The sequence below is a fragment of the Emys orbicularis genome, chromosome 10, assembly GCF_028017835.1.
Source record: "Emys orbicularis isolate rEmyOrb1 chromosome 10, rEmyOrb1.hap1, whole genome shotgun sequence".
Taxonomy (NCBI): Eukaryota; Metazoa; Chordata; order Testudines; family Emydidae; genus Emys; species Emys orbicularis.
Genome location: NC_088692.1, coordinates 50,784,035 through 50,925,670, shown reverse-complemented (window position 1 = coordinate 50,925,670; position 141,636 = coordinate 50,784,035). Strand labels below are relative to the sequence as shown.

At 48.6% G+C, this 141,636-nt stretch overlaps 6 protein-coding genes across 6 annotated transcripts in view; 5 read left to right on the top strand and 1 right to left on the bottom strand.

Moving 5' to 3' along the window:
* Positions 1-19,583: 19,583 nt before the first annotated feature.
* On the top strand, positions 19,584-20,243 carry RPP25 (ribonuclease P and MRP subunit p25). The gene has a single exon (XM_065412785.1). The coding sequence runs from the start codon at positions 19,584-19,586 to the stop codon at positions 20,241-20,243; it is 660 nt and encodes a 219-aa protein (XP_065268857.1).
* A 24,083-nt stretch (positions 20,244-44,326) lies between these two features.
* On the top strand, positions 44,327-58,202 carry LOC135884696 (cytochrome c oxidase subunit 5A, mitochondrial). The gene is made up of 5 exons (XM_065412198.1): positions 44,327-44,525; positions 51,827-51,943; positions 54,143-54,264; positions 55,870-55,992; positions 58,054-58,202. The coding sequence occupies exons 1-4, from the start codon at positions 44,435-44,437 to the stop codon at positions 55,981-55,983; spliced, it is 444 nt and encodes a 147-aa protein (XP_065268270.1). The 5' UTR covers positions 44,327-44,434; the 3' UTR covers positions 55,984-55,992; positions 58,054-58,202.
* Positions 58,203-69,061: 10,859 nt separating this feature from the next.
* FAM219B (family with sequence similarity 219 member B) lies at positions 69,062-78,154 on the top strand. Its single transcript, XM_065412488.1, has 6 exons — positions 69,062-69,136; positions 72,148-72,250; positions 74,139-74,229; positions 75,482-75,559; positions 76,217-76,265; positions 77,188-78,154. The coding sequence occupies exons 1-6, from the start codon at positions 69,062-69,064 to the stop codon at positions 77,344-77,346; spliced, it is 555 nt and encodes a 184-aa protein (XP_065268560.1). The 3' UTR covers positions 77,347-78,154.
* A 5,912-nt stretch (positions 78,155-84,066) lies between these two features.
* On the bottom strand, positions 84,067-102,080 carry MPI (mannose phosphate isomerase). The gene is made up of 8 exons (XM_065412430.1): positions 102,009-102,080; positions 99,077-99,204; positions 98,172-98,372; positions 96,121-96,262; positions 95,057-95,239; positions 88,244-88,417; positions 85,885-86,093; positions 84,067-84,315 (listed from the first exon to the last, which is right to left on the bottom strand). Exons 1-8 carry the CDS (start codon positions 102,022-102,024, stop codon positions 84,097-84,099), a joined length of 1,272 nt encoding a protein of 423 aa, XP_065268502.1. The 5' UTR covers positions 102,025-102,080; the 3' UTR covers positions 84,067-84,096.
* A 1,353-nt stretch (positions 102,081-103,433) lies between these two features.
* SCAMP2 (secretory carrier membrane protein 2) lies at positions 103,434-131,075 on the top strand. Its single transcript, XM_065411544.1, has 9 exons — positions 103,434-103,571; positions 113,089-113,169; positions 114,602-114,691; positions 117,183-117,300; positions 121,769-121,897; positions 122,502-122,661; positions 123,380-123,481; positions 128,243-128,360; positions 130,312-131,075. The coding sequence occupies exons 1-9, from the start codon at positions 103,515-103,517 to the stop codon at positions 130,456-130,458; spliced, it is 1,002 nt and encodes a 333-aa protein (XP_065267616.1). The 5' UTR covers positions 103,434-103,514; the 3' UTR covers positions 130,459-131,075.
* A 6,713-nt stretch (positions 131,076-137,788) lies between these two features.
* The window catches only part of ULK3 (unc-51 like kinase 3), a 21,599-nt gene continuing 17,751 nt past the window's right edge, over positions 137,789-141,636 (top strand). The window contains exons 1-5 of the mRNA XM_065412343.1: positions 137,789-137,890; positions 139,331-139,471; positions 140,252-140,372; positions 140,769-140,873; positions 141,549-141,636. The exon at positions 141,549-141,636 is cut by the window's right edge and continues 56 nt beyond it. Of these exons, the coding sequence (XP_065268415.1) occupies positions 137,789-137,890; positions 139,331-139,471; positions 140,252-140,372; positions 140,769-140,873; positions 141,549-141,636 (557 nt within the window). The remainder of the gene's footprint in view (positions 137,891-139,330; positions 139,472-140,251; positions 140,373-140,768; positions 140,874-141,548) is intronic.

Below are 141,636 nucleotides of genomic sequence, written 5' to 3'. Positions count from 1 at the left end.
GTTTTGGAATTCAAGGACTGGGAAGCACAGCCCCAGGGGCTTGTGGGAGACTTCTGGCAGACTCTTCACATCTGATTTTGGAGATCTGGGCTTGAGCCGTGACCACACTGCAAAATGCCTGGGCTTTGACTCATGTTACAGAGAGACTTGGGCTTTGACCTACCCCTAGCAGGGTCTGTGGTCCTGAGTACAGGAGCTACTGGCCTAAGTCAAACTAATTTCTGTCTGGACAGAAGGGAGGTTTAGGCTTAAACCTGAGTCAGATCCCAGGGTTAGTGTGCTGTTTAGACATACCCCGAGAGGTTGGGCTGGATGTGACAGGCTTCCACAAAGGAAGGGATCCTCCCATCACTGGCTGTACAGCTGCTCCTGCCTTTAGAGATACAGTCTCCAGCTCCCGGGCAAACAAAGTCCAAGGTGCTGCTAAGGTGCGGCTAGCCAGTACATATGTGCTCCCTTGACAATGGACTCAGCTCAGTTAGTGGCGGGACTTTCCACTGCCCCCTAGGCCGGACAAAGATATCCACTCAGGGCTGCATTCTTATACACAAGTATAAACAAGTTACACATCACTCCTGACGTATTGAGGTGCAACCCCTCTACACAGCAAGGTACAACCCCTTTACGTAGTAAGATGCCGCCTTTCACCTTGTACATGTTGGTTTGAACAAAACAACTCTATCCATCATATTACCCTTTTGGCCCTGTCATTTGCGTCTCTACATAGCCGTCCGGGAGGAATTGGTAACAAGGTTAAAATGTCCGGGGTTTTTTTCTCCCTCGCCTCCCTCCCTCCCTTCCATGCAGAGTGCGGCTGCTGATTGGGCGGCTGGGCCGATTGACCCACTCCCATTGGCCTCCAGCAGCCAGAACCCTCCCCTGCTCCCCCCTCCCTCTGTCTGCAGCCCTGTGTAACACCCAAACCAACCCACCCGGCAGCGTGTTTTGCAAACACGTGGAGCCAGAATGGTAAGGGGAGTCCGGGGGGGGGGGCAGTCAGGGAGCGGGGGAGTGTTGGATGGGTCCCCGGCCTCCACCTGCCACCCCCCCTCCTCGCGCCCCGCCCCCCGTGGGCCGCCCCCCTGCCTGCCTCTCCCTTGTCTGCTTGTACTGCCAGAGCCAGCAGCAACTGCTGTCTGCTGACCCCAGGTCCTAGTGCCCCCATCCACTAATGGGAAGACAGGCTGCCCTTACCCTGCCCTTCCACCCTAGCCCTGAGCCTCTCCAACGCCCCAAACCCCTCAGCCCCAGCCCTCATCCCCCCACACCCTAATCCTCTGCTCCATCCCTGAGACCCCTCCTGCATCATGAACCCCTCATCCTCAGACCCACAGCCCTCACCTCTGCATCCCCTCCTATCCCCAAACTCCCTCCCAAACCCCCTCCCCTTCCCACACACCCCCTCCTGCCCTCAAATTCCCTCCCAAAGCCTGCACCCCCTCCCTTTGCACCGCCTCCCACCCCCAAACTCCATCCCCAAGCCTGCACCCCTCACCCCCTCCTGCACACCCACCCCCTGCCCCAGCCCGGAGCCTGCATCCAGCACCCAAACTCTATCCCAGAACCTGCACCCTGCACCCCTCCTGTACCCTAATCCCCAGGCCAGGACCTGCACCCCAGACCTCCTCCCCCCACCCAACCCCCCTCCCAGAGCCTTAGGCAGGTGGGGGGGTGGGTTCTGGACACCACCAAAATTTCTACAACCCTGCCACCCATGCGAGTGGATAAGGGTCGGGGCAGTCAGGGGACAGGTAGGGTCCTAGGGGGGGCAGTTAGGGTGGGGGGTTCTCAGCAGGGGGCAGTCAGGGGACAAGAAGCAGGGGGGGTTGGGGTTCTGAGGGGGGCAGTCAGGGGTTGGGAAGTGGGAGGGAGTGGCGGGGGCGGGGCTAGGGTGGGGCTTCCCCCCCCAGTGTCCTCTTTTTTGATTGTGGAAATATGGTAACCCTAGGTGTCCAGTACCTTTTAGGTATGTCTCTTTTTGCAGCATCAGCCCTTTCCTTGCCAGCTTCTGTGAGCAGGGCCTGCCTCTGGCTCACAGCTTAACTTTGCTTTATGTTAGCAAAGTCTTGACCATTACTTTAGTTCAGGCCTTAGGCCTCATACCAGGCCTCTGATACAAGGGTTTATGTCTCAGGGCCTCCTCTTACTACAGAGGCCAGCAACCGAAGAGGTTATGCCACTAGAGCAGCTACCGCACATCCTGAGTCTGTACTTGGAGGACCTATTTGGGGATGGCCATGGGGTGCAGCCTGCTGAGGAACCGGCATCAGAACAAGCACCAGAGCAGGAGCCAGATCCTGGTAAGTTTCTGCTGCCATGTTTATTGTTATTAATATATGGATGGGAGGAATTTCTGGCTTATGAGCCTATTAACTTATTTATACAAGCCAGGATTTTTATATGCTGCCATTCAGGGTGGAACTCAAGCAATTTGCCTCGTACTCCCCACCCCCTTCCCCACAATGCCAGTGGGATTCAAAATGCAAGCTGCAAAAAGAAGAAGAAGAATTTCATAAGCATTTTTCCTAAAATTGTTACTAGTTAATCACTGATTTTTATACTTATGGTTTGGGGCTCCACAATTCATAGCCTCATGTACCTCTTCCATCTAATACAGTGTACCTTATAAACTGGCTATGCACACACTGTTCCTGACTATTGTGTGGGGTTTGTCCCCAGTAGCAGTGGAAATAGCAGAATGCCAAAGCAAAATATTTGTCTTTCTACCTACAAAAATGCTTGCTCAATGGGGGAAAATGTGTATTTGGCGCTAAACTGAAAATAAACAGAATTTAAACACCTGGACAAACTGGGTGGAAAATGCCACCTCATCAGAATGGTAACTTTTCATGTCCACTTTGCACTGGGATAAATAAGTATATAAGGTGCAGGGCAACGAAGAATCAGACCCCTGGCTTTTACTCATGTAGTTCCCTTGGGGTTGTGTTCTTCACTGAGGCCTGGTCTACACTACGATTTTAGGTCGAATTTAGCAGCGTTACCTCGATTTAACCCTGCACCCGTCCACACGACAAAGTCCTTTTTTTTAAAAGGGCTCTTAAAATCGATTTCTTTACTCCACCCCCGATGAGGGGATTAGCGCAGAAATCGGCCTTGCCGGGTCGAATTTGGGGTAGTGTGGACACAATTCGACGGTATTGGCCTCCGGGAGCTATCCCAGAGTGCTCCATTGTGACCACTCTGGACAGCGCTCTCAACTCAGATGCACTGGCCAGGTAGACAGGAAAAGTCCCGCGAACTTTTGAATTTCATTTCCTGTTTGGCCAGCGTGGCGAGCTGATCAGCACAGGTGACCATGCAGAGCTCATCAGCAGAGGTGACCATGGAGTCCCAGAATTGCAAAAGAGCTCCAGCATGGACCGAACGGGAGGTACAGGATCTGATCGCTGTATGGGGAGACGAATCCGTGCTAGCTGAACTCGGTTCCAGTAAACAAAATGCCAAAACATTTGAAAAAATCTCCAAGGGCATGAAGGACAGAGGCTATAACAGGGTCTCGCAGCAGTGCCGCATGAAAATTAAGGAGCTCAGGCAAGCCTACCAAAAAACTAGAGAGGCAAACGGCCACTCCGGGTCACAGCCCCAAACATGCCGCTTCTATGATGAGCTGCATGCCATTCTAGGGGGTGCAGCCACCACTACCCCAACCCTGTGCTTTGACTCTGTCAATGGAGTAGAACGCAACACGGAAGCGGGTTTTGGGGACGAGGAAGATGATGAGGAGGAGGTTGAAGATAGCTCACAGCAAGGAAGCGGAGAAAACGGTTTCCCCAACAGCCAGGATCTGTTTCTCACCGTGGACCTGGAGCCAGAACCCCCCGAACCCACCCAAGGCGAGCTCCCGGACCCTGAAGGTGGAGAAGAGACCTCTGGTGAGTGTACCTTTGTAAATATTATACATGGTTAAAAAACAAGCGTGTTTATTGATTAATTTGCCCTGGCATTCACGGCCAGTACAGCTACTGGAAAAGTCTGTTAACGTGTCTGGGGATGGAGAGGAAATCCTCCAGGGACATCTCCATAAAGCTCTCTGGATGTACTCCCAAAGCCTTTGCAAAAGGTTTCTGGGGAGGGCAGCCTTATTCCGTCCTCCATGGTAGGACACTTTACCACGCCAGGCCAGTAGCACGTAGTCGGGAATCATTGCAGAACAAAGCATTGCAGTGTATGGTTCCGGTGTTTGCTGGCATTCAAACAACATCCGTTCTTTATGTGTTATCCTCAGGAGAGTGATATCATTCATGGTCACCTGGTTGAAATAGGGTGGTTTTATTAAGCAGGCATTCAGAGGTGCCCGTTCCTGCTGGGCTGTTTGCCTGTGGCTGAACAGAAATGTTCCCCACTGTTAGCCCCATCAGGCATTGGGATCTCAACCCAGAATTCCAATGGGCGGCGGAGACTGCGGAAACTGTGGGATAGCTACTCACAGCTACTCACAGTGCAACGCTCTGGAAGTCGATGCTAGCCTCGGTACTGTGGACGCAGTCTGCCGACTTAATGCACTTAGAGCATTTTGTGTGGGGACACACGCAATCGACTGTATAAAAACGATTTCTAAAAATATAAATATAAGTTAGATTTACAGTAAAGTAGAGCTGGTTGAAAAATGGATTTTTCAGTCCTGCTAAAAAAATTGAGAATTCAAAAAACATTCCTCCTAATTCAGGATGAAAAGGTAAAATTTTGAATTATTTTGTGAAACAAAAATCTGAAAAAAATTAGTTTTGGGCCAATCAAAATGTTTCTCTTCCGTGAATTTGAAATGTTTCGTTGCAGTTTCAACCCTTTTTACTTATTTTATTATAAAATACTTTTTGAAATGAAAAGTTGTTTTGAAATGAAAAATTGAAACTTCATTCCTAAAATGTCAAAAAGACCATTTCAGCATTTTCAAAACTTTTTTTCAATTTTTTAAAAATATTTTTGCCCAAATTGATACAATTTTGTGAAAAATGTCGATTTTTACTACACGGCATTTTCCGATGGAAAACGGTTTTGATAAAATGTTCTGAGCAGCTCTACTGTCAAGCCCTTTTACACTGTGGGAGTAGCGTAAAGGGGATAGTGTAAAGAAGAATTGCCCTCTCTCTCTCTCTTTCATTCTCTCTGTCACACACATACTCTCTAAATAAGGATTATCTTGAGCTCTGCTATTTTCCGTTCATGCTGGAGATGGCCTGGCATAGATCAACTGGCTAATTGAAACATAAGCCCATACAACTGAAGTAACCTGCTTCCATTGCACAATGAGCAGTCATGCTCAGTGGTATTACTTGCAATTACCGGACTACTAGGAATCAAGGACCCGTTTAAAAGGGCTATACAAATACAAATGTAGTGAACCGTGCATGTCAGAATTATTGGTGAAGATTCCAGGGTGCTTTAGGCAGAAACATTGTAGAGGACTGGTTCTACTCCTGGCTTTGCCATGGACTTGGCCAAGCTACTTCCTCTTTCTGCGTGCCTCAGTTTCCCAACCTGCAATATAAAAATTGGGACTACCTCACAGGAGGGTCATAAGCCTTAATTTATTACTCTCTGTGAAGTGCTTTGAGATCTTCAGATGAAAGATATTAAAGAAACTCAAAATGGAGGAAGACCAAAAGGCAGTTAGGGGTCTAAATGCCACTGAAAGTCAATGGCAATTGGGTGCCTAACTCCCATTGGTGCCTTTGAAAATCCCTCCAGAATTATTAGTTCTGTATTCATCATTGAGCAGCGAGAGGGGTAATCTAGTGAATGGGGCTGAGAATTAGGAAGTCTTGAGTTGTTTTATGTGGCTTATAATTAACAATTATTAATTTATATTTCAAATGTAGTATAAATCAGTATGGGCTAGTGGACTTTCCATGGCCGTCATTCAGCAAAGCACTTAAGCACATACTTGACTTTAAACATGTGCTTAACTCTCAGTGATTACAGCAGGAGAAGGGGAGAGGAAAGATTACTTTAAAAGTGAGGGGGAGAGGCAGGGAGGATCAGATGGGAAGGTCGCAGACATTACAGTATGATGAGTCGAACTGAAGAAGGAGGGTGAAATCTCAGTAGGGTCCTGGTTTGGCATAACACCGGGGGCTGAGGAATGCAAACCAGAGCAAGGCTGCTACCTCAAACTGTGTCTCAACATGCTTGTTAATTATTCATTATTTATTAAGTATTATTGTTTTGTTTGTAATGCAGTAGGGCCTAGGAGCCACAGTCATGGCCCAGGACCACATTCTGCTAGGTTGTGTACAAATACAGAACAAAAAAAGGCTCCTGTCCCAAAGAGCTTACAATCTAAGAGACAACAGGTGGAGATAGACAGACAGATAGGGAGCACAAGATCGCTTTCCTACAGCTCTGCCTGCCTGCTGCATCCAGGGCCGCTGCAAGGAAGTTTCGTGCCCTAGGCGAAACTTCCACCTTGCGCCCCCCCCCCCAGCCCTGCGGCAGCTCCCTGCCCCCCCCCCATCCTGAGGCACCCCCCCACGTGGCAGCTCCCCCCCCCGGGGAGCCGTGCGGCAGCTCCCCACCCCAGTTCACCTCTGCTCTGCCTCCTCCCCGAGCACGCCGCCCCGGTCTAATTCTCCTCCCCTCCCAGGCTTGCGGCGCCAAACAGCTGATTGGCACCGCAAGCCTGGGAGGTGGGAGAAGTGGAGAAGTGACGACGTGCTCCGGGAGGGGGCGTAGCAGAGGTGAGCTGGGGTGGGGAGCCCTGCGGCAGCTCCCCCGCCCGCCCTGAGGCACCCCCGTGGCAGCTCCCCACCCCCCCCCAGCCCGGGGAGCTGGGGCATCTCAGCTGAGGTGAGAGAAGTGGAGCGGCGACCGCGCGCTTGGGGAGGGGGCGTAGGAACGCTGTAAAAAAAAATGGGGGGCACCGCTTTTTGGTGCTCTGATGAACCCATAGGAGGCATCTACGAGCCAACAGATTCAATGGAGAGTCAGAAAGTACCGAACATGAGTCTGTTGAGATGTCAAGCTTGCTGGAGAGCCCAAGGACTGAGAATTATCCTAAGGCCAACTCTGCAGGTTGAAAGAGACTCTGAGACTCAGCACACAAGTTAATAAAGAACTCTTTCCTATACCTAGGCCTGCTTGTAGCATCACTTATCGCTGATGAAGCAGTCATTACAGCAAGATTGCCATTAGTGTTGCTGATTACAGAATGGAGCCCTAGATGCCTGTGTGTTAGTAGCTTTGAATTGCTGGCATCTCTGTTTAAATTTTCTTTTTATTAGCAGGGTGAAGGGGACTCTTCCAAAATCTCTTGAACCCTTCTGGATGGATTTGTTGCCTGGGGACCCCATGGCCACTCTGTGTCCCCTCCTGCATTGACTGTATCCATTATGCCGTGTGAAATGGAAGGGGGTGAAGAAGACTGATTGTAAAGCACCAGGGAAGGGCATTCCTTAGGCATTTCCATTTTGAAGATGATTGAATGAGAGCCCCTGTATTCTCATCCCTTCTGCCTCCCCATAGCTTTTCCAGAGGGGATCAGAAGAGCAAGGTCAGTGAAGCAGCTGTTTTAACTGAACCTGAAACAAATTGATTCTTTTCCTGGGTTTATAGCAGCCAATTGGAAATGAAATGCTCCTGAGCCCCCACAGCAGTATGGTCCCAGAGGCAACTCCCTTGTCTCAGATGGTTTCCTAACAACCCTTTCGCTGCTCATATCCTCTGCATGCATTAAGCAGTTTAATTTCATGCAAGATTAACGAGTGTATTATTATCACATGGAGTTTCTTTCCTCAGAGAGAAGAACACATACGTTTATTTACTCGCCTTGAAGTGCTTCCCAGCAGATGAGGACTCCAACTAGTCTGGACAAGCCCTGATACCTCTAAACACTGGATCGCTGCCACACATGGGACTATCAAATATTCAGCCACTTGAGCATCACCTCTCTGTTGCTAGCAGGGCAGATGCATTTAGGAGCACAGGGCTGATCCGGCAAAGTGCTGAGTGCCACTTGAAAAAATCAGCATGTTGTCAATTCCTGCTGGAGTCAATAGGAGTCAAGGACACTTATTTAGCACCTCACGAGGCACTGTGCACCTTTCAGGATCAGCCCCATAAGGTTTACCACACTGGATCACACCAATGTCCATCCATTGCAGCATCCTGTTCCCAGCACTGTCCGAAGCCTGATGATTCTGAGTAAGGCAAAATGTCCCTAGTAATGCATCTAGCAAGTTGTGTGGCACTATAAATGGGTGGAAGGATTCATTCCTGACCTCTGATCAGCTGATGCTCTGGAGAATGAGATTTGATTACAAACGTCATAGGACCAAAGAAAGTCTCTTCCGAGTCCATGTGAATGACATGATTCTATATACTTTGAAATTATAGCTGAAGTGCATGTCATGAGAAATACTAAGAGCACCTTGAATCAAAGCGCTGAGGCTTATTTTGAGCTACACAACCACCAGCTTTATTGATCTTGCCCACCCTGCATGGGGACCCACCCAGCACTGACAAAACTCTCAAAGTCCTGTTCCCTGTCGCATTGAACTCTCAGTATAAGACCTGGCTTGGATTTTGGGGGGCCTGGTTTCATAGATAGTGGCACAAAATCCTGGTTAGGATTGTGAAGTAGATTTCCCCAGAACATTACAGATACAACCGAACAGGATCGGATGTGGCATATGTCCTCACACAAGGAGCATGTGGCTCATGCAGCAGGAATCAAGCCTCATATGGTTCAGCTTGATAACCCATGCCCAGACTGCAATGTGATGACTGGCTGAGACCCGAGAAGGGATGATGTGACACAGAGATTGAGAGAGGCAGAGAGAGTGACCTTGTTGTATCGTATGCTTTGACTTTCCGAATTACTCCAGAACAAGGTCACCTCGGATGAAAGAAAATAGACTGCATGTGGCAGACAAAATCTCAGGTTACTCTGCACTCCTTACTTTCTCCCCACTCCAGCTCTCCGTTATTAATATGGTTCCTCTTCCCTGTCCCCTCTCTCTTCCTGGTCCTCCTTATTTTAACCAGTGTGTTTTCCAAGCCATGCCATCTTGTGTGGGACTGTCAGTGCTCAGAGACTAAGCAGAATTGGGCCAGATCAGTATTTGGATGACAGAGCATAAGGAGCATTCAGGGGCTGCAGGGAATGGTGTTAGTGAATCAGCAGGTGGCACTCTCTCCTCTGAGCCAATGAACCAATGTGGTGTCAAGGGGTACTTTGTCAGGCAGGCTTGGCTTGGACGTACTCCCCAAGGTTCTGACCTCTTGTCATCATGAGGCAGGGCATGGCACTGTTTGTAAGAGTATAGGCTTACGTATAGTTATTATATATATTATATATGTGTGTGTGTTGTAGAGATGTTAGCCTCAGTGCCCTGAGCAAATGCTTTCTAAGGAGCTCGCATTCCACAGTTTCATCTGGATACACTTCCTCTTCTGAAGCTCTTACCTCGTGGTGCTGAGTGCTGTCAAGCAACTGCTGCCTTCCTGGCTATGGGTGGGGGAGTCACCACGAGATGCCCCTTCACCAAGGTATCATGAGATTTACTTAATGGGTTTTATCGACTGTCCCCTTTATTCCTTGTCCAGCTTCAACTGCATCCTCAGCTCCTTTACCCTTTCGTTCACCCAAGTCCCACATCCTCATCCTCAATGACTTCGTCCCGCTGCTCTGCTGCCTCTCACTTCCCTTCCCTGACCTCCTCATTTGTGGTACAGCTCTAGATTTGATGGCACCACTCACTTCTCTGGTCGTTCTCGCTCTCCCATTCTTTCTCATCCCTCTCTCACAGAGTTCCCTTCCTGTAATCACCACCTCAACTCGTTTACCAAATTCACTCCCACCTGCCCTGGTCCGAGCCCACAATCCTTCTCGCCCCTCCTACCCATTTATATCCCTGACAGAGCTCCCTCTGTAACGTCCCTCCACTCCTTTGCTTCCACCGTCAACTCCAGCCTCTTGTCCAGGCTTGTCTCCTTTCCCGGGTTGCTCCATTCTGGCCATCCCAATAATCCCTAGCCCTGTTTTATCACTCTGCTTCCTCTGCTCCTGTTCCTGAAATGCTGAGACTCTGGAGAAAATCCAGGCACCACCTCAACTTCCACCATCCCCACCTCATTCTCTTCATCCATCTTCTGCACTACGCAGCTCTGCTTCTCCTCCAAATTGATTCCTGTGCCTACATTTCTGAATATCTCTTCTCCACCTTTGACTCTCTCAGCAAATCCTCCTCTCCCCAAGAATATCACCAGTTTTGAAGTGGAAATCAGCACCATTATCAGGAACTTTCACTCTCTCCCACCCAGCACCCCCTCTTCCTGTGCTCAAATCTCCACTCTGAGGGGCCTCTCCTTCTTTCACCCTGCCCCCTTGACCACATCTCGTGGGCCCTGATGGCCCTGCTCCCTCCCTCACCTAGTGTTCCTTGCCCTCAGTCATCAACAGACTATGGCTCCCCTTAGCCTCAAAAACTTCCCCTTAGCCCTAACCGCCCCTCCAGTTACTGGCCCATCTTCTTCCTTCCTTCCTCCAGACTTCTAGAATGTGCCTCTGCTCTCACTGTCTCCATTGTCTCTCTTATTTTGCCTCTGATCCCCTGCCATTGGCTTCCTTTCCTCACTGACACTGCCCTTCCCAAGGTTGCTCCCCAACCACCAGCTCTGGACTTAGCCTCTTTTCCACTCTCATCCTCCTTATTTTTCCCCTCATCTTTGACACAGCTGATTCCCCTTGGTCAGCTCTTGACATCACTACTGCAGCCTGCCTGAATCCCACTACCCTCCCCTCCAGTCCCCCCACTATGATGGTGTATGGAAACCATCTCCCTCACCCATTACATCTCCCTCTTTGATCCCCTTTGCTAGCTCCCTCTCACAGCCCACACCAAATTCAAGCTCCTGATCCTCACCACCTTCAAGGTTCTATACTACTGGGCTGTGACCTACATCTCAATTCCCCACCCCTGCTAATCCCCTGCCTGCTCTGCCCACATCTCTCACCTAATCATCCCCTTTGCATTCCTGTCCCTCTCCCTTCTCTGTGCCTTCTTCCACGCTGCCCTTTTCAGTTGGAATTCCCTCCCACTAATGGGCTCTGATCTCCCACAGACAGTCACTTATCTCCTGTGGCAGGAGAACATGGCTCCTGGTGTTGCAGCATCCTTCCTTCCCCTCTTTCAAGTCTCCCCTCTGAACATAGGCTTCATGGAAGAAGTATCAGTGTCAATCCACTACCCAGGGAGTCATGTTACGTATCTGTATTAAAAAATCCCACTGCCTTGCTATGCAATGAATCTGCCTTCTGCTCAGCCAGACCTTTCTGTATCTGCATGGTTGTCTGTTGCTTCTCTATTCAGTGGTAAGCTCTTCCATGCCCTGCGTGGAGCTGAGTACCTCCACTCAACAGTAATGATAAGCAGGGCCGGCTCTAGCTTTTTTGCTGCCCCAATCAGCAAGAAAAAGCGCCGCCCCCCGCCGAGCGCCGCGCCGCGCCGCCCCCCCAGCCGAGCGCCGCGCGCCGGAGGCCCCCCCCCGCACCGAGCGCCGCCGGAACCCCCCAAGAGCGCCGAGCCCCGCGCCGCCCCCCCCGCCGACCGCCGCACCGCCGGAGCCCGCCCCCGCCCCCTGCCGAGCGCCGCCGGAACCCCCCTCCAGTGCCGCGCCCGCGCCGCCCCCCCCCGCCGAGCGCCACGCGCCGGAGCACGCCCCCCGTGCCGAGCGCCGCCGGAACCCCCGAGCCCCACGCTGCCCCCCCCCCCCACCGCCGAGCGCCGCGCCGCCGGAGCCCGCCCCCGCCTCCCACCGGAACCCCCTGCCGAGCGCCGCCCTCCCGCCGAGCGCCACGCCGCCGGAGCGCCCTCGCGGAAGGCCGCGCCGCGCTCCCCCCGCCGCCCCTTACCAGGTGCCGCCCCAAGCATGTGCTTGGGTGCCTGGTGCCTGGAGCCGGCCCTGATGATAAGTAACGGGAGTTCAGAAGGTGCTTTGAGATCTTCATGGGGAGAAAAGGTGCTTAGATTTAAATTTTTATTAGAGAATATTTAAAAATAAACGGTACAAAAGATTTGAAGAGTCAGTTGTCGATCATTGGGGGAACAAGTGATGGGCACTAGGGAAAAACCTATGACAGACAGATCAAAGTATTATTGTTTTTAATTACTCTGCCTCATTGTTTCCTCCAACCTTCTCTTATTCACTCACTCTCTCATACTTCTCCATTATTTATTACTCTTTCTCCATTCTCTCTCCTTTCATCTCACCTCTCTTTTTCCAATGTATTTCTAATTAATCTGTCTCTGATTTTCTTCCCTCCAATGTCAGTCTGTCTTTCCCTGTCTCCTCCCCATCCACCCGCAGCCCCCATCCTCTTCTCCAACTCATCTGCATCCCATCTCCCACTCTCTGTTCTTTATGCATGAGCTAATTTCAGCTATTCCTTCACATGGGCTAAACGATCCACTCTGTTGTCCTCCAACAAATAAGCTGACAGGGTAATGAATGGCTTTGGATGGTAATTAGTGATGGAGTTGCTAATAATGAAATTCATTTACATTTTAAGCACTGCACAGAGAGAGAGAGAGAGAGAGGAAGTAGGACCCTGTCATTAACACCCCCTGACATCCCTTGCCTTGGGGGGAGCTCCCGACCAATCAATTTTAGTGATGCGTAAACTGTTTAACATGATTGCACCTCATCTTCCCCATTTAGGAGGCTGTAATAAGCAGAGTTTGTTAAGCGGCAATTAGACAATAAATGCTGCCTTGGATTTAAATACCCAATCAGTGCAGCACTGTGGAGGCAGGCTCCATAGAAACATGCTGAGATTTCAGGATGCATCCAACCACTGGAGAAAAAGTACAGAATTTTGCACTGGACCATCAAGCCCTTGACTGGCTGCTTTGCTTAGCATCATGTCAGGCATTAGCAGGCATAAATATGAATTTGGAGACAAATGCTGAGCACCCACTACTGCCATTGATTTCAAAAGTGGGGAGTCAGCATATAGCATCCCTTGGGATCTGGTCCATATGGCATGGACTGGATAGCCCTATGCCACTCTGAGGCATTGTGCATGATGCCATTCAGAACTCAGGGAGAACATGCATGCTACGCCACCTTTGGAGAAGGGGTAACATCTACTCCCCTCTGCACTCAGCCAGTTCCGCTGGCTGATTCAGAAGGGTTGGGTTTATTATTTGTATCGGTCCAGCCCTCCCCCCAAGCACCATGAATTGCCATTGTTCCCAGCTCAAGTGCAGGAACGGTGGGATGGGTAGAGAGAGATAATCTGGTCCCAATACATATGTGGGGCCAGATCCTCAGCTAGGGTAAATGAGTAGAGCCCCCTTGACTTCAGCACATATAAACCCATGAGAAAATCTCTACAGCAGGCAGTCTCTCTGCTCCTGATCGTGTATCAACCAGGGCACAGCTTGATTCTCAAGACTCTTGAGAGATGCACAGCATTGTGCTGAAGCAATATGCATTTCTGGAGCTGTTTAATGTCTTATCAAGATCTGTCATCTTCTGTGCCTGCCATAAAGTTTATGCATTGAGTTAATGAGAGCTGCCTCTGCCTTCCCGGCCCTTTATTCTGTGTCAATACATTCCATGAACAGTTGCCAAATTCCTTCCCATTTGTTTTCCTAGGCTTTTAGCCTGAAGATGCATCTTTTTAAAAGAAGCAATTTGTGTGAGAAGCTTAATTCATCCCAGCCTGACTGAGAAAGGAGCAGAGCCGCTCTGTGCCTTACTTGAGAATTTCACAAACATTCATCAGACATAAGGGAGAAAAACAACATTGTTTTTCATCATATGAATGAGGAATTCATGTTTTAAAAGTAGCTACTGTGCATGATCACTACAGCGTGGCATTGGACAGGGACATAGGAGATCTGGTTCCGTTCTCAACTCTGCTACATACTGCCTGCGTGACCTTGGCCAAGTCAATTAGTCTCTCTGTGCCTCAATTCCCCACCTGTACAATGGGGACAATTTGTCCTCTATCTGTCTTGCCTACTTAGACTGAGATGCATATACTGGGTATATATGCAGCCCATAGCACAATGGGGCTCTGATCTCAGCTGGGGTGCCTAGGTGCTACCTTTACACAAATAACATCATTAAGGGCCAATCTTTAAGACAATGGGAGTAGCCCAATTCTACTCGGCAGGATGGAGCTCACTGGGCAGGAGAGAACACGACAGGCTGTGGTGCATCTACAACTGTACCGATCCACCAGCCATCTCTTCGCTAGCACATGTCACCTGTAGATCTCAAAGCCATTTACTAGGTATCATTAACTCCATTTTACAGATGGGGAATTAGAGAGACAGAGAATTAGCCACAGTCATACAACAGGTCAGTAGGAAAGTGGAGTTCAGCTCTCTGATTCCCACACCAGTGCACTGTCCTCCAGATCACACAGCCTCACTGGGAAGGTGCCCCTCACTTCTCCCACCTCCACGGAGAGCAGCCACCAAGCAATTCTGTTCCCACTCCACACTCTTGTGGGGGAAAATTCCCTCCCCCTGCAGCACTGTGGGAAGCCCATGTCCTCAGGCACAGGTTCCAGGCTTTGGCCATAATATTATAACAGGTCAAAGACTCAACTGCCAGAATCTCGTTTGAAGAACACTGTCAGTCCAGGTTTCCCAGACACTCACTGAATGTGGACTGGTCTTTGGGGTGGATTGGATCTGAACACCACTTGTACCTGCACAGCTGGGTTTCATCCAGGCTCCTGCTGATATGAGATCAGGTAGATTTTTAGTCCAGATGAAAATAATCCATGGGTCTCGAGAGGCAGAGCAAACTCAAGTGCAAGTCAATACTCAGGATGTCTTTCCAACTCACAACTCTGCGTCTCAGCTCTGCGATGCAGTGGAGAGGGCTGCACATGCATTAGGGATTATTCCATAGGTGGAAGTGAATTTAGTGTGGGGAAAGGTGCCAGCTTTGGAGGCTGAAGTCTCTCTTTAGCCATGGCATGGTACAGCACAGGCAGCATCAGTGCATGCTTCTGCACAGATCTGGAGAGGCTGGAACAGGGTCTGAGGGGAATCCAGTCCCCATTGCCTGTTCAGGTCTTGGAGTTCCTGCTGAGAGACTAACATGTGCTCTCATCCATGTGCCCATACAGCAAGGCAATTAGTCACCCAGTGTGCATGCAAAATCTACAGCTGGGACTTTCAAAAAAAACCTACCGGAGTTAGGCCCATAATTCCCACTCAAATTCCATGGAAGTTCGGAACTGAACTCCCATGGCTTCTTTGCAAATCCATGGCTAAGTGTTTGCAAAGATTGCTGGGCTAGGTAAGGAAACCAGCTGAATATTTGTCCCTTAGCATTAGATCTGTGCTGGGGGCACCTGTCCATGAGATTTTGCACACAGACCGCTAAGAGGTGACATCAGCTGGTGTAAACTGCAGGGGAATCGCCTCCTACCTTCTAGGCAGTCAGTGCCACTTGGTGGTTTAGGATGGCCCTTTACTGAGCCCCGGCAGTGGGCTGGATTTCCTAATAGCAAACGAATTGGTGCTGCACGTGTGTTTGAATAGGAAATGACCCAATGGCTTTGCCATGGGACACTCACATGCCATGCAGCCTCCATCACTGGGGCGGGGGTGGGTTAATCACAGCATAGAGGTGAGCCTGCCTGCCCTTGGCTGAGCACAGTGAGACAGCTGGGAGGTCCTGAGGCATAGCTGGCTAGCTAAGCACCTGGCTGCACAGACAGGGTAATTACTTGCTTAATTGGGTGCCCAGGCCCACTTGTGCTGCTCGCAAAGGGAGATAATTGTGATTTATTTGAGAGCTCGTTTACATCTTGTTTCTTGCTTGGCTCCAATGAGAGCTCAGCCCCTCACTGGATCAGGCCCTTACTCTTCATGTAGGGTACCCATGGCAAGGGTGGCACTGGTATTCGTGGGCCCTGTTGCTTGGGGAGACAATCAGAACCCTTAATGCACATGATCCCAAATAACTGCCTGCCTCATCCCTGGCACTGACCTTCCAGGTCACATCCCACATCCCCTGGGAGTCAGCAGGGATCACCTGCTGGATCTTCACTCCTTTCTGTTGTGAAGTGTTGGGAAAGGAGCCAGTGGGCCAGGGATCTCGCTGCTCTCCTCCCCCATGTTTGGGCAGAGGAACTAGCAGTCCATGGGGGCTCTTTCCTCCTTCTCTCTCCTGAGGACCCATGTGTCTGAGCTCTCCCCGCCAGAGGCTTTCCCTCTCTCCTCTAAAGGGCAGGGAAGATTCACCTTGGGGATTGTCCCTCCCCTTCCATACCACATGGTCAGGAGGAGGGGAATACCCTGGTGACTTCCAGGCAGATCTGGGCTCCTCTGTCACCGTCAGCAAAGACTGGAGCTCCGTTCTCTCTTGCATTTAGCACAGGGATAGAGGGAAGTAGGCAAAAGCTACCTTTGTGCTCTCCATAGTGCCAGAGCAGGCTGGGTTGTCCCCCCCCCCATCCCTCAGATGTAAGTTAGAGCAACCTCATAACTTCTCTAACTTATGCCTGCCCAGCGCTGGGGCTGGGAGTGCTCCGGCTGTTCCGCCTGCCCAGCGCTGGGGCTGGGGCCGCTCTGGCCATGCCGCCATCCCAGTGCTGAGCAGGGCCGGCTCTAGGCACCAGCATTCCAAGCATGTGCTTGGGGCAGCTCTTTTCAAGGGGCGGCACTCCGGTTTGTTTGTTTTTGTTTTTTGTTTTGCTTGGGGTGGCAAAAAACCTGGAGCCGGCCCTGGTGCTGAGGCTGGGTCTGGCAGCTCGGCCCGGGGGGGCGCCTTCAGGGGCCGGGGGTCCCACCGGGGGTCAGGCCAGGTGGCGCGGCCCAGGGCGACTGAGGCATGCTGGCCGGGAGTTGGGCCGGGCGGTGCAGCCCAGGGAGGCTGGGGCCACGCTGCCCGGCGCTCCGGGGCCAGGAGGGATTGGGGGCGCTAGCCTGGAGCAGGGGCCAGGGGCCACAGTGGGGGCTCAGATCTGGTGGGCACAGAAGGGGTGGGGCCTCCTCAAGCCAGGGGTTTACCCACCGCCCATGCATGTGGGTGCCAGTGGGCGCAGCAATGCAAATTCTGCTTGCAGAGCGCTGGGAGCCTCATGCCACCTCCCACTGGATATTGATCCTTGCCTTCCCGGCGAGGCTGCTTTTCCTCCTCCTTGATGTCTCTTTTATTGCATTCATTCACTCCCTCTGTTAGGCAGCGGAATGAGGACATCACCAAATGGCAGGCTCCCCATCCCTCATCGCTACTCAGTGGGAAAGCATTACTGTTAAAGGGAAAGTGGGCCCTGGCACAGAGGGGCCATTCCCTCCTGGAAAGAGATCGAGGGTAATATGGTCCTCAAGCTCATTTATTTCAGGGCTCGTACACACTGCCCCACTGCTGGACTCAGACACTGACCTAGGCAGCCCGCTCACCTGAGCTCACTTCCTCCCAAGAGACCCTAGGCAGGGATGGGCCACACATCTCCTGGAGTGAGCAGAGGATTCAGTCCCTGTGTTCGTGCACCATGCTGCTCTGAATCACCAATGGGACATTTATCCTGACCTATCTCTGCACCTTGAGGTCTTTAAACCATGATTTGAGGACTTCAATAACTCAGACATAGGTTAGGGGTTTGTTACAGGAGTGGGTGGGTGAGATTCTGTGGCCTGCATTGTGCAGGAGGTCAGACTAGATGATCATAATGGTCCCTTCTGACCTTAGAGTCTATGAGTCTCATAGACTCATAGACTCATAGACTTTAAGGTCAGAAGGGATCAATATGGTCATCTAGTCTGACCTCCCGCATGATGCAGGCCACAAAAGCTGACCCACCCACAACAGAATATTCCAGTCTATCTCCTCCTAGAGGGGCATGGTTGGAACTCCATGTTCAGTCAGACCAGAGTTCATTTGACTGCAGCATTGGACCTCAGCAGGACTCCAGGGCACTATGGGCATTCACTCACTGCTCTAACTCTGTATCCTCGGTACCAGGGCCGGCTTTAGGGCGATTCACCCGATTCCCCCAAATCGGGCCCCGCGCCCCTAAGAGGGTCCCGCAACGTCCCTAAGGACCTTCTGCCGCTGTGCTGCCGAAGGCACCGGCAGCCAATTGAGCTGCCGCCAAAGTCCTGCTGCTGTCTTCGGGGGCAGCTCTTTCGAATCGGGCCCCGCAGTGTCTAAAGCCGGCCCTGTTCGGTACCCCATCCCTCTAGCCCCTTTCAGACTCCCCTCGATGGCAGGAGAACTGTTTCCATGTTCGCTCATCTTCTCTCCACGTTGCTCTAGCCAGGGCCCAGCTCAGTCCTAGCATTCGTCCCCAGGTTTCTAGGAAAGGGATAAATGAGACTAGGAGGTCTGGGCTGAGTTATCCCCGAATACTCTGCTCTGGCGACTGAAGAGGGAGAGTGAATCGTGCTAAAAGCCTTATGACCTACATGGGGATGAAATGTCCTATGCTGATCCGTGGGCAGGGTCTGAGGAACGGACGGGGCTTCCTGGACATCTCTCAAGAGATTCCCCATTGACCTGGGGTCAGGAATTGAGGGACGGGGCTCCCTGCACCCCTCACAGGAGACTCCCAGTGACGAACTGGAAATTTCCTGTAATATTTTTTTGAATCCTGGTTGTACCTCAGTTTCCCCATATGCTGCATTGTTACCCTGTGGGTGCAAAAGAACTGTTTGCTCTCAGGGCATGGTAAGAGGCATAGTTATGAACGCCACCTGGTTGTCTGAGTCAGGATGGGTCATTAAAAAGGACTGGCTGAGGGCGACCCCATTTCAATGGAGAATCTGAGAAGTCAATGGAAAACTCAGTCACCAGGACATTTTAAGGAAGGGCCACTGAGATCTGTGTCCCTTGTGGGGATGCATGGTGTGGGAGCTGATCCAGCCAGGCAGGGAGAGGCACGAGCAGCAGCAGCTGCCTGTACTTTGCTGACATTTGCAGTTAGCAGTTAATGTCCTTGAGCTGGAGAAATCGCCCATGAGAAGGGGCCAGTTTCTCTTTAAGGGGGCAGGACTCCGGAAGCATCATGAAGAGAAAGAGTAGCTTTCCCTCTCCCTCCCCAAGCTGCTCCTGGACTGGGGAAAAGTCAGACTCTCCTTTTGCCAGAGACTGAGGGAAGTGCAGCTGGGGGATGAAGCAGAGGGCTCCGGGCTGGACTGGGAGGCTGATCAGGAGTGTGGGGAGAGGGAGGAGGAGAGAGTGGGGGAGGAGGGGGAGGATCTGCTAATTACACAAAACAGCTCTGGGGGCTGCTGAAGTCCAGAATGAAGCAAAGAGCAGCAGAAGCGAGTGCTGCAGTGGGAGCAGAGGAGGCACCGGCAGGAATTCCCACCCGGGGAGAATTCTGCAGCTCCATTTCTTCTGGGGACTGATTCTCCGGCACAGCCAGGAGGGGACTATCTGGGCTTGACAGAAAGTCCTTCACCTGGGGAGGGAGAGCGCTGAGTAGCCAGTTAGAAGAGGCAGAATCATGGAAGAGCAGCACTAAATTTGCCCCCTTTTTCTGCTGACCTGGAGCAAAGGAGTTTGGAGCCAAGGATAGTCTCTGGGATGGATGCTGGCATTTAGACATCTGATCTGACTCATTTTCCCTCCAGGAAGGACAAGCAATGGCTGCCAAAGGGGTGGAATCCACACCCATGCCCCCCATAGCCCAGTCCAGGATGGAGAACTTCAGGAAGGTCAAGACATCGGAGCAGGATAGCCCACTGCCCTTCCCTGACCTGCCCCCTGGCGTGGTGGAGATGAAAGTGAAGGAGGGCAGCAAGATCAGGAATTTGATGGGCTTTGCTATGGCCAGGATGGAGCTGAAGGGCACCCGGCAGATAGTCTTCAGTGGCTGTGGTCGGGCAGTCACCAAGACTATCACCTGTGTGGAGATCATGAAGAGGAAGCTGGGGGGCCTCCACCAGGTCACCAAGGTGCGTTACAAGACCCTGCTGGAGGTCTGGGAGAACAAGGACCCTCAGCCTGATGGCCAAGTGGAGAACCTGACCGTCCATAAGAATGTGCCCTCCATCTGTATCCTATTGTCCAAGGACCCCCTGGATCCCAATGAGATGGGCTACCAACCCCCGGAGCCCAGGGATGGGCTGTGGGCTGAAGATGGGGGAATAGAGGAAGATAGATTCATTTCACCCCCACAAGGGGTGAAGAGACCTTTGGCACGTCCGCACGGGGAGCTGGCTAACAAGAAAATGCAGGTACAGGTACCAGAGAGTCAAAAGGGCTTGGGGACTATGGACTACATGCTGGACTATCATCACTGACTCACCCCCACCCCGCAGAGAAATAACCTAAGCCATACATAGTGTACATAGAAAGGAGATTATATATTGAAGACACTCTAGATTTTTAGATGCTTTGTAATCAATAAAGGGACAATGAAGCCAGTGCCTTGCTTGGTCATGAGTCCTGGTGATCTCGCATGTTGCGTAGCTTTCCCCACTAAGACTCTGATTCGTAGACACTGCTGCTCCCCTCCACTTCCCCATCCCCTCAACCTTTACTGCTCTTAGGGCTGAGGGCACTGATCAGCCCTGTTCTCAAGCTGCAGGGAGCTGGCTAATTAGAAAAAAACGTGATTAGAGAGATCAGTCCAGTGGAGGGGGCAGTAACGCACCAGGAGCAGCTCATTTGCATGTGGAAGAATGGGGGTGGTTGTCATATAATTGGGTGGACACGAGGCTTTGCATACGGTCATGGGTGCCAGGTAAAGAACAGCTTCCCTGCCCAGAGAAACTTGCAAACTGAAAGGCACGAGAGGGCAGGGTCTGACAGAGTATGCTGCAGGGTGTGGCAGTGCTGGAAAGGGTTAAAGCCCAATGATCATATTAGCTGATGCTGAGGTGAGAGAAGGGTCCTGTTGGGGCTGCTGACCTCAGGCTGTGTGTGTGTATCCATCTGAACATCCATTTCCTGATCCCTCTCCAGAGAAATGGACATGTAATAATTTTAATCTAATATCCCTACAGGCCACAAAGGTGCAATTTGATCTGGGGGAGCTCTGAGGCTCTAACTGACTGTCAGTAGCACAGCGTGCAATCTCCCTCAAAGGCTTCTCCGTTTCAATAACTGCTCATTCGAATTGGGTATGTAATGCTCAAGATCCAGGAAAATCCACAGTGCCAAAACTTTTTCTTCCCTCACCTAGGCTGGGATCTCCTGATGCTGCACCTGTGCTTTTGTGTGTGCAGGAATTTTGAGAGGTTTTAAAACCGTTCCTCAATCTCTTCCCCTCCCCCTCCCCGGCCCAGCTCTTCCACGCTAAATAATACCCTCTTGCTGGAAAGGCTGCAATCAACCCAGCCCTGAGAGTTCCTGCCTCTGCTAAAGTGTTCTGCTTCTTTCTCCTCCCATGTGTGTGTAAAGTGAGCAATTCTCTCTTCCCGTGACACTGAGATGGTGTTTATCAGACACTGGTCATAACACAAGGCCCACTCTGTTCCTTCAGTGGATGTTTATATTCCTGTCGGGAGTACAGAGGATGGAGGTAGGGAAGCATTAGTTGATTCTGAGTGTGATTGCTTATAAGTGTCCGGCTGCTGTGGAACGCAGCAGTTTCTTCTTTAGCTACAGGGTGTGTCTCAATCCATAGACAGGAACTCCAGGCTTGGGGAGCTCATGTGTCCCAGATGATTGAGAATGTGTGTCTAACAGACCCATTGCTCTTGTCAGTGGGACAAAGGAAACCCTCAGGAAAGGAAATCGGTGTAACTGGTCTGTTTCTAACCACAAGTGGAATGACTTGTTTGAGTCTCAGTGCTCTGACTAATTGGTGACAAAGCTCACAACTGAGATGTGCAGGTTGTCCCAGGTAGTGGCCCAGACAGGAAACTGAAATTGCGGGGACTTAATATGAAGACCAGACTCTTCTCTCACTCGAGCTGAGGGGGTGTTTCTCCGTAATAGGCTTTGGGTCCATTTCTGGAGCACTGTGGCTAAAGACATGTAATGAATAAACGTGTAACTCAGGTCTTCCCTGACCCTGGGAAGTGAACAGTAGTTGAGGGCATTTGGTACCTTGCAAGATTGGTCCCTAACATCAGGAGATGTGGTCCTTCCATATCCGGGGTGGAGTCCATTGGTAGAGCATTGTGGACACCTAACATTGGGCAGATCTAGAGACTAAACGGCTCCCAAGCTGGGGAAGGTGAGGCGCAGTGTGAGGAAGCACAGGAAAACATGGATGTGGAGACAATTCCTGCCCAGGGAGGGAATGTTCTTCAGAGTCCAGCGTCGGGGGCTTTGTAGGTGGGACTATATGGAGGATCTGCACCTAACGCTACAGGAAAGAATCAAACCATCCGCAGTGGGTGTTGTAGGGAATACAAAAGCAGCTAGTCACGACTCCTCCATGCACAGTTTCTGGGGGTTGTCAGATCCACCATGAGACATCAGGAAAGATGGTTTGCTTGAAGCTTGTTGGAGTAACACCTTTATTATCGGAGCTGCTTCAATTACAGACGGAGAGGAGCTGTCAGGGTTATTAATGGAGGGCTCAGCAACTCATGGCTCTGTGATTCATTTTGAATAAAACACACAAACAAGCAGATGGGTTGTTTTCTCCTCTCACCATTTATTGAGTACCAAGCTCTCCATTTTCCATAAGCTGTGAGCCACAGGGCAATGATGCATCTGAAACCACTGTGTCTTCTTCCTCTCTAGTGTGTATTTTTCAGTAATTGTTTTATTTTGTGCTCTGTGGTTTTGGACTCTGCTCTGAAGTAGCTGAAGCCGGGCTATCCTCTGCATTCCTTTCTTGGGAACCTCACACAAAAGCTAGTATACAAGGGCTACGTATTATCATGATTTTTACGTTGTGAAGATCTTTCAGCTGTTCAAGAAAGGTACTGATTCCACCTTGAGCAAGAAGGAAAGGAAGATGGCTTAAGTAATACAGGGCTGATCTGAAGGTCTATGGTTCAAACCCTCCCACTGATCCAATGTGGGCGAATGCTATGATTGTATGTGATGGAATTGTAGTTGAGCCAAGCAGTGTGATGTAATGGCTGGGGCCCTAGGCTAAGGCTCTGGAGACCTGGGTGCTGTTGCTGGCTCTGCCACTCACCTGTGTGACCTTGGGCAAGTCACTTCTCCTGTCTGTGCCTCATTTTCCCCTCCCACCCTTTGTCTGTCTTTTGCTATGTGTTTGTATGGCACCTACTGCAATGGAGTCTCGGTCAGGGCCTCTCGTACAGTAATACCAATGATTATAAAGGGTCTGATTCTGCTCTGTGTTTTTTACACTTTTCCAGAGAAACTATTTACACCAGTGTGAGAAGAGAACCGAGCCTATGAGAGTCTCTCATCAAAATCTTGGTCCAAGTTCTCTGCTGTTGTTAATGGTTGCAGCTCCCCTGACTTCAATGGAGTTTTACCCATTTATACCAGCAGAGAACTTTGCCCTTTGTTCTTATTCATAATAACTACCCTGGAGCTGATTCTGCTCTCACACTGACTTTACACCTGTGTAATTCTATTGGCTGCCGTGGGCTCACTCCTGATTTATGCTGTTATAAATGAGAGCAGCACTGGGCCCATTATTGTCATAAACACAAATAATTCCTGACAGCAGTATGGCTCAGCCTCCGAACTGGGGGGAAATGATCTTATAGCCTGGAAAACTGAGGAGAGCTCTCTGGTTCTGTCTTAGATAGGTGAGCGAGCACATCTAACCCATCTATCTGTCCAACGATCATCACTGTGACATCTGAGCTTGTTAGAGAGTTAGTAAACCCACTGGGTGATCCAGTCCTGTCCCTTTCACGTCTTAAATTTAACCTGTAAAAGAAACAAAGATTGGGCTTCTGTCTTTTTGATTAGAAGTTCTGAAAGATTTTTCACACACAAAAAAAAAAATCAAATCTGTTTTTACTTTATAAAATCAGGTCTTATCTACCTTGGAAGTTGCTGAAGAATTAGTGAAAGTATGACATCACAGGAGACTGAGCAATTGGGAGGGGAAAGATTTTTCGTCAGACTGTTCTGTTTTATTAATCTAATTTCAATGCCCAATGAACACTTTGGCGAAAGTACATCTTTGTTAACACCTTCAACTAAGCCAGTGGCTCTCAGCCTTTCCGGATTACTGGAGTCTGATTTGTCTTGCATACCCCCAAGTTTCACATCACTTACAAACTACTTGCTTACAAAATCATAAATAAAAATACAAAAGTATCATAGCACCTTATCACTGAAAAATTGCTTACTTTCTAACTTTTACCATATAATTATAAAATAAATCAACTGGAATATAAATGTACTTACATTTCAGTGTATAATATGTAGAGCAGTATAAACAAGTCATTGTCTGTATGACATTTTAGTTTGAACTGACTTAACTAGTACTTCTTCTGTAGCCTGTTGTAAAACTAGGCAAATATCTAGATGAGTTCATGTACTTCCTGGAAGACCCTGCTTAGCCCGAGTGGTACACGTACCTCTGGTTGAGAACCACTAAGCTAAGCTGCTGAGTGCTTGTAAGCACATGTGAATCTCCCAAGAAGTCCTCCCACAAAACTAAGGAAGAGGGGGCTTGACATTCCTGATATTTCTGAGGTGAAAAAAAAAGGAAATTAAAAAAAAAAACTATTTTTTTTTCTGGTCATCTTTATCCATCATACTACTATGACAGTCTTAAAGTACGGATGGGGCTTGAAAATAGAGGAGAGTCTTTCCTGTTGAGGGGGCTTGATCTCTCAATTTGGGTTGAAAGAGGTTTTTCATGGAGGGAAAGTGACCTCAGGTGTTTCTGTCTAGGAAGCTCATCCCTTAAAGGCACAGTCCCCAATACCAAAGCTTTCTCTCCCCTCACTGGTCCTGCTGTCTCTGGGATATGGGGTGAGATGGCCACCACCAGCCACACCACACAATCTCTGCTCCAGCAGCACCAGACCCTCTATGGTGCTTCCCACATGTCTCAGTCCAAGTCTGCACTAGAGACGATTTGCCCATATAGCTATTTTGCAGAACCATGTAGTGTAGATGCAACGTATACTGGCAAAAAATGCTTTTGCCAGCATAGCTTATCCTGGTTTGGCAAGCGAAATAAACTATAGCAGCAAAAGCACTTTTTAGCCGGTATAACTGCATCTATACTAGGGCTTTTGCAAGTATTGAAATGTCATTAAAAAAAACCCATCCCTAACTGATGCAATACCAGCAAAAGGTTCCAGTGTAGACCTGGCCTTGCTTGACTCTGTGCTCTGTATGCACTTGTGGGTATGTGGTGTGGCACATTTCCATGTGTTGTCTGGCTGTGTTGTGAATTCCATTGGTGCAAGTTACACCAAAAGTTACAAGTGGCTAGTTCACTTTTGGTATGGAAAAGTGTGTGTGGCTTTCCCAACAGGAGGTGTAGCCAGGGCTACATCCCGTACTCGACATGTTCCCTTTATTTGCCTAGAACGGATATAAATTTCTCCTTTTGTTCCTCTTTGTATCTAATACTGCCGCTAATGAGAGGTTATTGCTCCTTGGGGGACAATGTATTTGCTGAATAGGCTGATGGCAAATTGAAAATAGTCCATTCTAGTGATATGCATGTCATATTGATAATATATATTGACTTATTTCTAATCCGGATCAAGACCCTGTTGTGCTAGACATTGTTCAACACATAGGAAGAAACAGCCTCTGCCCCATGAAGCTTAACATCTGTTGGCAATATGGTCCTGCTTGAACCCCTCCGCATTAGGTCGTAAGCTCTTTGGTGTTCAGGTTAACGTTATTGAATGGAGGAGCTCTGGTTTCCAGCTGACTGACTTTGAACGGGCTGGGTGCTCGTGATGGAGATAAGCCTTGTTAGCTTAACTCTGTGGCAGACGTTACTGATTGTACAAAACAATCCACTGTTTTCCAACTTCAGCATCTGTGAGACCGCTGTTCTGGAGCTAATAGGTATGTGTGATTATGGCCGGATTGAGATGGGAAGCGCTATTAGATAAAGCATGCAGCACTCTCTCTACACGTAGGGCTTGATTTTCAGAGGGGACAAATATCCTCAGCAACTTCCATTTGAGATGTGGCTGCTCAGCACGTCCAAATATCAGGCCCTTACTGTACAGAGTGACAGCACACGCTCTTCTTATCCCCTTCAGACTGGCCTTTCTCACAAGTTATCCTCTCTGCCAGGATTCAGCACCACAGTCCCACTCTCATATTGCCTGTGTGAATGCTCCTGCTGGCTCCCAGGCCCGCTCCCTTGACATAGCAAGAGGGATCTCCCGTTTGAGATGATTGCTATGTTATAGGCAAACAGCTGCATGCTGAGTCTCCAGGAGTCATAAATGAGGCTGCTTTTACTGCATTTGAATAAACGTCGCCTTTTCCTTCTATGAAACATCTGCCTTGCCCTATTTGAAATTCTTAGTGGGATGACAGGATGCAATTTACTCTTTTCTAGCTTTGCTCCTCTTTTGCCCCGCTCACATTTTTATTGTAAAGGGAAAATCTGGTCTTGTGTATTTTAAATGTTGAGTGTTTCCCTTTGCTTGGGGTTCATGATTTTTCATTCCTGTCTGTGTGTTCGTTTTGTGAGTTTGTCATGTGGGGTGTGTATGTGGAGTGTTCTGTGTTTGCTTAAGGCGTCTGTGTGTAACATGAGGTATCTCTTACCGGCAGGCAGCCAAAACTTAGGGCATTTCTAACCAAACACATGGCGCCCTCTGCTCCAGTACCTGACTGTTGTCTCTGCCAGGTAATAATGAATGTGAATAATCCCTAACAGGCGACACCTCTCTGCACGATGCATAGCACAGGAGCATCAGGACATATGCTCAGACCTGTTCAGGGGCAGCTATTTCTTTTGGAACTTTCAGGGCCAGATCCTCAGCTGGTGTAAATCAGCATAGCTCCACTGACTTCAGCAGAGCAGCGCCAATTTACATCAGCTGAGGATCTGGCCCTCAGTGTGTTGATCAGTGCGAGGTAAATACCATCTCAGCATCCCATTGAATAAGGCAGGACGCTCTTGTGGTTAAGGCCCTGGACTCAGGAGATGTAGTTCAGTTCCTGACTCAGACACAAATTTCCTGGGTGACTTCAGGCAAGTCACTGATCCTCCCTCCCTCCCTCATAGGTCATTGGCTAACTCTAAAGAAGATAGCGCTACTGCAACTTTAAATTAGATTGTGATCAGAGAGCAATGTAACTCTTTCCATCCTTCCCTCTTCCAAGCCTGGGTCCCAATCACATTATACTTTGAGGGGGATCCAGACCCTACCAATGAGGAACATATGGATAATTATTCCATTTAACAAATGGGAAACTGAGGCACAAAGCTATTAAGTGAGGTGGCCAAGGCTATACATTGAGTTAGTGACAGAGGCAGGATTAGAACGCAGGAGCTCCTAATGCCAGGCTTGTATGGATGCTGCCTGTTTGGAGAGCTGCTGGACGTGTTGTTACGCAGTCCAAGAAGCTTCTCACTAACATCAGAACAAATCAAACTGTCACTTGTTCTGTATTACTGAGCTGCTCGGCCTCTCGTTCTTCACTGGGGTTCAGAGCAAAGGAGATGGTATCAAATTCAGATGTCTCCTGCGAGCTGCTCTTACATCTTGCCAAGTGCCCAGGTGGAACCTAACTCTGCGGCATCAGACCAGAAATACTGAGGTACAGCAGTGCCAGGCTGGTGCCAAAGTGCAATAGGGCATGAACATTTATTTGGCAGGCAAGGTTAGAGAGAGGATGCAGTAGGACTCAATTCATTGTTGGGCAGTCCAGGGTCAGAGATGGTGCAGAGCAGGTAGGTGTATGAGTTCAGTAGGACACAATTCCTCTCTGGGTATGGCAGGATCACTCAGAGGGAGAGGTGCAGGCGATACAGAAATGAATCAACTTCCTGTTCCAATTCCAGGCTGCTCTTGCTCCCCAGTAAGGCAGATAAGTGCCCCAACTTTTCCAATTGCTCCCCCCACTCTGAAACGAGGCCGGGAAGAGGCTCAAAACCCGCAGTTTTTGACAGTAAAAAGCCAAGGTGCCAATTGGAAAAGAAGAAACGAGGGGGCTTGAGGTACTCATCAGAACCAAAACTTCCAGGGAAACCAGGACTTGTATGGAACAGGAGATGGATGATTGAAAGAATGGAACCTTCATCCGCAAATGAGCTTGAAGCAGCAAAACCGCTTCAGGGCACATGTGCTGCTTGGCCAATTTCTCTTCAGAGTTAAAAAAAGCAATCTCTCAGATGCCAGACTGCCTCCCGCTTTCCCTCCCTGTTCAGCTTGTCGGCTGGAACTGCCGCTCCAGCAGCTTTTGCTTTACGTTTCATTGGTGGACCTCGAATCTCTCCCTCAGGACAGGGAAAGCAGTGGCAGCTGGGACATCAGCTGTCAGGGCCTGGCGGGGAAAGAGGGCCAAAGCCACAGCATCGCTCAGGCTAGGTGTAGCTCATGAGGATAAGTGCTTTGGTATGTGCTCAACTGGTTGAATGTTCAGCCCAAGCCTCTCAAAACTCTCCTTCCTGGGGATCTCATGGGAAGAGGCTTTCTCACGTGGCCTCCACCCAGCTAGAAACTAGAGTAGGTGGGGGGCCCACTAATCAAAACTCAGTTCAGACTCTCAGAGTGATGGTACTGAGGGGTTCTTGTCTGATCAGACCCAGTTGCAGAGCTACTCAGGAGCATGTGCCTCTGAAAGGCAGTGTGCAAACCACCTCTGAGCCCCATCTGGTGCCCCCCTACAGGGATAATCGCCTACACTTGGCTCCTCCCCTTTTTGCCCTGTGCCAGTCACATCTCTGTTTGTACTCCGTGTTTAATTGTATTTTAAAATCGCTTTATTGTCTTGTCTGTTTAGGGCCAGATTCAATTAAAACAGAAGTCAATAGGAAGAGTCTATTTATTTCAATGGGCATTTAATTGCATTGTAAACTCTTTGGGTCACTGACTCTCTCATGCATTTGTACAGTGCCTAGCACAATGGGACCATTATCTCACTTGAGCCCTGTGGGTGCTACTGTAATACAAATTAAAGTAATAATTAATATACACCAGCCAACCCTTTGGCAGGAGGCTTGATAAATAACATTATTGTCATTGAGCAAAATTTTCAGATGTACATTAGGGATTTAGGAGCCCATGTACCATTGAAAAAATCAAAGAGCTTTAGGCTCCCAAGTCACTTATGTGCTTTTCAGAATTTTCCCACTATCTCGATAAACTCAAATTAATAAAATTCTAGCCACTCTCCAACAAAGAAAAAAACAGTGGTCATCTCATCTCTGACTGTACAGAGATCATTAATTCTCTTTATCATAGAATATCAGGGTTGGAAGAGACCTCAGGAGGTCATCTAGTCCAGGGCCGGCTCCAGCATTTCTGCCGCCCCAAGCAAAAAAAAAAAAAAAAGCCGCGATCGCGACCAGCAGCGGCAATTGGGAAAAAAAAAAAAAAAAAGCCGCGATTGGCGGCGGCAGTTCAGCGGCAGGTCCTTCGCTCCTAGAGGGAGTGAGGGACCTGCCGCCCCCGAATTGCCGCAGGTGCCGCCCCTCTCCCTTGGCCGCCCCAAGCACCTGCTTGTTAAGCTGGTGCCTGGAGCCGGCCCTGATCTAGTCCAACCCCCTGCTCAAAGCAGGACCAACACCAATTAAATCATCCCAGCCAGGGCTTTGTCAAGCCGGGCCTTATTTCTATCTAAAAGAATTGCCTATCTAGTGTTCTCTGTGCATCATGGTCAAGTCTGAGAAATTCTTGTAGACCTAGAGAAAATCTGATTCTGATGATTTATGGCATAACATCCAGGTTCTAACAGACAAGGAGGAGATCATATCCACCCAGGCATTCAGCCTCCACCCACCCCATATTCTAAAAGCTACAGTCACTAATGGTAAACTAAAAAATTCTTTTTTACATAGCCATCTGCCTCTCTTTTCAATAATCCAGACTGCCCTGTATGTCCAAGATCATCTGCAGTCACGTGAGGGACAGGAAATATATATATATATACGTGTAAGGGGTAAATAACTCTTAGCCATTCAGTCTGCACCCTCTCTATATCATTTCCTGGTTTAAAGCAGCAGGGAGACGTCACTTTTCCAGCTTGCCACTAGGGGATAGCCGTGCCCTAGATTAAATATCCGATCTTTCTGAATCCCAGGCTGACCCATGTTCAGTGCTGGCACGTCTTGAAATTGTCCAACTGCTGGCAGTGGGTGAACTCAAAGAGATCCAAGCACTGCATTCTCTTCAGGGAAATGGAAAAATCATCTGGAATGATTATGACAGCCATGAGGAGTAAGGGCCTGGTTTTGCTCTCACTGAAGGCAACAGAAAACCATGCATGGACCTTGATGCAATCTCAAAGGGAAAAAAAGCTTAAAACGAGCTAGCTGTGCTTTTGAGCCTGGGCCTTTCAGATCAGGCTCTCGTGAAGACTCGGGGATCTGCCCTCTGAAGAGTCGGGGATGTGTTCTTTCTAACCCTGGCGAGCAAGCGTTACTGTTCATGTTCCCAATGCCACCGTGTGGGGAAGAGCCTTTAAAAGAGGCATGAAGTCATAAATCCATGCAAATAATTTAGGAATCACTATTTTTTTTTCTGTCTGGAGTCGATTTAGTGCTGGCAACCGATGCTGGATCAACAGCCCTAGAGACTGGGGTACAGCGTGGATCCCAGGAGTGCTAGCTTCCCCCACACTGCCCCACCCATGTACTTCCACCCTACTCTGGAGAGGGAGTTCATTCTCCCGAGCCCATTCACTGGAGAGACTAGCACTGTGTACCTGCCCATGAGCAACTGGACTGGAACCATCAATCTCATTTCACATCAAAAAGGCATCAGATGGTAACGACTTTTGATCGCCTCCCACCTGGTCTGGCTTTGAGCCAGCAGCTCCAAGTCCCCAATAAACAATCCTCTAACCAGTCAGCCTCCGCTCGTGGTCCTACACTTACACAGCATCCCAAAGAGCATAACAAACTGATGCACGTACCTCTGGAGCTGAAACACAGCAACAACACTCAGTAACGCGACAGCTGCAGCAGCACTACAAAAAAGCTTAGGAGAGGAAGGGAAGAAGGCAAAGAGAGCTGTCAAACCAGCAGCCACGGCAGGAGCTCAGATCACAGAGACACTTCCCTGCCATGATGTAGAGGGGCCCTGATCCTACTTTAGGCACTCACAGGGGCCCCATGACCCTAGTATCTGAGCACCTCCCAAGCTTTAATGTATTCATCCTCACAACGCCCCTGAGAGGCACGGAAGAGCTGTTCCCCATTTTACAACTGAGGAATTGAGGCACAGATCCACAAAGGTATTTAGTCATTGAAACCAAAGGAGGGCAAGGTGGGGGAGGTATTATCTTTTATTGGACCAACTTCTGTTGGTGAGAGAGACAAGCTTCTGAGACACACAGAGCTCTTCTTTAGATCAGAAGGACTGACTACAACTACACTGCATACACTGAAATCAATGGAAGTTGAGGAGCTTTGAGGATCTGGGCCTAAGAGACTTAGGAATCAGTGGAAGTTTGGAGCCTAAATAGCTTTGTGGTTCTGGGACTAAGTAACTTGCTCAAGTCACATGCAGTCTGTGGTGGGGCACGGGATTTCCTGAGTCCTACGTAGACCATGTTGAAATACTAGTGGTTTAATAGTCAGTGCTCTTGGCCAACTGGCACATGGTGTGGCGCACAAGTTGCCCAAGAGCTCTGCTTGGGGAAACTGGGGTGTCTGGACAGAAGGCCTCAATTTGCTGTGCTCCTAGCTGCCCTTACTTGCACCAGTTGTGGACACATTCCCTACTGGCCTTCCCGTCCCCCACCTGGCACTGAATTTCCCCCTAGCTGGCAAGCCAGAGGAGCAGTGATGGGGAGGTGTGTGGAGTGGGGAAGGTCATCCACTGAATCTTGGGCGTGGCAGCAGTGGGGGCTCAATTTAACAGCTTTGCAGAGGACCTGAGGCTGACTGAAACCAGCCCTCAGAATAGTGGCCAAGACTTTAGTGACTGTGGGTACCTCAATATTGGGGGGCCCAGCTTGAGGCGCCTTACAAGGGCCTGATATTCAGAGGGTGGGTGCTCAGCACCTTCTGAAACTAGGCCCCTTTAAAGTGTCTCTGGTTGGAAGCCCCACAACCCAAAGCACTAGCCACTTCTGAAAGCTTGGCCCCTGCATCCAGCTGACCCAGCAGAGGAACGGGGGACTGGCACAGTGCAATGAACCGAGTTGGAACTCGGCCAGGACACTGGGGCGGCGAGCCCTACCCTTGCAATATGTGCCCTTTCAGAGCTGCATAGGAGCAGGACTTAGGCTTTGCAGTCTCACCCAAAAGGCAGCTGTCAGGAAATATTTAAATAAGCCTTCAATTGGTCTCTCGTCCGGAACAGGGCCTATTGGAGCTGACGCGGCAGGCCAGTCCTAATAACCGGTGATGGATGGATAGATGATGAAGGAGCACGGTACGGTGGAGAGAAAATGCATTTGCTGCTCTTGGATTCAGCCACACGCTCTCTGCCAAACATATTAGAACAAGGAGAGGCCCTCAGAGGCGTCAATGGATATTGGGTTTGTTTTCCGCCTTGGCTCATTGTGATGCACAGGCGATGTCGGCCACGACTGAGACTTAGCTGTTCAGACAGCTCTCGGTTGCTGTTTTTCAGCCTGATGTACAGAGATTGGGGGGATGAACCTCTGCTCACTCCTCCATCAGCACTCTCGCGCTTGCTGCAGTTACAGTAGCCACCGATCTCTGTCTTGCAAGATTACAGGGCAGCTCACAAGGGCTGAATACAAAAGGGAGTCAAAGATGCCGCAAGCTTTCAGTCTTTTCACCCCCATCCTCTCCCCTCTGCTGCCAGCCCTGAATGGCTTTTTCCTATCAGTGTCTGCAGGCAGCCAAATGTATTAACTCTCTCTGTAAGCCCTGAGCCTGCAGCAAGAGAGAAATCCCTTCAGCTCTGCCTCGCTGTCTCTGTATCTCTCCGTTCTCTCTCTGCCTCTCCCCTGGCTTCCAGTCCAGCTATGTTCTGCAGCGCAGCTGCTGCTAGGAAAAGATGTCAGAGATCTGGAAGGGGGTACACAGAGGCAACAGTCACATTGCACAGAAGGAAGGAAACCTTTTCTTTTCAGCTCTCCCTTTGTCTCGCTCTGGTTCTGCAGGGCTCGCTTTGAATCTCGGCTGCTGTAATGGAGGAGATGAAATGACTGTGGAAGGAAAAGGAAGAGAAACAGGGAGCGAGGGAGACGAGGGGATGTGCTAGAGGGAGGATGCAGGAAATTGTTTTGTTTTAGGTTGACCTCCTTATCTCTTAGCAGACAGCTGCTTCTCAGGGCCAGAGGCAGTCGCTTATCTGCCTGTGGCACAGATTGATTCATTTCACTTATCTGACGCCTGTGTAATTGAATATTAATTTCTGATTGTTATTTTTTGCTCTTCTCTTGGTCCTTTTGTCATATTCCAGGCTGTGGGGAGGAACAGGAGTTGGGATGAGGGGTGGGGAAATAGACCAGGACACAGGGATGAACATGCCCAGCCTAGATGGGACAGAATGCTTTGCAACTGAAAAGCAGCTGTGGATGTAATGAGTTTGTTGGGGCTCAGGCCAATAATGCAGACTGGAGATGATTCTTTGCAGGTGGAGTTGAAGTAATCCCTCATATGATTTCATAGCTTTATAGCGTTTAAAGCCTGAAGGGACCATTAGATCAAACTAGTCTGACCTCCTGTATAGCACAGATCATTACATTTCGTCTAGCTACTCCTGTACTGAGCCTAGGAACTTGGGTTTGGCTAAAGCAGATCTTCCAACAAGGCATCCACTCTGGTTGGAGACATCAAGAGCTGGAGAACCCACCATTCCCACTGGCAGTCTGTTCCCCTCCCTGTTAAAAAGTTGTGCCTTATTTCCAGTTTGAATAAGAGTCTAATATCACTTCAGTTGCTGGATTGCTGCTCTCCTGTCTCTTTATACATCAATGGCTTTAGATGCTGGATTTTCAGCCCTGGTGACTGAAATCCTCAGTCCACAGTCCAGGTACAGAAGGGGCAGTAACAGGCCAACCTTCCCCACTGTGCATCCTGACCTGGAGGGAGCATCCACGGGGACTGAGAGCTCAGTCCAGTGTCCACAACCCATTCAATCTTTAGCGTCTCTGCTGAGAGCAAACAGCAGCTGTAGCTATATGAGCTGGGACAATAGTTAAACCTCCTGCTTCAGGGCATCAGCAGAAGGGCTCGGGAAGCAATTTCTCCCATGGTGGAATGATTATAGAGGTTTATAGTGATGTGTACTGCAGGGGTTTACACCTTCCTCTGAAACAACTGGCATTATCCAGCACTAACTGGTCCATTGGTCTGATGCAGGATAGTAGTTCCGATGTTCTTACGTCTGCTAACGTGTGCATGTACTCTGCAATAGGGATAATGGCTTTTGTGATATGGACACTCATCCATTGGGAACAGAAGTGACACCACCACCTCCTTTCACACAGACAGTGGCCAGCTAGGAAAGATTTTTGGTTACTTCCACGCTGAGTTTGGTAACCTAGAGTTCAAAGGCTCTTCAGTCCATTTCCAATCCCACGAGCCAGGCTCTGCCCCTGCTTTCCTTTTGACTGTGTATCATCTTGGCTGGGGCATATTCTGCAGCAATCATAAAATCAGAAGTGGCTTGGCTTTGATCCTCTGACCAATATCACTCTGCATTCATTGCAGGAGACAGAGTGGACCTTGAACCCAGCAACACCCATCCAGGGCTACACTGTAAAGTTTCTATTCCTTCCTCATTGAGTTTGGTCCAAATTCTCATAGCTCTGCAGAGGGATTCTAACCTCATCAGTTCCTCTCTTGGCGTTCCTTGTAGGAGAGCACTCAGTGCCACCCGTTCCTGGGAGACAGGCATTTGGGGTTGTTCTTTTGTCAGTTATGGGACATACCTCAGCTATAGAAAGGAGATGTCTCTCTGTATTCGCAGCCGGTTCCATTTTAGTGAACCACCACCACCACCACTTCTCCCCCTCTATTGTAACTCTCTTCGGCCATCACCGATTCGGGGCTCCCACTCCAGACTGGAGGGCAACATTTCTAAGGACGACACCAGTGCTATTCCATGGATCAGCTAGCAGGAGACACTTGGGGCCTAACTCTCCTCTCACACCAATTTCACACAGCTGAAGCTCCACTGACTTCAGAGTAGTTACTTTCTAATTCCCCTTTGTTACACCAAGCCCCTTGCTTTGCAGATTCTTGCTACTCACACCTTGCCATAGTGAGAGTTCTAGCTCCATGAGCAAGAATCCTGAAGTTTTATCTGCTCTGCGACATGCAGCAGCATGAACTGAGCTGCTAAATCATCCCACCAGCTTGTCCTCCTTGAGCTCCTAGAAGAACGATTTTCAGTTAGTTCTTGGCAAACAGTTCAGACAAAAATTCAGCACCTGCTTGAGCCAGCCCTGTTGGAGTTCAGCAGATTAACTCCAAACATAATGATACTAGTGATACTTGGCACTTCCATAGCACCATGCATGCAAGCGGAATAAATTGTGGCCACTTACATGAAAAGACACGGTTGCCAGTGAGGATTGAATCCTGGAACTTCTGCAATAAAAGCACAAGCTGCTCTCACTTCTGCGAAAGAAGTTCCCTGGTTTGCAAGCAAGTAGCAGGTTGTGGAATCTCGGGGTTCAGCCACTAGAGGGAGACATAATCACAAGCACTAAACTAGTGCTTTGCAAGAGGCTCTGAAAATGACAAAGGAGGGAAGCATCAACCTCTCTGTGCAACCATTTGTCCATCTGTAAAACGAGGTCATATGATTTACTGAAGATGAACAATAAGTCTGTGGGAGAGCTGGGGACAGAACCCTGTTGTTCTTGACTCTCAATCCCCGATCTTAACCATTAGGCACATAAGGGCCTGATTCTCATTTACACCACTCTGGCAATGCCATGGGACTTAAAGTACTGGCACGCGCATGCGCATCACTGACCTTTATTGGAGGAAACCAAAACTGCTCTACTGTGTGTCATAGACCCTGTGTTGCTTACACCCAATGGAGATTCTCCTTTCGCTCAAGGGAAAGGGGTCTGCAATTTCAGAGCAGGAGGGTGTTGGTTCTTAATAATAATTTATATCCAGTCTAAGGCCACTTTCCATTGCCAGAGTGGTGTAAAGGGGCATAAATGTAAATGAGTCAGCCCCATACGTGTTTAAAGAAATAAAGAAAGATTACAATTCTTAATGAGCTATTAATGTCAGCTCCAGTGCTAACTTGAGTGTTTTGAATTTGGGTGAAAGATTTCTGCCTCAGGGTCCAACCTAGCTTCTTCTATATCACTCACAAAGCAACATGCTTGAGAGATATATCAGTATACTGGAACATATTCATGGCCATATAGTAACCTCATGGCTATCGCTATGCTGAACATCACGACCATTCAGAGGTATACAGAAGCAGTGGAAATTAGTGCTGAGACCTTCCTGCTCTGAAATCACAGACCCTTCTACTTGAGCAAAAGGAGAAACCCACTTAGGTGTTAGCAGTACAGGGCCTATGATACACAGATGTCTGAGCAGTTCTGGTTCCATTGATAAAGGTCAGTTCATTACCATATAATAAGCCACCTGCCCACCATTTCCCACTACAACTAATTATACAAAATCCTCATTCTTCCTCCCCGGAAAGTGACAGAAACTCTAGGATCCCCAAACCCCTCCCTGCTATTCATTACTCTCTGTTGAACTACTGGGAAGATCGAGCTGAACTGATTGATGGGTTTAATTTGTGCTGGATGGTGCTGTTCTGACACCAACGAGAGAAATGACGGATGCTTTTCCACTGGACGAGTGGAGTCTGTCGGCAAAGTTGGGGCACTTGGGAAGACAAGCTGAGTAAAATTCAGTCCAGATACTCAAGGAGAAGTGAAGGGGGAGAGAGGGAAAGAAGGAAAACACGGTGCAAAAAAGGAGTGGATTGGTGTAACAATGACAAGCATCCAAGAAGAAAAAACAACAGGTGAGGTGTAGGCCTGTGAAATCACAAGACAGAAGCTAGAGGAGAGATCATCGCCAGATAAACAACCCCACCCCTACCTGCTACTGCTCAGGCTTTCACAATGCGGTGATTAGCACTGGTAAGAGCAAGGAGCAATCTGCAGGACTGTTGCTGAGCACACTCCTCACCCCAGCTCTGCCAGTGCATCTCAGGTTCCCTTTGACATTTTAGAGCTGGTCTTATATATTTGTAGAGGCTGTGTGAGAATTACGGCAGGACAGGGATACCAGTCCCTCTGCCTGCAAACTCCTCCAGTTCAATCAGCTCCTTCCCCCCTACCCTGAGCCCGCTGGCTCAGATCAATCAATTACCTTTCCTAGCTGCGCTCACAGTTTCTTGTGCTCTCTCCCAGTACTGAAGAATGCTTCCTTTTCTCAGCCTCATGTGATGCTCTCATGGTCCCAGAGACACTTGCACTTCTCTTCGAGCGCATGCCTCAGCCTAACAACCTCGGAGTCCTCCTGCCTGCAGAGCTCGCTGTTGATGCAAGGTAGCAGCCTCTGTCCAGCACCAGCCCTGGCATGGCAATGCTTGCAAGTGACGAGCACGTTCTGGAAGAAGGTGAAGTTGCACCGACCTGGGGAAGTGCTAAGGTGTCCTCCCATAACTGCTATCTCCCTCTGCCCACCGCAGTGCCCTTGTATCGGCACATGGACCAATGGGGGCTGAGGTGGGGGAAATCTCGGGCCCTTCTATGGGCTATGCTCATCACCTGTGAGTATAAACAACTTGTTGTGGAGCTCTCCCACTAGGAATGCTCACAGCAGACAGAGGACCCCAAGAGCCATCAGTTCCACATCTCTGAACCTGCTCCCAGTGGCTATTGATTCTGGGAGAAGGAGGCCCAAGCCCATCCAGGCTGAGCACTTAGACATTCTCTGGCACTGCGCAAGCTATTTGGCTTATGCTTATTCCTTGCCATCTTAGACATGACACTTCATTTTGCCATATGGCTTGGAGAGGCAGTGCCACTAATGCACAGTTGTGCCTCCATAAGTCTAGCCCTGCTTAAGTCTTTCCCAAACAGGGATTCTCAGCCACGCCAAATTATTTGGAGATGTTTGGAGGAGAGGGCAGCATGGTCTATGATTAAACAGGACCCAGATCAACCAGAATCTCAGATTTAAAAAAAAATCAGGCCCTTCCTATACATCTTGCTCTACTTTCTCCGACCCCCATAGAGACTCTTCTGCCCATTTCCCCACTGGTTTTGGATAGGCTCTTGGGGCCTAATTCTGCCCTCAGATACATGGGCACAAATACTGAAATCAATGGGACTTGTGTCCAAATATCTGATAGCAGCATTGGGCCTTTGTTTTCTCGCTCTCCCTGCTGTGTCAAGATCTCTCAGATTGCCAAACCCAGATTCCAAAGATCTGTCTAGCCATCTGTCCTGTGTTCACCACAACAGACGCTGAATGCCTACGTTAAGGATCTTGTCTTATATCTGGCAAGCTCCTGGCAAGCAGGAAAACAAGAAAGAAAACATCCTCTAAATCATTTCTCCTCAATACTTGTTTAATGTTTTAACTGATTTTTAATTAATTTTATATGCAGGCAGTTTCCAAGACTGGAGCCTGGGGATTTCAAATCCTTTACTATATTGGCTCCGTACCAAGGATTCCCTGCATTAGGAAATTGTTTGTTTGTTTTTAAATACTATAACCAAAAATAAAAAGCATTTAAAAATAGCCTGCAGGCATCTGGCTGCACAGTAGGGTGACCAGATGTCCTGATTTTACAGGAACAGTGCCGATATTCGGGGCTTTGTCTTATGCACCTATTACCCACCCTCCCACCCCCGTGCCGATTTTTCACACTTGTTATCTGGTCACCCTACTGCACAAGGTCATGTATTATGGTCACCTTAACACTTGAAGCTACTGCTAATAATAACAGTTAGCACCTTGATCCTGCAAACTGCTCTGTGCAAGGCAGACCCCCTGTGTTTATGCAGAGCAGTGTATAGGGGCAGTTAGGCCAGGAGGTCCAAGAGACAGTGCGCCATAGCATGGCTTGACCTGACCAACGCCTTTGGGTCCATACCCCACCATCACATCTTTGCCACCCTGGGAGAGTTCGGGATGCCAGAAACCTTCATCCAGATCCTCTGGGACCTCTACAAGGACTGCACCACCACCATCCGCGCCACGGACGGAGAGACGGACGCCATCCCCATCCGCCGCGGCGTGAAACAAGGATGCCCCCTTAGCCCCATCATCTTCAACCTGGCCATGGAACCGCTCATCCGAGCCATCTCCAGCGGCCCGACCGGCTTCGACCTGCATGGCAAGAAAATCAGCATTCTGGCCTACGCGGACGATCTGGTCCTACCGCAGACGACCCAGAGAGCCTCCAAGGTATGCTAGACGCCACCAGCCGAGCTACTGACTGGATGGGGCTCCGCTTCAATGCGAAGAAGTGCGCAACTCTGCACATTGACGGAGGCAAAAGGGACTCGGTGCAGGCAACGGGGTTCCAGATCCAGGGTGAGCCCGTCATCCCCCTGGCAGAGGGGCAGGCATACCAGCACCTGGGCACGCCAACAGGTTTCTGTGTCTGGCAGACACCCGAGGACACCATCCAGGAGATCTTGCATGTCGCCGCCAAGATTGATGCCTCCCTGCTGGCACCGTGGCAGAAGATAAACGCCCTGAACACCTTCCTGATCCCACGCATCTCGTTCACCCTAAGGGGGATCCGCCCTGGCGAAGGTGCCCCTACACAAGGCAGACAAGATCATCCGGAAGCTGGTGAAGAAGTGGCTGTTCCTTCCCCAGAGAGCCAGCAACGAGCTGGTCTACATCGCCCACAGGCACGGCGGCGCCAACATCCCCCGCATGGGTGACCTGTGCGACGTCGCGGTGATCACCCACGCCTTCCGCCTGCTGACATGTCCCAATGCCATGGTAAGGAACATCGCGGCGAACGCCCTGTATGATGCAACAGAGAAGCGGATCGGCAGAGCCCCCTCCAATCAAGACATCGCCACCTTCCTGAGCGGCTCCCTGGATGGGGAATTTGGATGGGACGGGCGCGACATCGCTTCACTGTGGTCCTGCACTCGCAACGCCACGCGTCGCCTAGGGAAGCGCATCGGCTGCCGCTGGGAGTGGTGCGAGGAGCGCCAGGAGCTGGGAGTCCAGGTGCCGCAGATCAGGTCCGACGACACCACCATCATCACCCCGAGCGCCGGGGCTTGCTGAAGAGGACTCTGAAGGTCGCCATCCACTCGCTGTACGTGGAAACCCTGAAGTGTAAACCGGACCAGGGTAAAGCCTTTGAGTTGACCAGCAAGTGGGACGCCAGCAACCACTTCCTCGCCTGGGGCGGCTTCACCCGTTTCGCCGACTGGCGGTTCATCCACTGTGCCCGGCTCAACTGCATCCCGCTCAACGGAGCCATCCGCCACGGGAACCGAGACAAGTGTTGCAGGAAGTGCAGCTACTCCAACGAGACCCTGCCCCACGTCCTGTGCAGCTGCAAACCCCACTCCAGAGCCTGGCAGCTGTGCCACAACGCCATCCAGAACCGCCTGGTGAAAGCCATCGCGCCACGCCTGGGGGAGATCTCCATGAACTGCACCATCCCCGATTCCAACAGCCAGCTACGACCTGACGTGGTCGTCACCAACGAGGCCCAGAAAAAGATCATCCTCGTCGACGGCATGGTCTCCTTTGAGAACAGGACCCTGGCATTTCGCGAAGCCCGAGCTCATAAGCTGGAAAAGTACGCCCCCCTGGCTGACACTCTGAGAGCGAAGGGCTACGAGGTGCAGATGGACGCCCTGATTGTTGGAGCCCTGGGCGCCTGGGACCCCTGCAACGAGCGTGTGCTGCGGACCTGCGGGATCGGTCGACGCTACGCACGGCTCATGCGGCGCCTCATGGTCTCAGACACCATCCGATGGTCCAGGGACATCTACATCGAGCACATCACCAGCCACCGAGTACCAGGAGACGTGAGCCAGAGTGACATCGTTCTCCCACTACGAGAAAGGGACCAAGTAACCTTCTCCATTGGATCATATGAAATTGGTGGAGAAGTCTCTGAAGGCTACCCAGGGAAGGGTTATAGTACTTGGGAGGGAGATATTCTGGGGGGGAGGTAGACAGAGTTTCCCAAATAACTCATAAATAATTTGGGTGGTGGCAGCAAAACCAGATCTAAGCTGGTAGTTAAGCTTAGAGGTTCTCATGCAGGTCCCCACATCTGTACCCTAGAGTTCAGAGTGGGGAAGAAACCTTGACAGCTGCTTTTAACCATCTTAATTTAAATGAAACAAGCACAGAAGTAGTTTCTTTACCATGTCAAATCTTTTTTTTAAAACTTTCCCCCTTTTTTTTAGTAGTTTACATTTAACACAGTGCTGTGCTGTATTAGCTTCTTTTTGTCTCTGCTGCTGTCTGATTGTGTACTTCCGGTTCCAAATGAGGTGTGTGGTTGACTGGTTACTTTGTAACTGCTGTTTGTAACTCTGAGGTTGTATTGTAATTCTGTTGAGTTTAATGGAGCTACTCTGAGCCTTATACTCACACCATCCAAAGATCTGTTTTTTAAAAAGCCCAACTCTATCCTTGCAAAGGTAAGAATAGCTATTCTGAATCAGATCAGTGATCCCACCTACTCCAATATCCTGTCTCCCATAGTGGTCAATATCAGATGGGTGGTTTCTTTCTTTTTCCATAGGTTATGAGAATCTGGGCTGAAACTGATAGCTTTGGAAATTGAAATCCTCTATCTAAAGAACAGCGGCAGTGCAACCTTTCCCCACCAACATGCTTTAACTCTGACCTAGAAGGGCCATACTGGGGGCGAGGATAGCTCATTTTCAATCACTGCTGAACCCTGGAGATCTGCAGACTGCTGACAGAGGCCAATTATTGTTCATAACAATTTTGTTCTTGTGGCTTGGACACCTGCCTGCTAGGAAGTGAAGTAAAGCTGTCAAGTGGTTTCCCTGAAAGATATAAACCAAGTGGTAACCGTTTTCTGTCACAACATGCAAGGTGGCTTCAAAATGGTGACCTCGAGGTGAAAAGCTCCATCTCAGTTTAGCAATTCCATCGGCCATCCTGTCTCCTAGTGTATGTTAGCACTTTTGCTGTATTTGAGGTTACAATTCTACTTCCATTTTAACCCTATTTTCACCCAATCTATTTTCAGAAGAAACAGTTTCAAAATTAATACTATTCATACAAACATGTGGGAACCAAATCCTCTTTATTACTCCAGCAAGTATGTAGTACATCACCTCTGCAAGGGAATCAGACACCAGGATGATGAGTGCAGTATGCAAACCTGAATAGTTTGATATTACCAAAAAAACCATACAAAAATCATGAAATTAGCAAGATGTGCACATAACCTCCCTGTTCACTCTCATTGTTTCTGTTCCCATTTTGCTTTCTGCAGGGTGTCTGTTTTGGCCCTGATCCTGCAAAGACTTACACATACACAAAGCACATGAGCAGTGCCACCAAGATCTCACAATCTTAAAGTCACGCATATGCATAAATCTTTACAGAATCAGAGACTTCAATTATCAGTGGTTTGAGGTGGAGGCCTTGGCATAATTAAGATATATTTTATGCAAGATGGCTCATGTCAGATATCATTGGAAAGGTTATAATTTACTGAATGTGATTATCAAATCTGTATGCATGTATCATTTCTGTATCTAAAGTTAGGAATATTGACTATGTAACAATTACAACTGTGTGTGTATTTGGGAGACACCCACCAGACAACAGGTCATCAGCTTTGATGGGCCATTAGGAAGAAATAATAAATCTCTTTCCTTCCTGAGAGGTGTCCTGGACTTAGCTGTGACACTACTATGTCAGGTGGTCCTGTCACCTGGTACTAAACACTATCGTGGACTTCTAGTAATTTTCCACTAAAAGGAAGGGGAGGTCAAGACTGGGGAACAAAAGATCCCCACCTTATGTACATCTTATTTAAGGCTGGGGAAGAAGGCAAACAGGACTCTTCTCCATTGTCTTCCTGCCCAAGAAGAAAGACTGCTGACAGTACCTGAAGGGACAAAGGAACTGAACTGTGGGAGAAGCAAGGGCTGAGTCCAGACTAAGGGTATGTCTTCACTAGCAATGTTAAAGCGCTATGGCTGTGCAGTCATGGCACCAGCACGCTGTAAAAAAACCACCCCTACGAGGGGAGTAGCTCCCAGCACTGGGAATGCAGCTCCCAGTGCTGATGCAATGTCTACACTGCTACTTTACAGCGCTGAAACTTGCAGTGCTCAGGGGGGTGTTTTTCAGTGAGAAAGTTGCAGCGCTGTAAAGTGGGAGTGTAGACAACACAGGAGTCTAGTCTGTAAAGAGAAATACCTAGAACTCTAAGCTACAGAAACTTTACAACTTGCCAATTTCTTGAAACCAGTCTCTTTAAGATCTTAAGCTTAGTATGTGTGTTTTGTTTTATTTGCTTGGTAATCTGCTTTGTTCTGTTTGCTATCCCTTATAATCATTTAAAATCTACCTTTTATAGTTAATAAACTTGTTTTTATTATTAAACCCAGTTTGTGCAATTTATAACGGGGGGTGGGGGGAGGAGAAGTTGTGCGTATCTCTTTCCACATTTAGGGAGAGGGTGAATTTTTATGAGCTTGCACTGTGCAGAGCTTTCAAAACAGTACAAGATGATATTATCTTGGGTGTACTCTCCAGAGAAGAGCTGCACTTGAGTGTTGGGCGATTTCCTAGCTGAGTCTTCTCATAGAGAGCTGTTTGTAGACTCTGTGTGATTCTACAGCTGGTGTGACCCTACCTGTGCATGTGTGCTACCAGAGGCCAGAGAGCCTAATGCAGCAAGAGAGGGAGCCCAGGCTAGTGGAGCAGGCAGGTTCCATTAAATCCCAGTACATCATGTGCATCCCAGAAGGGGGGTTCAAACCATCACACCTACCTCCCACTGAACTCAATGGGAGTTAGGAGCCTAAATACCTTTGTGGCCTTAGTTACCACCTGCTAGCCCCCACGTGGCAGGAACAGGCCCTTCCTGGGGTGGACGCAGTCCAAGGGAGAAGCCCAGATCCCCCCTTTTCTTGGCTTAGGGGAGCAGCGCCCCCCACCTGGCCTGGGGGAGCAACTTCAAGTCCCCCTCCTGTTCCGATCTGCCCCATTCTGAGGCAGGATTGGGGGGCAAGGGGAGGGGAGCAGCCTGTCCTACTCACCCCCCCGTCCCTCTGCTATCAGCAGCCATCGCTCCCCGCCGGCCTCCCTTCAAAATGGCCGCCCGCGCCCCTCCTCCCCCCCGCAAGGCCCCGCCCCCTTGCGGCTCCCCGCTGTCACGTGGCGGGGGCGGTTTGTCCCCCCGGCGACGCCGTAGCCGCTGCCCCTCCCCTTACCCTCGGTCCAGGCGCGTGGTGGTGGCCTCTGAGCGCGGCCGGCGAGAGGAAGCCTCGCGCCCCGGTTGTCCCGTCCCGCTACCCAGCCCGCGCCGCTATGTTGGGAGCTGCCCTGCTCCTTCGTCGCTGCACCGCCGCTGGCCTCCGTGGCCTGGCCCGGCGGGCCCGACAGCGGCCCGCCGCTGCAGGTGAGTGAATGAGCGAGCGAGCGAGCGGCGCCTTGTTCCCGCTTCTCGGCGCTGGCCCCGGGACGCTGGAGCCCGGCCGCGCTGGCGCCCCCTCCCCGCCCCGGCCCCCCTCGGCTCCGCGGTCCCGGGCGGGGCTGCGGGGGCGCCCAGTTCCGGGAGCGCCCAGCGGCGGGGCCCCGGGGGGCTGCGCCGGCCCGGCAGCGCCGTGTCCTTGCGGTGACCTGCGGTGTCACTCGAGGACTGGCTGCACCTGCGGCCTAGTGTGCGCCGCCCGCACCCCACCCCCGCACTCCCGACCCCCCCTTCCTCCGTCGCACTCCGACCCCCCCTTCCCCCGCCGCGGCTGTGGTAGCCTCGTCCCCCCCGCGGCTCGGCCGAAGCCCTCGCGCCGCCCCGTGGCATGAGGTGGGCGGGGGGCCCGGGCTAGGACACCGCCCTGCCCCGTCAAGGTTATCGCCTTCAGGTCGAGCCTCCGGTGCCTGCGCCGGGGTCCCCCGCGTGCCGAAGCGGGAGCCGCGCCCGCCAAGGAGCGCTGGGGATGGCTGAATCCGTGGCCGCCACGGGAAGGTGACATTGAGCTGGCTGAAGGGGAGAGGGAGGTGAAGCCTGCACGGGCACCTGTGCTAGCCTCCCTGCAAGGGAGAGGAGGTAGTGTCGGCCCTGATTCTAGCCCCCACCTCCCTGATGGGGAGCAGGTCTCTCCTTAGGGAAGGGCAGTAAAGGGGGCTAGGTTAGTTGGGGCCAGCCCAGCTGGCCTATTTCGCAATGCCGCTACCTCTGTCTCTGTTGCCCGTTTCGCTTCCTCTTTCATGCTTGTGTCTCTCCACTCGCTGTCTAGCATTTCTGCAGTGACTCTGATTTGAAGATAGTTGGCACCACTTGCAGCCACGATATGGGCCTTTCTATAACAAAGCTAACCTGTCTGTGGCATGTAAATCTTGATTTGTGTAAACCAGCCTAGTAGGCTCTCCTTGTTCTCCCAGCGTTATGAAAAATATATGTTCTGGTTAATCTCACATGCCTTGCAACCAAAGGGAAAACAAATCTTGAGTACAAGTGTTAAGGTTTACTAATCCTCAGATTAGTAGGACAGTGACAGAATGTCTGTATAGCAGTGGTTCTCAACCAGGGGTTCACAGAGGTCTTGCAGGGGGTACATCAACTCATCTAGATATTTGCCTAGTTTTACAACAGGCTACGAAAAATGCACTAGCAAAGTCAGTACAAACGAAAATTTCATACAATGACTTGTTTATATGGATCTATGTACTATACCAGAGGTAGGCAACCTATGGCACGTGTGCCAAAGGCGGCACGCAAGCTGATTTTCAGTGGCACTCACATTGCCCGGGTCCTGGCCACCGGTCCAGGGGCCTCTGCATATTTTAAATGAAGCTTCTTAAACATTTTAAAAACCTTAGTTACTTTACATACAACAATAGTTTAGTTATATATTATAGACTTATAGAAAGAGACCTTAAAATGTATTTCTGGCACGCGAAACCTTAAATCAGAGTGAATAAATGAAGACTCGGCACACCACTTCTGAAAGGTTGCTGACCTCTGTACTATATACTGAAATGTAAGTATAATATTTATATTTCAATTGATTTATAATATGGTAAAAAATGAAAAAGTAAGCAATTTTTCAGTAATAGTGTGCTGTGGCATTTTTGTATTTCTATGTCTGATTTTGTAAGTAAATTTGTTTTTTTTAAGTGAGGTGAAACTTGGTGATACACAGGACAAATCAGACTCCTGAAAGGGGTACAGTAATCTGGAAAGGTTGAGAGCCACTGCTGTAGAAAGAGCATATCGTGCTCTTGTCTGAAATTATTACTAGGCCTCTAAGGCTATTGGTTTCAAAAATGTACCACTTGCAAACTCAAATCTGTGTCTACAGTAAACTTAAATCAGGAGTCATTCCTGGGATAGATTGTATCTTTGCTTTTTCAAAAAGAAAATGAAGGTGGACTGAGGAAGTTGATATTGCTGCATCCCTGTTTATATTCTGAAGTGTTCAAGTGGTTTCCTACAAGCAGCCAGGCTACCATTAAATCATAAGTTTGAAAAGAATGCTTATGTAAAATTTGTTGCTGTAAAATTTGTTGCTGTATCTTCCTCCTTTTCTTCCTGGTCTTCAATTCTGTATCTTGATGTTCACTCTGTTGAATTGCTCATCAAGGTTAAGCTTTCTCTGATTGCTTTCAAGTGCCTATGTTTAAATCTCTGACCTAGGCCTGGTCTACACTAGAAAATTAGGTTGGCATAACTATGTAGGTCAGGGGTGTGAAAAATCCCCTCCCCTCCAAGTAGTGTAGTTAAAACAACCTAAGTCCCTATGTAGAAAGCACTAGGTCAATGGCAGAATTCTTCCATCTATCTAGCTGCTGCCTCTTGAGGAGGTGGATTACCTATGCAGACAGGAGAATCCCTCCCATTGGGATAGGTAGTGTCTATGCAAGTGCTGCTGAGACGCAGCTGTGCCACTGTAGTATCTTAAATACAAACAAGCCCCTTGTCTCCCTTCTCGTACACCTCTTCTGGTTCCTCGTCTTTTGTATTCCATCAATGCTAACCTTCTTACAGCCTTTCACAAAAGTCTGTGTGCTGCCCTCTCTGCTACCCTATGTGCTTGGAATGTCCTTTCATGTTTCCAAGTCTCCATCCTTATCTCATTCAAATCACTCCCAAGACCCACTTTTGCAGCATCACCTCCACAAAAATGTTTCATGCTTTAAAAAAAATTATGCCTCCAAGATGCATTTGTCTAAACTGAGTAATGGTATAAGAGTATCTGTAAACTTGTATTTCCCTCCTCCCACTTTCTGGTGTGTGCTTCATTCCTGTATAACTTTCTCAAGTGCATCACTAGATTGTAAGTTCCCTGGCACAGAGACCTGTCTCTCTCTTTTGTGTGAAATGCCTAGCACACTTGAGTGTGATGTACAATGTCCTGTTTTCTGTTGCTGGGCATGTCTTCACTCAAACTTATCTTTTTAAATTAATCTCTTTAAATGGTCCTTTTTTATATATACACACCTCCACTTCCTCTCCCCCCTCCCCCAGCACTCTTCTGACCTTGTCTTTCTTCTACCAATGTTTTACTTTTGCTTTTGTTGTGTCCCCATCTTCCTCTGGAGATCAGCTGAGTGCAAGTCTGGCTTGACCACCAAATAGAGATGAGTATGTTGGATAGTGAGGGGTAACAGTGAATTTGAGGCCGTCCCCCCTTCTAAATGTGGGTATGTTGACAGCTCTTCATCACAGTATTATTTTAGTATTTATATCACATTCCAGCTGGATCTAAATATTTTATAAATGTCAATTTTGGAATATCTCCTATAAAAGGCAGGTGGTAAGTATTATCCACTTTTACCTATGAGTAGACAAGGTGTTTGGAGGCTGTAACTTGCCCAAGGTCACGAAGCAAGTCAGCAGTAGAGTTAGGAATATATCCTGGAAGCTTTGAGTTCTAGCTCCTGGCTCTTAATATTCAAGTGCACAAGTATCTATTTCTAAAAGGATGTTATTAACTTAGTTGGCCCGTAACATATAATTTTGTAAACATGCAGTTATAAAAACTAAAACCAATGGACATATTTTCATGACACTTCTTTAAAAACTTAGTTTAATCTTCAGTAATTGCAACTCAAAACACAGGCAGTAAGAATCTGAAAGTGAAAATGACTTAACTGACTTCTATATAGGTTGTAATACCAGGCTCATCACCGTAATACTTGAGCAACTTCTAGTAATGTATTAAGCTATATGGCTGTTTGTTGTATTTGTACTGTCATATTTTCCCTTGGAGAAGTGTGTGTAGTAGACTATCATATGTTGGAATTTTTTATAATACATATGTTGCTATATATGTCAGAAAAAGCAAAGTCAAAGAAATGTGCCTTTTGCTTATAGTGGAAGGTGGTGAAGATTGTGATGGTGTCCCTAGCCAGAAGCTGGGAATGGATGACAGGGCATAGATCACTTGATGATTTCATGTTCTGTTCATTCCCCCTGGGGCACCTGGCATTGGCGACTGTTGGAAGATACTGGGCTAAATGGACCTTTAGTCTGACCCTATGGCCGCTCTTGTGATGGTCCTTAGTTCCTCTGAGAGCTCATTCCACAGTCTTGGGTTGATGCCTGAGAAAACTCTCCCCAATACTTCCATTTTCCAACTTGAGATTTTGGGGGAGAGAAGGGGGGAGAGGAAAAGGAAATTGGTTTTTTTAAATTTACGCTTTTAATCTTCAATTTAGTACGCCCACACACAAGGAACATTGTTTGAAATATGATTAAGTTGACAGCATCCTTTTAACTTAAGTAGCCATCATTCTAGAGGTGTACTACATTTAAAGCATTAAAAATCAAGAATATGTCAATTGAAGGTCTGATTATTACGAAGTAGTTCAGAATACTCTTCTTTTCTCCCAGATCCCTGGAATACTTGTATACCTGGAAGATGAAGGGTTGTCAGTCATTCTAGACAAATTTAATGAGTTTCAATTGACTTCCAATTAGCTACAATTGAGTGGTATACCTGAGAGTGTTCATTGTCCATTCTATTAGGAAGGCATTGTAATACTGTGGAGAGATATGCATCTTTTTAAGAGAACTCTTTGATTTCTAAATCAGTAATTCATAATCTACATTTTGAATGATGCAATAATCTGTTACGTTTTGGGGAACATTGAATACATTGTGAAAGCTTTGTTCAAATGATGTACTGAATCAATGTCTGGCAAGAATCTGTTGCACTTAGGTCATTCTGTTAAACATAACTTTAGTCTGACTATGTATTGGAGAGAATGATGTTTAGGAGAACATTCCTTTGTATTTTGCAATTTTTTTTTTGTAATTAGGATCCATTGTCTTAAGTCCACATTGTGTTTTTAGGAAAATTATATTTGCTTCATGCTTAATGGTAAATTTCCTAGTGTCACTTCAAGCTAGGAAAAAAATGGTTAGCATGAACAAACCAAAGTATAGCACAGAAGTCTTTAACACATTAAACATTTATATAGTGCTGTAGATGCAGATAGCACTTTACAAAACATAGAATAAGACATGCCCCCGCCCCAGAGATCCTAATAAAACTTTGGTCAATATGAACAAAATAATGTGTTGCATCTAAGTTAGAAAGGAACGAGTCTTAACTTCTTTCCCTTTTCTCCTAGACTCTTGTCTTTAGGATAGGCTAGCTTGGCAATTAGTACCATGCTCCTGAGTGCAATTACTCTTTCAACAGTACCAATCATAGAGTGAAATTGATGGGTCCTAGTCATCTTTAACTTCTGTGGGTGGAGCAGCTGGGGAAGCACTTACTCTTGAGAGTACGGATCTAACTGCCTGTTTGCGCAGCAGCTAGTCCCATAGCTGTTAGTTGCTGTTGGCAAAGGCTACTTGTTCATCCCTTGTTTAGTGTTCAGAAAACCCCTTGTGATAAAGAACAGTATTAGGGGAGGAAACTAGATTACAACCATGTTAATTGAATTCATCTTAGAAACCAGCCCACTTTTATTAAATTTAAATGAATGTTTTTAAGAAACTGTCAGATACTCAAGTTTCAATGGAAACTTAGTGCTGGATGACAACCCCGAAGATTGAAGTTCTGTGCTGACTCATTGAATAGCTGTAGTAGTGATAATGTAGATTTCCCCCACAAGGCTTCACTATTCTATTCTTGGGGTAAGAGTAGTTCTGCCTCCAGGATGCCCCTGGAGACAGCATAGGTGTTTTTTGGGGACTGGACATTTGTACACAAAGGCACTATACAAATGCCACCAAGTCACTTTACACAGGCCACTGAACAGCTATTAATTGAAAGTTAGCTTTCATCCACTATTGAACCTGGTTACCCAGACTTGTGTGTATCCTGCTACTTCTCCCTCTGAGTCATCCAATTGTCCTACCCCCTCAGTGTTTCTTAGGCTAGGTCTACACTACCCGCCTGAATCGGCGGGTAGAAATCGACCTCTCGGGGGTCGAATTATCGCGTCTCGTTGGGACGCGACAATCGATCCCCGAATCGATGCTCTTACTCCACCAGCGGAGGTGGGAGTAAGCGCCGTCGACGGGAAGCCGCGGAGGTCGATTTTGCCACCGTCCTTACAGCAGGGTAAGTCGGCTGTGATACGTCGAATTCAGCTACGCTATTCGCGTAGTTGAATTTGCGTATCTTAAATCGACCCCCCCCCACCCCCGTAGTGAAGACCTGCCCTTACTGTTAGAAATAGGATTTAGAAACTAGAAAACATTTCCTCCCTTAGATTACAAAACCAACTATTTAGCAATTGTAGGGCTTACATGGGGAAATCATTCCACAATAAAGTAGGGTGTAAACTTGAAACACAATAGCTATTCTGCAACAACTCCCTGGGTGAATGCTCTTATTCTGAAGTAAGTGTCTACATAAGGAGCTATTGTGGAATAGCTATTCTGGTCAATTTCCACATGTAGACAAGCCCTTAGGAGGCAGGAACAGTGGAGTTCACTTTCTTCTTTCCCACCATTTCATTTGGAGCAAAAATTGACATAGTGTTAGCTGGCAAATATCCTTGTGAAGTCATAAATGATGACAGTGTTGCCAACTAGATACTGTAAATAGAGCTTCCTTAACGCTGACTTCCATTTTTGGCTGGTTTACTCCTTTGCTGCAGAGCAAAAGTACTGCAGTGGTTTTTCTTTTTCTATTTGGGGACCTGGAAGCCTTTTTAAAAATTAATTGTTCAACAGATTCTAACAATGTCAAGGTGATCTCTTTTATTAAGCATAAACTAGTGCTTTTTTGAGAGCTGGTAACTACATTTTTGAATCCAGTTTGTAAACATTTTGTAGATTTGCTCTTTCAAAGGGAGAGCAAACACTTGCTTGAAAGGCCTTTACTTGGACCATCTTACCACAGAGCACATCACTGGGACTTTAAATGTACTGAATTAGTGACTCAGATCTATTATGTACTTGCTGCATCCTGACTAAAGTTATGTCTACACAGCAAAGAAAAACCCACGGCTGACCCATGCCAGTTGACTCAGGCTGCGGGGCTGTTCCGTTGTTGTGTAGACTGGAGCCCAAACTCTGAGATCTTCCCACCCCGCAGAGTCTTAAAGCCCAAGCCCAGAAGTCTACACAGCATTGACACAGCCCTGCGAGCTCAAGTCAGCTTGCGTGGGCTAGCTGTGGGTATCTAGTTGCTGTGTAGACATGACGACGTCATAGCTGCAGTCTCTTGGCCTACGTTTTTGAACTAAATTTCTTCTGTTTTCACTTCAACTCTTTCCTATTCCTTCCTCACACAGCTGTGTTGCCTGCTCGTTGCTACTCTCATGGGACACAAGAGTCAGATGAAGAATTTGATGCTCGCTGGGTGACATACTTCAACAAACCAGATATTGATGCCTGGGAGCTAAGGAAAGGTGTGTTAAAAGGGAAGGAAGGAATGTCTGATATTGAAATACTCATGGCTATGGTAATATGGGGAAACCTAAACTGCTTTGAAATATTATGACTACTGAACGTTACAGCTATGTCAGAAAGTAAAAGCTTATGCTATAGCAGGGCAGATGTACTGTGCTATAGGCAGAGAGCTCAGAAATTCTCCTAAAATTCACTTCCATAATACTGAACTGTACGATCTGTGTATGTTTTCTAAACTACCTTGAATGACATAAACTACTACACTTACTCTGTAATATTAGACATTTGTGAAGGAGTTAAAAGAACCCAGGAACCTCCAGTGTAGTCTTCTTAACTTACTCAGTGCTAACCAAGGGCATAGGGTGATGGGGTCTTGCCTTTTCTAGAAGGTAGACTCCTGAGATTAGGGAGTGGGGTTACTTGTGTAGTCCAAGTTCAATCCGTGTGACTTGCTGCTTCATTGTGATTGCTTTGTATCAGCACTGTTAAGATGGTCAGTGATGTAGTACAGTGGCTTTCAAACTTTTTTTCTGGGGACCCAGTTGAAGAAAATTGTTGATGCCCGTGACCCAATGGAGCTGGGGATGAGGGGTTTGGGGTGTGGGAGGGGCTCAGGGCTGGGACAGAGGGTTGGGGTGAGGGCTGTGGGGTGGGGCTGGGAATGAGGGGTTCAGGGTGTGGGGGGGCTCTGGGCTGGGGTTGGGGTGTGGGAGGGGGTCAGGGATCTGGGCTGGGGGTGCAGGCTCTGGGATGGCGCCGAGGATGAGGGGATTGGGGTGCAGGAAGGGGTTGGGGCACGGACTTACTTCTGGTGGCTCCCGATCAGCGGCGCAGCTGGGGTGCAAGAGACAGGCTTCCTGCCTGTCCTGGCACCGCGGATCACGCTGCGCCCCAGAAGTGGCCAGCAGCAGGTCTGGCTCCTAGGCAGAGGCACGCAAGCAACTCCGCGCAGCTCTCACCCACAGGCACCGCCTCCCAGGTCCTGGCCAATGGGAGTGCAGAGCCGGTGCACGAGGCGGGGGCAGCGAGTGGAGCCCTGTGGCTCTGCTGCCTAGAAGCCGGACCCGCTGCTGGCCGCTTCTGGGGCGCAGCGCAGCGCAGAGTTGGAACAGGTAGGCACTAGCCCGCCTTAGCTGGGCAGCCCCGCCGACGGGACTTTTAACATCCCACTCGGCAGTGTTCACCAGAGCCGCTAGGGTCCCTGGGTGCTGAGCAAGGCGACCCAGTGCCTTACGTGCCGCAACCTAACACTGGGTCACGACCCAAACTTTGAAAAACACTGATGTAGTAGACCTGGAGTTCACTTCTTATAGCTAAGGCTACGTTTTAGTCACGGATATGTTTAGTAAAAGTCGCAGGGCTGTGAACAAAAAGTCACGGGCCCGTCACCTGTCCATAACTTTTACTAAAAATACCTGCCCTGACTAAAACTTGGGCGGGCGGGCGGCTGTGGGTGCTCTTGGGGGGGCGGGGGGGGGAAACACGGTCGGGGTGTGTGCGGGTGCTTGGGGGGGAGGGGAGGTTGTGGCTGGCAGGGCCTTCCTACTGTCTCTGCGTCCCTGCAGCTCCTAGGCAGCGGAGGCAGGGGTCAGGGCAGGGGCTCCGCTGCTCCTGCAACAAGCACTGGCTGCCGCAGCTCCCATTGGCTGGGAACCGCAGCCAATGGGAGCTGCGGGGATGGCGCCTGCGGGCAGTGCGTGGTGCGGAGACTTCCCTCCACTGCCTAGGAGCTGCAGGGAGGCCATGCCGGTAGGAGCCGGGGAGCCCACTACCCCAAGGTAAGCACCCCCGCTCTCCCCAACACCCTCCCCAACTCCCTAGCCCTGAGCCCCCTCCCACACACCCAAACTGCTGCTGCTGGCCCAGGGGCTGCCTGATCTTTTTTGTTAAAGCTTTTGTAAATAATGAGATCACATGACTAGCATCATACTGCAATGGCAAGAAAAGAGTGAAAGGAACAGATGGGGGAAATAGTTCTGGAATGTGGGAGAGATAAGATTGAAATTGATTTTGATGGTGCTTGTTTATCACCATGATAATCATGTTAAAAATATCATGGAGATGGAAGGAAAGTGGACGACGAGGGAGACCCCTAGGCTGAACTTTGAAAAACTCTCTCGCAACAGGTTCTAACCCTCCTTTTACCTATTAAATAATGGGGGTTTCCTCAGGCTGTCATTCTTATCTTCTTCTGACAGGCATGAACACATTGGTGGGCTACGATCTGGTGCCAGAACCAAAAATCATCGATGCTGCTTTGAGAGCATGTAGACGGTTAAATGACTTTGCTACTGCGGTCCGCATCCTAGAAGTTGTAAAGGTCCGTATAGTGGTGACTTGGGGTATGTTGGAAATGCTGCTGCTTGTGCTTTCATGCTGCTGAAAGGGTTTTAAAATGGAGATGAGTCTCCTAGCTTCTCATGTTGTATTTTCACCCACCTAAGCAGGGGAAACCCCCAGTTTCCTGATGGTACTGGAACTAGTAGTTTGACTAAGATTGCATGGTCAAAATCAGTTTTAATTTGTTGTTGTTTAAGTACCAACAGAAAATCCTTCCTATATAGGATCAAGGTGTAAATGCACTAGATACAGCTGTACTTCTTCCTTCCCCTCTATTGACCCTCCTCTTTAGAGGAGAACAGAATAAAGAGGTGAGCCTCTGCCGCCCACACTGTAGAATATGAGAAAAGGAACATGTCGTCCCCTTTTCTTCACCAGGCAAACTTGTAGGGGAATCGTGTGCTAATGGGGCCTGACTTTCAGAAGTGTCTATACTGGACATATCTTTTAAGGGAGACCAAACTGAGACCTCGCCTATCACCAAATCATCTAAAACATAAATATGAATATAAATAGCATGGCTGTGAAAGTCAAACAGCTCTGTACAACTGTAGCATTTTTTCAGGGAATTTAACAAAGATGACCACATGCTAAACTTATCGTCTCTCTTTTCTCTGCACCCTGTCTTTTTTTGCTCTCCTCCTCTTCCTTCTATGCCAGAATGACTGGCCACTGAGATGATTCTTGAAAATATTTCCTTTCGGGGAAATGTAAGGGCTCAGATTGGTTTATAACCCCCCTCCCAAACTTCTCTTCTCCCCTAAAACCCTGTTTGAAAGGCTTTTGTGGGGGTGACTTCTCCTTAACCCCTGAAAGAGACATGAAACTAACATTTTATGTTTTATAAACCGACCCTTTCTTTGGACTTGTTTAGATATTCGTGTATCTCTTGCTCTTTTTTGCCAAAGCAATCAACAGGCAGCCCTCAAACTGGTCTGCAGAGCATCTAGAGATGTGTGGAGAGCCAGCTGTTCACCTAGTGCTGTTTTTCCCTGTTTTCAGTTTGTATGTTTCATTACAGATAGTCTGGGAGGGGGGTTTCTGAAACACTCAGCTTTGTCCTAACTCTGCTTCCATTGGAGTTAGTGGGAGTTCTGTGCAGGACAAAATCTCACACCACCCATTTATTTTCCATGTAAGCAACTGCTGTGGTTTGTTAATAGGCAATGAGGTGGCCTGCATGATAGTGAATGGGGGAGGGTAGTCCACATAACTGTGGTTAGGTTGGAAGAAGTCCACATTATGAACACTTGAAAAACACTGCAGTAAATGAATGAATTTAGCTACTACCTCTTTGTACTTGACTCCAGCCAAATAAGTACAGGCTGTGATTAGCGGACTTCAGTGTAGATATTCTATGGAAGGTTCATCTGATTTTTTGTTCTTAAGCAGTGCTACAATGTTACCTTTCCATCTTATTGGGGATAAACTATTTTATCACTAGCAATAAGTGGATCAAGCTGTAGATCCTGTTGTGAGTACATGATTCTCAGACACAGGCAGACATAGTCTGGCATACAGTGCAATATTGATTTTTCTTTGCCATCTCTTTGCTATTGAATTAATTTTTTCCTCTTCTGATTAGGACAAGGCAGGCCCTCACAAGGAAATCTACCCTTATGTTATCCAGGAACTTAGACCAACTTTGAATGAATTGGGAATCTCCACTCCAGAGGAACTGGGCCTGGACAAAGCATAAACATAATTGGTAAGGGGGACCGTATCTTCCTAGAACCCTGAGATGGGACTACGCAGCCTAAAACTCCTTTTAAGGGTATATAGCAGTCTTCCTTGGATATAAGGAACCCCTAAAGAGAAGGGTGGTGGAATGCATGTTTCATGGGTAAGACTTTTGGGACTTGCACTACCTGGCAATGGAAAACAATTCAGTAGTGTTTACAGTAAGGTTATGCTCAGTGAAAAGTTCAGAGTTCTCTTTTTAGTTATATATACAGAATGAGGGTGTCTAAAGTCCAATTCCTAATTGTAATGTGTTCTGTGAAAAGAAATCAAAGGGGCTGTGGGTGAGACTGGTGTGGTAGACTAATCTGAGCATGGTTTAATAAGTGGAGAGAGGCTTTTGTAACAGAAATTATTGTAACATTCAATTACTGAAATATTTCCCCTAGAGTCTCTAATGCATCCTAAAAATGAAAGGAGGTTAACATTGAGACAGATGTCTTTTTTAAATCCAAGGATCCTAGACTCCATTCCTAAATGGAAAACTTTAGATGGTGCCTTTAATAAAAGTAAAAGAGGGCCTATCAAATGCATTTGTCCAAATACAGCAAGAAGACAGAAGATATGTGGAGAGAAACATTTTCATGTGTTGATAATTTTGATCACCTAGCTGTAGTACTACTAAAATCTAACAATGTGTTTCTGCTGCTTGGAGGGCGGGCGGTGAGGGGAAGAGGCAATATTCAGTGTTCTAGATGTTTGCTTGATTGACACAATTACTGGTCTTTAAAGAATCCTCATTTCTTTTCAGTGTTGCAGCTTTGAGTCTGTTGCATTGACAATAAGCTGTTACCATACTTGCTCAGAAGTATATAAGACTTTTGCTTCCCAGCAGTCTTTGCAAGAAGCTCTTTCCCTCCCTATGGAAGGATCATCCCAGATGAAATTATGCTAATCTTTACTTTAACATCTCAGTCTGTCTAACCCTTTTAAACAGAAGATAGAACAGGACATTAGTGCTTCCCTATGTTGGGAAGTGGTCCCATTGCTGGCAACAACTGTCCGCAGTACTGAAGCTGCTGATGTGAAAGGTGCAGAAGATTTATCCCTTCTACAAAGTGTGATCCGGCTCCACCCAGTGCTGAAAATAGCACTGTCCCCTTCAGCTGTTCAAAAAGCAGAGCACTGGCTTGGGGGACCCTTTGCTTGCAACACAGTGGACAGGTCAATTTCATAGTGTAGCTAGGGCTTAAGTGCTCTGTAGGCAAAACTCCTGTTGGCTTCAGTAGTTTCAAGCGCAGTTTCAAGGAGCTGTTTTAGCTAAAAGTTAATCTCTGTTCTAGTCTAACGTTCTTTAATGGTGCTTGGGGGAGGTATTTTCAGTGCTTCAAAGGTGATGGATCTGTTTTTAGGGTTAAGCTTGAAAGCTGGTATCTGTCCTCAAATTCAAATATAACTTGAATGGGAATCTACATCCTGTTTTAAAGTAATAAGTTTACCATTGTCTAACATTAGCTAATGCTTATGTTGCTGCATCACTGGCTGACCGCTTGGTACCAAAAGGCTGTCAGTTGGCCAATGGGTATCTATCACAATAGCAAATAAGCTCCAGCCACTGAATGTAAATGTTGATTATTATGTAGACCAGAGTGAAGCATAACACGACTTTCAGTGATGATGCAACTGATGCATATCAATTTATTAGAAATGGGCTTCACTCTCAGAAAATAATGGGTTATACAGAAGATGGCTGAGTTTTTAAGATTAGATATATGTAACCTTAAAGCATCTCAAACTTTGCATTTTCACTCATTTTAAAAACTTCAACAAATTGGCCTGTTTAAAGGGGTAAAAACTGAGTTTCTAACATTTCCCCCCGCCCTCCTCGGGTGGAGTGGTAATGCTGGGTCACTGGTGCTGGTACTGCTCTTCTGGGCCTGAAGAATTAGACTGTTTGTTAAACCTGGCAATGTGTTGATTGAGAGATGGGAAGAACACCATATGATCTGAGACCACCTAAAATGGTGTGGAAGTATTGGCCTGCTTAAAGAAATTTTTTTAAACTAATCCCTTATCTGTTCTCTTCCAGATGGGCTGCACATGCTCCCTGATTGTACACAGTCGCCTGGAAACACAGATGTTAAAATATTACCTTATTTGAAATAACTTCTTTCTTTATTGAGTCCCAATGTATGTAATGTGAAGTTGGAACTAATAAAGGAGAAATGGGTTTGAACTGAGCTTGGTCCTTGTTGCCTCTGTGGTGATATTGGAGAGGAAAACTAAAAAATGAAATTTCCCAAGAGCAGAGTAGCAAAAATACACTTTGGATAGAGCCAGCTTGCTATTAACTGTATAATCCACCCTGAATCCATCCAGCAACAGTGCTGGTTTCCAAGGCCAGCTGCAGAGTTCCTAGATGGGATGTTATATTCACAACATGTGAAGTTTACTAGAATTCTAAAGATAAAAGTATTGTCAGTTGGCCTCTCTGCACTACCTAGCAATGTAGATTAATGCAATGAGGCATGGGAAGCTTTTGCTTGGTTTCACTGTACCCCGGAATGGGATGTAATTTAAGCAATCAGTTGTGTGCTTTCTTGACCACTGGCTGACCCAAGTCTGTTGTGTGTGACTTATGCTTACACACTAATGCTTGAACTTCAGTAAATCAGGGCCTCTTTTCTCCCATAGAGGACATACATGGCATTAAGTGTTTTTAGGGACATCAATTTTAACCTGCTGAGTTTTATTTTTTAACATAAAATGCTAATTGTAAGCTCTTCAGGGCAGGAATCCCATCTTTGCATTTGCTAGGTGTTGTACAAAGTAGAAGTCCCGATCCTGACCAGGACTTTGAAGTGATATGGCAATACAGATAGTGCCACTTTCCTAATGAGAGGAAAAACAGGTATCTTTATTTCCCTTTCCCTCCCCATTTCTCAAAAAACAATCAATATGAAACTCTTCCCTGATGACCTCGCCTGCTGCTTTGCCAAGCATGGAATCTTTCAGAGGGCCTGAAGCAATGACATGTGCATCTTGAATCTGACTTGGAGTACAGTCCAAACAGCAAAAGGTGTCTAATATGAAAAAGGAGTGTGCATACATTCTAGAACTGTTCACTGTGGAGATTGGGGCATCTGCCTCTGTATAATACGATCACTTCCTCAATCATACTCTCTCTGCCCCTGCACAGGCGTGCTAGCCCCTTCCACATGAAGGAGTGAGTAACTGTAGCCAACAGCTGCTTACAGGCAATCCTAGCCAGATTAGAGTTGGGTAGCAAAAACAGACTGATAAGGGAAACTAAACAGCAAGAATATTTAATACCACACCTTATATTTATTGCTGGGCTCTTGGAATGAGCCACGCCAGTTCAAACAGTTTTTCTTTTCAAACAGTGCTGAGATAACACTGACTTCAGGAGTGTAGGCGAGAAGAGCAGTTGTTACAGCTGAGAAGGTATTTCCTCTGTATTTGGAGGTCCACAAAGCTATAGCAAAGAACTGAAAAAGTAACCTGAAGATATTACTAGAAGGAATTTATCCTTTCATGAATCATCTTTTGAGCCCAGGCTTTTACAGCTAAAAAAGACAATGAACAAGACTAGGCTAACCAAAGTGTAGGCTTGTTCAAAGCATTTCACGTACACTTGAACTACTTGACCAAATCAGTGTAGTCTTTGCCAGAAGACTTGCGTCCAGAGGGAAATCTTCATGAGGGAACGAACCAAACATGTTTAAAAAAAAAAACAAAAAAAAACTACAGATTTGATCAGATGGGTTTATTTTGGACTCTGACCCTCTCACTGTAGAAAAATGGTATCGTAGTCACTATCTGTCTTGGTCACCATTTAAAAATAAGACTCAGGAGGTCACTGTCCACTTTTCACCTGGAAGTCCATCCTCTGCTGAATTGCTGTATGTCAAGAGGGCAGCAGAAGCTTCCTGAAGAGAGCCAACAGCAATAGTAGCGGTCTGAAGATGTATAGCAGTAGGTGAGGTGCCTGCTCAGACACTCTTGGATGTGTAGATGGAGAAATAGCCCCTTCTTCCAAACTGAAACACAAAGGGAGACCGCTGCACCACTCTAGCGCTTCAGTGAAGACAAGCCCAGAGAACTTTGCAAAGAAGTTTAGTTTATCAAACCAAGCCCATACCAGTCACTAATGAAGTGCTAATTAATCAATGTCAGTGCCACAATCTGTTCAGATTTTTCTAACAAAACACCTAGATTTCTCAGCTTGGGTGCCTTGCTTTTCATTATATCCAAGTCTTTGTACACTGTTTGGAGTGTAAGGCCTTCAGGTAAGGGACCTTTGGGGTGATTTTTCACAGGCACAACTGACAATTACTTAATGGTTATTTGTGCCTTTGAAAGTCTGCCCCCTTGCTTTCAAAGGCTCGGTATCCGGTTGGGCAAACTTTTTGGGCCGAGGGCCACATCTGGGTGGGGAAATTGTATGCAGGGCAGGGGATTGGAGTGCGGGGTGTGGAAGGGGGTGCAGGAAGGGGCTCAGGGCAAAGGATTGGGGCAGAGGAGGGAATTGGAGTGTACGAGGGGGCTCAGGGCAGGGAGTCGGGGTGCAGGATGGGTGTGAGGTGCAGGCAGGGGGCTTAGGGTGGGGTGTAGGTGGGGTTCAGCAGGGAGTCTGGGTGCAGGATGGATGCAAGGTGCAGGCAGGGGGCTTAGGGCAGGGAGTTAGGGGGTGGGGTTCGGGCTCCGGCCCAGTGCCGCTTACCTAAAGCGGCTCTGGGGTGGCAGCGGTGCGTACTGGGGCCAGGGCAGGCGCCCTGTATGCCTTCCCTGGCCCCATGCCGCGCTGCTTCAGGAAGCGCTGTGGGAGGGAGGGCGGAGGGTTCTGCATGCACTACCCTTGCCATGCCTCCAGGTACCTCCCCTGAAGCTCCTATTGTCCGCAGTTCCCCATTCCTGGCCAATGGGAGCTGTGGGGGGTGGTGTCTGGAGGCAAGGGCAACGCATGGAGCCCTCTGCCCCCCTGCCTGGGGGCCACAGAGAAGTGCTGCTGGCTACTTCTGAGAGCGGCGCGGGGCCTGCGGCACCACAGGGGGCAAATCCCATGGGCTGGATCCAGCCCGCGGGCCATAGTTTGCCCACCCCTGCTCTGTATGCATAAGCCTTGTCCAATGAAGTCAGTGCTCAGTGTCTTTGGGAGAGTAGGGGTGGCTGCTTTCTGTGAATGGCAAATCTAACCCCCCCATTAAGGCTCTTAACTGTAAAAGGAACGGGACTCATAAAGGAAGACAATGAAAATTAATCCTCCCTTTGACATTCCTGGGGTCTCAAGTTTCTTACTAGTACCTCTTTCTATTCTCACTATTGACCTCCAACTCCACCTTTTTGGAATTATTAGTATGGGGGGCAGGGGAGGGGAAATAAGCTTAATACACACGTTTCCACTGCTAGAAGCAGTTCAGATGACATCATGATGAAAAATCATTTTTGATAATTTCAGGGGGCTCTCTAATGAAAGTTTGTTCACAATAAAACTTGCCACTATTGGCTGTAGCCTCATCTAGGAAGAGCCTAAAACTGTCATGCTGTCTGAAACATCATACTCATCCTGTCTGTCACTAGATGATATTGTCTCATTTCTTATGAGCATTAAATTCAGATGTCTTTTTTTAAAGCACCAAACCACATTTCTGTTCTGAGTCCTGAAGAATGAATAACCAGAGATGTGTGTGACCAGCTTTACTGCTAACAGCTTGAATGGTTATAAGCTAGCTTTACCTGGGCTTTGGCTACACTGGCGCTGTACAGCGCTGCAACTTGCTGCGCTCAGGGGTGTGAAAAAACATCCCCCAGAGCGCAGCGAGTACAGCGCTGTAAAGCGCCAGTGTAATCAGTGCCTGCAGCGCTGCACGCTCGCTCGCAGCGCTGCAAGCTATTCCCCTCGGAGAGGTGGAGTACATACAGCGCTGCGAGAGCTCTCTCGCAGCGCTGGCGCCGCGACTACACTCGCGCTTCACAGCGCTGCCGTGGCAGCGCTGTGAAGTCCCAAGTGTAGCCAAGCCCTAAGATTGAGTTCCTGGGTTGGCAGAGTTCATGTGGCTGGCCACTTGAGGTCCCATTGAAGGGCCAGTTCTATCTGAGTCAATCACATCAAAAGCATTTAAAGACAAACAATCCTTCAGAGTGGGAATACTACCTTAATGACAAGACGATCTTATTGGGTTAAGAAAAAGCTAGGACTACATCCATCCCCTGTCTTAGCTCTCTCAAATTGCTCTGTCCAAGCAAATGACCTCCACTGTCTTCTATGCCAGTAACCAATCATGCTTACTTATCTATACCTTTTACTATATCTATAAAGTCCTAAAGAGAGAAGTCACATTACGTATGCTCCTGCAACTGGCTGGGAGGAAAGCCAGAGATTTTTCTTTTCTCTGTAAAAAATAGTATGAACTGTAGAAGGCTTGTAATGGGACTAGCTTGAAGTAACATACCTGAAATACAAGTCACTGAGTTCAATCATTTCTGTTTTTGAGAGAATAATGAAAAGCTCTTTATTGTTGGGAAATGTGAACATACCAGTAACCAATCAGCCAGAGTACCCATCATGGAAATGATGATACTCTAGGAAATATTCCATCAGACTTCACCTGTGACCCTTTCAGCTCTGGCTCAGGGTGGTCTATTTTCCAGTGAGACATCAAATAGGAAGGTTTCAGTGCCACATTAAGTCATTGCAGAACTGGTGTGGTCGGATCCTACAAGTGCATGGAAAAGGTCACTGATCATGGATACCTCAGGGACAAGTTGGGGAGCTCATTTGGACCACCTGCAAATTCAAGGAAGTTGTTCCCTGGATGACATGGGGTTACACATGAACATCCTGGAGCTCAGAGACATCCGACTGTCCTGTATGATGTTCCTACTTGTCCTCTAGAACTGAGTAGTCCAAATCTTCACAGACAATATGACAGCTATACTCTGCCTGAACAAATGGGGGTGGGGGGTGCCCACTTCTCACCCTTCTGCCTGGAGATCATTACATTCTGGACTTGGACCCATCAGAATGGGGCAACCCTGATGACCTTTCGTCTCCTGAGGGTCAGCAACAGCTTAGCAGACTTCCTGAGTAGGCGATTTCTGACCAATCACAAATGAACCTTGCATAGCTTCATCACAGGACTGATATTCCATTGTTGCTGATTCCCTGTAATAGACTTCTGTGCACAAAGACAATGCCAAGTCTCACAACTTTTGCTCCAGAGGAGGTCTGGGTCCAGGGTTGCTACTAGATGCCTTCCTCCTGCAGTGGAGCAGAAGCCTGTTTATGCCTTTCCATTGATTCCCAGGGTACACTTCAAGATCAAGAGGGAAAGCCACAATCATTCTTATAGGTCCATACTGGCTGAGACAGTTTGGGCTGACAGATGTGCAATATATGTCCATTCAACCTCTAATGCAGCTCCCAGACCACCGAGACCTGATCTCACAGAACCATAGCCACATGCTGTATCCAGACCAAAGTTACAGCACCTCATGGCATGGCTGCAGGGTGGTTAAGTACTACGGACAGGAACTGCTCCCTACAGAGCCAGGAAATCCTGACACAGAGCAGAAAAACATCTACCAGGAGAATGTATTCATCTAAATAGAAGAGATTCTCGATATTGACAGCCCAATGTGGTTTGGACCCAGCCCAGGTCTTGATACTAAAGATCCTCAACTACTTACTACACTTAAAACAGGCCGGCCCTTCATTCAACACTATTCATGTCCAGCCCGCAGCTGTTTTAGCTTGCCATCTGCCTGTACAGTTGTTTGATCATCTCTTTCTCCATGGGAAGTTTTTCAGATGGCTATTACACACGCACCTGGGACCTTCTGAGGCTCACGGATCTTCTGTTCTAACTTCTCTCAGAATGTCCCTTACCCCACCTCACTCTACAATCTGTTCTGGTAGCTGTCACTTCAGCCAGGAGGTGAGTAAGCTGCAGGCTCTTATGGCTAAACCCCCATGTGACATTCCATAGGGACAAGATGCTGCAAAGATATTACCCAAAGTTCATTCCTAAATTGGTCTCAGATTTTCATATACAGCAGTCAACCTACTGTTTTCTTCCCAAATCCACACTCAGTCCTGGGTGAAAAGAAATTACACGCGCTATATGTAGTCAGGATTTTGCTTTATTATATTGTCAGGACCAAGCCGTTCAGGTGTATTTTAAGTAGTTAAGGAGGTAGCAGACAGAACAAGGTAGATTACTAAGCTTAATACACTAAAGAAACTGGTTACATGTGTGTTCTCACCCTAAATGTGGTTCTAATAATCATCTTCACAGGCCAGATGCCCTTCCAGTAGGGTGACCAGATTAGTAGTATAAAATATCGGGACAGGGGCGGAGCAAAAAAAAGGGGGGGCGGAGCAAAAAAAAAAAAGAGTTTTAAAGGGGCCTGGGGCGTTAGCAGGCCCCGCGCGCTGCCCTCCGCGCGGAGCCTCCCGGCCCGCCACGGGCATATGCGGGGTGCGGTGGGTCTGGGCGGGGGCAGCGCGGAGCGGGCAGGAGCCGGGTGGGCGGCAGGGGCCGAATCCCCGCTGCTGCCAGGGAGCCCCGCGCCTCTCCCTCCCGCTCGCGGCTGTGGCTCCTTCCCGGCGGGACGCGCCTCCTGCTGCCCCGGCCACATGCGGCGCGCGTCCCCCGCACCTAGTCTCCCTCCCGCCGGGAAGGAGCAGCTGGACGCACGCCGCATGTGCGTGGGGCAGGCCGGGGGACGCGTCCTGCCGGGAAGGAGCCACAGCCGCGAGCGGGAGGGAGAGGCGCGGGGCTCCCTGGCAGCAGCAGGGATTCGGCCCCCGCGCCGCCCACCTGGCCCCTGCCCGCTCCGCGCTGCCCCCGACCGGACCCACCGCGCTGCCCCGCGGGCTGCAGGGCTGGAGCAGCCTCCAGGCTGCGCTCCCAGCCCCGGGTGCAGCAGCCCGGGCAGAAGCCCGCTGGCGCGGCGGGGGGGTTCACAGCTGAGCCTCCCGTCTCCCTCCCTTGCCAGCCCCCCTTTGCCCGCCCAGTGTCCGCGGGCCGTAGCTGACTCACCAGCTCCAGGATCCAGGCACCGCCGCCACCCCCTCCCTCCAGGCTTGCGCCGCCATGCTGCAAGCCTGGGAGGGAGGAGGAATGCTGCGTGGTTGGGGAAGAGGCGGGGCCAGGGCAGGGATTTGGGGAGGGAGCCAATGGGGGAAGGACGGGGCGGAGCCGGGGCGAGGGGGGCGCGAGCGCCAGAGCGGAGGGCAAAATTTCTTTTTTGTCCAGTGTCCCGACCAAACATTGGTCGGAACGCGGGACAAAGAAGCAAATATCGGGACAGTCCCGATAAAATCGGGACGTCTGGTCACCCTAGCTTCCAGCCTGGGTCCAGGTCTTTTCCCCGTTCAATCTTCGTTGTTTCCAGCAGTCATCTTGGGTGGGGTAGTAGGGGAGAACTCAAGACCAGGATTACCTCACTCCCCTCCCTTAAATAGGATTTGCATTAGGCAGGAGTCCTTTGTTTCCTAGTTTGACCCCCCTTCCCTTACACTAGAAAGTTACAAGAAGTCCCAGGTAATGTTTTGGTATCAGATGACAAGATCACCTGACTCTGTAGGGCCCTTGTAGCCATTCTTCACAGGTTGACCCACAAATTCACAGGAAGACTAACCTCTTATACAGTCGACTGTCCTTGTTGATGGGCCATCTGCCCTGGCTGGCTTTTCCATTGTTGTACCAGAAGTGTTGGCAGTGGGCATCACCCAAAGTAGCATAGTTGAAATAGATACATAGTCAATATTCCTAACTTCAGATACAGAAATGATACAGGCATACAAATTGGTTAATCACATTCAGTAAATCATAACCTTTCCAATGATATCTCACATGAGCCATCTTGCATAAAGTATATCTGTTATGTCATTCATATCATAAGCATATTTTCATAAATAATATGGAATGACATGTCACAAATGTATCTCACTGTGCTTACCAGCTGGCTGATGCACCTCTCCTACAGAACATCAAGGGTTACTCCACCGGGTCATAAACGACATCCTCCACCTGCTCCAGAAAAGCACCAGTATGGGAGATCTGATCAGCGATGATGTAGAGTAACCTGCTGACCTACGCCAAGTGCTGTACCTTTAAATTAGTGGCTATGTCAGATGCCAAGTTTGGGAGACCAATACTACAATCAGTGTTAAACTGATGCAGCTGGAACTCCTCATTCCCACCACCCTGAGGGGATACTGCTTGTCAGTTACCTACACTAGGATCCACACTGACACAAGCTCTAAGAGAGAACAGTTACTTACCCCATGGTAACTAGTTCAAGATGGTCAGTGTGGATCCCATGACCTGCCCCCATCCTTGGAGTCCTTACCTGCCGTGGTCTTTGAATGGTGAGGGAACATGGGAAAGGTCATGACCACTTTACTCTTCAGCCACAAGGGGGCACAATGGACATGCACAGCCCTGACAAGCAAGGTTTATTAAAAAAATCTGATCTCGTGTGCATCCCATCCTACACTAGGATCTACACTGACTCAAAGAACTAGTTACTGTAGGGTAAGGAACCCTTTATTTTCTTTTCCACAGAAGGTTGCAAAAAAGCAAGTGGAAGGTGGGCTAAGAGAAAGAGACTAGCCTGTTATTTGGGAAGTGACCAAGCTGAAAATCAGAAAATATGTGCCCCAGACCCCTCAAGACCACAACTGTTCAGTGTTGAGTGTCTTTTAAAAGCTGAGACTATAACCATGGCACAAGCTCCCTGGCCTGTCTTGCAGTGAGATAAGGGATTAAGTATGTATAGGATCTATTTCAAACACTCTCCTGTCAGTCCAGCTAATGGGATCTAGAAGTTCTGTCTGTAACACACAGATTCTCAGAGAGATTAAATCCTTATGTGTGAGACACAGTTTTACAAGTGTGGCATTTATTAATGCTTTGTAAGTCAGAAATTGTGGAGCCTGGGAGGAATGGGATACACAGTAACAGGGCTAAGAATAAGATGTAATTTATGTTCTTGGAAAGCATTTGTTGCAGAGGATGTTAAAAAAATAAAAAGTAATAATATACAAACAGATCCTACCCTAGCCTGTCTCAGGATCGATCAGGCATACAATGGTTTGTATGTTGCTTCTATTGACTTCCCTTCAATTTAGCAACCCTCTTTCAAATCGCCTGATCCCCAGCCTTCCTCAAAGGATTAAGATTAAAATTGTCTGCACTGTGGATTGTCCATCTTGGTAGGTTAATTTAAAATGTATCATAGCTGGGACTGAGGTTATAGGAGCATGTAACTTCTGTTAGCATTCACTTCGGAAATTGCACCATGGGTAAATCTGCTTGCTGCTATGAAGCTTAACCATCCAAAGCCCCCTGGATAATCCGAACATTCAACACCACTTTTTGTGAAACAGAGCCATGGGCTAGTTAAATAAAGATCCACCCGTTTATCGGCCAGACACAAATGCATTTCAGTCTGTTTATGGCAGTTTTCATAGGAAAGAAAATATGAAAATGCTTATATTACCGTTTCCTTTCATTACTGCAGAAATCTAATGAACTACCAGCATGACATGAAGGATATGGGGAGACCCTCTATGGTCAAAATCAGCATTGTCAGCTAACAACTTCTCACAATCCTGTTTAACCAGAAGGTTTCCTAGAGAAGACAAATGAGGTCACATGGTCCCTTGACATCTTTATCCAGCCTGTTTAGTCTATCATGTCTCTTTCTTCAAATACAGCTCAAACTTTTTATGATACATTCATGGGTGGAAGCATCTGTTGCTTCCTTAAGTAGCTGCACCTTAATTGCCTTCTGTGTAAATATTTATGTAATATTGCTATCCAATAACAATCCTTTTGGGCATGATGGTTTGTTTTCTATGCTACCCTGAGCTTTCAGTAGGCTTTCGGCAGCTCTGCTCTTCTCTAGTCAACCAACCATCCTCTCTCCTTCCCCCACCTTTCTGGAAACTTGGGCAGCCAGCAGGAATCATAATATATTTCTATATTCCTTAAAGAAGCCCATTTCTGCAGGACAGCAGGCAACCTAGTTCAGCATTTGTACTATGCTAAGACCAGGGCAGAATGGATACAGTGCCTTCTACTCTATGTAAGTGTTGAGGGGTTCTGAGACAAGGCTAGAAATGAGCAAAAAAAGGAGGATGAATTGTATCTATTCCCAGGAGAGTGTGGTCCCAGTAGAGATGGATGGAGCAGTGTAATGGGGATCTGAAACCATAAAAGGACCCCTCCCCTCTTTTTTGGTGCTACTTTATCATGTATAGAGAAGAACCTTTTCTGCATGTTGTTTACATTAGAAATTCAAGTCCCAACCTGCCCTCACTGGCAGAAGGATAAGCAGTGAAGAGCAGCACAGGACAGGAAAAGATGAGAGACAAGGAGCCTGGCAGTTCACCGTCTGCTGGTCCCTCTCTGCGGTGCCTACACCACTTGAACCCTGACGCCCTGTTAATCCCCCCTACACAGCAAGGGGTCAGGCAGCTCCTCGTGCAGAATGACACCCCCCCCCCACACACACACACAGGTCCCGCCCTCAACAGTCCCTGGCTGCGTTAGGTGCTCCCCAAGCAGCAGCCAGGAACCAGCCTCTAGCGCCCCCGTGTGCGAACTGCCCCGCCCCTTCTCACCTCCCCCACGTGCAGCCCCGAGGCAGGGGTGGGGAGGAGCCAGCCACAGGCAGGGCCTGCAGCGCCACCTGCTGCCTCGTAGGAGGAACGCACATGTCTCAGCCCGGGAAAGGCATGGGGGACACCCCAGAGACAGCAGCACCAGGAAGATAGTCTGGTATTCTTTCCCCGCCCCCGGCTTTCCAGAAGGGGTGATGAGGACGTTGCCTCTCTATTTCCGGGTGAAAGACATTGGTCATCTGGGATTGGCTTGTTTGTCCCACAGCAGCCAATAGACATTGGTTTGAGGGGGCGGGGGCGGGACTCCGCCGTGCAAGCGAATGGGCCGCCTCGCTTTCGGTTCTGTGCGTCAAGGACGATCAGGTGAGACGGCGGCTGGTTAATTATTCATGACCCGCGAGTATGCAAATGACGGGGTGGGGCTCCGCCAGCGACCACCATGGCGACGGGGGATGGCGGCGGTGGTGGCGCGAGCCGGCCTCCCGGGACCCAGCCCGGATCCAGCGCCGGGACGGTGAGGAGCCGCGGCCCTGGTGGGGGCTGAGGGGAGTGTCCGCCCGGGGGGCTCCGCTGCCACCGCCCTTACCGACCCCACGGGGCGGCCCCTCCCCGGTGGCCCCGCTTTCCTGAGGCGCCGCGGCTGCGAGCAGAGCCGGGGCCGCGCACAGGCAGCCGCGCGGGTCACTCGTGGGCGTCACGGGTTCGCGTCTCCCCTTGGGAGCGGGGTCCGCTCGGCTCGGCCAGCGCGTCTGATCCCGCCGAGTCCCCGCGTGGGGGGTGTCTGCCCCCCGCTCCGGGGTATTCGGATCCTCCCGATCTAACGTGGCTGCTGCTTGGCTGGGGCGCTACTGGAGATACTGGCTCTTTGCAGGGCCTTATTTGTGCTACCACTAGTGCCATTAGCTCAGCGGGGCTCTGTGTCTGCGTAGGCCTAGAGAGATTAGACTTTTGTCCGTAAACGTCAAATTCACTTACAAATACTTCAATCAATAATAACGAAACTTACCCATAGGCAAAGTAGAGAAAACACTGCTCGAGAACAAGAGCTTGGTTTAAGAATATTTGTGTTGTATGTTTTTTGTTATAAAGCTTTAATTTTTTTATCTCATTCTCTACTGTCATTAAATAATAATTGTGTGACCTCCCCCAATAATTTCCAACAATGGTGAAAATTTAAACAGATGGAAAATTGGGGGAGGGGGAATGCTTTAAAATAACTATCAATATTATCCATCAAAATTTATTTTAAAAAATCAGTTTCTCCCAAGCCTGTTCACATGCATAAAGATATTCACATGTGTGTTTGCAGAGCTAGCATCAAAAACCACAGTTACATCAAGAATTAGTGTTATCTCCCTGCCAAAATTCATAGTTACTGTATGTATTTATTCATTAGTCCAGCGGTTCTCAACCTGGGAACTGTGAGCCCTTTCAAGGGGCTGTGGGGCCCCAGGCTGAAGCCCCGACTCCTGGCGCCCCTGCGGGTCTGAACCTGGAAGGCGTGGGGCTGAAGCCCCGATTACTGGCGTCCCCCGTGGGCTGAAGCCCCAATTACTGGCATCCTCTGCAGGATGAAGCTGGGAGGCGTAGAGCTAATGCCCCGATTCACAGCGCCCCCCGCAGGGCTGAAGCTGGGAGGTGCAGAGCTGAAGCCCCGATTCCTGGTGCCCCCTGAGGGGCTGAAGTTCTGATTTCTGGTGCCCCCCGCGGGGCTGAAGCTGGGAGCTGTAGGGCTGAAGCCCCGATTCCCAGCACCCCCCGGGGGGCTGAAGCTGGGAGGTGCTCCCTGTGGGACAAAAGCCCTGAGCCCATGGGCAGAGTTGGGGACATGGAGGGCATTTCCCCCCAAAAAAGAACTGCAGCGCAAGAGCATGGCAGTCCTGGAGGCAGCTCCCCACCATCTACTCTCCTTGCCCCCTGGTCAGGTCAGAGGTGGGAAGCCAAAGCCAGGCAGTGGGGGGCAGCTGCTGCTTTGGCTGATGCCATGGAGCAGGCAGTGGCAGCGTTCCCTCCTCTCCTGCTGGTGCCCTGCGTTGAAGCTGCTCCTCAGCTTCCAGCCCCCTTTGCTCCCACAGAGGCAACCAGTAAGAGTTCACTGGATGGGGAGACCTGACTCTGTGGCTGGCAGACCCTTCCGAGAACAGGGACTGCCAGGGAGTCCTCCCAGTATATAGCCCCTAAGACCCCTCTCTGTACACCCTGACCTACACACTCCCTGCACCCTGCCTGCACACAGCCCCTAGCCACCCCCCTCCCTGCACCCTGAGCTACCTTTCTGCCTGCACACAGCCCCTAGCCACCCGCCTCCCTGCACCCACAGCCACCCTCTGTGTTCACATAGCCCCAGCTACCCCCTCCCTGCACCTTGAGCTACCCTTTGTCTGCACACAGCCCCTAGCTACCCCTTCCTGCACCCTAAGCTGTTTTCAAACTTTTTGAGCTAAGCCCCCCACTTTTGAGTTGTAATTTTAGGGTTGTGTGCCCCCCCCCCAACCCAGACAGGCTGGGTGGCCTGCTGAGGTGAGTCAGGGGGTGGAGGTGGTGCTGCCTCCCTGGACCCTGCCATGTGGAGGTGGCTTGAACCCCGCTGGCCCCTGCTCACCCAAAATAGAAGTCAAACTATGCCTATGCCCAAGGCCCCTGCCCCGAGGCCCCTCTGCCCGCACTGGGCCCTGGAGTTTTTATAGCATGTAGAGGGGAGCCTCAAAGAGAAAAAGGTTGAGAACCCCTGCATTAGTCAGTTCATAAGAATGGCCCTACTGGGTCCTTTAATATGCTAGGATATGTATCATCTGGATTGGCTGATTTATAAGTGTCACATTTTCCAAGTGTTTCTCTTCTTGCTTTTTATTAAGTTATTTTTGCAAAGTTTTCTTTTTGTTGCGAACTCTTACGATTTTTGTCACAAATCTCACAATATTTGGCATTTTTCCTTAAGGCCCTGGTCTTGGAGTCGTATGATTACATGAGACTCTCACTTTTGCTTTTTAAATGATCTACAAGTTTAGCTTTCTTATCCGGGTGGGGATAAGCTTGAAAAGACTAAAAAACCCCAAACCCCAAATTGGCTTTAAAAATCATGAGATTTAAAAAATCTCATGATTTTTGAATGGTTGGGTTGGCTACAGTGCAATTGTGAAAACCCTTTTTCCATATTTTTTGTTGAAGACAGATTTACAAGGAAGCTTATTATCACAGCCATATGAGTTGTCTTTATTTAACATCTCCAGTCCCCTCTCAAAAATCTCATTTATTGATGGACCATCTTTCTCTCTGTTCCCACACTTCTGCCATCTTTCCAGTTTCACAGCAGGCACAGGGCCTGGAAGAGAGTAAGGTTTCCCCCTTTCAGCTCTCTTGAATTGCTGTGGCGAGAGGTTGCTGTTGTCATAGAGTATGTTATTACAGTGATGGGTTCCCTAGAAATACTGAAAGTAACTGCAGACACCTTGAACAGCATCTGTCTGTCCTTGTATCTTAGTGATGCTGGCTGACCTGCTCTGCTCTTGCTTGTTTTCTCTCCAGCAGGCCCAGATGGAGAACAAGAGGACAAACAGGGAGAGTGATGCAGTGGAAAAAAGGGGCCCATACATCATGACCAAAGCTTCGTCCATTCATGCCAAACTGCGTAAGTAATGGCCTGGGCTGCCACAGAGTCCCCATCTCCCTAGCAAGTTCCCATCTGAGGGTCAGGGGAGGGTAATGGAACATTTCACCTCCAGGTTAATGGTTCAACTCAGCCCAGGTCAGTAGTGACTGTAAATTATACCGTCTGTGTGAAATGAGTTGAACTGAAAATTAATCCAGGTTTAGTAAACATTTTGTGGTTTTCTATCACTGCAGTTGCTATGGTTATTGACAGTTTCAGCAGAGAGGCCAGGGACTGAATGGGTCATGGAGCCTGCCTCCCTTGGAGGTGGTTGTGCTAGGGACGGGTGACAGTCCATTGGTGGACTGCATGGCAGAAGCTAGCACTGCCTGTCCCATGCCTGTTTTGTGAATAAAGCCTTCTGTCTCCAGGCCTTTCAGTCTGGTTCTTTCCCAATCCCAATGCCAGCTCAAAATATTGCTTAAAAGAGAAGCACATGAGTAGCCCACTGCAGAGACTGATGGGTCCCTCGCATTGTAAACCTTGCACTGAGGGAGTCAAGTTATGCATTGCACTGCTTGGTAATAATTTTTTCCATCTAAGGAATGTTCTCCTTAAATCAGAAGTTAAAGCCTAGATCTTTCCCTTTAATTAGAATAACTGGTCAACTAGATCTGTTTAGTGCCAGAAGTTTTGGTCAAATTAAACCATTTGTACTAAAAAAACAAACAAACAAACAAAAACTTCTATCTTTTATCATGATCAACTTGGATTGCTCTAGGCAAGTAGTATTGCATAATTCTGTCGTGACTGCCTATAGAATATTGCCATTGGATTACTAAGGAAGGGGTCATAATTTGAATGGGACAGAATAGCTCAAGACTTCCACATAAACTAAAATCAAAGCTGACTGCCCTTAATATAGGGGAAGCATTTTGAAACTCTTACGGTGATTGCCTAGGCCCCATGACTGATAGTTTCATCCACCATTTGTCCGTAAGGCTTTCAAATCTGGGGGCTTTGGACCCAATTGCTATCTAAAAATTCAGAAACATCTGTGGCCAAAAGTGCCTTTCGTGTTCATCTGGCTAAGTGACTGCCACCATTTCTCTGATGTGGATCTTGCTACGGTTGTCCTTTGTATCTTCCAAGCTAGGTAACTGCCATGTGCACTGAGGAGTTCTAGATGGTGGAGAATGTAAATGTCTGATTGCTCGGCAGCTTGAGTTGCAGGGAGCTCATTGCGCTAATTCTCCAGACTCTTCTCCTTGCTTGCTTTTTTGGCTGCAATTCAAGGTATTGTCTTTGATTGCCAAAACCTTACACAGGTTGGGTCCTGGCTAGCTGAGCCTGTCTACTGCCCAGTCAGCTGAGGTGCTTTTGCTGACATCCCTAGATTTGAACATGTGGGGACTGGAGATGGGGAATGCTTGGTGGAGGGCTCTTGACTCTGGAACTTGCTTCACCACCACTCACCCACCCCGGTCTGATGTTTTCTCAGGCTTTATATTAAGCCCTGAAGGCAAATCTGTTTCCCCAGGCTTTTGTAGAGGTGGGGGGTATTTTTGAGGGCAACATGTAGATTAATGGCAGTTGATACGTCTAATGTTGGCATTAGTCAGCAAGTCATGTGTTTAATATTGTTCGGCACCAAAGCATATGTGACTGGCAGGGGAAAGGGGGCTTTTAAATTAAACAAATGGAAGACACCGCAGTGTGCGTCTGACCACATGGATAACAAAATCAACTGCCTCTTTCAATCAAAGTGATAAGAACTGACATGTTGGAATTGTTTCTGTACCATATACTGCATGTGAAAGGCATTGTAAAGCAGCTGCGCTCTTGTTAGCGATGACTTATGACAACTTGCCCCAGGAGTACAGGTCAGTTGGGTTCAGGGTTGTAAGTATCCTTGTCTGGGTTTCAGAGAAGCATCGAGAAATGGCAAAGGCAGTGCTGCGGAGGAAAGGTATCCTGGGGGCAACCGTTCAACAGCAACCAAAGTCAGCAGCAAAGAGGTTTGAGCCCATTTCTTTTCACTGTTGACAAGCTGTATTTTAAAATTCATATTTGAGAGACTGGATAGCTCAGAGGATTAGGAGCAGGATATGGGGCCTTTGACCTCTAGGTCACTCGTTCTAATTCAGCTCAGGTGTGTAATGACTGATAGGTCAGCATTATATGTGAAATGAGTTTAGTGTCTCCGGTCAGTTCCCAGTGTGTGTTCACATCACAAACCAGTGATCACCATTCACATTAATTGTGTGCTGCCCCATCCCTTCCTCTCCCCACCCCCTTGTTGACAGCCTCAGCTAAGAGGCAAATGACTGCCTGAACTGCCTTAATGTTCCTAGAGGTGGTCCCTCCTGGTCAGGCATGAGGCTCATTGGCAAGGGGCAGCATAAGGAAGCTTGTGATGCTGCTGCCTATGGTGTAACTGTTCTGTGGCTAAACAGAGGACTCTCTAGAACAACTCAACTGGTGGGTTGCAACCCCCATAGGATCACAACAACCAATCAGAGGGGTCACAAAGTATTGAAAACTTGATTACAATCTTAAGCAAAGAAAATGTCACTTCCCCCACTCCCTGCACACCCTTATCCTTCCTGTTAGCCTCTTAAAACACAACACACAAATTATATAGGCTTATAATTGTTAGCATTGACACATGTATTGTAAAAGGAAGAGTAAAAAAGCAGGCCATGAAAATTGTTGACTTTGAATGAGGAGTTGCCAACAGTTGGGAAATGCTGCCCTAGAGCTGTCAATCCAGCACATTCACAAACATTAAATCCTTTCAACAAGATACGTATTTCTCCTCTCAGTCCGGGGGATAGACTGGCTTTGAGGAATTAAGCAGCTAAATTTATTGCAGCACCTGGAGTTGGAGGTGGAGTTAATTTCCAGCTGCTATGGCCCATAGTGGCTGAGAGAGTCGAGATTAGCAATACTTAGGCCAGGGTTAGTCAATTACTTTTTGTCAAGGTCCAAATTTCTTGGTCAAGGTCCAGACTCCAGAGAAAATAATAAATAATAATAATGATAATAAGTAAATAAAAAGATTTCGGGGTCTGCTCAAAAGCATTGGGTGGTCCAGATTTGATCCACCTATTGACTACCCCTGACCTAGGCAGTAAAGTGAGAGGACATCTCTAGTGTCCACTGCCGTACCTCCTATGCTGTGTTCTTAGCCTGGCAGATGGTCAGATCTGTGATCACACTTCCCCATCTAGATGTCTATTGCAGGCTCATTTGTGCACCTCTCTCCAGGTCAGTGAAGTTTAACAAGGGCTATGCTGCTCTCAGCCAGACAGCGGATGAGAACCTGGTGTCCCTTGATTCAGACAGGTGAGAGCTTTGTGTGTGTCAGTGGCTTGGTGCTTTGAGGTAGGTGTACTCGGGTACTGAGTGATGCCTGCTTGGTGGATCTGAGCCCCTGCATAGCAACACTTTGTTCAAGACACAAGTTACTAACTGACTAAGCTATGCCAGCCTCTATTTATATGGAGATTCCTTTTTGAAGGGAGAGAAGTCCACTTACATTAAGGGAGCTGACCTGGGGCTGTAAAGTAAAGGGAAGTGGCTGACTTGCCACCTTTGTGACCAATCAGCTTGCCTCCAGCAGTACAACCCTGAGGGAGTTGGACATGTTAACAACCCGAGTTGCAAATTCTATTCCCATCTTTGTGAGACTGATGCATTGCTGACCTGTAATCTAGGCTCATGTGGGCACCTGTTGGAGAGGGTGATGCAGGACCCTCTTTACATTTGCACTGCTAATGAGTGTTTCAGCAGGACTGTGCTGATACTGAGGTCCCTGCTGAAACACTCATTAGCAGTGCAAATGTAAAGAGCCATTCTCCACTCCTTCACTTCAAAGATCCCCTTATCTGCTTGCTGGGAGGGGGAGGAGGTCGTATACACCCCACTGACTGAGAGCTGATGCAGCAGTTGATGCGCTTCACACATTCTCTTGCTTACCTGACTGTTGCATTCTTCTCTTAGTGATGGGGAGCTGGAATCAAGATGTTCCTCCGGTTACTCCTCTGCAGAGGCAAGTCCAGAGTGTTTTGTTTTATTATTTCTCACCCCCCCCCGTATGATTCACATGGATCCATTCTCATTCTGCCCCACCCCTAACGAGCCCCTTTGTCCAGTTGCCATGTACTTGATGGCAAAGAGTTCAGTATGTGGAATGTAATTTACTTTACTCCTCTAAAGCTGTTTGTGGACTTTGCTGAGCTTGGACAGTTAACTAGACTGGTCAGTTTCAAATTTCCGATTCTCCTGCCATAGCATAATGCTGTTCTGGTGCCAAAAACTGCAAGGGGATACTTAATTCTCCTCCCCCAACCCCAAAACAAATCAACCACAGTTTTATTTGATACTGCTAAAAATTCCTATCCATTTCCTATTCAGGTATGTAAACCCTGTCTCTTTCCAGACCCTGAAGCAGTTTGTCCCAAGCTTAGCTTTGTAAAGGACTTTGAGCAGCAACCCGAACACTGATCTGTGTAGTGTTCATCAGTGTCTACAGTCCAAGAGTTAAAGCTCTTTCCTCCATTGTGCACTTTCTCTGCTCAGCTGGTGTTGCTTCCTCTGTGAGAAGCTGCTGGCTGGGAGCTGGGGATCAGGAGCAATGCAGGAAACTTGGGACTCTTTGAGTTTAAATCAGTATTTTTTTGCTAAGACTTGATCTTAGTTTTAAAAGTTCCTTTCAGTTTAAATCAACCCTCTCCTCCTCTCACCCCTCTAACCAGCCCACCTTGATTGCTTGGCTCCTGAGGGGGTGTGCGTGTAATAAGAATGCAAGTGAAATTAACTTGCAAACTACAACCCCAACCACGAGAGGGTATGATAGACATCAGATAGTACAGGGAACATCTTTTCGTTGGAGCTGGAGCAGTGGAGGGCTTCAGTGTTCCCAACTGACTGACATGCTTCAGGAGTTCTTATCTCTTCTGTCGCCCACTCAGCAGGTGAACCAGGATCTGAGCCGTCAGCTTCTGCAGGACGGGTACCACCTAGATGAGATCCCGGACGATGAGGACCTAGATCTCATTCCCCCAAAACCTGTTGCCTCGTCACCTTGTCCCTGTTGCTTCGGGGAGTCTCTCTCCTGCACAATCCAGTAGGCACTGCTCAACCGGGGCTGCAACTACAAGTCAAGGGCCAGCACTTTCTACCTTGTTTCTTAGGACATTAGCATGCCTGATAAAGCAACTACATTCAGCACTGAACATTGGCAGAAACTGAAATGGGCTCAGTGACTGAAGAACTGGACGCTGCCACTGCTGCAATTATTGGCACCTGCTCAAGTTGAGCAGCAACAGTTGATTATCCCAAAGCTACTTTTTGTTACATACAGTGATATAATATATAGATATTATGTGTACCTATTCAGGTTGCCTGGATGCAACTGGTCACCTCATGCAGTGTTGGAGTGTGGAAAGATGCTTTATGCTGGCTGGGGGAAGAGGGAGAAGAGAGAACATGTGGGTACTCTCACTCTTAAAGGAGAACTCCAAAGCTGTTTGTAAAGGGGAACAGCAAAGGTCTCAAGTCAGTAACCTAACAAGCTGGAGAAATGCAAATGAAGGCACTTGAATGTCTGCAAACAGTCATTCCTTTTCCTCATCTGCCAGGGCTGGGGTTCGGGATCTGGTGCTGCCTTGGGTGGTTGCCATGTCCTTATAGACTCTGAACTCAGGATCTAGCAGGTAAGCGGAGAAGGAAGGAACTTTTATTTCCCCCATGTTGAAACAAGCTACTTGAAAGGCTCTTGAATACTCTGATCCAGTTTGCTCACACGTTTTGTTAATCCGGTGGGATTTCAGATGATTTGCTTTCATTCTTTGGGGTTCATCTCATTAACTGGTTGTTTTTATTATATAACTAAAGCATTGACTGTCCTTTTATTTAAAAAAAAAAAAAACAACCACCACAACAACAAAAAACCTTTGTCCAGGGGCTTTCAAGGTGATTAGAGCTGCTGTGAGATCCTGGATGGTAACATTACTGCCACAGCACTACAGTTTCTGAGTGTATCTCGTAAGCAACTTCAGGCCCTGGTCTTTAATCCCCACTTCTGTAGAGGTGACCTAACAAACTGTCTGCATTTATTTATTTATTTTCTTTGGTGTATTCACTAGTCCTGGCTTGAAGTCGGCGGGGCCCCCTCTGGGACAGAGAGGTTGAGGTAGGCCAGCTGAGATGGAATTCCTCTGGGAAACAGCAGAGGTTAGTGGAGGAGGAGGGCTGCCTAATAAGTGTCTAGTTAGATTAATGGATGTAATGGCATCTATAATTGCTCTGGGTTTGCTTTGAACTAAATCTATACATAGTGATCAAAACCAAAGCTTGCTGCTCATTTTGAGTACCAAGGCAGGCACCGTGAAGTGACTGGGTCATGGCAGGTGTGGGCAGGATCTTGAGCTGCTTTATTTGAGAGGCTGTCTGCTAAAGATTGCCATGTTGCCTACTGAGAGCACTCTACATTCCATGCATCTGATGTGATTAATCAGGTGACTGGTTTCTAGTTGTCTGACTGGACCAGTGGCACACCGTATTATATAGAAACACCGCTAACATCTCTTGTAGGATGTGTCAATTTCTGTTTATTAGTGGGTTTTAGGGGCTTCTGACTAGGTCATAGTAGTTTTACTCTGGGTTTACTCTGCCATGGAAGGTCTGAATTTAGGAGTGAGACGTTTTAGTGTGAATTTGGCTGATAACCTTTTAGTTACAAAAATACAAAATCAGGACAGTCTTGTGCTGTTCTTACTCATCCTGTCAACTATGAATCTCCGCATCGCGGCATACAGTCAGGATTGCTTCCCTTCATGCTTTTTTTTTTTTTTTTTTTTTTTTTTTTTGTGAGCCAATCCCAAATATGGTGGGCTGTTGAAACAGTCCTGAAATATATCCATTGTGCTGATATGATCTCCTAGAGCATTATGATACAATGAACTGACTTCCTCTAAAAGGACAAAATTCATAAAGATGGATTTGGTCTTTATCCTAAAAATTAACGAAATTTAATTCTTTTAAAAAACCAACCTGCATCAAAGTAGCTTGAGGATTCTGAGCCTCCTCCCACGATGCTCAGCATTAGTTAGTTTCAATTCCATTATTAATTCTTTGCCCTCCAGAACAGGAATAGCAACCAAAACTGTGATTTCCCTGCCATTGGCTTACTGTGCACACGAACAGTAATTCTTTGTAGTGGATTGTTTTATGTAGAGATTATGATGCTATGGAAGCACTTGAAGGGCTGTTTGGTTTATATTTAAATGTTATTTATTTTTTTCTGCTAGTCAGATGTTCATTGACTGGCAGTGAGGCTTTGAGCTCTGGAGTGTAGTCTCTGTACCACCGCTGTCCTAGCCCTGTCCTTTATACTGTGTCTTCATTAGTATTCAGCTGTGTGCAGTGATTGAGCAGTCATGGCCAGAGGAGGGAGCAATTTCCACGTTACTGTTGCCTTTTGGTCATTATGTAGATCTTGGGGACTGAGCATAGTCTGACACTAATGCTGCAGCCTAGAGGGGATGCTGGCTTGGGTGCCAGAATGACTCCTGGATGTAATAGAGGCCTCAAGGACAGGATGTCTTGATGCTAAAATCTTGGATGGCACATGTCACCAACTGTTGTTGAGGCTCCTGTCTCTGCTGGCTGAAGCGGATTAAATTTATATATGAAGTGTCTTGAGTTCCCTCCCCTTGTGACCTTTTCTCAGCTGGATGGTCCCAGACCAGTGCACTTGAGCCCATTCTGTTTACATCTTCTCTTTGAGGAGAGGGTTGTTCTGTAAGTACCTGTACGGGCTGGGCCTAGAAGTTGGCTGACTCTGGCTGCTTTCAGTGGCACTTTCCTGATCCCAGCAGTTGAATAAATGAGCTTGGATTTCATGGCACCTCTAAAGCTGTGGGCCACACCAAGTGTGCTGCCTTACTTAGGGCTATATGTTGCAACCAAGTCCATGTTTGATTGACAGCAGTGAAGAGGTTATGGAGGGTTTACTTCCCCATCAGCACAGGTGCACTCACATTAGTAGTGGCCTGAAAGGTTTGGCTGTTTGGTTCTGTGCTTAACTTCCTACTTGCCTTTCACTTGTTAAAACAGGGAGTTGGAATATGATGCTGTGCCCTTTCCTGCTAAATCTCAGGGCCTGAATTACAGATCCTTTTGATGTGGAAAATACTCTCCCAGTCAATTCCAGGGAGCTGTTTTAGCTCAAAGTTAATCTCTGTTCTAGTCTAACGTTCTTTAATGGTGCTTGTTCAACTACCAAGACAATACAAGAGAGTTGTGGCTATGAAGTAGTCTTTAGTCCAGAACCTCTAGGTTAAGTAGTGAGCAGATCATTATGTGTTTGGGGCAAGGACAGAAGACAAGGGGGGCTCTATCTGACATGAAGTTAAAAAGCTGCCTTAAATCAGTCTCGCTGTGATATGCAGAGGACAACCAGCTTCTAAAGAAATCTAATGTTTTAAGTATTGCTACAGAGAACTATGACAAAGTTTTATATATTCCTGGTCAAGGGAAGTGTTTGTTTATAATAAACTTGATCTTGTGTTACACAAGCAGTGTGTTTTACTGTAGGGGGGAGCAATCGCATTCAGTTCTTGGTGCAACTGAAAGAGTTCCTGATTGACTTTTAATAGATAACTGGGCAGAATTCAGCCAGGCTTCGGTCTCTTGGAAGCTATTTATGACTGGCATGAAGTACTACAAGCAAGGAGTGGGTGGGGGACTGCTCAGAGCTTTGATCCTGGGTGAGAGAATACCCTCCTCCTCCCAGGGGTCACAGGCCCATTCTGGGTATCTTCTTAATACCCATTTTGAAATAAAGTGCAGACAGTGCCCAGAGCTTGTCTTCTGCAGTGACTCTTTATTTATTCCTCTTTGTTACAACATTCCAGTCCATGAATATACCCTAGCTGTTGACATACCATGCTGCAAGGTTCTTTGTCACTGCTGCCCCACCCATGCCACCCTGCTAAATGGATTTATAGCTCTTGGTAGAGCAGCACATGGTGCACAAGTCAAACCAGCACAGCCAGGTGTGTTGGAAGAAAAGTCTCACTCATCACTAGTTCATAAATACAGGTTATATGCCTAAGGCTAGCTACTCCTTGGGTTCAGTGCTTGCTGCAGCTTTCCTTCCCCACCCCTGCAGAGCCTATTGAACCCTTGGGGCTCCAGAATGAATCCAGTTAATTAAGAGCTCAGCTTCATTGTACAACAAACACTGTGTTCCCCTCTCAACAGAGGAATTGCCTAAAATATTACATCAAAATAGAAGTTTTTCTTTAAAGCCAAACAAAGGGGGGGATTATTCCACTGGAGCAGAGTTTGATGCTGTGTAATTCTGACTGGGTCCTGAGGAAGTACTTATCAGATTAATCTAGGTTCAGTGATAGATCCCCTTATCTCCCCCCCCCCCCAAACAAGGAACTGAAGAGGGACAGAGCCCCCATGGTTAAAAGATTGAAATGAGCAACAGGCAGGTGAAAGAACAAGGATTAACTCCACCAGTACAAGTTTATCACCCCACGAGCCTGGCTGCTGCAGCCTGTGTGTTCCCAGCAGATCATTCTGGGGTTGGAAAACTAAAGTGAATTCTTTAATACTGATGTCACTGTGCCGCTGCCTGACCTAGTCACCACCCTGGGGGCAAAGACAGTTCAAGGGCTACACATTAGGACTGCCATTAAGATGTGAACAAATCAAGCCTAAGTTAGCATTAGCACCAAGAGTGGGTGCACATCTCTTCTCTTGTGGAATGATGCAACCAGGTTGCTTCCCACCAAAAATGCCAGCAACTGCCACCTGCAAGCTTATGCCAGCAACTGCCACCTGCAAGCTTAAGCCAGCCATGCCATAGCAAACAACTGCCTCTGTAGGGATGACCTCTCCTGTTAGACTATGAGACACAGTCAATATCTATAGCTGTAGGCACACTGAAATAGCACCAGGCTTAGGTAGTGTCAGTCTTGCTAGGACAGAGTAAGGGGCTGTAGAAAGCCTGGCCCTGTATAACGGATAGCACTAACCTGTGAACAAGGGAGTCATGGCTAACCAACAGAATGAAATCTAACAAGAGCAACCGGTTGGGTCCAGCAAATTGAACTAACCACCCTTCTAGCTTCCCCCTTCAGCAATCTAAACACCATTCCAGTGCAGTGGAGCTAGGGGGGATTAGTCTGGCTGAGAAGAGGGGGACAGTGAAGACTGTTTCCCTGTGACCCAATGAAGGGCAAGGATAATACTTTACTCATATAGCACATTTCAGCCAAGGAGCTCCAAGCACTTCAAACATTCATCCATGCAGCCTCAACTCCCCTGTGAGGTAGATCAGTTATTCTCAGTGTGCAGGGCAGGGACTGGAGGTACAGAAGTTAAGTGACTTGCTGACAATCCTACAGGGAGGCAGAAGCAGGAATAAAACTCAGGAGCTCCGATGCTGACCACTGCTCTAATTCCTAGCCACCACAGCCTCTGCATCCACCTAGTCTCTGAGATGCCTGCTTCAGAGCAGGATAGGCCCTTTCTCATCTTAAAAGTGCAGTTCACCCCCTCTGCTGTCTTGCTTTAAGGAATTTGCCTTGCTGTGGCAGAATTTGGAGGGGAGGAGTCTCACAGCCCCCTCTCCTTTTGTTGTTCTGAAGATAGGAAGTTTAAGCCCAAGGCAATTCTGTTGTCAGTGGTGGAGGAAGGCACGAATGGAGAGTCTGGCTGATCCAGTACAGCTCAGGATTGCACCCCCCCCCCCTTTTCCCTTTAATTGCCAAAAACACATTTGGTCACTTCAGGCTCTCTATCAGCCTTACTCCACCCCTGACTCTCCACCTCCACTTGCTGTTCATGACAATGAGTCAATGCTAGCATGTGGCAGGCACAGAGGAAACTTTGACAAGCCACAGATTCAATCCCAATTGTCAGCCTAGCTGCTGCAGGAACTGCTTTGGACAGATTGGGGTGAGAGCCACATGAGTTCTCCATTATACCCAGCACCTATTTCAAATACAATGTGTCCGTAAGGGACAGCAAGATGATCAAGGCCACTTGAGATGGAACCTTTCAACCGAGTTCATTTGAGCATCTCTCCCCTGCACAGCACAGGGATCTGCTTATGGCTGGGGAATATCCTACTCCCAGCTAATAGAGTAAGGGTTCCACTGCGAACAGTGGATCACGGGGCTTGAAACTGCATCACTAGGGATGGAAATTGACGAGCTAGGAGAAAAAGCACTGAGAGTTTCCTGCAACAACTGAACAATCTTATTCTATAGCTTCCCCCCGGACAGGTTGGCACAGCATCCCTTGAGCAGGAACTCACCAGCGTTCCCTTGCAGTACTGTACTTTCCAGTTGTGGTAGCTCCGAAAGGGACTCCTATCTTAATAGTATACATGCATCTTACCACCATACAAATCCCAACCACGTCCCCCCGCCCCCCCTTCCAGCTACAACTCCATGGCCCACTTGAGACCCAAAGGAACAGATGTCACAGTGCAGGTAATGCTCTGCTGGCACTACAGGATGCACTATGTTAGGGAAACTCACCTATTACTCTCCATATCCACTTGGAGCAGACATGAGAGCAGCTCCCTCTACAGTGTTACATAATGGGAGGGGGGAAGGTAATGGACTCTTCCTCCCAGCACTTCATTTAATGCTGGGAGCTGAAGAGATGCAAGTCAGGGGATGGGAGTTGGAGTTGCTGTTTCTACAGATTGGGACCCTGCTGCTTTAGGTTTGGACACAGTGGTTTGTGGGCAAGTTTCAAGCTAACCCATCATGCGCAAGTCTAGTTTGCGCAGGCCAGTTTCTATCTATTCTAAGTGGAGTCACAGCAGGGTAGGTGCCAAGTGTCCCAGACTAGAGGAGGCAGCAGGCTCGGAAGAGCAGCATTCCATCCAGGGAGGACAGGTGCAGGGAGACGCTCTCGTTGGCAGAGATGAAGAGCACTGAGCCCCGGCGCAGGGTCATTTCAGAAATGGCAGCGGTGGAGGTGCCCACGGCCGTGCCTTGGATCACCAGCAGGATACTGGCAGAGTCGATGGCTGAGATGAGGTACAGCTTAATAGAGGAGGGAATCTGCAATGGAAACACATTCGCCATGGAAACAAAGTCTGGCTCAAATTCCTATGCAAGTTTCTGCCTCCTCAAGGACGCAGGAGGCAGTTGTACTTGTATCTCAGACGACCCATGGCACGGTGTCTTAACTCTGGAGCCTGCCTCTGCTCACAGTAGCCAAGCTCCAGATGTTGGAGTCAGTCTCTAGCTCCTTCACCACCACCCTGTTGAGAGGTGAGCAGCCAACGATGGTGCAGCGATGCCTGTGCAGCTGAGACAGCACCAGGAGAGGGAGGGAGACAAGTGAATGGTAGAACACAGCAGGAAGAGGGGAAAACCAACAGCAGTGCTGCCTATCATCACTTCCCTCAACTGCGAGCACGAGGCCTAGCTAAACACCCCCAGGTCTCAGCTCTGCGTGGCATTCTAGCTCCTACACCATGCCGAGCACTGAGCAAAGAGAGATGCTTGCTTTGTTTAGCACATCCTAGCGCTGCTCAGACTGGGGCTTGGCTTCCCCCTCTGGCTGCAGCTTTCAGGCCCGGGCAGAAGAGCTGATAACATGTGACCCAGGAAAGAGGTGGGCATTTCTCCCCCAGCTCTGCATTCAAAGCAAAGCAAAACTTGCCAACACCAGCTGCAGCAGCAGGACGGGGGAGGGGGAAACGGAGCAGGATCCAGAGGCAAAGCTCACTGGAGGACATGGGACACTCTGGCTTCAGGGGGCAGGCTGGGCAGACACACTCCGTCACCTGTCCCAGAGCCAGCTAGCTGAGTCCAGTAATACTCGGGAGCCACAAGTGGCTTTCACATGTCTCCTGGGGCTCTTTGCAGGGCCTGATATTAAAACACTGATTTAATTATTAGCCAGTCTAAGATATTAACCAATCAGGATGCTTTTACTATGTTATTAACCAATTAAGTTATCAACTTGCACTAAATTATTAACTTATTTGCTGTGAGAATAATATTTATAAAAAAACCTAAATATTTCCCATCATACTGTTTAAATAGGACTATAGAGTATTATAGCCAGCTACTACTATGGCTCTTTTGGGTAATGTTGGTCGCTAATGTGGGTCCTGAACCACTGAGGTCTGAGTATCATTGCTCCCCTAATCCCATTGCCTTATGGTCTCAAAGTCACGGTGTGGCTTGTCCCAGGTTCAGCTGACCCCGTGATGCTACCTCTAGTACAGGTGGTGGGAGAGAATGGGGAAACCCCAATAGGCTGGGGAGGGGATGCAGTGATCTCATCTCAGGTCACAGCATTGGAGGGAAGGGGATAAGAGTCGGATGTTAATGGGCAGCCCAACTGACGTATGTGCTCTTTTCCCCTCCTTGACAGGGAAGTCTCTTCCCTCCCACCCCACATCACAGTGACATGGCCTTTGGCAAGGGAGGCTTAGGTTTAGCTCTAGCTCTTTGCAAAGCCAATTACCGCTGCTCGTTGACAGGAATGGAGAAGTTGCTAGAGAGATCCAAAGGCAAGGATGCTGTCCCTGTTTGCTCCCGTCGGAGGAGAGGTCTGATGCTGCTACTAGGCTCCCCTCCCCCCCGTTCATTTGCTGATCCAGGGTCCCCACTCACCTCTATTTTCAGGACAGTGAAGTCTGGCACAGGCGGGTCGTAGAGGTAGACACAGGGATCCAAGCGGCTCTGCGTGGGGGCAAAGACCTTGGAGCTGCTGGGTGCTGGGGTGTAGTTCAGCATTTCACACAGGGTGAGCACGTCAATGAATTTGGGCGTCAGGCCGGCTCGCACAGTGTTGTCGGAGCATGCCATGCACTCGATGCAGTCTGGGGAGCAAGGAGCTCAGTGTCAGTGCAAAAGGTGGGACCCTCCCGATCAGAGAGCATCTCCTGGGAAGCCAGGTGTCTAAACTCAGCTCCAGCAGGCTTCAGGCAGGAGGAAAAGCCTCCGTCCCTTCACTGCGGGAAAGACTAGGGATGCCTGGCTCAGGGAAACATGCCATCCCATCATGTCAGAGACATTGAGTAAGAGAAAAAACAATGAAGAGTCCTTGTGGCACCTTAGAGACTAACAAATTTATTGGGCATAAGCTTTCATGGGCTAGAACCCACTTCATCAGATGCATGAAGTGAAAAATACAGAAGCAGGTATAAATACATGAAAGGATGGGGATTGCTTTACCGAGTGTGAGGTCAGTCTAACGAGATAAATCAATTAACAGCAGGATACCAAAGGAGGAAAACTAACTTTTGAAGTTGTAAGAGTCTTGCCCATTACAGACAGTTGACAAGAAGGTGTGAGTAACAGTAGGGGGAAATTAGTATTGGGGAAATTAAGTTTAGGTTTTGTAATGACCCAACCACTCCCAGTCTTTCTTCAGGCCTAATCTGATGGTATCCAGTTTGCAAATTAATTCCAGTTCTGCAGCTTCACATTGGAATCTGTTTTTGAAGTTTTTTTGTTGAAGAATTGCCACTTTTAGGTCTGTTATTGAGTGACCAGAGAGATTGAAGTGTTCTCCTACTGGTTTTCAATGTTATGATTCCTGATGTCAGATTTGTGTCCATTTATTCTTTTGCATAGAGACTGTACGGTTTGGCCAATGTACATGGCAGAGGGGAATCGCTGGCACATGATGGCATATATCACATTGGTAGATGTGCAGGTGAACGAGCCCAGGATGGTGTGGCTGATGTGGTTAGGTCCTATGATGGTGTCCCTTGAATAGATATGTGGACAGAGTTGGCACCGGGGTTTGTAGCAGGATTTGGTTCCTGGGTTGGTGTTTTTGTTGTGTGGTGTGTAGTTGCTGGTGAGTATTTGCTTCAGGTTGGGGGGGCTGTCTGTGGGCGAGGACTGGTCAGCAACTACACACCACACAACAAAAACACCAACCCAGGAACCAAACCCCGCTACAAACCCCGGTGCCAACTCTGTCCACATATCTATTCACACAAATCTGACATCAGGAATCATAACATTCAAAAACCAGTAGGAGAACACTTCAATCTCTCTGGTCACTCAATAACAGACCTAAAAGTGGCAATTCTTCAAAAAACAACTTCAAAAACAGACTCCAATGGGAAGCTGCAGAACTGGAATGAATTTGCAAACTGGACACCATCACATTAGGCCTGAATAAAGACTGGGAGTGGTTGGGTCATTACAAAACCTAAACTTAATTTCCCCAATACTAATTTCTCCCTACTGTTACTCACACCTTCTAGTCAACTGTCTGTAATGGGCCACTCTCTTACCACTTCAAAAGTTATTTTTCCTCCCTTGGTATCCTACTGTTAATTGCTTTATCTCATTAGACTGACCTCACACTTGGTAAAACAACCCCCATCCTTTCATGTATTTATACCTGCTCCTGTATTTTTCACTCCATGCATCTGATGAAGTGGGTTCTAGCCCACGAAAGCTTATTCCCAAATAAATTTGTTAGTCTCTAAGGTGCCACAAGGACTCCTCGTTGTTTTTGCTGATACAGACTAACACGGCTAACACTTCCTCCCCACAAACAGCTGCTGTCAACACCAGGCTGGGAACCTACGGGGTAAGGGAGTAGGTGGCAATCTTAAGCCTGAAACACCTCCCTCCACAATGCATCGATCCAAGAAAGCACGATCCAAGCGGCAGCCTTTCACTCCATCCTCCATGGAGACACTTAGTGGTGACCATGCTCGAAAAGGCCAACGAGCCACCTAGTTTGGTATCCCAGGTCCCACAATGGCCAAGGCAGGGTGCTTGAGATAAGATGTAACCTGGAGATCAACATAAGTCATGGATCATGATGATTGGAAGTGGCAGTCTTACCGTAGCCAGGGTTACAAAGTGCCCATCCCATTACAGGAGTCAATATCCACCAATTAGTAGAACCACAAATGCTATTATTCGGAACCATCTCAATAGCATTGGCTTAGCACAGGAACACAGCAGCCGCCCCACCTGCCCAGCCACCACTCAATCTCACCTCCATAGAGGTAGGCATGAGGCTCGTTGGCTCCCAGGAACATGGACTCTCCTGGCTGCAGCATCACCAGGTTCAGGAAGTAAATGGCAAAGCAGCCGATGTCTCCCGGGAACTGCGAGTGCAGCTGCAGCAGCAGCTTCCCGCTGCTCCCCGAGGTGTCCTTCCCCGCAGCAACTGTGGGGGACAAGAGCAAAGCCAGGTTAGCACCAGCCCCACAACTTAGTCCCTTTGGCGAGAGCCACTGCTTTGCTTACAGCCCTCCAGTGGGGGGCGCCCAGTGCTGCCAGCAGCTTTGGGGTTCCCCCAAACCCTCCTCATCAGGAGGCCAGAGCAGGCCTAGGCAGGTCCAGCTGCACATCCGAGTCCCTCTAGATCCCCAGAGATGGGACGAGTGAGGACAGGTGGCCAACGAGGGATCCAACCTGCCTGGGTGTGGTTAGGAGTCAGACCTCATTAGCCACACGAGCCTCACCCAGATCCATCCACTTCCAGAGACACAGGGTCTAATGTCCCCAGGCTCTGCTCTAGGGGAGGGATAGGTGGGCTGGCTGGTTTTTCCCATGCCACTGCCTGGGACAGCAGGATCATACAATCAGAGTACAAGGCCAGAAGGAACTGATCACCTAGCCTGACCTCCGGTACATCACAGGCCACCCACTCCACCCTGTCTCACTAAACCCAACAATCGATCGCAGTCGAGAGAGACTGCCAGTGGCCTGTTCTCTCCCACAAGGGCATCTCCTGGATAGCAGAAATGCTTACTCCCCACCCCCCCAGACACAAACCCTGCCAGCTACGATACATCACCACACACCTGGACCCACCCCTTCTTTCCACTTCCAAAACCCTCTGCCCACCTGCCCATTCCACACACATGCCACCGCCACTCCTCTCCCTGTCTTACACCCAGCTCTCCCCAGGCACTCTCCCCAGCATCCAGCAGATCCATCCTTTCCATGTCCCAGTCCTCCCAGGGAAGGAGAGGAGGAAGGGGGGCTTCCAGGGACAGATACTCATCTCCATATCCCACCCCCCATTTTCTACTTCAGCCCCTCCCTCCTCTTCCAGTGGGGAGCAGGTCAGAAGGGGCATTCTCCCCCACCCAAGAATGGCCGTTTGAGGGGTGGGGGAGGGGGTATCCTTTTGGAACTGATCCTCCTTCTCCCCCGCTCCTGCTGGAGCAGAGCCTGGGGCAGCCTTACTTGACCTGAAACTCCTTCATTAGAAAGGAGGCCTCTTTGGCTTGGCTCACGCTTCCCCTCCATTGGAATAAAAGGGCTCCTTTGTATTTCTGCTCTGGGAGCGTCCCCGACAGAGCCCCAGGAACCCGAGGAAAGAGAGACTGCTGAAGATCTGGCATAAGCTTGGGGGCCAACTCATGCCAAGGCCCAGGCTTCATTGCACACTGACAAATGCAGAGCTGGAAGCCAGTCTGGCTCCCCTGTGGGTTACAATAGTTAAAACAGATCCTAGAGTCTAAGAATGAGGTTAGTGTTTAGATTAGTGGTCCCCAACCTTTTTCGTCTGGCGGGCACCAGACGACGAGCCACAGAGGACCGTGGCGGCGGACGAGCATCCGCCGAAATGCCGCTGACAAGCGGCAACGTCAATAGGCGTCGCCGCTGAAATGCCGCCGATTTTCGGCAGCATTTTGGTGGCGACGCCGCTTGCTGAGAAGCAGTGTCATCCACAGGTGTCGCCGCCGAAATGCCGTTTGTCAGTGGCATTTCGGCAGATGCTTGTCCGCCGGCCAGTACGCAGGCGCACTTAGATGCCCCGGCGGGCACCATGGCGCCCGCGGGCACCGCATTGGGGACCCCTGGTTTAGATTGTATGGAATGCTTGTAGGCTGCTGCCTGCATTAATCCTACTTGTAGTATCTGTACCCCCCGGTATAAGGTAATGGGTAAGTAAGTGTAAAAAAACCCAGTCAGGAGAGATGCATCACCAAGTGTGAAGTGCTAGTTTACCACAAGAGGTGTCATCTCTCCCCAACCTGGCCTCTAGACACCAGATAAGCCACTGTGCAACATCAGGTTTCAGAGTAGCAGCCGTGTTAGTCTGTATCCGCAAAAAGAACAGGAGTACTTGTGGCACCTTAGAGACTAACAAATTTATTAGATCATAAGCTTTCGTGGGCTACAGCCCACTTCTTCGGATGCATATAGCGTGAAACATATATTGAGGAGATATATATACACACATACAGAGAGCATGAACAGGTGGGAGTTGTCTTACCAACTCTGAGAGGCCAATTAAGTAAGAGAAAAAAAACTTTTGAAGTGATAATCAAGATAGCTCAGTACAGACAGTTTGATAAGAAGTGTGAGAATACTTACAAGGGGAGATAGATTCAATGTTTGTAATGGCTCAGCCATTCCCAGTCCTTATTCAATCCTGAGTTGATTGTATCTAGTTTGCATATCAATTCCAGCTCAGCAGTCTCTCGTTGGAGTCTGTTTTTGAAGTTTTTCTGTTGTAAGATAGCCACCCGCAGGTCTGTCATTGAATGGCCAGACAGGTTAAAGTGTTCTCCCACTGGTTTTTGAGTATTATGATTCCTGATGTCAGATTTGTGTCCATTTATTCTTTTGCATAGAGACTGTACGGTTTGGCCAATGTACATGGCAGAGGGGCATTGCTGGCACATGATGGCATATATCACATTGGTAGATGTGCAGGTGAACGAGCCCCTGATGGTATGGCCGACGTAGAAGCCCTCTACACCAATATTCCACACAAAGATGGACTACAAGCTATCAGGAACAGTATCCCCAATAATGTCACAGCTAACCTGGTGGCTGAACTTTGTGACTTTGTCCTCACCCACAACTATTTCACATTTGGGGACAATATATGCCTTCAAGTCAGCGGCACTGCTATGGGTACCCGCATGGCCCCACAGTATGCCAACATTTTTATGGCTGACTTAGAACAGCGCTTCCTTAGCTCTCGTCCCCTAACGCCACTACTCTACTTGCGCTACATTGATGACATCTTCATCATCTGGACCCATGGAAAAGAAGCCCTTGAGGAATTTCATCATGATTTCAATAATTTCCATCCCACCATCAACCTCAGCCTAGATCAATCCACACAAGCGGTCCATTTCCTGGACACTACTGTGCTAATAAGCGATGGTCACATAAATACCATCCTATACCGGAAACCTACTGACCGCTACACTTACCTACATGCCTCCAGCTTCCATCCAGGACACACCACACGATCCATTGTCTACAGCCAAGCTCTAAGATATAACCGCATTTGCTCCAATCCCTCAGATAGAGACAAGCACCTACAAGATCTCTATCAAGCATTCTTAAAACTACAATACCCACCTGCTGAAGTGAAAAAACAGATTGACAGAGCCAGACGAGTACCCAGAAGTCACCTCCTACAAGACAGGCCCAACAAAGAAAATAACAGAACACCACTAGCTGTCACCTTCAGCCCCCAACTAAAACCTCTCCAGCGCATCACCAGAGATCTACAACCTATCCTGAAAGATGATCCTTTACTCTCACAGATCTTGGGAGACAGACCTGTCCTTGCTTACAGACAACCCCCGAACCTAAAGCAAATACTCACCAGCAACCACACATCACTGAACAAAAACACTGACCCGGGAACCTATCCTTGTAACAAAGCCCGATGCCAACTCTGTCCACATATCTATTCAAGTGACGACATCATAGGGCCTAATCACATCAGCCATACCATCAGGGGCTCGTTCACCTGCACATCTACCAATGTGATATATGCCATCATGTGCCAGCAATGCCCCTCTGCCATGTACATTGGCCAAACCGTACAGTCTCTATGCAAAAGAATAAATGGACACAAATCTGACATCAGGAATCATAATACTCAAAAACCAGTGGGAGAACACTTTAACCTGTCTGGCCATTCAATGACAGACCTGCGGGTGGCTATCTTACAACAGAAAAACTTCAAAAACAGACTCCAACGAGAGACTGCTGAGCTGGAATTGATATGCAAACTAGATACAATCAACTCAGGATTGAATAAGGACTGGGAATGGCTGAGCCATTACAAACATTGAATCTATCTCCCCTTGTAAGTATTCTCACACTTCTTATCAAACTGTCTGTACTGAGCTATCTTGATTATCACTTCAAAAGTTTTTTTCTCTTACTTAATTGGCCTCTCAGAGTTGGTAAGACAACTCCCACCTGTTCATGCTCTCTGTATGTGTGTATATATATCTCCTCAATATATGTTTCACGCTATATGCATCCGAAGAAGTGGGCTGTAGCCCACGAAAGCTTATGCTCTAATAAATTTGTTAGTCGCTAAGGTGCCACAAGTACTCCTGTTCTTTTTGTGCAACATCAGGCGACAAAAGATTTTGTTGATTGCTCCCCCCACGCCCGTGAAGAGGGGATGTTTACAAGCCCTCAGCCCATCACAGCTTCAAAACTGGGGGAAGAGCATAAAAATCCCTGCCAAGGAGAAATTATCACTATGCTGCCTGGAATTCAGAGGGCAATATTTCTAAGCATAAGCAAGCTATGCTCAGCTTGGGTTAGCCCTAAAGGACATATAGAGCTTGCATATTACAGCACGCATCTGTTACCATTTGAAATCTAAAACTGTAATTCATCTGTGTGTGTATGTTTACCTGCTTTAATCTTGTCAATAACTCATTTCTTTTTCCTATTTAATAAATCTTTGGTTAGTTTATCACAGGATGGCTACAAGCATTGCCTCTGGTAAGAGATCTAAGGTACAATTGACCTGGGATAAGTGACTGGTCCTTTAGGACTGGGAGTAACCTGAATATTGTTGGGAATTTTGGCATAAGGCAGGCTTGCAAGATAAACCGGAGTGCCCCAGGGGACTGTCTGAGACTCCATGTTAAAGCTGTTTTAGGGCTTTACGAGTTCACACTTGTTAGGTGGTTGGTGAAATCTAAGTATAGAACTCACAGCTAATTCAGGATTTGTGCCCTGCTTCTTGACAGTCTGCCCTCACTCACGGTCGTGGGCCATGCCAGAAAGACAGACGCTCCTCTCCTACCACTTGTTGGGCGAACACTCGCTGGGTTGGTTCGAGGAGCAGATCAGCCTTGACGGGAAAGACCATGCTGGGATATAACGAGCTCCAGCCAAGAGTGCTCAGAGCTTTGCCCTGCTGGAGCAGGGAGGGCAGGAGGCAAAATCCTCTCCACGCTTGTTACTCTTTGGTATAAATACACATGCGCCCTCCAGGCCCACCTGGCTGCTCCACTCAGTTTATTTTTACTGGGTAAATTATATACAGGGCGGGGATCTGAAGCTCTGGCTTTGTCCCCAGGCCATAACGTTACTCGTATTCAGTGCTGAACTCACAGAGGCCTTTCCTGGCGGTATCGCTCCAGGGCAACTTACATGGCCCCTGTTCAAATACGGGGGAGGGGCTGAACTGCAGCCACTTCAGGCGTGCGAACGCCAGCAAAGCTTCCCAGGGCAGGCAGTGAAGAGGTGTCAGACCCAGCTAAAAATCACAGGGCGGAGCCTAGTTATCCAAGACAGATAGCAGCCAGGACGCCAGGGCTACACATGCTTCTCACAAGTGACTTAGGATCTTTAATGCCCCCAAGCAGTCAGGGACCACACCTCCCACGGTGCGCTCAGCTGATCCGCCCTCTCAGGACTACTGGGGGTCAGGTGGCAGCGTGATAAGCACCTGGGCCTCACAAAGGGGCAGAGAATTTAGTTTGGTGAAGGAACTCTAGGGAGCAAGTCCTGACATAGGGCTGGAAGGACACCAGGGAAGTAGCCCGGGAGTCAGCACTTTGGGTCTCTCAACTCAGGGATAAAGGGAGCCCAGAAGGCGGGCTGAAGAGGAGCCCAAGTGAGGTGAAAGAACTTTGTTTGGACTTTTGTTACCCCAGAAGGGGATTGAACTCAGAGTGACCCAGCCAGAGGATTAATCCATGAATCTCCAGAACAGACAGGAAACCCTGCTGAGGGGAAACTGAGGCAGGGAATGCCAGCAGGGCCACATTTGGCCAGCAGGGAGCACTACAGGACAGGCACATTCTGTAGCAACTCCCCATTTCACAGACTATCACTGTCCAAGCAGCAGACAGCTACTCTCTCCTACATGAACAGAGCAGTGTAGAGCTGGAGGTTGTGTGCACTTCAGGGGATGTTTCGTGCCTCTGATGGCGAACAGACTTTCCCCAAGGCGCTCTGCCTTGACTGGAACGGCAGGGGGAGATGGTGCCAGGTGCTGTTCCTGCAGGGAGGCGACTGACAATGTAACAGCCTCAGCTAGCACCCACGAGACCAATCAGCAGCAAGCAAAGGGCACAGCCCTCGGTTATTCTGGAGCGAGGTTAGGTGACTGCACTGTGGGAGGATGGAGCTGGGGAGGAGCTAGCAGTGAAATGTGCACTCTGTCCCATGTGTCACGCCCGCTCCACCTGGAGCATCCCCCTAGGGAACCCAGTCATTACATCCAATACCATCACCCACCCAGCTGGGGCAGCTGGTCCCACCTAGCAGGGTGGTGTTAAAAGCCCTGACAAGTGAGAGCCGGTCAGTGGCTACAAAGATGCTGCCCCCTCTAACCCATTCCAAGATGCCTGCTTGCTCCCAAAGATCCATGGCAGCTCCATCCCCTTCACTAATCCAGGCACTGCCAGGGCCAGCGTGGGGCAAGGATCCATGCAGGCAGCCTCTGAGCTGTCCCGGCTCCAAGGGACATTCCTTCTCCTGGACCGACAGGAAGAGGAGACAGCCACATCCCCGACCGCCCCGGGAACGCAGGGCTCTCCACGTCGCAGACAGATGCAGAACAAACCTTCCTGGGAAATCCTCTTCACCAGCATGTTTAGCTGGTCCACAAAGACCTTCTTTTCGCTCTTCATCATCCTGGTGAAGCAGACCCGCAGCGCGGCAGACACGCCTCGAGGGTCATTGCACACACTGCGCTCCAGCTGCTCCGCTGCCACGTTGCCAATCAGCGCCCGGAACTCGGGGACCTCTGCAAAGAGCAGATGCCTGTCAGGAGCCTGGGCTGGGGTAGGATAGCAGGGCAAACCCACCCACTCAGCTACCCCCCAGGGATGGGCTGCTAACACCACTCCCCCTTCTACAAAGCATTTGGCTTATGGTCACAGAGCATGGCAGCAGCAGAGCAGGCCATAGAAGCCAGGAGCCCCTGCCCCATCACTGCATTCCCTGGGCCCAGCTTTGCACTCTGGTGCAAACTTAGGCATTTCAGTCTCTGTTTTAGGCACCTGTGTTTGAAAAGCCTGGAGAAGGGATAAAGTAACTGCCAACACAGAGGTGCTAGCCCCAGGTCTTGTCTGGCTTAGTGTCTCCGAGCTGCTCCGCTGAGCCTTTCCCAGGTGCTGATCTGCATTACGAAGCTAGGGCAGCAAATGAGCTGCTCATTACATCCGGCAGAGGGCAGCTTCCCCTGGGGGCGAGGGGCTCAGCAATGGAGCAGCCCCCATAATCGCGGCTGGTCAGTCAGAGTGATCAGCCCCCTGCAGGCAGGCCCAGCGAGAGGGGAGTGCAAGCCTGGGGCTCCTCGCAGCCCGGAGCTCGGCTTCTGGGACCACTGCACCAGGCCTTATGCGTTGGCATTTCTCCTGCCTGCAGGGCTCTGCTTGGAGTGACACCGCCGGGGCTGGAGGAGGATATGCTCAGCCCAGCTGCAGGGATACACTGAAGGGGATCTTATTAACCCTTACAAGTGCTCAGCCCTCCCCCCCCGGCCCCATAGCATCTGACCCTTCCTCTTTCCTCCAACTCGGATGTTGTCACTCAAGCCGGCAGCCCCAAGCTTGGGATCTCTTTATCCCCCCTCTCCTGCCCTGCCCAGCACATCCCCAGCCAGCAGCGCCACCTGGTGCTTACTCTGGAGAAAAGCCACAATTTCCTCCACGGGCCGGAAGCCGCACATGCCCTGGAAGGGGGTCAGCGCAATGGCCATCTCTGGCTTGTGATTGGCATCTGGATAGTGCTCGGGAAACTGGGCGTGAAGCTTCCCCGCCAGCTCCTAGAGAGGGGAGACAAGGACAAAAAGAGTTAGAGTCCGGGCAATGCCCCCTCAACAGCCAGGTCCCTCGGCGCCAGCTCACGCGCTGGGAGGCTGCATCCTGGGGAAGAGATCCCACCCAGCTGTGGGTATGCCAGCAAATGGATTCAATGAGGAAAGTCAGTCCTGCCTAGGGGGTCAGAGTGACTCACCCCTGTCAGAATTCTCACTCCCTGGGCTCCCTCACTGCACCATCCTCCTGGCTTCCCAGAGGGGCTACGGCAAGCTACGTGCCAGGCTTCAGCCTGAATGCCCAACTAGCTAAACATCCCCCCCATCTACCTCCCTTCTCTGCCCACTGCTGCGGCCCCCACCAGGACACTTCAGCACAGCGACTGCACATTTAAAAACACAGGATGCTGAGGAAATGCAAGTGCAGCCAGCAGACATAGCAACACTGCAGCGCCAAGGAGATCTGGGATACAAGCACATGCTAGCAAGGGCTGGGCTTATGTCCCCTGGGTTTATTCCACTGTGCACATCTCACCAGGCTGAACAGAGGGGTCTCAGCAGTAGGCAGTGGCACTTGCTGCTGAGCCGAGGGCTTCCTGTCAAATGATTATTTCTGTGTTTCTAATTTAAAGCTGCTTTTTGGTATCAGATGGGAACCAGTTGCTGAGATCAGAGCACTTAACACCCCTCAGTGAGAGCTCCAGGCCCATACTCTGCCCAAGACGAGCGTAGTAGTTCTCCTATGCTTCAGTCAGAGTTATTTTCTCCCCAGGAAACGGGTGGAGAACAAACATCTCAGGGCTGAGGGCTGAGCCTTATGATGCAGAAAGGAACGTTTTATTGCCCTAATGCCCTCTTCTTGTTACGGAGCAATAAAACAGCTCCTCAACCGAGCAATCAGATCTGGCCATGACACCCAGTGGCTGATTCAAGCCCAACATTTAGGTTTTGTACAAAGAGCTTAACCAAAGTTTATGATCAACAGAACTGCTGCCTTATGTTTAAAGCCCCTTGTACACAACATCCACTGGCTGATCTGCATTAAGCTATTACAATTCATAGTCGTACACAGCAGCAGCGTACATAGGAGCACTGCCAGAGCCAGATCAGGCTTACTGCTCTACATGCCAGACTGGCACTAGATGCTCAGGTGGCCTCACTGGGCCGGTTGTAACAGGCAAAAGCTCAAAGACTGATGCTGAAGTAGACACCTAGGCCTCACATTACACCCGAATGGGCACTATTTCAACTGCAGCCTGTTGTGTAGACTCTAGCCGGGGCAGAGGACAATAATGTTCCCATTATTTTTATTTCTGTGCATAGTGCTGTGCGTGTCCCTATACTGAGGGAGGCAACTCGGGAAAAGCAGTGAAAGCGTTTTACTGAATGACCTGTTCCTAACATAGAGCTACTCTGCCATGTGCTCCATGCTCTGTCACAGCCATTGAAATCAATGGGGTCAAAATACAATATGATCTGACGGCAATACGGCAGGGCCCCTTCTCAAGACCTAGAGGCCGTGCCGTGTTCTTCCCCTCCAGCCACCACAGCACGTTTGTGGCACCCATCTGGGTGAGACACAAGGTGCGTCTTGTCCCAGTGGGGTTGGATGAGTGCAAGTTGAAGGGGGTTTTGTTTTTGTATCTGCACTGGCTTTGGAGCAAGGTCTGTCTTTAGCTATGCTCTGTCAGGTACTTAGCAGCCTCTGGGCATGGAGTGCAACAGCCAGGTGCTGGCAGCATCTGCAACCATTCCAGAACTCAGTGGGTAGGGGACCATGAATGTGGTGCACTCCTGAGTGTCATGCCACGAGAGCAGGCCCAACTCAGCAGCACAGCTTACATCAGTGACATCTGCAGAGAGGCTGCCTGCAAGGACCCAGCAGTGCACTCAGAGGGGGTTCAGAACAGCTTCTTACCTTGTTGGGATGGGCCTGGATGGACAGGGCTGTGTTAACCGACAGCACTTTGAATAGGAAAGGCAACTGGCCCTGGAAGGTCTCCTTGACCTTGGATCCCAGGCATCCAGGATTATCTGCTATCCACTGTCCTAAGGTCTTCTGGGGAATTCGATTATCCAGAATAACAGCGTCGCCTCTAGGGTGGGTTCCCATCCAGAGCTGGAACAGGCATTTGTGGGGTGGAAAAAAGGGGACAGGACAAAGCCATTAGCATCTCCAGCATGGCTCTCGACAGGCTTAGAAGACAGGCCAAATAGGCAGGTTCAAGGAGAGGGGGAAAGGAGGTAGGGTTGTCTGTACTTGAGTTCTCAGCTCTCGCTTCCTGCTACGGTTCAGATTGAATATCAGCATCCCCCTTAGCTTCTAAGCGCATCTCTCCCATCCACCCACCTATAATTATTTCCTCATCTCCCAGCTAGGTCAAAGTATACAGAGGTCTGATCTGCCAGGCTTGATCTTGATCTTCTCCTCAGTACCTTTTGAAACACAAGAATTGCCATAGTGGTGCTCAATCCAGCTATGCAATGCTTCAAACGAAGCCAAAGTCCCCCCATCCCCACCCACCCCTTCGCAGATTCTGTCAGCATTGCACTGCAGTGAAGAGCAAGGAAAAGGGATTCAAATTCCTGCCTGACCCCAGCTGGTGATCTGCTTATGCCCTGAAGCATGAGGATCAAGAGCATACTTGCCACTGCCACTGTAGATGCTATTCATGCGCAATAGCTGCAATGTTCCAAAGGAAGAAGCCAACTTTTGGCCTCAGTCATGAGGGTGGAGATAGGAGAGGGAAAGTGGCTGACTCTGGGATCTCAGCAAAACCTGCGCCACAGAAGACTGGCAGAGGGAGGGAGCTGGGGGCTTACCTCAGCATATGGCTTGTCTGGATCGATCTGTGCCAGTGGATCACTGCTAGCCAGCAGCTTGGCCACTTCGCTGTCCAGGCCGATCTTCCCCCAGGCATATTTCTGCACAACGCAGGAAAGGGGAAACACTAAGCAAACACACAAAAACAAAGGGTTATCCAAGGACACAACAGGCAAAAATCACCAGCTCACAAAATGGCCTGACATTGCCAACTCCCGGCCACCCCTGCTAAAATTCCTGTCCATACTTTGACACCCCCCCCTCTTGCCTCCACTGCTGCAACCTTCTCCCCTCTGGGAAGCTGCCCCCTCCAAAATGCTGCTGCTCAGATCAATGCACCATCCCATCCCCATCCCCATTCCTCTTTCAGCGCCTCCATCAAATTCAAGCTCATCATCTCTAGGTCTCTGCACAACTTATCCTGACCCCTAACTGCCCTCTGTGTCCTTTTCCCATGCTCATCCTCATGCTTCCTCCCATGCAGTTCCTCACACTCAAAACAGTCTTCCTCTCCCATACACCCAACCACTTTCCCCTCCTGAAAACTCACTTCTTCCATTAAGACTTTTAAACAACATCCACCAGAGAAAATGATGGATTATCAGGATTAGTTGTATTACAGTAGCCCCTAGGGGCCCGGGAGAGACCATTGCCATATGTCTGAACGCTCCTGCATCTCTAATTTAGAGCACACGATTCTTGGAGCAGTGATGCATTTTGCACAGCATCGAGCACATGCTAATGGCATGGTTCTACAGCTCCTCCAAGTCAGATCATAAGAACGGCCGTACTGATCCATCTAGCCCAGTATCCTGTCTTCCAAGAGTGGCCAGTAGCAGATGCTTCAGAGGGAATGAATGAACAGAACAGTTATAGAGCAATCCACCCACTGTCATCCAGTACCAGCAATCAGAGGTTTAGGGATGCCAGAGCATGGGATTGCATCCCTGCCCATCTTGGCTAATAGCTATTGGTGGACCAATCCTCCATAAACTTATCTAATTCTTTTTTGAACCCAGTTATACTTTTGGCCTTCATAACATGCCTTGGCAACGAGTTCTACAAGGTGACTGTGTGTTGTGTGAAGAAGTTTCCTTCTGTTTGTTTTAAACCTACTGCCTATTAATTTTACTGGATGACCTCTGGTTCGTGGTAAATGAAGGGGTAAATAACACTTCCCTATTCATTTTCTCCACACCATTCATGATTTTACCTCAATACCCTCCAGTCCAAACCTACATGCTCTGGTCTTGCACCACACAGTCCAGTTCCACACGTCCACTACCTAAAGTCTAGTATGTTTCACTACAAGACAATTTCAGTTTAGAGCAACAAATGACGGTGAAAAATCTGTGCTCCAGCGTAAGACATTCAACTACTCCAAGAGCCTCCAGCTCCAAAACTGGCCAAACCTCCTCCCCAATGTGGTTTAAAGTGTGACTGGGTAAATACGGCATCCTCACACCCCAGATCTGCCCCCTGCTCGTCTTTGAGTCACGCCTGCTGAGCCAGACAAAAATGTGTGTTTACTGTCATTTGCACAGCCCATACAGTTATGGGAAAGTGAGCTGGCTTCCACTCCACCTCAAGCACCATGTTGCTGATGGCAGAATCTTTAATCTTCAGGGTCCTAAGCAGACTTTGCAGGCTTGGCTGAACCTGCATTCTCATCAAGTGCTCATGCAGGGCATGGCATCCCTGGTAGGCCTTGAAAACTCTACTTGCCAGTGCTAAGCAGGAAACTTTCCCTAACAAGTGGAAAGGGACAAGGAAGAGGAGGGTGGAGTAAGCAAAGCCATTGATTCCTGCAGAATTTAAGCTTTCGTCAAAAAAACAAACAAACACACACTTCTTTAACCCTCATATGCTACAACGATGGGGACCACATGAGAGCCTGGATAGACAAAGAGGGTGGGAGCGACAAAGGAACTTAGACACGCTGATCGTCATGGCACCTAGAAAATCGCAGGAACGACACTGTGATCCACAAAGCTGTTGGGCCACTAGGCTCCTATACAACGAGTGGAGGTAGGCGCCTTAGAATGCGATCCACAAAAGCCGACATGCTAGGCGAGAGGCCGCCTACAACTATCAATGGGAGATGCTGACAAGAAATGATGCGAACAGGCATCTCCCACCTGTCGGAGTTATGAGCACTGAGCTATGGGATATTCTGATATACCCCATATATATATATATTGTGGGGCTCCCTCAGTCTCTCCTGTTCAAGCTGTTCCACTGTGGATAAATAATTAAAGAGTGATTGGAGCAGGGGGCCTGAACCCAGGACCTCCCACCTTCCAGTGGGGTGCCTGAACCAGCAAGCTACAGTTTGTCTCTCGCTTGGCAGTTTTGTGGCTGGCAGAGGTGTGGGAAAGGATCATTATACCCATTTTCCATACACAAACAGAAGTACAGAGGAGATGCTGGACCAACACCACATGTGGAAATCAGCAGCACTCAGGAATAGAACCCAAGAGTCCAGACCCCCAGCCCCTCCCCACAAACCAACAGACCCCACTCCCATTCCAGAGACAGGAATAGAACCCAGGAGGCCTTCTACCTTCCCTTCCCACTCACCAAGAGAATCCAGGAGTCCTGCCTCTCAGCCCTTCCCTCATCAATAAACCTTGCATGCGAGACCCAGGAATAGAACCCAGGGCGGTCCTGCCCCAGCCCCAGGGACGCCTGGCCTAGGAGCCTGGCTGTGCCTGTGCTGGCGGATTCCCTGCCGGCGTAGGAGGTGCCATGTGCCTCGTTCTGCGGGGAGCCGCCCGCTGCCGCGAGGAAGGCGCATCCCCGTGGCGGGGAGAGTCTGAGCAGCTGGGGCAGGTTCTAGCCCAGCTCCCCCTGCAGCCCCTTCCCCAATGCCATGGGACCCACCCGCCCGGCATCACCGCCGGAGCCGGCTCGGCCCCGGCCGCCGCTCACCTCTCAGCTCCGCCATGGCTCCGCCTGGTGCCCGCTTCCCCAGCCTGCACCGCCCCGCCAGCCGAGCGAGGGGAGATCCGGGATAGAGCGGCGGGCACGCCCCCTCCCGGCCCGGGCACGCTGGGAGAGGTAGTTCCCTGCCTGAAGCCCAGCAGCGCCAGGAGGAGGATGGGGTGGAGCCCGGTGTCGTCGGCCCACGCGGCCCCTCGTCAGGGTTCGAGTTGGAGGCGTGGCGCCAGGATCCATTGTTCACCCAGTCTGGGCAGGGTCCGCTTGAAGTACCTGGGAACAGACTGCTCTGTGCATGCGGGCTCCTACGGGGGCAACCCTTCCCACAGATACGTCCTGCCCTAGCATGGGGCAACCCCCTGTATGCGCAGCCCCGCTCCCCACGTATGCAATCCCCTTCCTTACTATACCCCTCCCCCGTGTGCAGCCCCCTCTGTGCACAACCCCTCTCCCCACATATGCAATCCCCTTCCTCACTATACACCCCCATGTATGCAACCCCGTGTGCACAGCCCCCCTATATACACCAGCATGTGTGCGACCCCCCGTGTGCACATGTGCAATCCCCTCGTGTGCAGTCCCTTTCCCCACTGTATACACCAGCACGTGTATACCCCCCCCCCCCCAATACGTGTGCAGCCCTTTCCCCACTCTGTGGAGTCTGTAAAAAGCAACAGAGGGTCCTGTGGCACCTTTAAGACTAACAGAAGTATTGGGAGCATAAGCTTTCGTGGGTAAGAACCTCACTTCTTCAGATGCAAGTCTGTGTGCAAACCCCTTTGTGCACAGTCCGCTCCACCGGAGGATATGCAACCCCCCAGTGGGCGCAGCCCCCTTTCGCACCATATCAACCCGCCCCATGTGTGCAATCCCCGACCTGCCCAACCCTTTCCCCACTATTGGTAACCTATTGTATGTGCAGCCCCACGTGTGCAACCTCTTTCCCCAGGTGTACAGAACCACCCAGGCGTACCGCCCCCTTCCCATAACAACCTCCCGCCCTACCACACCCGCCTCTCATTTAACGCCAGGCCCGCGTATCGGGGGAGGCGGGGCCCAGCAATAAGGCGGGGGAGGGCACAAAGTTGCTCTGCCCTCCCCCCCCGTGCCCCGGGTCTGCCCCATCTGCTCTCCAGACGCCATTCCTCCCACTCCCACTCCCCCCTCGGGCGTCCCCCACGCGCGTAACCCGCCCTCCCTCAGGCACTGGGGGCACCCGCACGCGCACACTGCGGCGCGGCGTCAGACAGACGTTAAAACTGGCCCCGCCCGCGAGCGCGAGCCTAGTCGCGTCTGTTCCTCCTCGCGGCGTATGCGTCGCGATTCATCCAGCCCGTGAGGTCACAAACTCTGTTTGTCACGTGACAGAAACTAGACGCCCCTCCCGGACTGTGAGCCGGGCGCACGCGCAGTCTCGCTCCCGGAAGTGTCCCGTTCCCAGGGAGGAGGAAGCGAGCAAGCGGGGAGGGCGGCGCAGGCACGGAGTCGGACCCTGCCATGTCGGTCTACGACACCAATCCGTTCGCCGACCCGGTGGACGTGAACCCCTTCCAGGTAGGAGAGCGCGTCCGGGCCGCGCGGCTCCCCGTCCCCTGCCCCACAGCCGGGACGTGGCGCTGAGTGAGGGGCCGCCTGCCAATGGTGGGGCCGCTTTGACCCGCGCCGCCCAATCAGGAGCGAGAGGGCAGGACTGATGGGGGCGTAGGGGAGGCCCGATCCTGTGGGGCTGTGCCAGCCCGTTGGGAGCCCCACGTCTGCGACGCGTATCGGGGGTGGCGGGGCCCAGCAATAAGTCGGGGGTGGGGGCACAAAGCTGCTCTGCCCTCCCCCCCCCCCCCCAGTGCCCCGGGTCTGCCCCATCTGCTCTCCAGACTCCATTCCTCCCACTCCACCCTTGGGAGCCCCTTGGCCCGTGCTCCACCCTCCCCTAGCGCCACAATCTGCCTGGTGCGTACTGTTTGTGCGCTCCCGTCTCCGGTCTGTACAGTCTACGGGGCCTAGTTCACCCGCCCAGCAGTGCCATGCACCTCACCTGCCATGCAACTCAGAGCCCCCCTTCTTGCAGCCCTAACCCAGCAGGACACTGCTCCAAGTCGCAGTCCTGGGTTAGGGCATGCCCGGTGGGTTGGGAGAAGTAGGCACTGGCTGGGACAGTGACGGGCTCCTGCTTTTGCTAGTGGTTCCAGGTGCAGCTCCTATTGGCTTTTCTGGGTGTTGCAACCATGGCAGGATTAGGCCTTAGTTGTCATACACAAGTACAGCTAGGCAAAACGTTTGAGAACCACTGATCTAAATTAATCTGATAACGCATTATTTGTATTACGGCCCCTGCTGAGAGGAGAGCCTCCATTGTGCTTTCTGGTATTACATACACGTAAGAGATGTTCTCTGTTCCAAAGAGCTTACAATCTAAATAGACCAGACAGACAATGTGTGGGAGAAAAGTAGTAATATCACTCCTGTTTTACAGAGAGTTAAGCAACTTGCCCAGGGTTATGCAGGAAGTCTGTGGGAAGAACTGAACTCAGGTCCCATGTATTAAACACAAGATTGTCCTTCCTCTTTTACCTTCTTGAAGCTTATCTTGGGAAATAGTCTTTATTAAGAACAGACACTGTATTTCAAGTGCAGCTGTGTCCTGTGGCCCCTTTTAGGAATGATCACTGTCTCTTTGTATTTCAAGGGCTAGTGGTTCCCAATCTTTTTGAGCAGCTATTTCCACTTATTAAGTTAATATGTTGGCTGTATCAGCCAGTGCCTGCTGTCTCCCATTCAGTTATGCTGGCAGTCACCCACCATATGGTGAAAATAAGGTTTGTAACTGGCCAAGCTGAGTCGTGGATACCTTGTGCCACATTCTCCACTTACTGTAACCAGTTCTACGTTGGAGCGTACACAGCAGTGTGAGTGAGAGGAGAATCAGGCCCATTGAATGTGTGTGTGTAAGTGAATGGGAGTCGGTCGTGGGACAGTATTAGGACGTAGTATCGAGGCTCATAGTGTACCAGCATTGCCTGATCTACGTGCATATTCTTGTGGTAAATGTGCATACCATGCTCTTGGTTCAAAGAGCGCACACTTTCTTTCTGCAGAACTTATTCTAACGAGTGAATGAGACATTAAAATCTCTCTGGATGTACATGACATGGTGTCAGTTACTGTGGTACAGGAAGCTCTAGCAACACTGTATTGCAAGTGTCAGGACAGAGTTGTAGATGTGTTAAATATTCCTCTCATAGTTGCATTGCTGTACTGTGGCATAACAACTGTTGGTTTGTTTCACATTCTGTGTTGACTTGTGCAATGTTATGTCCATATGCTCTAGAGGGGTCCTTCTCCTCTGGCAATACTGCTCAGCATACAGAATTAAATGCATACTCTAACAGAGGTTTAGCCTTGACAGCCTAAGAGAAAGGACTTCTTTCTGAGGTGCTTTGGGATCCTGCACACTCTTGTTGCCTGGATTCTTTCTATGCTGAGTTGATGTCTGTGTGCGCTGTCTTACAACCTGCATTTATTTACCTAGGGAGTTGGTGGGGGCTCCAAAAACAGTCTGTTGACCCTGAGTAATATGGCTGTAGATGTGAAGATGGATGTTAACACTTCACATTTCAGAAATCTAAAAAAAGTTCTTTACCTTTATTACATGACAGAAAAGTATCAAGGCATAACAGGAAGCTGTATCTTGGTGCATATCCTCTTATTTTATGTACAGCTTTTATGGTATTGAAATCTGGTGAGCCAGCAGTAATTAAAATCTTAATAACAAAAGATTTTGATTTAATTATAAAGCCAAGGGGAGTAGGAAGCAGAAATAATCTTGTGCATACCCAAGTGAAAACAGAAATATTTGCTGGGGTGTGTTTGAGAACTAGAAGTGGCTTGTGATTTTTTTTTATCACCTTTATTGGGCAAATTTAGTGGCTTGGAAATATGGATATTGTCCATTTGCATACTGGGGGCACGTAAATACTCTGTTGGTTTGTGCATCATCATGCTGCCACAGAATCATTGACCAGACCGGGCTGTGCTTGAGTTTAGCCCATTGTTCAAACAATAAGATAGATATAATCTAGAGCCAGGTGACTCTAGGATGGCAGTCTTCTACTTTTTTTTTAGTAATCCACGTAAAGCAGGTGAGAGAGGAAGTCAGAGGTGTGTATGTGTGCTGGGTGTCTGCCAAAGGAATGCTTTCCATTCCTGATGAATAACTTGTTTCTTACATTCCTTCTTTCCCTGCAGTCAAAATTAGCTTAAATTGTCTGTTTTTTTCCAGTGGGGTTCTTATTCATCCACTGTGAGGCTTCTTGGGGGTGGGGGTGGGGGTTCTGTCTCATGTGACTAGTATAATATAAACTTTTCTGGGCATGCTGTGTCTAATGTAGTGAGCAAGCTGGGGAAAAAGATTTCTGATCACTTGTCCACGGGCGGCTGAGGCTTCACATTTGGTTGTCTGACAAGAAAATGTGCTCATCCTAATTTTAAGTCTGGTATCATTAAGTAAACTAAAACAAAATATTGTAGTGTGACTGTAGCAAAGAATTAAGTCACTTTTTTCTAACACTGAACAAAGAGCTTTATTGAAATTAGAAAAATAGCATTATCACTTAAGCTTGTCTGTAACTTCTGCCTACAACTTTCCCCAGCCCTCATCCAACCTGATTTCCTATTACAGATTTAAAGCAAGGGTACAGATATCTTCACAGTTGTTGCTGTAGTTGTCTAAGGACATTTCTTTGCATTCTGCATGTTCTATTTTGGACTGTTGGGTCAGGGTTTCTCATTCATGTTCTCTGTTTTCTAAAGTGAGTGATTCTCACTTGAGTTTATGTTCAGTTTTGTGTTGCTTTAATATAGATGAAAATGCCACTGCCACCAGCCATCTGATGGACTCAGAAGAGAGCCTATGTAATTTATTTCAATTTCAAGTAAAAACTCTAATGGCTAAATAACTCTATAGACATTAGAGAGACAAGGTGGGTGAGGTAATATCTTTTATTGCATCAGCTTCTGTTGGTGAAAGAGACAAGCTTTGGAGCTACCCAGAGTTCTTACACAGAGCGCAGATCTGAAGAGAGATCTGTGTAACTTGAAAGCTTCTCTCTTTCACCAATAGAAGTTGGTCCAGCGGAAGTTATTACCTCACCCACCTTATTTGTCTAATGTCCTGGGGCCAACACTGCTACCACAACAGTGCAAATAGCTATAGATGTTGTCCATCTGATTTGAAATCTAGATCATGGTTATGCAGAATAGCACTAGTCCAGTTTGGCATTTTGACAATTCACATATTGCGTTAATGGGCCAATTCTTTATCATACTTTTAATCCCTTAGCCAGTATGTGGATTCAAATAATTGAAACCAGGTATATGATGGTGGTGGTTGCCCGATAGTAGCTTTGGACACGTAGTCCCGAATTTTCTGCAGCTTTGCCCCTGAAGCCCCAGCAGTGTACTTACCCTTTGGGTTTGTCATGCCAAAGGATACATTTTGGGCCTCAGGAGTCAGGTTCAGGACTGTCTATTGCTCTGGTTTCTGCAAAGCACTTCCTAGCTCTTGCAAACCCTCAAACAACAAGGTATCTTTTCCTTGATAAGTGGGAGATTTAATTCATAGTACTGAGAAGGTCAGTCGTGAAGTGCACTGTACACTCACAGATGTGCCTGATTTGATCTCCTGAAATCTGACTCTGTTTCTGTGGTATATTCCACATAAATGACAGCCAAATGACTTTTGCTAATTGCCCCGGCAACCCAGTATACATGGCAGATAGCGCCAGCGTAGCGCATGTTTGCCTCAAAGGTGTAGATAAGAGCTTGAAGTCTCCAGCATCCTTCGGGACCTAAAAAATAACATTTAAAATTATAGTCAAAATAAATTCAAATTTCTTAAGAGGGTGGGATAATCTTTTGAGATACAGAATAGCAAGTGCAAGATTGTGACTGATGCCACGGTCAATAACAGCATGAGGAGGCTTTTGCCTTTACTTGAGCTTACGCACTGTCTACATCAGGGGTAGGCAATCTATGGCACGCGAGCTGATTTTCAGTGGCACTCACACTGCCCGGGTCCTGGCCACCGGTCCGGGGGGCTCTGCATCTTAATTTAATTTTAAATGAAGCTTCTTAAACATTTTAAAAACCTTATTTACTTTACATACAACAATAGTTTAGTTATATATTATAGACTTCTAGAAAGAGACCTTCTAAAAACGTTAAAATGTATTACTGGCACGCGAAACCTTAAATTAGAGTGAATAAATAAAGACTCGGCACACCACTTCTGAAAGGTTGCCGACCCCTGGTCTACATGAACACCTCTACATTCAAGCCAGCCAGTTGAGATGTGAGCTCTTCCGCCTTGATCTCCACAACTCCTAAAGCTGTCAGAATCACAAAGGTAATAAATCAGCTGACCCAGATTCCAGGTCTTACCAGAAGAGAGTACAAGTTTCCTGTCCTGCACAAACCTGATGTACTCTAATTCTTGCTCAGCCACAGAAGTTTTTGGATCCATCAGCTAGCACAGTAATAAAACTAGCTTTTTGTATGTATTTGTGAGGCTTGCCTTTAAAACAAATACACAGTCTTTGCAACTGAGTCTCTAAAAGCTTTTTAATCTGTGTTAGTAGAGTTTGGTCCAAGATCAAGGCCATTTGGGGCTTGCAAACTGCAGCGTAATGTAAATAACTAAAATCCTTTTTTATTGACTATATATGGAAAGCTAAACAAGTAAATCTGAGTCTCCTCCATGCATCTCGCAGAGCAATCTAGTAATATGCTTCTTGTGAACAAAGTGACACCATTTGCTTCCATGCGTTTCACGTGAGCAGCATGTGGGGAATGAAAAGCTCTTACTCTCGCTTCAACAGACTGACATTATCAAATTCTTCTTGTACTTTCTGGGAACTACCAAGAATTTCATCTTTCGGATGTGAAACCTAGGGATCGCTTACAATGACTTCTAGAAAGTGTTTGCTAAATCAGCAGCTCCCAAACTTTATTGGTTCACATACCACCTTAAATAATTGTCAGGTGAATTGATGGAACATCAAACTCAGATACCCCAGTTTGGGAACCCCTGGTGTAAATATCTCATACTTTTAACAGGTTTTCACAATGCTCCACTCTGCCATGTGCTTTAGGCTTATAGGAGCCAGAGCCCTCAGTAGTATCCTCTGCCTGAGAGCTTTTTCCCCCTAAAACCCAAACACATTGCAGTTTATTTTAGATCAGCCAAGTCTTCACATCTATAGTTGTTAAACAACTCTGATCTGCAAATTAAACTGCCTGGCCCTGGGAACCACAACTAAGTGTGCACTTTTTAAAGGCTATAAAATAATATTAAAAGTCATCTCTCTCTCTCTCTCTCAAAGTCGACTCAAACTATTTTGCAGCAGCAAGTGATCAAAATTGTAGCTTTTTACTGCTGTTATACCAATAGAATAAAAACCAGCAGGATCTTATTAAGAGGGATAAGGCAAAGATGCCACATTTATTGTAAATATAATGATAAAGCAAAAGATAAAAGTAAACAATGTTGTTTGACTACTTATTCCTATTACTACTTATTCTTTATACACACACATATATAGATAGATAGATAGATAGATTTATTCACACAATCATTCATTCAAGTTTTGTATAGGTGTTATAGTTACCAGCCTAGAAGTTGCTTATGCCAAGTTACTGGCCAGGTAGCTTGGTCATGAGGATGGAGCCGAGTCTGTGTCAGATGCATCTGATGCTCCTGGAGGCTGGCAGCAGAACCAGAGAGACTCAAAGTCATCAGTCTTTAGAGTCCATTTTTATAGGAATTAATTCCTATGTTAGTTTATGGGAGCTGTTTCATCCTGCTGTTGCTGACTCAATCAGCAGATGGCACACATTCCTGTCCAAAGTGGCACATTCCTGGTGGCTCCACATTGTCCGAAGTTTGTGTTTCTCATCCTTCCAGGTGATGGGGTGGATCCCAGTTTACCCTCCGGGGGTTTTCTGGTCATCCACTTGACACATTCTTCGGCCGATGGATACTTTCTTTCTAGGCTGGCACCTCCCTAACCATCCATGTATATCAAGCATTCATCAGCATACATTCCATACCTTAACCATATTTTAATTTACTGTCTCCACCACTTTCAGAGTGTGTGCTAATTCATTTGAGACTCCCGGCCCTTTAATCACAGAGGGTGGGGGGGTCTGTCCTAGGAGCCGTTGAATGAAGTGAAAGTCACTTAACAGCTTATAGGCCTGGTCCCCACTAAGCCCCCACTTCGGACTAAGGTACGCAAATTCAGCTACGTTATTAACGTAGCTGAATTCGAAGTACCTTAGTCCGAACTTACCGCGGGTCCAGACACGGCAGGCAGGCTCCCCCGTCGATGCCGCGTACTCCTCTCGCTGACCTGGAGTACCGGCGTCGACGGCGAGCACTTCTGGGATCGATTTATCGCGTCTGGTTTAGACGTGATAAATCTATCCCGGAACATCGATTGCCTGCCGCCGGACCCTCCGGTAAGTGTAGACGTACCCACATTGTATCAATTACTTTAAGAACAAAGTCAGTTAACTTGTTTGTAAGTTTTACATAGTAGTAAAGTATCTTTCACAGGATAGATACAATCAATGGTTTTTACAGACAGTAGCTTACAAGTTTTAACAGAAGACCCAAGAGATTTTTGTACTCGGTGAAACTGTTGGATTTTAAAGTGTGGGGGACAAATTATGAGGGGGTCACTGTCACTTGGGGGAATCACTGTTAGTACCCTCTTTAATATCCCTACACTGCAACTCCGAATCTATGCTGAGGCAGCTCAGTTCTCTTTGCAGCACTGCAGCCCCTCCAGCCTTGGGTGGGTTACAGGAAACCCAACACTTTTTACTGCCCAGATAGGGATTCTGAGGTATAGGAAGTTTTTTCCAGCTGGATAGCTCAGGTTCTTTGAACAGTCTTACCTTCCCATGCTCCTAAAAACTTTGTTCCTGATGTGGTAGCCATCTGTTGGACCTTATAGTTAGTTTGTGTTAGCTGTTAGAACATGGCAGCTACCATGTGCTAACTAACATGTTTTAAAAGTCTAGTGTAGACAAGGCATACTGCCTTCAAGGTGTGTAAAACTGGTCAAGTTAAAGTGTGGGGGGAGCTAACACATCCTCATGTTACACCTAAGTCCTAGTCTAGACAAGAATCCATGTCGTCTGGAAAGGAAAGACAAGTCAGAAACCTTTCTTTTTCCTTCTCCTGGTAGAAGCTGACCAGATTCTTGTTAGCTTCACTTTGCTACTTGGGAAAGCCATGAACAGACGCAGAGAGGGTAGGACTACCTGTCCGTGCACTCAGGAAGACAGCTCTGTCAGAGTTCACATGTGGAAGGTCTTCTTAGGATTACAAAGGAATAGGAATTGAAACTTTGATTTTAAAAAAGGCTAAACGCTGCAGAAATTGATGGCTTCGGCTCCTTCCTTCCCCCAACCCCTCCAGCTCTCCAGGGCATTTGTGGTTAAATCCAGTGAAGGTGGATTGTCAGCACACTTGGTTAAACTGGTGCTTTTCTTCCACATGTGCTTCACCCTAGGGATCATGACTAGAACATGCACCCTTTGTTCTGAGAATCCCCTGCCTGCAGAATTGCTGACATATATAGATTCCCTGGAATGTTTCTGCAACCCTATTCTGCCTGGTGAATGCAATTCAGCATCTAAGAACCTGTGCCTGTTTCTGAGACTTCATCCTGGAGTGATTCATAAACTTGTGTAACCAGTTAGGCAGGGAGTGTCTAATCTCTAGGGATGTCTAAAGTTACTCATTAAACGGAGCTTTTTATACACATTTGATCAGAAAGCTGTACTGGAAGGCAAGAGACCTATCTACAGTATGTTTGAGACAAGTCAACTGGCTTTCCCAGGGTTTACAGCTCTGACGTTATGGAGCTTACCCAACAGGAAACTTGACCAACCTTTACATATCTGAATCCGCTCTTCCTCCTCCCCTGCCCAGCCTAGCAATTACTTTTTGCCCCATAACAACAAAAATAAAATGGCTTGTGCTGATAGGTTGGTTTCTGGAGAGGAGAAAGCACCTTCCTTAAGCAGAACTCCAGAGATAAAATTACATGGCTGTTCCGTTTGTGAGCAAGGCTTCTACAGAGAAGCAACTGTACCTCATTCTACCTTTGGGAGAAAGAATGCTTCAAGGTCAGCAGCAGTCAGTGTCTGGCTATTAAAGGGAGAACCTTTAGCAAAGCACAGCCTTGCTTTATATACCTGCTTTCATACAAACTGCATCACACGAGACTTGGGTTAAATAATGTGCAACAGCGGGAGGAAGAAAGTTGTCTTCAGAAGAGATACAGGGAGGTTTTGCATAGCAGTAAGGTTACGAGAAGGGACCAAAAGGAGACTGGTACTGAGTGGAGGAAGGAGAAACTGACTCTCCAACTGAAATCTGGGTTTGAACCTACGAGTATGATAGTGTGTTCAGTTAACCTGAAATCGTAGCCTCACTCTTCATAGCTTTTTTGCCTTGTCAGAATGGCTGCTTTGGGAGATAGTTCGGTAGTCCAGAAGAGGGCTGCATGAAAGCAGTTTGTGGTAGCTGATGTCTGTCACCTAGCATACCTTTCTACCTGAAAACCTGTTCAGCTGCACTCTGCTGCACTTGATTGAGACTCTGTCATCCTGAGGGCACTGGAGCCTTATGCGAAGGCAGACTGCAGCGTCATCTCAGCATGGACTACCAGTTTCTTCAGCTTTACAAAAGGCTTCAGGGTAGCTGTTATCTAGTGGGTAAAGTTCAGGGATGAGAGGAAATCTGGATCCTAGTTGCAACTGTGCTGAAGACTGATCTCAGGCAAATTAATCTCTCTCTGCCTCAATTTCACTATCTGTAAACTAGGTAAAAAGCACTAAGTGTTTGCCACGTGGTATTGTTTTCGGAAGCTCTAATCAGTCACTGGTTTTGTTTAACTTGACAAATGTAAGGAACATGTGGAACTGGTTGTTTAGAGGCTGTGCCTTTTTTCCCCTTTAACTCCTACCTTTGTCTTAAGCGCCTTTCCCCTTTCTCTTTCAGGATCCCTCAGTGACACAGCTGACACATGCTAACCAAGGCGGCTTGGATGAATTCAATCCCTTCTCCGAGAACTCCCGGCTTGTATGTGTCTCATGTGATTGCACAAAATATCTACATACCTGTTGTATCAGGCACCTGGGTCCCTTGATAGAGGGGACTATAAGATGAATGAGGCATTCATAGATCTGTCCCTACTGGACAGTGACCGTGTTACATGCACAATACACTTCTCATGAGACCCCCAAGAGCAGAGCACTGGTGATCTGCCTGCAGGAATTCTCACGGCCAAAGCAATCCCAAAGTGTGAAACAGAACAAGTCTCATGCCAAGGGACGTAATTAGGGCCATACCAAATTCGCAGTCCATTTTGGTCAATTTCATGGTCATGGGATTTTTAAAATTGTAAATGTCACGGTTTCAGATATTTAAGTCTGAAACTTCACAGTGTTGTACCTGTGGGGATCCTGACCCAAAAGGGGGCCATAGAGGGCGTTGCAAGACTATTGTAGGGGGCTCGCGGTATTGCCACCCTTACTTCTGCACTGCTGCTGGCGGCGGCTCTGCCTTCAGAGCTGGGCTCCTAGCCAGCAGCTGCAGAGCTACCTGCAGCTGGGGGAGGTTCCCGGAGATAGGTCTGACCTGGCCCTGGGAGCGACCCCTATAGGGGAAGAGGAAGTCCCATCCTTCCCCAGCCTGGCCGGGACTAGTATCCAGAGCATGGTAAGAGCCCCCAGCCCGGCCCCTCCTCTACACTAGCCAGATTTCACAGGGAGATCAGATTTCACAGTCCGTGACGCATTTTTCACAGCCATGAATTTGGTAGGGCCCTAGACATAAGAGTCAAGATCAGTTTCTCTGTTGGGAGAGGGATTACTGCTGTGATATCAGTGCCAGCTGGGTGGTTCGGAGCAGCAGTGACCAGCTCCAGTACTGTTGTGGGTACAGGTATGGAGTAGCAAGCAGGGACGCTGGAGAAAACCAATAATCACTATTTAAACAGTAGATCAAAGCGCCATTGGTCTCTTCTCTGGCATGTGATGTTACCCATAATACTTGGGAGGCATCAGTCTCCATACAGTAAAACCTCAGAGTTATGAACACCAGAGTTACGAACTGACCAGTGAACCACACACCTCATTTGGAACCGGAAGTACGCAATCGGGGAGCAGCAGAGACAAAAAAGCAAATACAGTACAGTGGTAAAAGTAAACTACTTAAAAAAAAAAAAAGGGGGGGGGGGGGGGAAAGCAACATTTTTCTTCTGCATAGTAAAGTTTCAAAGCTGCATTAAGTCAATGTTCAGTTGTAAACTTTTGAAAGAGGTTCTGACAGATGGTTCAGAAACAAAAAATAAAGATGCTTATGCAGGATGGTGCCTGGTGTTCCTGGGACTCCAGGCCTGCCTTCCAATTTGGCACACACCTACTTGAAGGCACTTGGTGTTCAGCGGTTCCCAGAGCTAATTGAAGCAATGTGTGTAATGCTCATTTGCTGTGTCACTCTCTTTGTCTAGACAAATGGAGCTCAGACAGTTCCAGCAACGCAGCCTGCTGGCCCTTCGCAACCCGCTGTCCTACAGCCATCTGTGGAACCCACTCCACAGGTAGTATACCCAGCCACCACCTTTCTGCTGAATGTCTGGAGAGCTCACACCGTGGCTTCCGCTAAGCAGAACTGTTGGAATACAAATGAGCCTCTATGCATCTTACAGGCCATCAACAAGACTTTTCTATAGGGATTGGATTCATTTGGGTGGGGTATGGGAGGCTGCAGCTGACCAACTCTGCCCTCATTTGTATTTATTACATTGATTGGCATTGCAATGGGGAATATTTAATAGCCTTGTAAATAATTCAGAGAAGTAGACAATGTAAAGCCCCCATGTCTTTCCCTCTGCTACTGAACCTGACTCTGTTTTTTGTCCCATTCTGCTTGGCCTTCTCGCACAGTGCCACCTATAACTTGTTAACGGTGTTAGCTTAGTTTCAGGGAGTGAACAGCCACACTCTGCTCTGTGAGTGTGGACACAGTGCAGTTGTGTGTTGCAGCTGCTGCTTAGACAGGCCAGCAAGTACCAGCCGCCCAGGTTCATCTCAGCGAGCAAGAATTCAGAGAGACAGAGGCTGCTAGAAGATTTCAGTTCTCAGAATAGCAACAAGGTAAAAGAGATCCAGGGGAAGGTAGGCAAAGTACAGAGAAGAGAGGGGGCTTCACTGCCTTTTTCTTGGACCTCCAAAATCTCCTGTCCCAGGTTGGGAGGTTCCCTCTCTTTAGACTCTGAGTGTTATCGCCATACTCCGTAAACCCCAGGAGCCCACTCTCTATTCCCCTTCATTGTAAGGACCTCTTAGCTTTGCCTTTACCCCTCACCCCCTGAGCAGACTTGGGCTCCTGGCTCTTGAAACAAATTGGTGCTAATTTGGAAAGGATCCAAAACGGGTAATGAGAGAGACTCTTGGGGAGAGGGAGTTTTTATCTTGTTTGTTTTGTTTAAATTATCTTAGTGCTGGTGAAAGGTCCCAGATTAGCAGCTCTGAAGCCCTCTAGTTATCCATGGCCGGGGGGGCGGGGCAGCAGTGCAAGCTTTCCCCACCAATATGCCCTTTTAAGGGGGAGACTGTCTTCATGGTTCATTCAGCCTTTGCCCTCTCTGCTGAGTGTCAACTGGGGAAGGGGGTCATGGTGTGGGTGTTTGTCTCCCTTCAGTCCCTCGTTGACCAGCAACACATTTCAGAGACCACAGAATGGATTTCAGGGGGAAGTGATTCAGTCATAGCTGGTCTGGGCTGAATTTAAACCCAAAACCTAGAGCTGAAAGCCTCTAGGAGACCCAGGAAGAAAGCATAACAGCTAAACTAGAGCAACAAAAGGATATTGGCCCAGAAGCACCTGCCAAGGTATTAACACACAAGCCTCTGGGCATGCTGGGATTTTCAGTAGTTAATGTGAGGACAGCAAAAAGTAATGGCCTCAAACGAAGAGGAAAAGTAGAATAATTTGCCAGAGAAGCTGTGGAGTCTCAGAGCCACAGGATCTGTTCTGTGCCCAGCTTTTAAACTGTCTCTTGGAGGAGCCCCTTTAGCGTGGCAGAACCCCAAGGGATCCCACTCCTTCCTTGAGGCTTGGTCATGCAGCCTCGCCATCTCCTAGACTGAGTGTCTAGGCTCCAGCCCTCCTGTTTCACACCATGAGCTCTGCCCAGCGAGTCCAACTGAAGTAGACCGCGTAGAGACTTGTCCACTCTTCAGGGACTAATGCAGTATTTGCCCAAGCCAGTATTTGCAGTGACACCCAAGCAGCATTTTCAGAACAGAGTAGGATTTTTCAGTCAGCTGGAACACGGCACTGGAAGTCCCTAGGTTAGCATAGAGAAATGAAGGTTAAAGCTGAAACCGTTCTGGCCAAGCCAGCCCAATTCACAACCAAGCTGTAGTGAGCTCCATTTCAGGCTCTCTCTCTCTCTCTCTCTCTCCCTGACCTCCATAGTCAGTCCCAGGAGAGCAGCCAGAACCAGAAGCCCACGCTGTATTCCTTGCTGGTCACCTCCCAGTCTTTGTTCTTCGGGCAGGGCTATGCATGAGTCATTGAAGCTTGAACTGTCTCTCTGGACCCCTTGTTAATCTGAGTCAATTTCAAATAGTTCCTTACCAACTCCATTCCTCCCAGAGAAGCGAGGTGACACATACACCTGTCTCCCCTATGCAGTTCCAGCAGTATTGTTAACCCTTTCCCCCCCCATTGGGTAGCCATGCAAAGTAGAGAGGGAAACTGAGGCACACACAGGCTTCATAAAAATATTCCAGAAGATTCCCACTTTGTCAGAGTCACCCTCACAGAAGAGTTGGGCAGTGAGAAGGGAACTGCTGGTGGATTCTGTAGAAATCTATTACTAACATCCTACCACGATGCAGGCAGAAAGCTGAAGGAGATCTCAGACCAACCATGAATGTTCTGCTTCTCAGATGTCCTCAGCCTTCTGAATGTTGCTGGAATGCTCATTAGTGTGTGTGCATCCCCTCTTCCCTTAGGAAGGGACCCTCTCCCCACTGAATGGCTCTTTGGTTCTGATTGCTTTTCGGTGACTCTCCATGCAGGCTGTAGCCTCAGCAGCCCAGGCTGGACTCCTTCAGCAGCAGGAGGAGCTGGAGAGGAAAGCAGCGGAGCTGGAGAGGAAGGAGCGAGAGTTGCAGAATAATGCAGCAGCCTTTAACCGTGAGTAGTGTTTCTTTCCCTGTCTAAGAATCCTTTCTGTGCGTCACACCTGTCTAAGCCCGAGTGTACAAGAGTTCCCCGTCCTGTGCATTCTGCAGGGTGTCAGACCCCATTATATTGTGCTGGGGCTGAGTTTGCATGAGAAATGTCTAAGTGTCACAGCAATGGAAACTTGCACACACTGTTTTAATGCAATTCTGAGGCATCCCACAAGGGGGAGAGTGATAAAAGCTAAAGGCTGGGATTCAGGAGACCAGCTGTGTGTAACCTTGATCCAATTGGACTTTGTGCTTCATTTTTCCTATAATGGTGTGTGTGTGTGTGGGGGGGGGGGGGGGTACTGCTACCTATCTCCGTTAGACCACGTGATACCTCTTACCCATTTGTCTCATACACATGCTGATGTTCTCAGGCACTCACCTATAAGTGGCTGTTTTATTATAGGTGGAGTTTGTGGTACCATCCATAGTTAAGGTTGCCTGACACTTTGCATTATAAGTTCCTGTTTTCAGTTGCTTATAACTTTGCCAAACTTTTACTGTTCAGGCTAAAATTGTCCGTGCTGGGTGTGTGCCTCAGGCTAAATTTTTTTGGAAAGTTTTAGCTAAAATGATTCAGTGATTTCTGAGAATGAGGTTCAGGAAAAATTCCTTGTTTTACCCATGTTAAAATATTATTGAAACTGTCTTGTTAGGAAGCTCTGTTGCTCCATGCTTTAGCAGGATAGTTAAAGTTCACTAAAATTTGGCCAATTTTGAGCCTCTGAAAAAACTGTTGGCACATGTTCAATAGAGCCTTGTTAGTTTGGCAGCAAAATTCTCCAAAGAGTCTGTACTGAGCATACTGCATCCCAGAGAGAGAGAGGGCATAGGAGGAAGGCAGCCAGAGGGCACAAGGAAAGAAGGGTCTATAACCACTAGACTTCACATCCAGGAGCCCTGAGTTTCTGTTCCTCTGCTGTCAGCAAAGAACTGCAGAACTCACTGGCAAAGTCTCTGTCTCATTCCCTTCTAGTAGCTGGTCCGCACAGAGGATAACAGCCTGCTACTACTTCCAGTTACACTGTTAGCTCAAGTGGTAGAGGTCCCTTCTGCAGATCTAAAGGTTTGAAGCCTGTTGATGACTCAAGCTGGTGGTCAGTATGGTTCCGCATAATGGGATTTTTTTCAGGTTTTTTAAAAATTAGGAGATTGTAGCCTTAATCTTTTAACAATTTTTTTTAAATGCAGAGTCAAGCACTCAGGTTAGGAAATGGCAGAATTAAGGTTGCCTGTGTAACTGTATTTCAGCCCCCTTGTGCATACCCACTGATAGTCTTTAATTACATAATCACATACTAGTTTTTCTATGGGACCTCTGCCCCTTTCACTGTATAGGATGGATGGTGCCCTGGGAATGCAGCAGGGTTGTGTGTAATGAAGGAGACTGTTGTCTGTGGGACACTTGCCTTATTTGTTGTAGAGGTTGGAACGTGTGTAGTGAATGAGAGAGGCAAGGTGGGTGAGGTAATATCTTTTATTGGACCAACTTCTGTTGGTGAGATAGACAAGCTTTTGAGCTACATAGCTCTCTCTCTCTCACCAACAGAAGTTGGTCCAGTAAAAGATATTACCTCACCCCCCTTGTCTCTCTCGTATCCTGGGACCAACACGACTACAACTACACTGTGTACATATAGTGAATGAGGCAGAGGATTGCAGGAGAAGAGAGGTGGTCCTATTGATAAGGAAATACAATCCATTTCTCCATGGTGATATTCTATCCCTGCCTCTGCCACAGATTTTCTGTGTGATGCTAGTCAAGTCACTTAAAACAAGCTTTTCACAGTTGCCCACTAATTGTGTGTTCCTCAACTTTCTGGATGCACAACATGAGACACCTAGAGCCAGATTTACAGAAGTGCTGAGAGCACACCACTGCAACTGAAACCAGCTGGAATGAAATTTTTGTGGTGAGCAGTAAATTCCTTGAAAAATGCATTTTTTGGGGCACCGAAACTATTTGCAAATTCGGTGAATAGTTTTGGCCAAAAAAAAAAAACCCTGAAGAAGAAACCTGGAACAGAATACAAAGTGTACAGTGCTTACTTTATATTATTTTTTATTACAAATATTTGCACTGTAAAAATGATAAGAAATAGTATTTTTCAATTCACCTCATACGAGTACTGTAGTGCAATCTTTGTTGTGAAAGTGTAACTTTCAAATGTAGATTTTTTGTTCGTTTGTTACATTGTTTTGTTTTTGAGTGCAGTTATGTAAAACTTTAGAGCCTACAAGACCACTGAGTCCTACTTCTTGTTCAGCCAATTGCTAAGACAAACAAGTTTGTTTACATTTATGGGAGATAATGCTGCCCACTTGTTATTTACAATGTCACCTGAAAGTGAGAACAGGTGTTCGCATGGCACTTTTGTAACCGGCGTTGCAAGGTATTTACGTGCCAGATATACTAAACATTCGTATCTCCCTTCATGCTTTGGCCACCGTTTCAGAAGACATGCTTTCATGCTGATGATGCTCGTTTAAAAAAAAAAATGTGTTAATTAAATTTGTGACTGAACTCCTTGGGGGAGAATTGTACGTCTCCTGTTCTGTTTTACCTACATTCTGCCATATATTTCATGTTATAGCAGTCTCAGATGATGACCCAGCACGTGTTCATTTTAAGAACGCTTTCACAGCTGATTTGACAAAACACGAAGAAGGTACCAATGTGAGATTTCTAAGGATAGATACAGCACTTAACCCAAGGTTTAAGAATCTGAAGTGCCTTCCAAAATCTGAGAGGGATGCGGTGTGGAGCATGCTTTCAGATGTCTTAAAAGCGCAACACTCCGATGTGGAAACTACAGAACTCGAAGCACCAAAAAAGAAAATCAGCCTTCTGCTGGTGGCATCTGACTCATGATGATGAAAATGAACATGCATCGGTCTGCTCTGCTTTGGATTGTTATCGAGCAGAACCCATCATCCGCAGGGACACACATATTCTGGAAAGATGGTTGAAGCATGGAAGGACATATGAATCTTTAGCGCATCTGGCACATAAATATCTTGCAATGCCGGCTACAACAGTGCCATGCGAACACTTGTTCTCACTTTCAGGTGACCTTGTAAACAAGACGTGAGCAGCATTATCTCCTGCAAATGAAACCAAACTAGTTTGTCTGAGCGATTGGCTGAAGTAGGACTGAGTGGACTTGTAGGTTCTAAAGTTTTACATTGTTTTATTTTTTTAATGTAGTTATTTTTTGTACATAATTCTACATTTGTAAGTTCAACTTTCATGATAAAGAGATTGCACTACAGTACTTATATTAGGTGAATTGAAATACTTTTTTTACAGTGCAAATATTTGTAATTAAAAATAAAATATAAAGTGACCACTGTACACTTTGTATTCTGTGTTGTAATTGAAATCAATGTATTTGAAAATGTAGAAAACATCCAAAAATATTTAAATAAATGATATTCTGTTATTGTTTAACATTGCGATTAATCTTTTTAATCGCGTGACGGCCCTAATGCTAAGTACTCTGGGAAATCAGGCCCTAGGTGTCTCACATTAGGCGCCTTAAATTATTGGACACTTTTGACAACTTTGGCCTTAATCTCTCTGCCTCATTTTCCAAACTGTAAAATGGAAATAATGCCACCACCTTTTCTCACAGGGGTGTTGTGCAGATAAATTAATGTGACAGCCACACATTGAATGAGGACAATACAAAGTAATATTGAATACCCATTCACTGAACAAGGCAGGGGGGAAAATAGTATGTGATCATGTAATTAAAGACTATTGTAATGCATACACACAAGAATGCCAAATTAAGGTTGCACAGGTAACCTTAATTCTGACAATTCCTAACTCGGATGTTTGACTTTGCAGCCTTAATGTTCTTTTATTGGAGTTTTTTTAATGTAATTTGATATAGTCTCACCTGAGTACCTTCCAGTAGCACACTAAGCAAAGTGGGTGACCTCTGTCACGTGTGGCTAAGGATGAGAATTGTGTGTGTAGTGTATCGTAGTGTTTAGATTCTGGTAGGGGGGTTTGTGTGTACTCCCTGCTGTGTGTGTGGAAGGCAGTTCCAAGAAGTGTGCTCCGCACTTGGAGCGGAAGATGGTGAGGTTTGTGATGGTCCTTTGTCCCTGCGGGGGTTTGTTCCACAGTCTCGGCCGAACCCCCATTGTATCAGAGACCTCTAAAACAACACCTGGCCCATTTCACTGGTTCCTAGCAGTGCTTATACATCCATGAGTGAAGCCACTGATGCAGGTTCACTTCTAAGGCTGACTATTCAAATGAAATTTCTTGCCATGGTCTGGTTGCTACATCATCTTCCAAGGGTCCAGTCTTAATATATACTGACTATTAGTCTGCTTGCTTGTGAATTATCGTGCTTTAGTGAGTCTGTCGAACCAGGGAACTCTCTTGAGGGATCTCTCCTTGTTTCCTTTTATAGCGAGACAGAACAATTGGCCACCCTTTCCCAAGAAGTGTCCAATCAAGCCGTGTTTCTATCAGGACTTCTCTGCAGACATCCCAGCTGATTACCAGCGAATATGCAAGATGCTGTATTACTTGTGGATGTGTGAGTAAGCACCTATAACTGGCACAGTTGGGGAAATAGTGTTGTGGCTGTAAAATCCTGGTCCTCTGTTTTTTAAAGACCGATCTAAAAAAGACTCTAGTTTAACCCCAAGTTATTGGGCTTAATGCAGGTATTTCTAGATGAAATTCTATGGCCTGTGTTATGTAGGACTACATAATCATAATGGTCCCTTCTGGACTATAAAATCTATGAATCTGAAAGGATGGTGGATGTGTTTAACTATAATGCATCAGGTAACCCAAGCTATGCTCCCCTCTTGGTGTTTATCAGCCTGTCCACCTAAAGTAGTAATCATGTGGGATGTTGTAACCACATCCCCAGCAGCCAGTTAAGAAGAATTAAGACTTTAGGCTGGAGCAATAAGGAGCAGTATCAGATGGGACCCTTACAGTAAGATCCACCTTTCCATGCAGACGGCCCTCAACAGGGAAGGGAAATGCTGAAACTATGGCTCACGTGCTACCTAGTTTCTATAGACACTGTTGTGCATTGTGGTCCATGAGAGGGCAGTGATGCTTTGGCACTTTGTGGATTTTCCGAGAGATTGCTAATCTGTTTCCTTTCTTTCTCCCATCCTGAACAGTTCACTCAGTTACCCTGCTTCTAAACCTGCTTGCTTGCCTGGCATGGTTCACCGACAGCCCACAGAGAGGAGTAGACTTTGGTCTCTCAATTCTGTGGTTTATTTTGTTCACCCCTTGTGCTTTCCTCTGTTGGTATCGACCCATCTACAAGGCTTTCAGGCAAGTACCATTTTTCAGTTTAACAGGGATACAGCCGTTACTGGGAGGAAGTGCTGTTTAATCTGATCATCATGTGTTTGCCTGGGGGATTTTTCAAGTCTTCAGTACATTAGATAGACCAAAACCTCCCTTACAGACTGGATGTTGCGGGTATGTGCTGGTGGTGTGGAAGAGAAATTGATCTTCTTTTACTCACTCTGATGAGCTTAGACTGGATAATCTTAATGGTCCCTTCTCACTTTAAAATCTACAACCTATCGAGATGGATGTAGTGAAAGATCATCTGACTGCGGCTAAATGTACCATATTAGATACAGTAGAAACCTAACATAACTGGGAAATCCCTGTCAATGAGACATTAACATAGATCCAGTGTCCAAACCCCAGCTGATTATTTGGTCCTAGTTACTATTCATGTTCAGAAAATTCTTGACAGTAGTAGCCCAGTAAAGCAGACTGGTTATATAACAAGTATTGAGGAAGTGGGCTTTACCATCATACATACCATACGGAATGAGTGAGTGCATATTGCAGCCACTGTGGTTGATAATTCTCTTGCTGCATGGCTTCCTCTTGGTGCCACAATCCCTACCCCTCATGCAATCTTCAGCTGGAGAAGGGTTCGTTGCAGTTGTTACCCGTTTATTTACAAAATGCTTTTGTGATTTGTATCATGCGTCTGTCCTGGGTTTCACTCACCCCATCTCTCACCTTGCAGGTCTGACAGCTCCTTCAGCTTCTTTGTGTTCTTCTTCATCTTTTTCTGCCAAATTGCAATCTACATCGTCCAGGCAGTCGGCATTCCTGGCTGGGGGGACAGGTAAGCATGGCTTACTGCGTGTGCAATGCAGCCCTGAACTGGCACCTTCTCAACAAGACTGCAATTGTCTGAAGAGTTTCTGTTTTGTGCTTTTTGTTCTTAAAGCTGTCTGTTCTCTTCCATTTCTTTCTTGGTGCACGGCTTCTGCAGAGTTCAGCAGGGTGCCTTTCTCCACCACACTCCCTATTTTAGTCAAGTCAAAGGCATGCATCTCCTCTGCTGATATTGCCTGACAGTTTCCAACCACTCCTTACTGTGCTGTCTCCTGTTCTCTTTATTTCTAAATGTCTTTCTATGCCTATTTGGTGCCACATCTTCAATGAAGACCTTGTCTGGCTACTCTCTAAAAAGCCACGTAGCCTGCTCTGGTGGAGGCGATGTTCTACAGATCAGTATGTGCTAATAATCTAAAGACTGGGTACCAGAATCCATCTGTTCGCAGTTCTGATCCCCTGTAAAATGAGAGACGGGCTAATGTAGTGCTCATCTTTAAAAAAGGGAAGGAGGAGGATCCGGGGAACTACAGGCCAGTCAGTCTCACCTCAGTCCCTGTAAAAATCATGGAGCAGGTCCTCGAGGAATCAATTCTGAAGCACTTAGAGGAGAGGAAAGTGATCAGGAACAGTCAGCATGGATTCACCAAGGGCAAGTCATGCCTGACTAACCTAATTGCCTTCTATGACGAGATAACTGGCTCTGTGGATGAGGGGAAAGCAGTGGACATGTTATTCCTTGACTTTAGCAAAGCATTTGATACGGTCTCCCACAGTATTCTTGCCGGCAAGTTAAAAAAGTATGGGCTGGATGAATGGACTATAAGGTGGATAGATCATCAGGCTCAACGGGTAGTGATCAATGGCTCCATGTCTAGTTGGCAGCCGGTATCAAGCGGAGTGCCCCAAGGGTCGGTCCTGGGGCTGGTTTTGTTCAGTATTTTCATTAATGATCTGGAGGATGGCGTGGACTGCACCCTCAGCAAATTTGCAGATGACACTAAGCTGGGAGGAGTGGTAGATCTGCTGGAGGGTAGGGATAGGATACAGAGGGACCTAGACAAATTAGAAGACTGGGCCAAAAGAAATCTGATGAGGTTCAACAAGGACAAGTGCAGAGTCCTGCACTTAGGATGGAAGAATCCCATGCACTGCTACAGACTAGGGACCGAATGGCTAGGCAGCAGTTCTGCAGAAAAGGACCTAGGGGTTACAATGGATGACAAGCTGGATATGAGTCGACAGTGTGCCCTTGTTGCCAAGAAGGCTAATGGCATTTTGGGCTGTATAAGATGGGGCATTGCCAGCAGATCGAGGGACGTGATCATTCCCCTCTATTCAACATTGGTGAGGCCTCATCTGGGGTACTGTGTCCAGTTTTGGGGCCCCACACTACAAGAAGGATGTGGAAAAATTGGAAAGAGTCCAGTGGAGGGCAATAAAAATGATTGGGGGGGGGACCCTAGGTTTGTCTAGTCTGCAGAAGAGAAGAATGAGGGGGGATTTGATAGCTGCTTTCAACTACCTGAAAGGGGGTTCCAAAGAGGATGGATCTAGACTGTTCTCAGTGGTAGCAGAGTACAGAACAAGGAGTAATGGTCTCAAGTTGCAGCGGGGGAGGTTTAGGTTGGATATTAGGAAAAACTTTTTCACTAGGAGAGTGGTGAAACACTGGAATGGGTTACCTAGGGAGGTGGTGGAATCTCCTTCCTTAAAGGTTTTTAAGGTCAGGCTTGACAAAGCCCTGGCTGGGATGATTTAGTTGGGTATTGGTCCTGCTTTGAGCAGGGGGTTGGACTAGATGACCTCCTGAGGTCCCTTCCGACCCTGATATTCTATGATTCTTAGTGTGTTGGCTGCAAATTCAGCTGAGACAGAAGTGGGTTATTTTTTATTCCAGCTTTCTTTCCCCCCCCCTCCCCCCCACACACACACAGTATTCTTCGCATTATCCATGTGAAGAATAGTGAAAAGGTCAGAGCTGGGAGTTTAGTTGTGGGGGCACCTTCAGGTGACAACTGCAGTGAAACCACAGTCTGATTTTGCCCACAGCCTGGAGAATGGCTCCTGGGCAAAGTCTCATCCCTCCCTCTCCTGGTTCTTTGACCCTGTTGCTGCCTTTTGAGTCAGTCGGAGCTCCATTTTTAGTCTGACTTGGGCAAGCACTCTGGTTCCCAAGAACATATTGATCTGTAGAGAAAGTTGCTCCCAAGCAGACAGTATTTTCATCAGTGGCTAAATAGTGTGATTTGTGTTTAGCTAGTTAAACACAGTGGAAAATACACAGCTAATGAAACACATCAGATATTTCTTTCTCGCGAATCACTTCAGTCTCCTTTGGCAAAAGATGATCTAGTTTATTTAGCAGTTAAAATTAAATGCCCTTTTCTAATGTTGAGAGGAGGACCTTTGTCCAAATAGATAACTCTGGATTCTAGCTAGGTGTCTTGGTAGTCCTAGCCCTTTGCACTTTATCAGGGATATGGCCGTAAGGAACTCTAGGGATTAATCTCAGGAACTGGCATCTACTAAGGAGCTTTTTATCCAGCTCTTGCGCTGTGCTCCTTCATCCTATTTTCTTTGTTTCTTCCACTTCTCACAAATATTTCCCCAGCCTTGCAAGACTCTCATGAAAATACTGGCCCAGGCTAGAAATCTACTTGCTTGTTCTTTCCCATGATGATAAGCTGGCGAGTAGAAGTTTACAAGAATGCTTTATCCATGAAGGTGTTTCAGGTGTTTTTGAAGGTCCCAAGTGCTTTGATTCATGCATGACAGCAGAGCCAGACTAGTGTGGGGGCTCTAACCATATGCAGAGGATATCTGAGGCAGGCCAGGTTAGCATAATGCTCTGTGCAGGTGTCAAAGAGACTGCTTCTGAAAATGAGTGAGTCAGAATTGCTAGAAACAAGTGCCCCAGCTGCATTCTGGGCCTCAAGTCGCATAATGTTTACTCTCTGGAGTTGGATTTTGTACGTTTCTGTGACCGTGGCCCTGTGATTCTCCTCCTTTCCCAAGTCCATGGTGCTTTTTCCCATTCCTCTCCAGCTAGCAACCATTTGTGTGTGTGTGTTCCACACTGGGTTTACTTTTAGGGTATGTCTACACAGCAGTGTAAACCCGAGCTCAAGCCTAACCCCCCTTGCGTCCACACACCAATTGTGCTAATTTAGGGCTTGGACCTAAGGTCCCAGGACCCTGAAGGGCTGGAGGGTCCGAGCCCATGTTAAGCTGGGACCTAGGGTCTGAGCCCTATTGCTTTCCTGTGCGCACGCAGCCCCGTCTTGACTTGGGTCCCAGAAGTTCTCCAGACATATCCCAGAGTTCCCAGCGACAGAGGAGTGGCAGTGCAGGCAGCCAGCGCAGCAGCCAGAAGCGCCATTACTGCCTAGCTGAGAGTGCTCTCTGATCCTGATATGGCTCCTCGCTGGTGCATGGACATTGCCAGGAGCAGGGAGCAAAGCTGACAAGTGGGTGGCAGCTCCCAGCTGCCAGGATGTTGGGGGTCATCCCCCCCCCCCCCGCCCCCCAGCCATGCTGAGCCGGGAGCTCTGCCGCTCCCCTCTGTGCAGGCAGCTGCTTGGTCCCACTGCGCTCTGTCCCTTGCTCCCAGGCCCCCCCGCCATGCCTGGGATGCATTCACTGTGAATGCAGTGAGTGGGAGCCAGCCCCCAAATTTCCCCCCAAGGGAACCCTTATCCTTGCCTCCTGGGGCATGGTTGGGGCAGGGATAAGGGATCCCCAGGGCTGCTGGAGCACACTGCACTCCAAGCCCTAGGGATGCACTTCACTGCTCCGCAGCCAGCAGCAGCGGGGGGGGGGGGGGGGGGGGGCATGTTTTTCCTCTGAAACCTACGTTTTATGTCAAACTTCAAAACAAATAAAACCAACCAGCCAAAGACACCCTTCATTGAACAGCCCATTTTAAAAGTTAAGAATTGCAAAGTTTCAGTTTAATAGTTTGACAGCCCTGGAACCTGATGTCCTAATTATCCTCAGAACAGTGGCACCTGGGGATTTTTCCGCCACTGTGACTCAGCCTAGAGCCCACTTCTCAGATTCGATGGTAGTTCAGTATAAAGCCTTCTCACACTGCAGTCATTCTATTGAGAGGAGCGAATTATGAGCTGATGTACTTGTGCTCCTTATGGGCAACTGAGTCCCATCAATAGCAACACCACAATTAGGAAACAGGGTGGGCAGTAGAGTTCCCACAATGCACCACCTTTCTAGGGCTAGAATGTCGACATAGGGGGTGGGGGCTAGGCACCCTGGGGTAGGGTTACTTTGACTTGGGTCCGTGCACTGCAGTGTGGATGCCAGAGCCCTAGGTTTGAGCATGGGTCTGAAAATCCTTAACCTAGGGTGAAAATGCAGTGTAGACACCGAAGCCCATGGTTCCCTGATACAGGTCAGCTGACTCGAGTCCCACTAACCCTAGGCTTACATTGCTGTATAGACATACCCATACTGCACTGTGAGAAGGGAACTGCACAAGGGAATGGGAAGGCACCTCAGTGATCCTTTTCAAAGCTAGTCTAGCATCTAGAATGGGTAACTTCCTGCATGAGACTAAATTCAGTAAGGAACTTTTCCTGTGGTCTGATATTCCTGCAGCAGCTCCACTTGGCTGCATGTCCTCTATGGTCCCTCAGTCCTCTTGTCATCAAATAACCCGAGTAACCTAGGGCTCTCCCAGAGTCTTGTCTATTCTCGTGTCCCTGTGTATACCTGATACTCTTCATGTGATGAGCCCTCTTTCTTACAGTGGTTGGATTGCAGCTCTGGACGAGACACGAAAAAACTGGGCTGTGGCCATAATCATGATGGTGGTGGCCGCATTCTTCACGCTGTGTGCTGTCCTCTCACTCTTCCTCCTAAAGCGGGTAAGTTACTGAAAGACAAGAGCAGCTCCAACTTAGATCCTGCATCCTAGGGCAGTTCACCACCAGTAGCAAAGTATTTCCAGGTATTGAATCATAGTCTCTTCTAGAGTTTTGTGGTTCGTAACCAGCTTAGTATCGAAGGAAGGATGAAAGTAGCAAGTTTGTCAAGAGCTTTTGGAAAGCATGTTTTCCTGTTCCTCCTCCTGGATTTGTACAAAGTCCCTCGCAAGAAGCTGTGATGGAAACATAAGTAATCATGTGGATGGGAAACTAGATAAGAGACTGAAAACGGAATAGGTGGTCTGTTTTCTATACGGCAAAAGGTTACCAGGGAGGGGAGGCCCCCACAAGACCAGCATTTAATATCTAGAAAAGCAGGGAAAGCAGTGAGGTGGCAAGATTTGCAGATGCCATTTAGGTGAATTGAGACTAGAACAGATTGTCAGGAAGTCCAAAGGGACCCAGACACAGTAGGAGACTGGGTACCATGAGGGCAGATGAAATTCAGCACTGACAAATGCAGGGAAGTGAAACTGCCAGGAATCGCATGAACTGGTCTTAGACATTGTTGGGTTCTAGATTAATTGTAACCACTTGGGAAAGCTTGGGCTTCATTGGGGATGGGTCACTGAAGGCCTGTACTCGGTCAAAAAAGCAAACGATGCCCTGATGCATAAAGCATAGGAAAGAAAAGAACATCGGTAGGATCCTGCCACTCTGTGAATGAGGTAAATGGTCCAGTCTGGCCTGCAGTACTGTGCCTGGCTCGGTACAGCAGGGGGTGGAAAAGATTACAGCTATGCAAGAGACTTCCATACCAAGAGTCAGTGAAAAGATAGGGACTGGTTAGTCTAAAGAGGGGATGTGGTAGAGGTAGACAAAACAATGAATGGGCTAGAGAACAGAAATCTCATCTCTCTCTGATCACACTTTTATCCAGTGCATAATTGACCTGTTCACTGTCCCAAGATCTCAATGGGGCCAAGAGCTAAGTAGAATTTCAGAAAAGATCAAACGCTTACATGGATCGTGAGAACAGCCACAGTTACACTAGATAGGCTAAAATATATAAGGGCTGTGAATCTTCCCGCTTCGGGGAATGCGCCACTTGTTAGCTTCTTCCTAGCCCATCAGTTATGGGCACATTATTCCATAATTACCCATCATGAAGCTTCTTGGACCTTCCCCTGAAGCATTTGGTCTTGGCCAGTTTTGGAGATGGGACACTGGGCTGACCTGGGAAAGTAATTCTTACATTCTTCTGCCAAATACTTCAAAACCATCACCACCACATGGTGCCCATTTAAACTATACCATGGTCTGCCCCCTGCAGCCACGAACCAGTTTCCCACCCTCTACAGCCTGCTGTCCGGGAAACACATCTACCTCCTGCTGTCCCAACTTTGTTCCAAACATGCCCCACCTGCCTTCCTCCTGCAGTGTCTGGATGAAAGTTTGCCAGATATCAAAGGCAACTGGGGCATCTTGGAGGTGGGGGGCGGGGGGGGGGCGAGTGAATTCCGTAATCTCCTCCTCCTTGAGTTCTAAATGACTCCTGAGATGTCTGCCTCTGTGACACCAAGTACCAGCATACCCAGGTCTCTTGTGTGACACAGTGTTCAGGGGTCAGGCTTACACGCCATTCTTCAGTTGCATGGAGGTCCCTGGTTATTCATCCTCCGCTGAGTTGAGTGCTCTAACTTGTAATGTGTGAGGATCTCCTCCTCCTCAATCTTCCACAGCTCGTGCTGGATGTGATTTGGCTGCCAGCCCCTTTTTTTGCTGGTGGCATCCCTTCATGCCTGCGAGGCTAGCTAGCTATGGAACTAGGGGGAGAGGGATTTGCTAGCTTCCTGTGTGCTGGCCGGAGGTCCTGGAGAATCCCATAGAGAGGTGGTGTTGGGGCGAAAGGGAGAGTCCTTTGGCTGACTGATTCTCTCTCCTTTCTCAGGTGCACTCTTTGTATCGCCGGACAGGAGCCAGTTTCCAAAGGGCCCAGGAAGAGTTCTCCCAAGGCATCCTCACCAACAGGAACTTCCAGAACGCAGCTGCCGGGGCCGCTTCTTCAGCTGCACAGGGCGCTTTCCGGGGAAACTAGCCCTTCCCATGGGCGCCACCACCGTGCCCCCTTCCCCTTCCTTTTTCATCACAACCTGATCTTAAGATGCACTTTCCACGGCACCATGCTAACTCCACGACGCCGGCTGCGGAGATGAGAAGAGGTCTCCGTAGCTTCAGCTCGTCTGCATTTCTGGCGACTAGTTCTTCTTTCCTTGCTTTGGGCGGGGGGGCTAGGTAGGGAAATATTCTCTTTAATCAAATATAGCTCTCCTTATCCAGGACAGGTTTGACGTTTCTTTTACTACCTCTCCTGCTTGCCCGTGCTCCTGTGATAGAGAGAGGAATCTCGTCACTTTTTAGCAACTCTTCCACTGGGCTTTGCTCTGAAGGATTTATTTTGTAACTTACATGAGGTGGGTGTTAATAATAAGGGCGGAAGCTGCCCTTTGTTTGCAACATTTATGCTAATTAGTTCTTGACCTCTTACTGCCTGGCTCCCATGGGGTCTGGTTAACATGTGGCATAAAGGGGGCTGTTGGGAAACTGCTCTTTGCCATCCCATCATGGTGCAAATCTCCCTCCCGCTTGTTTTTTCTCACCCTGGGGTGAGGGTCCTACCCAAGATTGTATTATGGAATCTTATTCCTGTAGCCCCCAAGAGCTGCATGGAGGGTTAATTAATGGAGTGCAGCCTTCACCATAGCCTTAAATCTTGTGTGTGGGGGGGGGGATAATCTCTGTACCTCACCAGCCACTGTAGCAGCATTTGAGAGACCAGCGGCTTCATGGGGGACTCCGCAGAGTTGGTTATGTGTCCCATGGGGTTTAGGATGCGGGGGGGGGGGGGGAGGGGGGGAGATTGGGCCAGCAAACCAGTTTTGAGAGGAAGTGCTCTAGACTTTATACAGCTTGCTCAGCCCCTGGTGAGTGGGGTGCCGGGTTCAGAACACTACATATGCCTGCAGCTGGCCCTTCCTCTTCCCTGCCAGCTTGCTCTCCACATTTGAGAGGATTGTCCTACGGAGCTTTGTGATTCCAGGGGGCGCGTGGACTTTCTCCAGGGGGAATTCATAGGTTTCTCAAGAGAGAGGAGTCTTGGTTGCAGCATGTTCCTTTTTGAAAGCAGTGCCTGCACAAAGCCCTCTCGGGGGTGTTGCTGAAAGCACCTGCCACCTTATCTGGACTGCATGCCTCTGCTCAGGAGATAACCACCCCCCTACTCTGCCTCACTTAAGATCACACATCTGTTTTGCTGGGGATCGTGAGTGGCTGGATTTTGAGTCCATTTGTCTGGTTTTTGGTGACAGAGTTTGCTGTGTTTGACCTTGAGCAACTGGTAAGTTCCTGAGGGGCACTCCTGAGAGCCTTTTGGGGGAGGGGGGGTCTGCACTTTCTTTAGATTTGTGACTTTCGCAGTGAAAAAAGTACCCGCTCTTCACCAGCTGCTTTCTCTCCCCCCTCTTGTTGGGTGTTGAATCTTTAGTATCCTGGTCTCACAAGCCCCTTTTCTAACAGGAAAAAGTGGGGGGAGGGTCACTTCACCAGCAGGCTGAAAAGGGATTAGGAGGGGGAAAGCAGGAGCGCTCCTGTACACTGAAGAAATCCAGGATCTCTGGGAAGGATGGGGAAAACGCCCTGAAAATAATGGTGGGATTATTTGCAAATTGCTTATAATTGATGATGGCAGCATTGGTGTGGCTATGCAATGCGGAAACTCCTCCCCAGACTCAGCCTTGATGCCGCTCTCTTTAGAGGCTACAGAAACTCTTCAGGGCTTGCTGAGTGCATCTGGCAGCTCCTAGTCTGAAGTGTGTTCAAAGTAATTATTCAGTCGGTCTAGAAAGGAGAAAAACGCCAGCCTCCAGCACCCTGAGATGTTTGCTCCCTTCTGTCGCTGTCATTGGTGCCCGTGACACCCGGTCTGTTGAGAATTTTGCCCTTTCTGCAGATGGATTGAGTGGAGTTGGGGCAGAGGGGGGGGAGTCTACTGTGGAATTGGGACCCTTGGGGGTTTACTTACATCCATATTTGATCTGGTTAACCAATCAAAACATAGTTAATTAATCCCTATTAGATATGGGCCAAGTCTGTTTAGTTTGTGGGCTCTGAGGAAGATGAAGGGCAGGGGAAAAACTGGGAGGAGCAAAGTGCTCGATACCTTCATGTCAACAAAGGGAGGGGTTAGTTTCCACGGTGTGTGTTATATGGAAAAAGTGACTGGGTCGTCGTTAACCACCCCCCTTCCAGCGTAATGGCAGACCAGGTCTGTTTGAGCTGATCCAGTGCACCTGGTGAGGTTTCCTCTAGCCTCTCACTCTTTTGAATGTACATGATGATGGAAAAATTAGACTTTAAAATCCCCCCTTTCTGATGTATTTCCCCTTTTAATTTTTTTGTGTAAAAATGTATATGTCAAGTCACTTTTGTGCTTAAATAAAAAACAAAATAAACCTAACCCCCCAACCTTTCTGGGTATCTCTGCTGGTTTGGAATGGTTCCCCTATGAGGAGAGATTAATAAGACTGGGACTTTTCAACCTGGAAAAGAGACAACTAAGAGGGATATGATAGAGGTCTATAACATCATGACTGGTATGGAGAAAGTAAATAAGGAAGTGTTATTTACTCATAACACAAGAACTAGGGGTCACCAAATGAACTTAATAGGCAGCAGGTTTAAAACAAACAAAAGGAAGTATTTCTTCACACAACGCACAGTCAACCTGTGGAACTCTGCCAGAGGATGTTGTGAAGGCCAAGACTATAACGGTTCAAAAAAGAACTAGATACGTTCATGGAGGATAGGTCCATCAATGGCTATTAGCCAGGATGGGCAGGGATGGTGTCCCTAGCCTCTGACAGAAGCTGGGAATGGGCGATGGGATGAATCACTTGATGATACCTGTTCTGTTCATTCCCTCTGGGGCTCCTGCCATTGGCCACTGTCGGAAGACGGGATACTGGGCTAGATGGATCTTTGGTCTGACCCAATATGGCTGTTCTTATGTTTCAACTAGTAGTGATTGCACACGTCCATTCCATACGTTAGCCACAGAAGTCCAAGGCTAGCTCAGAGGAGAGCCATATGAAGATTCATCTGAAGCATGTTGCTGTCAGTGCTGTGCATTTTGGGTGTGCAGCTCTTTGGCACACTGGTCAGGTGGTGAGAATTGAAGTGGAAATGTTATTTTCACTGAGCCGGCTTGCAGAGAGCACAGTAGTGTCCGGGATCCATTGCGAATGAAGCCCTCCTCCCACTCTGTCCACATGTGCAATCTTGAGACTGCCTCTGCTTCGGAGTTTACCATGTTTAGGGAAGCCAAGTCCACTGTCAGGACAATAAAACCAAGGGCTTGTCTACACTTGGAAAATTATCAGAATAACTACTCCAGAATGAATGTTCTGTATGTATACAGCCCCTAGCACAAGGGGTTTCTGGTCTGTGAGTAGGGCTGCTAGGTGCTACGGTAATATAAATTATCTGGAGTAGTTATTCGTAGCATGAACCCTCTAGTTTTGGTATTCATAGATTACAACCAAAAAGGGACCATTGTCATCTAGCCTGACCTGTGTTGCACAAGCCCCAGGACTTCCGTGAGTTAATTCCTGTCTTAACAAGTCTCAGGGAAAACTCCAGTCAGTGTTCACACAGGGCTTATACCAAAATAATTCCAGAATAGCTATTTCAGTAAACTTCCACATGTAGACAAGCCCCGATTGTGCCCCCTTCACTTCAGCTTCACCGCATGGCATCTCCTGAGCCTCTGATCTGACGCCCCACGCTTCAAGCAATTCTGGCCTAATTAATGATGGCCAAAACGTGGCTCTGATGGTGACTTGGGTTCGCTGCATAACATTTCTGCCACATTAACCACCTCGGATGCACAAGGCTGCCCTCAATGTAGGAGCGAAAGGTATAAGTGGGTAGGATGGTGGCTGGAGTGATATTTTCCATCCCACAAAAAATGTTGAGGCTTGCAATTTTTTTCATCCCAATAGAAAGTGCAAAATCTTCATTTTGGGTCAATCCAATTTTTTTGGTTTTGATTTTGATCTTTTTAATTAATTTTTTTTTTGACTCAAAACTTTTTGTTCTGAAACACCAACATGGGACATTTTGACAATTTTGAAACTTTGGGTTCTTTTCCTGAACAAAATATTGTCGATTGATACAAATTTGTGAACAATTTCAGTTTAATCAAACTGGCATGGACAAAAACAGTTCCGATGCAAACAGCTCTAGCAGCTCTGCTCCTGAAGAAATATGCTGCTGCACTGAGTAGGTGTAGTGCTGGTTCTGCCACAATGGCCAAAGCTCTCTAGAGCAGGGCTTCGCCAACTGTACTATGTGAGCTCCATGTTCCATCCATTCACTTCGCAATGATACTTTATGGTACGTCAAGCAATAAAGTTTGGGAGTCGCTGCTCTACAGTCCTATGCTCCAGGGCCTGGCTCCCTGGACGTTCCTTGACACCTGCCCAAAGTAAATGCAAAGTGCTGCCAAATCGATATGATGGCATGTAATGTCCATTTTGCATGGGTGGAAAGGGCTGTACAAGACGCATAGAGATGAAGAATCAGGGCCTGGTATAAGAGAGCGAGAGCTCTCTTCCATCTAACCGTGGCATTGTGAGTGATGATCTGGTGTTGCCCCTATGGATACCGTGGCCTTGACCTCCCAAACTTCTACCCACCATCTTCCTCCTAGCTGAGGAATCGGTAAAAGAGAAGAGATGGGAGATTAAATCTATGCTAGTTAACCTGACCCTAAATTTAAAAGGAGAGGATGGAACTGGATCCTCCTCCTACTGACCCCACATAGAGGATTCAACTACTTAAGCTAAAAGAGGTTGCCACAGAGCATTTGATGGGAGCGTAATCTGCTCATCTTTAAATACATCTTCTGCTTACTTCTAAAAACTGCTTTAACAGTCACCTAGCAACATGGCAGATGAACTTAGTGTTCTTGGTACTATTAGTCTGTGTCTAACGAGCCTATGAAAAGTTAACTTTACTAGGAGATGTGAGGAAAACTTAAATTAGTCTCTCCATCTTCAGTGCTGCGGGGGAGGGGGCCAACCCTCTCATGCTGCAGTCCTCATGCCTTCAAGAGGGAGTAAGGGGGGGAGAGGTTAGGCAGCTTGGGGTATTGTTTCTTACAGGGGCATGGGTGCCTTGTCCTGGGATCCCTCTCCCAAAGAGTGGGGCTCAAGCTTGTTCTGTGTCTGCTCAGTTGTGAGCAGTGGATGCTCCACGACCCTTAGGGCCAGTCTCTGCAGTAGCTCTATGGCAGTGGTTCTTAACCTTTACTGCAGCCTGCATCCCTTTGGTTCTCAAAATATGTTCTTGCACCCCTTAAACCTAGATATATTTTTTTGTTTGTATACTACAGTAATTGTTAAAAAATGTATAATGTTAATAAATACATAGGTTTGATTAAACAAAGTAGTTGTACTTGCGTGCCTGTGCTTAATTTGTGTTTTCAATGATTTACCTTCTAAACAAATCTGGCATGTCTCGCACCCCCCCGGGGGGGGGTGCACCCCAGGTTAAGAACCACTGGTCTATGATGTGTGTGTAAGATTGGAAGGTGCTACCCACCCAACAGGACTGAGTAGAGAAGACGGCACCTTTTTGAAGGAAAGGCGGAGAGCACAGATGCACAGGTGGGGTGCTGAGAGAAAGGAGCAAATACCGTGGCTCAATGCATTGCGTGCCATCCTTGCCAAGGGTACGAACGTAACCAGCTCTCATTGCTTTCATGCCCCTCCTGTTTCATTGCAGCGAGGGGCGGCTCCAGGCACCAGCGCAGCAAGCGCGTGCCTGGGGCGGCAAGCCGTGGGGGGCGGCCTGCTGGTCGCTGTGAGGGCGGCAGTCAGGCGGCCTTCAGTGGCGTGCCTGCGGGAGGTCCGCCGGTCCTGCGGTTTCGCCGGCAGGTACACCGAAGCTGCGGGACCGGGCAGATCACCAGCAGAAACGCCGCCGAATCTGCGTGACCGCGGACCGCCCACAGGCATGCCGCTGAAGGCTGCCTGACTGCCATGCTTGGGGTGGCAAAAAACATAGAGCGGCCCCTGATTGCAGCACTATGTCTTGGGTCCAGCACTAATCCCACTCTAATGAGGTGACACTTCCTGGCTTTTAAATGAGTTGGTTATGACTAATCTTACCACTTTCTCGTCAGGTCGCTAGCACTGGTGCTTTGCACTGAGTTAGTGGTGGAGATGAGAGGTGGGCAAGCTGTAAAGCAACAGTGGGGAAAACAGTGGTTACTTAATATTTCAAAAATATTTCAGCAGAATCCCTCGTCTCCTAACAACCCTTCTCTGCCTGCTCCCAATGCACTCTCACAGACACAATTTCCTCTCACTCTAGTCTAAGGACACTTGTTTGTTTTAGGTCCAGGGTTTGGGGGGGGGGGCTTTAATAAGAGGGTGATGGGGTGGTGTTTACAGGACACTATATATATAGAAATGGGGCATGATTTTAAAAAATGGATTTTTCAAAGTTTAACAGTGTAGGTAGGTTGCCAGGTTGGCATCTAACATTAGGGTGACCAGACAGCAAATGTGAAAAATCCGGACATTGTGTGTGTGTGGGGGGGGGAATAGGAGCCTATATAAGAAAAAGACCCAAAAATTGGGACTGTCCCTATAAAAGCGGGACATCTGGTCACCCTAGCTAACATATTTAAATACGTAAAGCTCAGGTCTTTGAATATGTCAGTCCATTTAACTGCCAAGGCAAAATGAGAATGTTTTATTTGCTGCAGTTACAAATAACACCTAAATTCATTGCAACTGCAAGAGATGATATGGAGATTTCCCTCTTTTCCAGTTTACATTGTGCATGTGCCAGCCCTTTGTCTAGTCAGTTTCACTCCTGCCCCCTTGTCAGTTATTCCCCAACCCTGCAAACATTGATGCAGATTACATAAATTGTCCCATTGACTTCAACGCATGAGTAAAGGGGCCCATGTGCAAAACTGGGCCCCTAGGTCCTGATCCTGCAAGCTGTCCCAGGCCAGATTCCGGGTTTGTGATTGCTGCGGGGGTGGCTAGTCATCACTGCCAGCCAGCTGTGAAATGTCAGGCCCTCTCCAGAGAATGCTGCAGGACCCTATTGCTAAGGGCTGTCATGTCCCCTTGCAGTCGCTGCAGCTGCCGCTGGGAGCAGGGCAGAGGGCTCCCTGGGAGCCTGTCTCTGTTCTGTGCTGTCAGGTCCCTTTAAGAGAACCAGGAAGTGAGCTGCCTGCTTCTGCATGTCCCTCCCTGGGAGGGGATCAGCTCCAGCTCGGTGTGCAGGGGCTCTGTGCTCCAGGAGGGGCTGGGGCCCTGCCTCCGGGGCCTGTGCATGGGGCGGGCGGGATGGCAGGGGCTGGCTGGGCACCGCCACACCTGGATGAGTTCATCCTGACCGAGAGGCTGGGCAGTGGCACCTATGCTACTGTTTACAAAGCCTACAGGAAGGTAATGGGGCTGCTGGGCACAGCCAGATGGGCTGGGAGATGGGCACAGTCAGAGGGGGATCTTGGGGGGTGGAGGGAGGAAGAGCACGAGTGGGAGCATGCTTTAAATAGCCCCCGCTAAGAGGCCGTGTCTCCCAAGGGAGCCTCTCTGGCTCTGCCATGGGGGCCTCACCAAGGAGTCGGGCTCTGACCAGAACTGTCTCCCCAGCCCCTGACAGCTGGGCTGGCAGTACAAACCCATTCCCTGGCACGGAGCTAAAGCACTTTCACCCTGGCAGGGAGCGCAGGGAGCTAGCTAGAGCAGGGCTGCTCCTTCAGTCCCTGACTCTTCTGGGTGACTTTGGGCAAAGCCTTGCCCTGTGCCTCAGTTTCCCCATTTGGGAAAAGCAGATGATGATACTCTCCAAGGGAGGCCGTGTGTATCGTTATTGTCTGCGATGCCCTGTGAGAGCTTCGTGGGGAAGGGGCTATAGAGGGACAGAGTGTTATGGATAATGATTCCCCTTAGAGGAATGCCTGCCTGCCTGGCGTGACTCACACACCCTATGGGGAGGTGTTTCCATTTTGCTGCCCCCTACTGTCATTTCCGTGGGGACAGGGGCTCTCCTTCCTCATGAGGTTTCCTGGTCAAGAGCCCCATCTTGCCCCATTCTTGGAGGCTGTATTTCTAAACCAGACAGTGCCTTGAATCCTGCCTCTTCTCCATCATCCCCCCTTCCCCCCCAGCACTGCACTGTCGGTGGTTGCTGAGGGGCGGCTGAGCCGGGGCTCCTCTGGGTTATGCAGGTGCCATGTGGTATGATTGACTCAGGAGGTATGGATGACTGATGTGGGATTGAATCGCTGAGGTACTACATGGCCCCATTCCCACAGTACCTGTGCACCTCATGCTCGCTAATGTATTTATTCTCACACACCCCTGTGGGGTTGGGCAGTGCTATTATCCCCATTGTTCAGACAGGGACATTGAGGCACAGAGACGCTAAGGTTATGTCCACTGCACGCTAAGCCAGGCGCTGCCTCAGTCTGAGCCCAAGCCCCGCTTCCATCCACACACAAATCAGTCTGACTCAAGTCAGCAAGCAATCAGGATCTGGGTCCAACCCCCTGCTGGGGGGGTGGGTCAGAGCCCAAGTCCCACTGTGATTCGGGCCCACGCCCTGTCATTTTGCAGTGTGGGCGCAGCTCAAGCCGCACACCTGAGTCAGAAGGTCTGCGTAGTGCAGTATGGCGGATGTGTTAGCACGGCTGTGAGACCCGGGTCCAGCAATTGTAAACGCAGGTTTACAGTGCAGTGTGGACACTCAAGCATGGGCTTGAAAACAATGAGTCCACAGGCCCGTGTCCTACAGACCCGGGTTTACAATGTGGTGTAGACAGACCCTCAGTGACTTGCCCAAGGTCATGCAGGAAGCCTGCATGGTTTTCATTCCCTTTCCAGAAGAATGCCCGGGAAGTGGTGGCCATCAAGTGCGTGAACAAGAGGAGCCTGAACCGGGCGTCGGTGGAGAACTTGCTGACAGAGATCGAGATCCTGAAGACCATCCGCCACCCACACATCGTGGAGCTGAAGGACTTCCAGGTGAAGAGCAGCAGTGCCAGGGCTGACTGGGGCTTCGTAGGAGATGCGGGGGTTGCCGAGGGCTGGCTAGCGGGTCTCTCCAGACTTGAGGACTCGGAGGGCCAGCTTAGGGGCTTAATAGGGGGATGTGTGACTGAAGCATAGGCGCCGACTCTGCGGGTGCTCTGGGGCTTGAGCACCCACGGAAAAGAAATAGTGGGAGCTCAGCACCCACCGGCAGCCCCATGGATCAGTTCTTTCCCCTCCCTCCCAGCGCCTCCCACCTGCTGTGATCAGCTGATCAGGAGGCGCGGGGGAGGGAGAGGAGCAGAACGGGGTGGGGCAGGAAGGGGCGGAATGGCGGCGGGAAGAAGCAGGGTGGGAGCTCGGGGGAAGGGAGGGAGTGGGGGCGGGGCCTGGGGCGGAGTGGGGGCCGAGCACCCCCTGGGAACTGGGGAAGTTGGCACCTTGGGACTGAAGTGTTGGAGCAAGGGGCCTCCTGAGCCAACTGCCCTGCCGCTTCCAAGGACTGGTTGGTGGGAGGCACCTGGGCAATGTTTGTGGTTGGGCCACATACACAAGCCCAGTGCAACCCCACTGGCTTCCCTGGGGTGTAAGTGTGTATGAAGCCAGGCCCCCTGCCTGCAGCCCGGGAGAAGCAGGAGTCAGACAGGCTAATGCCTGGTGCCCCCACCTAGGAGTTACAGGTTGGTTTTTCCCACTCCCCATCCCTATTGTCACGTTTGGATACAAGATAACCCAGCACCCGTCAGCGTGACGGACTCTGCGTGTGTCTTGCAGTGGGACAGTGACAACATTTACCTCATCATGGAGTTCTGCGCGGGGGGGGACCTGTCCCATTTCATCCGGACGCGGAAGATACTCCCGGAGAAGGTGGCACGGCTCTTTCTGCAGCAAATGGGTGAGGGGACCCCTGACCCCACCTCTCCCACCAGTCCTTGGCTGCAGAACTCTCCTCCTTGGGGGGGTAATTGCATGATACTTTCACTGCTTCCCAGGTGCAGCAGCTTTTTGAAACTGACTAGAGTTGCCCTGAGCTGGAATTTGGGCAGGACACTGGAGTGAACGCCTCTGCTCTTGTGACAAATGCCCTGGGGTCCCTAATGCAATGGGGAAGCAGGGAGCATTTGGATCAGGGTGGGGAGGGAAAGCGGGGTAAGAAGGAATGGAAGTGACTGGTCGCGTGGAGCCATTGAAGGAAGTGGAGTCTTGGAGGTGGGGGGTGGGCCGCAGATTGGGGTGGAGATGATGCTCTGATGTCCCTCCCATCTCACACTGGGTCTGTTTGTCCTGCCAGCATGTGCCCTGAAGTTCCTTCATGACAGGAATATCTCCCACCTGGACTTGAAGCCTCAGAACATTCTCCTCAGCTCTGTGGAGAATCCTCATCTCAAACTGGCAGGTCAGCTGGGTGGGGCAGGAGCCTGGGGGGGCGGCTGGGTTTGTGTCACAGTCTCAGGCCTCGCTCCCTGGAATTGCAGGCAGGAGCGGGGAAAAGGGAGATGCCTCGGGTCACTCTTCCAGCTGAGGAGTGGCCTTGACAAGCTTTGTAGTCTGGCACCCTCTTAGCTGATGGCTGTAATGGGGAGCCTGGAGGGTGGAGGTGGGTGGATTTAAGGGGAAGGGAGGTCTCTGGATCTCCACGGGGAATGGGCCAGAGCCCTCGGCTTCCCCCTCCAGTAAAGGGAAAACCCCTTTGCGGGTTCTGCCATGTCCACTCTCCACCGAGCATGGGTGGCAGCGTGCTGGCTTCCTCACACATCGTCCCCTGCCCACGTGCTGAGGGGAGTTCAGTCTCTGGCTTCCATTCGGCCCTTGGATTCTTTGCCAGCAAAGCGCCCCGTGGTTACTGTCCTGCGTAGCTGGACTGAGACCTGCCAACTCGTTCCACCCAGCCCATTGGGTGGTAATAACTTTGAGCCACTCTGCACCTGGGCTGGATTTGAACTGGGTGAAAGGCTCCATATCCCATTACCAGTCCCCTGAGCCGTCCATCCTGCCCCTAGTGAGCTTGTTCTAATGTGGTCTGTTACGTCTCCTTGGCCGTCCCCCTTCCAGTTCTTTCTGCTCTCCGCAGATTTTGGCTTTGCGCAGTACATGTCTCCGTGGGACGAGAAGCACGTGCTCAGGGGATCCCCGCTCTACATGGCCCCCGAGATGGTGTG

What these genes read in the sequence shown, in the direction of transcription:
- RPP25 (XM_065412785.1), top strand. Translation starts at nt 19,584, where the DNA reads ATGGCTGCCAAAGGGGTGGAATCCACACCCATGCCCCCCATAGCCCAG.
- LOC135884696 (XM_065412198.1), top strand. Translation starts at nt 44,435, where the DNA reads ATGTTGGGAGCTGCCCTGCTCCTTCGTCGCTGCACCGCCGCTGGCCTC. An exon ending in ACAGCGGCCCGCCGCTGCAG is followed by an intron (nt 44,526 to 51,826) that starts GTGAGTGAATGA and finishes TTCCTCACACAG; the next exon opens with CTGTGTTGCCTGCTCGTTGC. An exon ending in GCATCCTAGAAGTTGTAAAG is followed by an intron (nt 54,265 to 55,869) that starts GTCCGTATAGTG and finishes TCTTCTGATTAG; the next exon opens with GACAAGGCAGGCCCTCACAA.
- FAM219B (XM_065412488.1), top strand. Translation starts at nt 69,062, where the DNA reads ATGGCGACGGGGGATGGCGGCGGTGGTGGCGCGAGCCGGCCTCCCGGG. An exon ending in CCGGATCCAGCGCCGGGACG is followed by an intron (nt 69,137 to 72,147) that starts GTGAGGAGCCGC and finishes TTTTCTCTCCAG; the next exon opens with CAGGCCCAGATGGAGAACAA. An exon ending in GTGTCCCTTGATTCAGACAG is followed by an intron (nt 75,560 to 76,216) that starts GTGAGAGCTTTG and finishes TTCTTCTCTTAG; the next exon opens with TGATGGGGAGCTGGAATCAA.
- MPI (XM_065412430.1), bottom strand. An exon ending in CAGACAAGCCATATGCTGAG is followed by an intron (nt 98,373 to 99,076) that starts GTAAGCCCCCAG and finishes TGCCTGTTCCAG; the next exon opens with CTCTGGATGGGAACCCACCC. An exon ending in TCATGCCTACCTCTATGGAG is followed by an intron (nt 86,094 to 88,243) that starts GTGAGATTGAGT and finishes CTTGCTCCCCAG; the next exon opens with ACTGCATCGAGTGCATGGCA.
- SCAMP2 (XM_065411544.1), top strand. Translation starts at nt 103,515, where the DNA reads ATGTCGGTCTACGACACCAATCCGTTCGCCGACCCGGTGGACGTGAAC. An exon ending in TCTCCGAGAACTCCCGGCTT is followed by an intron (nt 113,170 to 114,601) that starts GTATGTGTCTCA and finishes CTCTTTGTCTAG; the next exon opens with ACAAATGGAGCTCAGACAGT. An exon ending in GCTGTATTACTTGTGGATGT is followed by an intron (nt 121,898 to 122,501) that starts GTGAGTAAGCAC and finishes CATCCTGAACAG; the next exon opens with TTCACTCAGTTACCCTGCTT.